The 122,921-nt window shown below is 47.2% G+C and overlaps 1 long non-coding RNA gene, 42 other non-coding genes and 3 pseudogenes across 43 annotated transcripts; 45 read left to right on the top strand and 1 right to left on the bottom strand.

Annotated features, from left to right (window-relative positions):
- The first annotated feature begins 20,804 nt into the window (after positions 1-20,804).
- Positions 20,805-22,786, top strand: LOC140396756 (uncharacterized). Its single transcript, XR_011936624.1, has 3 exons — positions 20,805-20,870; positions 21,355-21,486; positions 22,482-22,786. It is a non-coding gene; the product is annotated as an uncharacterized lncRNA (long non-coding RNA).
- A 16,773-nt stretch (positions 22,787-39,559) lies between these two features.
- On the top strand, positions 39,560-39,749 carry LOC140397917 (U2 spliceosomal RNA). Its single transcript, XR_011937339.1, has one exon. It is a non-coding gene; the product is annotated as a U2 spliceosomal RNA (small nuclear RNA).
- A 6,133-nt stretch (positions 39,750-45,882) lies between these two features.
- On the top strand, positions 45,883-46,058 carry LOC140397140 (U2 spliceosomal RNA; annotated as a pseudogene).
- Positions 46,059-52,201: 6,143 nt separating this feature from the next.
- On the top strand, positions 52,202-52,380 carry LOC140397283 (U2 spliceosomal RNA; annotated as a pseudogene).
- Positions 52,381-53,165: 785 nt separating this feature from the next.
- On the top strand, positions 53,166-53,356 carry LOC140397582 (U2 spliceosomal RNA). The gene has a single exon (XR_011937015.1). It is a non-coding gene; the product is annotated as a U2 spliceosomal RNA (small nuclear RNA).
- A 786-nt stretch (positions 53,357-54,142) lies between these two features.
- LOC140397523 (U2 spliceosomal RNA) lies at positions 54,143-54,333 on the top strand. The gene has a single exon (XR_011936958.1). It is a non-coding gene; the product is annotated as a U2 spliceosomal RNA (small nuclear RNA).
- Positions 54,334-55,120: 787 nt separating this feature from the next.
- On the top strand, positions 55,121-55,311 carry LOC140397580 (U2 spliceosomal RNA). Its single transcript, XR_011937013.1, has one exon. It is a non-coding gene; the product is annotated as a U2 spliceosomal RNA (small nuclear RNA).
- Positions 55,312-56,096: 785 nt separating this feature from the next.
- On the top strand, positions 56,097-56,287 carry LOC140397698 (U2 spliceosomal RNA). Its single transcript, XR_011937130.1, has one exon. It is a non-coding gene; the product is annotated as a U2 spliceosomal RNA (small nuclear RNA).
- A 6,147-nt stretch (positions 56,288-62,434) lies between these two features.
- On the top strand, positions 62,435-62,626 carry LOC140397173 (U2 spliceosomal RNA). The gene has a single exon (XR_011936743.1). It is a non-coding gene; the product is annotated as a U2 spliceosomal RNA (small nuclear RNA).
- Positions 62,627-63,411: 785 nt separating this feature from the next.
- Positions 63,412-63,602, top strand: LOC140397538 (U2 spliceosomal RNA). Its single transcript, XR_011936973.1, has one exon. It is a non-coding gene; the product is annotated as a U2 spliceosomal RNA (small nuclear RNA).
- Positions 63,603-64,388: 786 nt separating this feature from the next.
- Positions 64,389-64,579, top strand: LOC140397587 (U2 spliceosomal RNA). The gene has a single exon (XR_011937020.1). It is a non-coding gene; the product is annotated as a U2 spliceosomal RNA (small nuclear RNA).
- Positions 64,580-65,365: 786 nt separating this feature from the next.
- Positions 65,366-65,556, top strand: LOC140397457 (U2 spliceosomal RNA). Its single transcript, XR_011936894.1, has one exon. It is a non-coding gene; the product is annotated as a U2 spliceosomal RNA (small nuclear RNA).
- Positions 65,557-66,341: 785 nt separating this feature from the next.
- On the top strand, positions 66,342-66,532 carry LOC140397715 (U2 spliceosomal RNA). Its single transcript, XR_011937145.1, has one exon. It is a non-coding gene; the product is annotated as a U2 spliceosomal RNA (small nuclear RNA).
- Positions 66,533-67,309: 777 nt separating this feature from the next.
- On the top strand, positions 67,310-67,500 carry LOC140397566 (U2 spliceosomal RNA). Its single transcript, XR_011937000.1, has one exon. It is a non-coding gene; the product is annotated as a U2 spliceosomal RNA (small nuclear RNA).
- Positions 67,501-68,285: 785 nt separating this feature from the next.
- Positions 68,286-68,476, top strand: LOC140397766 (U2 spliceosomal RNA). The gene has a single exon (XR_011937195.1). It is a non-coding gene; the product is annotated as a U2 spliceosomal RNA (small nuclear RNA).
- Positions 68,477-69,261: 785 nt separating this feature from the next.
- On the top strand, positions 69,262-69,452 carry LOC140397703 (U2 spliceosomal RNA). The gene has a single exon (XR_011937134.1). It is a non-coding gene; the product is annotated as a U2 spliceosomal RNA (small nuclear RNA).
- Positions 69,453-70,230: 778 nt separating this feature from the next.
- Positions 70,231-70,421, top strand: LOC140397510 (U2 spliceosomal RNA). The gene has a single exon (XR_011936945.1). It is a non-coding gene; the product is annotated as a U2 spliceosomal RNA (small nuclear RNA).
- Positions 70,422-71,205: 784 nt separating this feature from the next.
- Positions 71,206-71,396, top strand: LOC140397524 (U2 spliceosomal RNA). The gene has a single exon (XR_011936959.1). It is a non-coding gene; the product is annotated as a U2 spliceosomal RNA (small nuclear RNA).
- Positions 71,397-72,181: 785 nt separating this feature from the next.
- On the top strand, positions 72,182-72,372 carry LOC140397801 (U2 spliceosomal RNA). Its single transcript, XR_011937228.1, has one exon. It is a non-coding gene; the product is annotated as a U2 spliceosomal RNA (small nuclear RNA).
- Positions 72,373-73,156: 784 nt separating this feature from the next.
- LOC140397811 (U2 spliceosomal RNA) lies at positions 73,157-73,347 on the top strand. Its single transcript, XR_011937238.1, has one exon. It is a non-coding gene; the product is annotated as a U2 spliceosomal RNA (small nuclear RNA).
- A 785-nt stretch (positions 73,348-74,132) lies between these two features.
- On the top strand, positions 74,133-74,323 carry LOC140397345 (U2 spliceosomal RNA). The gene has a single exon (XR_011936826.1). It is a non-coding gene; the product is annotated as a U2 spliceosomal RNA (small nuclear RNA).
- Positions 74,324-75,100: 777 nt separating this feature from the next.
- On the top strand, positions 75,101-75,291 carry LOC140397590 (U2 spliceosomal RNA). Its single transcript, XR_011937023.1, has one exon. It is a non-coding gene; the product is annotated as a U2 spliceosomal RNA (small nuclear RNA).
- Positions 75,292-76,076: 785 nt separating this feature from the next.
- On the top strand, positions 76,077-76,267 carry LOC140397793 (U2 spliceosomal RNA). The gene has a single exon (XR_011937221.1). It is a non-coding gene; the product is annotated as a U2 spliceosomal RNA (small nuclear RNA).
- Positions 76,268-77,051: 784 nt separating this feature from the next.
- LOC140397809 (U2 spliceosomal RNA) lies at positions 77,052-77,242 on the top strand. The gene has a single exon (XR_011937236.1). It is a non-coding gene; the product is annotated as a U2 spliceosomal RNA (small nuclear RNA).
- A 785-nt stretch (positions 77,243-78,027) lies between these two features.
- On the top strand, positions 78,028-78,218 carry LOC140397170 (U2 spliceosomal RNA). The gene has a single exon (XR_011936740.1). It is a non-coding gene; the product is annotated as a U2 spliceosomal RNA (small nuclear RNA).
- Positions 78,219-78,995: 777 nt separating this feature from the next.
- On the top strand, positions 78,996-79,186 carry LOC140397677 (U2 spliceosomal RNA). Its single transcript, XR_011937109.1, has one exon. It is a non-coding gene; the product is annotated as a U2 spliceosomal RNA (small nuclear RNA).
- A 785-nt stretch (positions 79,187-79,971) lies between these two features.
- LOC140397393 (U2 spliceosomal RNA) lies at positions 79,972-80,162 on the top strand. Its single transcript, XR_011936848.1, has one exon. It is a non-coding gene; the product is annotated as a U2 spliceosomal RNA (small nuclear RNA).
- A 777-nt stretch (positions 80,163-80,939) lies between these two features.
- On the top strand, positions 80,940-81,130 carry LOC140397556 (U2 spliceosomal RNA). Its single transcript, XR_011936990.1, has one exon. It is a non-coding gene; the product is annotated as a U2 spliceosomal RNA (small nuclear RNA).
- Positions 81,131-81,914: 784 nt separating this feature from the next.
- LOC140397736 (U2 spliceosomal RNA) lies at positions 81,915-82,105 on the top strand. Its single transcript, XR_011937165.1, has one exon. It is a non-coding gene; the product is annotated as a U2 spliceosomal RNA (small nuclear RNA).
- An 825-nt stretch (positions 82,106-82,930) lies between these two features.
- On the top strand, positions 82,931-83,121 carry LOC140397276 (U2 spliceosomal RNA). The gene has a single exon (XR_011936800.1). It is a non-coding gene; the product is annotated as a U2 spliceosomal RNA (small nuclear RNA).
- A 777-nt stretch (positions 83,122-83,898) lies between these two features.
- Positions 83,899-84,089, top strand: LOC140397513 (U2 spliceosomal RNA). The gene has a single exon (XR_011936948.1). It is a non-coding gene; the product is annotated as a U2 spliceosomal RNA (small nuclear RNA).
- A 786-nt stretch (positions 84,090-84,875) lies between these two features.
- On the top strand, positions 84,876-85,066 carry LOC140397648 (U2 spliceosomal RNA). Its single transcript, XR_011937081.1, has one exon. It is a non-coding gene; the product is annotated as a U2 spliceosomal RNA (small nuclear RNA).
- Positions 85,067-85,851: 785 nt separating this feature from the next.
- On the top strand, positions 85,852-86,042 carry LOC140397676 (U2 spliceosomal RNA). The gene has a single exon (XR_011937108.1). It is a non-coding gene; the product is annotated as a U2 spliceosomal RNA (small nuclear RNA).
- A 785-nt stretch (positions 86,043-86,827) lies between these two features.
- LOC140397468 (U2 spliceosomal RNA) lies at positions 86,828-87,018 on the top strand. The gene has a single exon (XR_011936905.1). It is a non-coding gene; the product is annotated as a U2 spliceosomal RNA (small nuclear RNA).
- Positions 87,019-87,803: 785 nt separating this feature from the next.
- Positions 87,804-87,994, top strand: LOC140397615 (U2 spliceosomal RNA). Its single transcript, XR_011937048.1, has one exon. It is a non-coding gene; the product is annotated as a U2 spliceosomal RNA (small nuclear RNA).
- Positions 87,995-88,779: 785 nt separating this feature from the next.
- On the top strand, positions 88,780-88,970 carry LOC140397798 (U2 spliceosomal RNA). Its single transcript, XR_011937225.1, has one exon. It is a non-coding gene; the product is annotated as a U2 spliceosomal RNA (small nuclear RNA).
- Positions 88,971-89,742: 772 nt separating this feature from the next.
- On the top strand, positions 89,743-89,933 carry LOC140397547 (U2 spliceosomal RNA). The gene has a single exon (XR_011936982.1). It is a non-coding gene; the product is annotated as a U2 spliceosomal RNA (small nuclear RNA).
- Positions 89,934-90,718: 785 nt separating this feature from the next.
- Positions 90,719-90,909, top strand: LOC140397771 (U2 spliceosomal RNA). Its single transcript, XR_011937200.1, has one exon. It is a non-coding gene; the product is annotated as a U2 spliceosomal RNA (small nuclear RNA).
- A 786-nt stretch (positions 90,910-91,695) lies between these two features.
- LOC140397593 (U2 spliceosomal RNA) lies at positions 91,696-91,886 on the top strand. Its single transcript, XR_011937026.1, has one exon. It is a non-coding gene; the product is annotated as a U2 spliceosomal RNA (small nuclear RNA).
- Positions 91,887-92,671: 785 nt separating this feature from the next.
- LOC140397592 (U2 spliceosomal RNA) lies at positions 92,672-92,862 on the top strand. The gene has a single exon (XR_011937025.1). It is a non-coding gene; the product is annotated as a U2 spliceosomal RNA (small nuclear RNA).
- Positions 92,863-98,997: 6,135 nt separating this feature from the next.
- Positions 98,998-99,178, top strand: LOC140397227 (U2 spliceosomal RNA; annotated as a pseudogene).
- Positions 99,179-99,963: 785 nt separating this feature from the next.
- Positions 99,964-100,154, top strand: LOC140397514 (U2 spliceosomal RNA). The gene has a single exon (XR_011936949.1). It is a non-coding gene; the product is annotated as a U2 spliceosomal RNA (small nuclear RNA).
- Positions 100,155-100,942: 788 nt separating this feature from the next.
- On the top strand, positions 100,943-101,133 carry LOC140397780 (U2 spliceosomal RNA). The gene has a single exon (XR_011937209.1). It is a non-coding gene; the product is annotated as a U2 spliceosomal RNA (small nuclear RNA).
- Positions 101,134-101,919: 786 nt separating this feature from the next.
- On the top strand, positions 101,920-102,109 carry LOC140397451 (U2 spliceosomal RNA). The gene has a single exon (XR_011936889.1). It is a non-coding gene; the product is annotated as a U2 spliceosomal RNA (small nuclear RNA).
- Positions 102,110-107,105: 4,996 nt separating this feature from the next.
- On the top strand, positions 107,106-107,295 carry LOC140397848 (U2 spliceosomal RNA). The gene has a single exon (XR_011937273.1). It is a non-coding gene; the product is annotated as a U2 spliceosomal RNA (small nuclear RNA).
- A 3,295-nt stretch (positions 107,296-110,590) lies between these two features.
- Positions 110,591-110,781, bottom strand: LOC140397830 (U2 spliceosomal RNA). The gene has a single exon (XR_011937258.1). It is a non-coding gene; the product is annotated as a U2 spliceosomal RNA (small nuclear RNA).
- Between the last annotated feature and the right edge of the window lie 12,140 nt (positions 110,782-122,921).

The following is a 122,921-nucleotide window of genomic DNA, read 5'->3' as shown; positions in this document are numbered from 1 at the left end:
GTGAGTTTAAACTGCACTAACATCGCCATGAAGCTCCATATATATCTGTCAGAGAGTTTCCACAGTCGACCTTCCACATGATTCCGTGTCCGGGGAAAATTAATATTTTTTAACAACCTTACAGCGTTGTGCAAATTGGATACACAGCGGACTGGATTCTCCACTATCCCAGCCGCGTGTTTCTCGGCGGCGCGCCGTTCTTTGGCGGCGGGATTTTTCACTCCCGCCGCTTGTCAATGGGATTTCCCATTGAAGACACCCCACACCGCCGGGAAACCTCTGGGTGGGAGTGCGCTGACGGCGGGAAAAGTGTATCTTAACACAGGAATTACAAGAGCAATTAATGCTGTTATTAATTACTTTTGTTTGGGGGGGGGGGGGGGGGGTGAGGTGAGGAACATTCTCACAAGCTGAGATTTACTCATTCTGTGGGAAATTTGCTTTGTGAATACTGTTGCATAAGCAGCTCAGAAATGTTTTCATATATAACCACGTCGTGTTAAATTAGTATTTCTGTGCAATGTTTCTACTTTCTTTTTGTCGTCACTAATTTTGCGCAAACCCATTCCATATTTTTATTTTTGCTGTATACCAGGCAGTGTTCAGCAACATTTTCAGAATTGTTTCTTCATTCATCTCCTCATCTCGGGTATTTTGCTGAGTCCTATGCCGATGAGTAAGTTCAGTTCATCGCTAATCAAAATGAGTCTCTTAAGTTAAAGTTTTTAACCTCTCACTATTAATAACAATCACCGACACTCGTCCCTGCACTGATATTGATGTTACTGTCAAGTTAAGAACAGGCATCTTATGGAATAATATGTTGTCGGCAAATAGGGAAATAATTTTCCAACTATAATCACAGCAGTGTCATACGTAGGGTATCTTGCATCTGATTAATAGATACTTTAAATTTGTCACCAGTATTAACATCAAAAGCAGAGTGAACACGGACTATAACTCCAGACTGAGGTCGTTTTAAAATGTTCAGCTGCGGCTTTTGTGCAGACACAGCAGACTGGAATTGAAATTCGAGTTCAACTGATCCGGCTACAAATAGTTAGAATAGATTGTACCGCAGTCCCGGATGCCTGTTAAGTTGCTGACTCCAGCTGTAGTTACTGCCCACTGAGCACACCCTCAGGTTAGGCAAAGCTGTATCTAAACGCTGTGTGCCTGGTCTGCGGTACAGTGAACTGTTTTAACACCTTATTCTGGGTAATTGGATTGTTGGACACGGTGTATTAATATTGTAAATGTGGAAATTAAATTAAGCTGGAGCCAATGTTACTTTAACCATTATCAGTATGATTAATATCAATTACAATCTCGAATATGTTCCAAAACATAAATGGACATCTGTCTGTTTGTCTAACAATGAGGATTTTCCAGCCTCTCCACAGAGATTCCCTATTTCACGCGGGTTTCTGCAGAATGTAATGAGAACCTGTTCCTCAATCTCTTTGCACCTGCTCCATCGTCTATTCGTAAAACACGTGTGAAGCATTTTGTATCTTCACCTTCCACTGAAAGATGCCATAAAATTTCATCCGGTCCCGGAATTATAACATACATAACGGGTTACATTCTAAACTCACATCCAGTACGAGTTCATTTGGTGTGATGTAACTTTATGAAATTGAAGTTGCACTTTTCACACATATTCTGGGCCCGCTGACAATTATTTCTTTTAACCTATAATCAATATTTGTTTTAATAATTCTGCTCGTATCATTTAAATTTATTTCTGACAACTCTCCAATTCACGTGCCATAGTTTAAAATAAAATATTATTATTATCGACACATAGAACAATCCGCCATGGGAAGATACATTTACATTAAAATGCGCAAGAAATATTCTGACCTTCACATCCCGCCTGTATTTATCGGTAAATGATTATGAGTCGGCTTATTCACCGGCAGCGGAACACGTTGTATACGGACAAGCATAGTGAGGTTAAGGAGGGATCATTCCCGATATAGGAATGTCGATATAGTTCCCTGGCCGCATTGCAGCTGTCTTGCATTTCTTGGTGCTCCCACATGTCTGCGGCCCGTGTTTTTCTGGGCGGTAGAGGTCCGGGGTTTGGAAGCAGCTGTGGAAGTATGTCTGACGCTTTGCTACAGTTTACTGTTTAAAATCCACTTACTGCATGAGGGTGTCGCTGGCAAGACCTGCGTTTATTGTCCAGCCCTCCTTGCCCTTCAGAGGTTGGTGGCGATGTGTCTTTATGCACCTCTGCAATCCCTGATGTGCAAGTACATCCACCGTGCTGTTTGGCTGGGGGAGGCGTTTGCAGGTTTTTACCGAGCTACAGTGAAGGAATGGTCCACATCTTTCCCAGTTCGGATGGTGAATGACTTGGAGAGGGTCTGCCAGGTGTCGCTGTTCCCAGGAATCTACTGCTGACGTTCTCCTCGATGGTCGTGGTCGTTGGTTTAGCGGGAATGTCTCAGGGACGTGGCAAGTTTAATGAAACGGCTGACATGTGCCTTGTAGGTGATTTGCAGTCTTTACTGTGTCAGGAGTTGAGGGCGAATTGACTGAATTCGTGATGCTTGGGCCTCCGGTGCAGGCCGAGATGAATCACCCACGGGGCACTTCTGTCTGATAATTGTTGTCATAACTTTTGCACAGTTGTTGCTGGGGTCCTGCATCGCTGTGGATGGGGATATTTGTGTATACTCATTTTTCAGTGCGTTGTTTAATTGTCCAGCACCATTCAATGTATTTTTGCAGATGACACACTGACAAGTAAGTTCATGGTTGAGCTGCCCATCGATAGAAATGTGCTTTTATCTGGATGTTCTCCTAATGATTCTGTTTTGTGGCTTGTCATTGTCTGTGGCAATGCGCTTTTAGAGCAAACTAATGGAAAATAACTGAGAAAACATTACGAAGATTAACTCGGAAAAGGATGGTTTATAACTGGAGCAGGAAAACAAAAGACGGAATGGAATAAATGCGTTTCGTATACTCCAGTGAGACCATTGTGGTTGTGACATTCCTGAGTAGCTATTGGAATATGTTCCATCAGTCAGGCAATGGGTATCAAAAGATGGATTTATAGGCAGTATAACTATCAGGATTGAGTTCTTAAGGATGACTGAGGATTTCCAGGATCGGCCACACTTGACGAACACTCGATATTATAGAAAGCGGAGATACAGGATTTACATTATCGTTGTTAATTTTGGTATCAAGTGACAAATTTCGGCAAACCAACAGCACGGAGGAATCTCTGTCCAGTTTTAATAGTTTTTCATAGTTTTAATAGTGTATATACGAGCGATTAAAAGCAATCAGGGGATTTGACAGACACGCTGGCTGACCAGTCTGCGAATATATATTTTTATTTTTTAAAATAAATTTAGCGGACCCAATTCATTTTTTCCCCCAATTAAGGGGCAACGTAGCGTGACCAATGTACCTACTCTGCACATCATCGGGTTGTGGGGGCGAAATCCACGCAAACCAGGGGAGAATGTGCAAAATCCACGCGGTCAGTGACCCAGAGGCGGGATCGAACCTTTGACCACTGCACCGTGAGGCAGCAAGGCTAACCCAGTGCGCCACCGTGCTTACCGTCTGGGAGTATATAAAGGAAAAATGAATAGTATTGAGCCAACACATAGAATGTGACCATGATTTATGGAGTCCCCAACATCATGGTGGCGCCATTTTGAATAGTTAGCCGATTCGTGAGATTGTCAACATAGACCGACGGTATTGCAGGGTGACTATGGCAAAAGTCATGATGATCTGTGGGAGACAATGACCTCAGGAATATTGGGAACAGCTCAATATTTTGGCAGTTAAAACAATTCTGGGTAAATGTTGACACGTTACTGATATTAGCCATGTTACAATCGATTTAATCACAATTCCCGGTGTTCCTTCTTCCTGACATTCATGAAATTCAACCCGAAAGAAAATGTCGGATCCTGGATTTAGGTGGAATATTTTATCATTAGGTGTGAATTAATAAAACAAATCACCGTGTTGTCTTTGTTTGTATTCTTTTAAATTTAGAGTACCGAATTATTATTTCCCCAATCAAAGGACAAATTAGCGTGGTCAATCCACCCACCCTGCACATCTTTGGGTTGTGGGGGTGAAACCCACGCAGGCACGGGGAGAATATGCAAACTCCACATGGACAATGACCCAGGGCTGGGGTTCAAACCCATGTCCTCAGCGTCGCAGTCCGAGTGCTAACCACTGCGCCACACGCAGCTCCAGGGTTGCCTTTGTGATGCTTGATTTGGACAGTTTCATTCATGTCGTGTTCCAGTGAGCACTGATTCTCAACTATTTATTCCAGGCAGACCCGGGAGCAGCCAGGCTGATTCAGCAGGTAATCGCTTTCATTCTCATAGCTGATATTTTCCTTCCCAACGCATCCAACTGAATTTTAAATCTGTGAGACAATCTCAGTGCTTTTCTGTTTAAGTATTGACACGTTATCAATTAATTCCTGTTGCGAGATTAATGCTGGATATTTCAGAGCGACAATTGATTGTGTCCGTGGGCTTAGAGAAAAATCAGACACAGCTGTCGGTCTGAAACAGATATTCAGTTCCCGAATTGCCAGCCAGCGCTGACATATCGTGGAATTTTACGGTCCTTCCGCCGTCGAATCATCCGGTTCCACTGAAGGCAGTGGGTTCACCACATTTTCCCCTCCCGCCCCCTCCCTGAGCGGGCAGCACATTACATATCTGTCCCTTCCAGCGGAGAGCGGGAGGGCGCAGCTGGCTCGGCGGTGATGGCAGATATCTTGTAATCCGCACTAGGATTGGAATCTCACTGTGCTCGGCCAATCCGTGTGATTGACCGCTGACTATTCCACTCTTGACCTGTGTAGAGAAAATAAATTATTTTTTTAATATAAATTTAGAGTACCCAATTCATTTTTTCCAATTAAGGGGCAATTTAGCATGGCCAATCCCCCAACCCTGCACATCTTTGGGTTGTGGGGGGGTGGGGGTGATACCCACGCAGACACGGGGAGAATGTGCAAACTCCACACGGACAGTGACCCAGCGCCGGGATCGAACCTGGGACCTCGGCGCCGTGAGGCAGCAGGTCTCACCCTCTGCACCACCATGCTGCCCTGAGCGAATAAATTCTGTGCCGATGCACACTCCAGGGTGACGCAGCCGGTAGAATTGTTTTTAAATAACCCACTATTCGCCCCGTGTTTATACCATTTAGAAAGATTCTCTCTTACATTTGCAATGTCTAATATTTGCTGCGTGTTTGTTGAGCTCCTGTAAACGGCCCAATGCTACCAATGATTCCGATATTTCCCGCTGTATCGGGGACCAATAACTCTGCATTTTATTTCTGTATTTTACAGAGGCGGTGAAGCTGAGACTGAGCAATGTGGGCAGTCGGTGCGCTGGGAGAGTGGAGATTCACTATAGGGGACAGTGGGGGACAGTGCACCATTCTGAATGGGACACGAAGGACGCCGCTGTTGTGTGTCGGGAGCTGGGCTGCGGCACCGCGCGCGCTGCACCGCGCAGCGCTCACTTTGGTAAAGGCTCCGGACCCATTGTGACGTTGCAGGTGCAATGCAAAGGGAGCGAATCCGCTCTGCGGGATTGTCCTTCATACCGTTGGGATGCCTATTCCTGGTCGCATTCCAATGATGCCGGAGTAATTTGTTCAGGTAAAAATCTTTCTTCGTCTATTCTCTACCGAATGGAATCTGTTCACTGAAAATAGCGGCAGTGAATTTGAACTTATAGGACATCCTGATTAATAAAATGGGTTACTTCACCATCCAAGGCCTGCATCCTGTGCTGGGTTAACGTTGCGGGTAAACGCCCATTCGCTTTCATGTGCAGGGAGAAATTCGCGGCTCCATCAGTGGCAACATTTCGACCTTTAGTTTCTGAAGTAGAAAATGGACGTGAGAAACAGGGAATAGAGCCAGCGCTGCTATTGGTAGGTCAGGGGTTACTTCCCCTCAATTTGGCATTCTATCAATCAAGACTTCAACGTTACAACACTGGTGATAAAGTGCGTGTTTGCAACATGACACTGACGGTCTCTTTTAGACAGACGGACAATTAAGTTAATCTGAAAGGAAAAATTATGGTCGCGAGAGAAGCAAAAACATTTGGTGGAAGGAGGTAAGTTGCTTGATTAGTGTTGGAGCGGAAATGAGCCAATGTCCAAACTAATCGTGACAGATTCTCATTCAGCAGATGTGTACAGATTTGTAAATCATTTGTATCATTGTAATCTATTGTTGCTCAGCCCACAGATTTCCCAGATTGGTATCCCAAGGTGCACACTGCGCTGGAAGACTGGAGATCCAGGTCGGTATAACCTGGGGAACAGTTTGTAACCTTGACTGGGACTGGAATGATGCCATGGTAGTCTGTGCTCAACTTCAGTGTGGAGTCGCCGTGTCTGTGAGAAGAGGGGGTGATTTTGGAGAGCGCACTGGACTGATACACAGCGATAAATTTCAATGCATAGGCAACGAGACAAGCCTGGAGGACTGTCCTCTTGTTCCAGTAAATCGGACCCAATGCACTCACAGCAACGATGTCAGTGTGATCTGTTCTGGTGAGTGTTGAATTATGAATGATAGATCATTTTTGTCCAATATTTCAGTAACTGAGCAAAAGACAATCCAAGTCCGAGATATTCAGTTCTAATCACTTATTTAGAGATCACGATGCCCGGCCAATCAGTGATTAATTTCATATTTCTGGCGTGACCTTACAAAGTAAGCACGGATATTGATAATGGTAAATATCTACATTTAATTGATCTTGTGAAAACAACAAATTATCATTGCTAATTACACATTGATGTAACTTTATATCGTACACTTCAATAGACAAGCTCTGTCTCCCCAGTCATGATCCACTTTATGGACTCTAACAATAGGTAATTTAGTAATTAACGGTGTTTACATTGTTAATAGAGAAAGATCTAGGGTATTGACAAAAGGAAAAAGATGAAGAGGTCGAACCATACAGTAATAGAATTTGAAGTGTAGAAGGAGGCCATTCGGCCCATCACGTTACCACCGGCCCTTGGACATAGCACCCCACTTAAGGCCTCAACTCCGTCCTATCCCCGTAACCCAGTAACCCTACCTAACCTGTTTTGGATACTAAGGGCAATTTATCATGGCCAATCCATCGAACCTGCACATCTTTCCACTATGGAAGGGAACTGGAGCACCCGGAGGAAACCAATGCAGACACGGGGAGAACGTGCAGACTCCGCACAGACAGTGAACCAAGTCGAGAACCGATCCTGGGACCTGGAGCTGTGAAACAACGGTTCTAACCATTGTGGTATCGTGCTGCGCCTAAAGTATATACATCATTTTTTGCTGCCGATAGAAATTAATGAAGTTAGCTCTGTAACATAATTGCAAATGCCCGGTTAACATTCGGACACCAGCACTTGTAGTGGATAGTTTTCAAGCAGTTGAGTATAGAAATGAACAATACATGGAGAATTTTCCAAGAACGTCATAACCCCAAGAATTAAAACTATTCCAATAAACGGCCTCTTTCTGCATTTCCCGATCAGCGCCCTGTCTAAACATTGAAAGTCCTTCAACATTTTAAACATAATTCAGTCAACTCTGGACTGAGTCGATACGATACGTTTTTCAAACTGGCCTAATCATGCAAAGCTTAATTAAACATCTTATACTTAGTTGTAATCTATACAATGTCGCCTTTAAACCCACTATAATCGGCAATATTCCATCAGATTGATTTTCAGGATGAACACTCAAATTTGAGTCGTGGCAGCTTCTTAAAAGTGTCCAGCACCATTTTAACTCCTTTAAAATGAGTATTTGGTGAACATGAGCAGTGGGTATAGGTGCCTTGGTATAATTTACTTTCCTTACTTTTGACGTGTGACTATTCTAATGGATATCTACAAGTTACGTGGGTCCGTGTTTATATCCGAAACAGGCCAACATGGTCCCCGATTGGTTGGTGGCCAGGACAGGTGCTCAGGACGGGTGGAGTTGTTACACGGAGACCGCTGGGGGACGCTGTGTGATGTTTACTTTGGTTTAGAAGCCGCCAGTGTGATCTGTCAGCATCTTCAGTGCGGGGCGGTAAAGAACATCATGAGAGGTGCTGCCTTTGGAAAGGGAACCGGCCCTGTGTGGAAGGAGAACTACAGGTGCGGCGGGAACGAGTCCAGGTTGTGGCAGTGTCCGCTTTCATCCGTGGACGATTTTAGCTGCTCCCATGGAAATGAAGCCAGTGTCATCTGTTCGGGTGAGTGCCCTCAATCCAGATAATCCGAGCAAAGTAAAATGTGGTACAGAAAGTGACCGTGCAAGCGTTTTGGAAATGTAACTCACCTCATCACAGCCCTGGAGTGCCCTCGCAGACTGTATTATTTCCCTTCCACATAATTGATCAATTCTCTTTTCAATGACATGATTGATCTCCACCTCCATAATACCCACACTGTCCATTTCCGATCCAAACCACTCACTGCCGATGAAAGTACTCTGAGGTCACAATTATTATTTTGTCAAGTATCTTAAATCTGAACCTCCTCCCATCCTCGCCCTATGCCGACGGGAACATTGCGTCCATATCTGTGTTACACAGAACTCAGGACTCTGAACACCCGGTCAAATCGGGAAGTTAAAAAATCCTCACACTGCATTGAGGGTAATTAGAGGAGAAGTCCCGCGTGTCCACGCCTGTATTTTCTTTCACTCAATATCACACAGGACAGATTAATGGCTACTCTCACATGGCTGTTTGCGGGACTTTGGTCTCCTCCTTAATGTCTCTATTTTTTTTTTCATTTTGCATATTCCAGCAGCTGTTTCAGACAATTCACCTTTGCAATGGCAGAATAATAGCTCTCGGTATTCGGCACTGCAGGCAAATTCTTTCCCACACTCTGAATTTACATCCCTAGAATGCAAGCATAATTTCAAAGGAGTTACATTCTCTTCTCCTGTAATCCCAGATAATGCCGCAATAGCCCATCCTCTCGTGCTAGCTGCCTGCACCGATTCTCCGAACGTGATCGATTTCCCCTAATGTTACCTCATAGCTCCAAAATGTTTTCCAAATCTGTCCTGACCATACCGATGGAACTAGCCAATTGAACTGGAAGGATATGGGACGCGACTGCGTTCAGCTGCAACCTATCCCAACATTCCCTGATCACTCTTCCGCAGAACTGTTGCCCATATTGGAGGAAATTTATGTCCAAACCCCAGCATCTAATATCCAGCAAGGTGCACATGCGTTTCCTAATGTTACAAAAACAGAGCTGCATTTGCTCAGCATCCGCTCAGTCACACCCTTCACTCTTGCACCAGAGAAGCAGTCGGGGTGAAGATGATCTAAATCTGCGTTAATTTGTTTCACTGTTACCATTGTTCTCAACGTCTCACTTCACACAGATGAAAATTGGTCACTGAGATTGATGAATGGGGGTAGCAGGTGTGATGGCCGAGTGGAGATTTACTACAACCGCAGCTGGGGCAGAGTCCAGGACAGCCTCTGGGACCTGAATGACGCTCACGTGGTCTGCAGACAGCTGGGCTGCGGAGCCGCGATAGCCGCATATAACTCTTCACAATACGGAGAGGGTGAAGGGTCAGTGTGGTTGAATTATGTCCATTGTAAAGGAAACGAATCGCATGTCTGGAACTGCAGCTCATTCCCACCGATGTTGCCTCACACTGACAGCATCGACGTAGGGGTTCTGTGTTCAGGTGAATAAACACGTCATGTGACTGAAATGAATGGGAAATGTGTCATGGGCAATGGGAACATGTCATTTCTTCCTCAGGGGCCTGTGGAACAATTATTTAACACTGGAGCCAGGATGAACATGGGCAGTAATAACACATATTTGGAACTATGTTGACAGATTGAACAACGCGATAAATCTCTAGGTCCCGCCCACAGTAAATACAGACAAAGCCAATAAGGACCAATGGCAACGATGACAAATGAATTGGTCAAAGGGGTAGATTTCATCAGCGCAACTGAAAGGGAGAGGAAAGGTTTATGTAAAGGAATTCTGATATTGTCTGTCAAAAGCCAATGTCGGGGCTGTTGATTTTTTTTTTGTTCGTTCTTGTGATGTGGGCGTCGCTGTCTGGGCCAGCAATTGTTACCCAAATCTAATTGCCCTTGAACTGAGTGGAGTTCTAGACTATTTCAGACTGGGGGAAACTAAGACTTAACCGCATTGGTGTGTGGGGCTATAGTCACATGTAGGTCAGAGCGGGTTAGGACAACAGATTTCCTCACTGAGGTGCATTAGTGAATGAGATGGGATTTTACGACAATCGACAATGGTGACATGGTCATCAATAGACGTCCAATTACAGATTTTAGTTGAATTCAAATTCCACCATTTCGCAAGATGGGATTAGAAGCCGCGCCCCCAGAGATATCCCCAGGTCTCTGCATTAGTAGTCCAGTAACAATACCGCTACGAAGACGCCTCCTCATTAAGTATGGAGGATCGATTGATGTATTTGTGCATTTGAACATGACAATGATATTCTAAAGCTAAATTATATTATAGGATGAAAGTGCAGGATAGATCAAATAGGTGATTTTGGTAGGCGGGGGGAGTGTGTGAGGCAATGTAATTGCGGTGGGCATTTCTGGTGAGATCAAATTTGCGCGGTTCACTTTGGAAAGTGTTGTTTGCAATAGCGTTTTTGAAGGGAGCAAGATTGGTTTCCCAGCTAGGCATTTGAGAAATCCTCCTGTCTTGAAAGAACATGGATCTTCTGAAACTTTCAGCCGGATGTGTGGTGAATTCGCGGGGAGGGTCAGTGCTTGAGCGGTTAAGCCGCTTATTCTCTCAATGATGCTACCAACCCATTGAACATTTTCTGATTTGTACCATTAAGAACATTATGGCGATATCTGATGAAATATGGGCAGCAAAACAGTATGCAGTGAAAAACATAACATAAAATGTTTGCTTAAAGGGATTGTGTTTAGACCAATTAATTAGCATAATTAGACAATTGCGGGCGAAATATACTATCCAGCATAGAATGACCAATCCCGAAAACCACGGTGCAGATTTTATAACATAAATTAAGAGTACCCACTAATTTTTTCCAATTAACGGGCAATTTAGCGTGACCAAATCACCATACGCGATTCATGTTTGGGTTGTGAGTGTGAGAACAACGCAGACACGGGCAGAATGTGAATTCTCCACATTGCCAGTGACCCAGGGCCGGGATTAATCCTGGGACCGCTGCGCGGTGAGGCAGCGGTGCTAACCACTGCTCGCTTTATCAATCTCCAAATGATTTGTATCGGTTGACTCAGATTTTCGGAACAGGCATTTCCCTTCGTCCCATTGAAGAGCAGTTCCACATTGCCTTCACGGCGTTATTTTCGAGTCACCATATTATACATTTAGGTAAGACTACAAAAGTGTTGGACAACAAGTATTCATTTACCTGTGAACAGCAGCTTGAAAGGGAGATTTTGATTCAGCCGGCTATTACACAATAGATTGAATTAAACAGTGATATGAATTTGTGTGAGAAGGATAATATTCCACTGCATTATTTTCTATCAGGACACAAACAGTTAAGGCTGTCTGACGGGGCAAGCCGGTGTGCTGGCCGATTGGAGATTTATTACTCTGGGACCTGGGGCTCAGTTTGTGACGATTCCTGGGACCTGACAGACGCTGACGTTGTTTGCAAACAGCTGGGCTGTGGAAATGCATTGCAGCTTCCATTTCCTGCTCCGTCTGGACCAGGCACAGGCACCATTTGGCTTGAAGAGCTGGACTGCTCCGGGAACGAATCGTCTATCTGGCAATGCCCCCATGCATTGTGGGGAAACCACGACTGTAATCATAAAGAAGATGTAGAGATCATGTGCTCAGGTAAAGATCGTATTTCCTTCAGTTATAAGCGAAGTTTCATACTGAAGATATATCCCCGAATTTGGTCGGAACTGCACTGACGTAGGTTAGTCGGACTAACGCCGAGTGTGGCGTTTATTCTGCACACAAATAGCATTAAAACGTTGATTCAGCCTACCGGATCTATGTTCCCTTCCGATTCTTTCTCCTCTCACTTCCGTTTATACTCTCAGTGTAAAAGTATCGGTGCTGTCCGCCTCAAGTATCTTATGTTTTCTGAGTTTCACTTTCCTCCAACCTTCTGACAATCAGAAGAAAAACATGTTCTCCTGAACTCACTGTGAATGTTATTCGTACAAGATATGGTCGTAACAGGGTCATACAAATCCACAGCACAGAAAAGAGCTCTCGGCCCATCGTGTCTGTTATATATTGTGCAGTCCTCTTCAGAAGTAACTGCTTGCCCCATTTTCTGCCTCCTATAAATTTGGAACTTTTACTTGTGAGGGCAAAGTACGACTGGTTGATGTATATCATCAGGAACAGTAAAACCAGCACCAATCCATGTGAACATCCCGTTCGTACTTCTGCTATTTAACTAACAGAATAATTTACAGCTAATTTTACAGCAACTTTCCTACTGACTCGCTGGTTTCTCATTTTATGACCTGAGTTAACAATATGGGAACTTGTCAAAGCTCTGCTGACAATCCAGGCTGATTTAAAGGAACGGATTCATCATAGATTATCATAGAATTTTCAGTGAAGACGGACGCCATTGGGCCCATCGAGTCTTCACCGGCTCTTGGAAAGAGCACCCTACCCAAGGTCAACACCTCCACACCCAATCCCCATAACCCAGTAACTCCACCCAACACTAAACTTTGCAAAGTTTCCTAGTCATTCAATGCGGTACATCATGTAAATATCTGGTTTGGAATTCACATTTACTTATTATGGACTGTATCGTTTGGTTGCAGCTGCTCGTTTCTGATAATTTTCTGATATAATATCAATGAAAATGTTAACTCAACTGGCGCAACATATGTATTGCAGTGCACTGTGGATAAACAATTGGTCAATTGAACCAACAGGGTGTTTGTTATTTCATTGATAGAACACAAAGAGCTCCGTCTGGTTAATGGAAAGCATCGCTGTGAGGGGAGAGTGGAAGTGTTCTACAATGGGACCTGGGGCACAGTGTGCTCTGACAAACTGGAGAACCGTGATGCAGATGTGATCTGTAAACAGTTAGAGTGCGGTACCGCCGATTTCATTGACTATGACGCTAAATCATTTGGAATGGGTACCGGCCACATTTGGCTCGATGAGATCGAATGTCTGTCACATGAGACGACACTTTGGCAATGTCAGGGAGACCCGTTGGGTCAACACAACTGTGAACATCGGGAAGATGCGGGTATTGTTTGTTCAGGTAACACAATGAACTACTTTGTTTGCAGATGTAATTTCACATATTAATGTCATCTTCATTCAACATGTCTGTCTTATCAACAGGGGGAAACACAATAAAGGGACCACACTACAGTCTCAAGGACTGCGGTGGAGAATCAGGTTCTCCTTCACCTTTTCTAACAGCTGCCTGATTGTATTCTGCGCTTGTGTCACGTCAAGTGTAATAATTATTTTTTCTTTGACAAATTCAGGACAAATCTTGCGCTTGGCTGGAGGTGACACCAAATGCTCCGGACGAGTGGCGATATTGTGTAACAACACTTGGGGCACGGTATGCGATGATTCCTGGGATATGAACGATGCCAGAGTTGTGTGCAGGCAGTTGGAGTGTGGTCCCCCTCTATTGCCCCAGGAGGGGCCTCTTTTGGCCAGGGTAACGGTACTACCTGGCTGGATGAGGTGAAGTGCACTGGAAATGAATCCTTTCTCTCTGATTGTCCTTTATCATTGTGGCCTCAAGCTGACTGTGATCACAAGGAAGACGCCTGTGTGGTTTCTTCCGGTAAGCATCGCACAGAGTGGTGGGAGCTTGATCTGGACAGGGGTGTTTGGTTCTTGGTTTCATAGATTATCATAGAATTTACAGTGCAGAAGGAGGCCATTCGGCCCATCGAGTCTGCACCGGCTCTTGGAAAGAGCACCCTACCCAAGGTCAACACCGCCACCCTATCCCCATAACCCAGTAACCCCAACCAACACTAAGGGCAATTTTGGACACTATAGATTAAATCTTCTGAATATGAAGCACGTATATAAATTAAGAATAACAGCTAAATTTCGAACATCAAACCCAAATAATTGTTTATTTTTTTCGACATGTTCCACAGATCCGCTTTTCTCTCCAACTTCTTCTCCATCCACGCCTCAAGGTACATCTCGTTGATAGAAATCATTCAATATTATTGTTATTTTTATATTCGGGGAATAATTGGACATTGGAATTGCCTTGTTGCGAGGATTTCTCAAAATGATAATCATGTAAACATTGAAAATTACACGGTGAAAGCTTTATCTGTGAAAACTTTCCTGAATCTTTAATACAGCTCCTGAAGATGAAAGCACTTCCATTCCTCTTGTTATCTGCATATCACTCGGAGTCCTATTGATCTGTGAGTTACTCGCCCTGGTGACAGTAATGCAGAGGAAGATGTCAATAAAAGGTGCGGCTCGAATCGAATTGTGAACCTCACACTGAATTTTGAATGTTGCTTTATCTTCTCTTCAATGTCTCTTTCCCCAAACTGTACCCAGTCGGTTGTAAGACAGAAAATAACATGCTATTGGTCAGTCGTTTCGTTCAAGGTATTCGAGAAACAGTAACATCATAGAATCATAAAAATTGTACAGTACAGAGGGAGACCAGTCGCCCCATCGAATCGGCACCAACCCTCCTAAAGAGCACCCGACGTAGGCCTGATCCAACCCTCTATTCCCGTACCCGCACCTAACCATAGGCACTAAGGGGAAATTTAGAATGGTCAATCTGACTAACCTCCACATCTTTGAATAGATTCAAAACATTACACTTAAAATAGGGAATTTTCATCAGCCGTCCAGGAGACTCGAAATTAGTTTCATTTTTGTAACAATAGATCAACACATGGAATGAAAACACTTTAAACTCTGAGCTCAGTATTTTCTTTAGCTGCTTATATATATTATTCCATTCAGTATTCGTTGTAAGCCTGCACAGTCTGTGACGATGTCCACTGTCAACTTCTCTGAATGGAATCAGCCTCCGTTTTCAGAAGTGATGGAACATTTTCTATCTTTTACATTCTGCATCCCAGCACAACAAACACTCTGGTATCAGTGGATCTCTGCTGGTGGTGCAGTGAGTACTGGGCCCACAGCCGAGTCAGAAGCTCCGCTTCAGGTCCAAAGACTTCATATACCAAGGAATATCAAAACACCTTGAAAGTTCTTTCCATGGCCACAATGACACACAGGTAAAGTGGGGGAAAGTCCTGCTCCGTCAAGCTTGGTATGGATTTGTGACCGTCTGGCGACAGGTTGGCGACATTTTCCCTACAGAATTTTGGCTATAGAATCTGATGAACCTTTGTCTTGTGAACCACTATGATTGGGGCTGAGAAACAAAACTGCTCCCTGTATCTTAACTCGCACCAAGTTATTTTGATTCATATCTGATGGACAGAACAATAGTGGCCCGGAAATCCCTCCGTTACTGATCCTTGAAATCGAGTCAGTGGAATTATTACTGGGCCAATCATCCAGAGACACAAAGTAATGCTCTGTGTTCCGTGGTACAAATACAGCCTCGGCAAAGAGGGAGATTTGAAATGAGTCAATCTGGAATTATATGTCTAACTATGATTGTAACAATATGCTAATCGTTCCGCTCTCCCGCCAACAGGTCCTCTCACTGGCGGCTGGGACTCACCATCTGGTTTCTACCAACCAATTTATGCAGAAATATATAATACTCCACCTGACAAGGTTTCCATCCAGACCCGTGCTTCAGGTTTGCATTCTGTATTCACTTCAAAACCAAGTTACAAGGGCAAATACCGGTTCAGGTTTAACAAGTTTAATTTTCAGTGCACTGGCTGCACAACACCATTCTCGTGCAACAAGGAGATCTGTATTTCTTCATCTTCAGATGATGAATGATTTTGATTCGATTCCCACTCTCCCGAATTGTTCCAGAATGTTTTTTGGCGGCCAGTGCATAACATAGAGAGCACCGTAGCAGTTTCCCACAAGGCTGCATCGCGGCTCCATTTGCCCCCAGCAACGTTCAGCTTCAAATAAGTATCGGCAAAGCGGCTGCTGGAATATGTAAATGAACATTTCAAAGCTTGCAGATGATACCAAGTTGGGTGGGAGGGTGAACTGTGACGAGGATGCCGGAATCCAACAGCATGCTCTGGACAGGTACGGTGAGTGGGGAAATCAATGGCAGATGCAGTATAATTTGGATAAGTGTGAGATTAATCACTTTGGAAGCAAAAACAGGAAGGCAGATTACCACCTGAATTGTTGTAATTTGGGAGAGGGGAGTGTGCAGCGGGACCTGGGAGTCATTGCGCACCAGTCGCTGAAGGTAAGCATGCAGATGCACAGGCGGTAAAGGAGGTTAAGGGCTGGATGAGCTCAGTGGGCTCGACCGTTGGTTTCTAGTGCCGAACAAGGCTAGCAGCGTGGGTTCAATCCCCGTACCAGCTTACGCGAACAGGTGCCGTAATGTGGCAACGAGGGGCTTTTCGCAGTAACTTCATACTTGTGACAATAAAAGATTAGTATTATATTATGGTATTTTGGCCTTTATTGCAAGAAATTTCGAGCACAGATGCCGGGATGTGTTGCTGCCATACCTCGAATATTGTGCACAGTTTTGGTCTCCCTTTCTGAGGAAGGATGTTCTTGCTCTCGAGGTAGTGCAACGAAGGTTTATCAGACTGATCCCAGGTATGGACTGATACCAAGAATGGTAGATCTGTCAAATGCGGAGAGATTCAGTACGTTAGGATTGTCCTCTCTGAAGTTCAGGAAAATTATCTCATCGAGACTTACAAAATTCTAACAGGTCTAGACAGGGTAGATGCAGGGAAGATGTTACCAATGATGAGTGTGTCCACAACCAGGAGTCACAGTCTGAGGATTCAGGGTAAACTATTTCGGACAGAGATGAGGACACGTTTCTTCACCCAATGTGTGGTGAGCCTGTGGAATCCATTCCCACAGAATGTATTCACGAGGCGGCAAGATATAGCACTTGGGGAGAGTGGGACATAAATGGAAAAGATAGCAGAGGCAGTACTGCAGTTATTTACTAATCATGACTAAAGGTGTAATGTCAGGCTCCTAGCGGAAAGCTAGGGATATTACGAATAAATAATATTACTAAAGGATATTACTAATAAAGGATGAGAAGAATGTCTAGGAAAATAAACATCAATCCGCTGAACATTATCGAGAGGAAAATTTCGACTAAAGGAGGGAAGAAAATCAATACAAATAAAAGAATATTAGAACGGTCAGCGCATCTTTCAAATAGGACCTCTCATATAATCAACAACACCGAATTAATTTAAAGGCGCCGGAGCAGATATGGTTTACACTGTAAATCTTGATGTCTAATATTAGGCTAGAAGTTAGCACCTAATACACTAATGAATGAGACAAGAGCACAGCTGTCAGCTAGGTGATAAGTAGGTGCAATGTGTCCTCTGAGTCAGACGTTTTCAGGTTCAGGTTCCACCCCAGAACTTGGACAGATAAATGAAGTCTGGCACTGCGGTGCATTGCTGAGTGGGGAGCTGTGCATCTTCGGATGTCAGCTTTCATTGGAGCTAGTGAAGAGAGGAACATCATGTCCTCTATTCTGAGTATAAAGTATCAATTGACCACGCTGAAGAAGTCTTGAGGGTTTGCCGTTTTGTCCTGACCAATAATGACCCCTGTCGCAAATTCACACAATCAGGTGACATGTTCTTTTTGTTGAAATGCTGTGATGTCCGTGGTATATTGCAACTCACAAATTGACTGCTGTGTTCCCATATTGTAACAGCGACTAATTTTAATTGTACATCTTTAGCTGCAAAGAGTTTAAAACCTGCTGATCATGAAAAACACGAAAAACAAGTGGTTATTTCATGAGTATGAAGTCACGTGGCAAGCAGAAGAATTAGTCCCAGTTGGTAGTGATCGAAGGACTAAATTCTGGGAATAAATGCATCCATATAGACGGAAGGAGGTTAGGAATGTGCTCTGCATGAATAGGCGCTAAGATGAATGTTGTTTGTAATTTGTTGGATCAACTTTGAGTTTGGAGTCAAAACTACATTTTAACGATGGTCTCAAATTGTGGTAGGCGGAGATGTACTGACTTGATAGAATAGATATACGATTGGAAAATTAATTTTCACATAAGTAACTAACATAAATGAAAACTTTGTGAGAAAAGGCACCATGTCATGTATTAAATTAAGAATAATTTAAATGGCATACTTTCTAAAAGGGATTAAGAACACAAAGGTAGAAATCTGATGTAAAGTAAAAAGGTCAACTAAAACCAAATAAAACACAAATGTTCATTTCTAACACCGGGAAAACAGACATTTCCGGACAAAGTCAGCAGGTGTGGCAGGATTTTGGGAGAGACCAACAAATCCAACACGTTGAGACCATGTGACTCTTCCTGCCAGACCATCTGACTGACATAATTTGATTTTCAGCATCCGCAGTATGTTGCTTTTATAAAAGTTTATTTTTAACCAGGTATAACTGGAAGGTAGAAGAATGAAGATCAAAGCCAATCGAACTCTGGTTGGATGGAATTGGAGTAGATTGTATGGATCTGAAGAGGATATTACGAAAGTGCAAGGACAGTTAAGGGGAGGGCTGATCACAATGTACAAGAGCGTGAACAGTATTGAGGGGTGCTGTTTATCCAGAATGGATGAACAGAAAGGAAGCAAAATGATCGCATTTGGCGCATTCTGGCTCTTCCCTGAACCATTGCCCGCGGGTTCCACGATCTAAATCCACTTCTGATGTATTTACCGTCAGTGATATTGAAACAGAGGGAATTATTGTGGGAGGGGAAGCGGTTCTGTATCAAACACCCAACGGCTGATGCAGACCTCACGGATTATGGCTTATATTATTTAATCCACTGGGATATCTGACACATTAACTATCCGAACGGACGGAACTGTTAGATGACAGAAGTGACATTTATTGTCCACCTGATGGACATAAATAACAAACCAGTCATTTTCTGGAACAAAGGGTTTACTGCAGAAACTCAGTATTAGTAAGGAAGTGGAGATAGGAAACTGATGACAGTGAAGGCCGATAAATATCAGGACTTGATAATATACATTCCAGGCTACTTACCAACGTGGCGCTAGATCTTGTTGATGCATTGTGCGTCATCTTTTATGATGATTTGCACTTTGTAATTAATTATTGGAGGAAAGCTCATGTAATCCCATTATCCAGAAGGAGAGGGTGACTGAAAATGGGAAATGATAGATCAGTACACCTAACGTCAGTAGTGGGGACAATTCTAGAGTCATTATGAAAAACCAAATAGCAGGCCACTTATAAAACAGTGATAAAATCGTGCAGAGTCATCATGGATTTACGAAAAGGAAAACATGCTTATGAGTACGACTGGAATTATTTGAGCATATAATCAGCAGAATATATAAGGTGGGACAGTGGGCCTGGTTTACCTAGACTTTCAGAAGGCTTTCTACAATGACCCTCACCCGATTATTAGCAAGTGACATTGAAACGCAAACGATTAGGAGAAGGATATTAAGATGAATGGAATTTTGTTTGGCAGAAAAGAAGCAGAAGAGTAGGGATTTTTAAAAAAAATCAGAATGGCAGTCATTGAGGTATTGCATGTTTCAGTGCTGGGACCCAAGCTGTTCACAATATACATTAATGATTTAAAGAATGCAATATGCCCAACACTTCAGATGACACACGCTGGGTGAGAGGGTGAGCTATAAGGAGGATGGATACAAAGATGTTTCAGTGTGATTTGGCCGAGCTGAGTGGGAAAATTCAGGGAATATGCAGTGTTATGTGGATAAATGTGAGGTTGGCGGCAAAAGTAAGAAGACAGAATATCATCTGATTGGTTATAAATTGAGAGAGCGGTTTGTGCAACGAGACCCGGGTGTCTTCTCACACCAGTCGCTGAAGGTAATCCTGCAGGTACAGCAGGTGGAACAGAAGGCAACTGGTTTGCTGGCCATAAAAGTAGAAGAACAGGATGTCATGGTGCAATTATAAAGTGCCTTCGTGAGACCACACCAGGAATATTGTACAGTTTTGGTCACCTTATCTGAGGGGTGATTTGTTTTTGCCATAAAGGGAGTGCAACGAATATTTACCAGATGGATCCCTATAATGGTGGGTCCGACATATGAGGAAATAGTGAGTCCTTCACGATAATTTACGCTTGAGTTCAGAAGAATGCAGAGCGTTTGTGGCATCTATCTGAAACCTATAAAATGCAATCAGGATTACTTCCTTCACTTGGATATGATATTGTGTAATTTGCTACTACAAAAAGTAATTGAGCCCAAAACACATATGTTGATTTCCAGAACGAATTAGAAGGGCCGAATGACCCACTCCTGCTCCTACGTTCCATATTTCTATGTCTCTCTATGTTCCTCTGTATAGTTGTCCTGAAAAGTTTGTGCAGTTTCTTCGCCTGATCTCCCAAAGTTGAATGTTCTTCCAAAGTGGAGTCATGTATCAATTCCAGGACATTGTCACAATGATGGTGAAGTTATTGATACCTCGCCTCTGATTGGTTGAAATATTATGTGTCGTGATGACTTTATGATGACTCCACCACAAACAACTGATCCATTAACCAATCACTTTCTGTTTAGCAGATTCTGCAACGATTAACACTCTCAACCAGGTTGAATATTACAGCAGTCACAGTTTGGGTGACACTGATCCTGGATCCGCATATCCTGAAGATGAATGCTCAAATATGCAGGGTATGTAGAAATTTACTTTCCACCATCTCGTTTCAGTTCTTCACTCTGTAATATCTGAAATACCAAAACAGATCAACTATTAAATGAGAGATTCAAGGATCTCAGGTATTGCACAATGATTTCAGTAACCGAAACATCGAAACTGCTTGAGTCTGAAACAACGTCTTATCATTTCTCCCAATAAAATAAATTAATTAAAAATAAACGTTTCCTTGTGATTCTACACAAGCCTATGGAGGCTGTGAAATGTTTGCAGGTTGGTGGGATGTACATTTTCTGGGAACAGTATGAATTTAAACTAAAATTGAAAATACTGCCGCACAAGCTGGCTCAATAATTCTCTCCACTCAAACTCAATGACATCATACCGTAATCGATCTACTTTCCTGCCCCGGTATTACTTGGGAGAGAATGATTAAAGTATATCATTCTAACTGTCCTTTGGACGTAAGTAACTTCAACTGCAAACACCTGTGCCTCTCAGCTCCTGTTTCTGCCGACTATGACGATGCTGAGACTGAAACCATTGACGCCCAGAGTGGACACATGCTGCAGGATCCTGGGTCTGATGATCGCATTACATTGGGAAAGTTCAGCGGTGATATCCACACTCTGGGTAAGATAATCCTTTGATTCTTCTGTTTCTTTGAGAATCGCTCGCTTCCGTCGATGATTTTCTCCAGCTCCGCTGAGATAGGCTCTAGGATGAACGATGAGCCCAATGGACGACCTGCAGATTTTGCTACATCTGGGGCAGCTTGATGGGCTGGGAAAACAGGTTGTTTAACAGGAGGATCATCAACTTTTCACAACTCAAGTTCGGCTTTGCGCATTTCCACGAAGTCTCTTGATGTGCTTCATGCCATTGGGGGTGACCCTTCTACATTATTGGGCTTTCAAATTCCAGGTCCTTCCATTGGTCATCGCGCATGTTTCAATTTGCTTGGATGTTTGATGACACCCCTGTACTTTTCCACGTCCCTCTTGCTGTCTTCTGTTGCGACTGCGTTCCCAATAGATTATCAGCTCTGGTTATTCCCTCAGTCACCAACCTTCTTGTGAGGAATTGACTCTCTCTGGATTGAAGTTATTCTAATCGATCATGGAACAAAGTGGGATTTGCAATTGTTCATGTCGCAAATGCAAATAATTTAAAGAAAACATCTAACTTTCAGCCCAATGTTTAACTGAAGTATGCTCATCCCCACAGTGTACAACAGTCATATCCTCATTGACCCAGTGTTATCGGTTCCTTCCACACCTTCTCACAATACCAATGTTATCTGTGTCACAGGCCGGGGGGTTCTACCATCATTGGGCAGTGACCTTTTACATCTAAAGTTTACAAATCTGCATTGCACTGTTAAACGGTGATGGTTAGTTCCATTTCCCTCTGTATGTGGCGCGCTGCTGGGGCGTTCCGTGTCCCGTATAATTTTGGGTCTCCTGGACTATTCCCACGGTTCACTGAGTGAGAGTTTATGAGAGAAAAAACGGAGAATGTTTTTGATAGAATTTTAAAAGGCCAGTTGCACTTGAAATGTTACGAAAGAGAAAACATGTAGATGTGATTTCTTTCGATGATCTCTTCTTTCTTTTCACCCATCTCAGATAATAGTCAACTCCACATCCCTGAGGTGACGTCCACAGATATATGATTCTACATTAAATCTGATGGAAGACATCAGAACTTTTCCAAAATGTCATCGCTTTGATTATGCTTTGCTGCCCGATATCAATATTGTATTTGACTGAATGAGAGATTACTTCCTGTTGTGTTTCTTAGAATCACATTTCTCTCCTTATTTTGTGTGAAAGAATCTGCATTCTGTCTCTTTAGAAATGAAAAACAAAATAGAATGTATATCCAGTATTGCACTGCCCATGTTAAAGCTGTGTTAAATCGCAGTGCATTGTGGAACCGAACCGGCATTATAATTAAATAACTGATGCTGTTTCATGTCAGGTGTATTGGAAGACCATTTGGTATGATCCCTCACTCTTGCACCATTACATTAAGATTAGGAGTGATAAATGCATTATTTCTCTGTTTTATCTCCAGTTATTGATGATGTGGAGATGCCGGCGTTGGACTGGGGTGAGCACAGTAAGACGTCTTACAACACCAGATAAAAGTCCAACAGATTTGTTTCGAATTACTAGCTTTCGGACCTCAGCTCCTTTCTCAGGTGAAGGAGCTGCACTCCGAAAGCTAGTAATTCGAAACAAATCTCTTGGACTTTAATCTGGTGTTGTTAGACATCTTACTGCCCTGTTATTGAGCCCGTACATCATGTATTCGAGGAACAGCGATCACTGCATTCTCCCAGCAGCCAAGTCCCACACATTCATTCCAGCACTGCCCCTGACAATCGGGTCCTGAAGGCTGTAATCAGAATTTAACGTAGTTTTCTCACTTTAATTCCCCAATTTGTATATTCATTTCCATTAGTGTTGCCCCACTCAAGAGATCATCGGCAGTATCACCCAGTATCACCCAGTACTGGAGAGAATTCTTCGAGACAGGATCTGCTCACATTTGATTATCATAGAATTTACAGTGCAGAAGGAGGCCATGCGAATCATCGAGTCTGCACCGGCTCTTGGAAAGAGCACCCTACCCAAGGTCAACACCTCCACCCTATCCCCATAACCCAGTAACCCCACCCAACACTAAGGGCAATTTTGGACACTAAGGGCAATTTATCATGGCCAATCCACCTAACCTGCACATCTTTGGACTGTGGGAGCAAACCAGAGCACCCGGAGGAAACCCGCGCACACACGGGGAGGATGTGCAGATTCCGCACAGACAGTGACCCAAGCCGGAATCGAACCTGGGACCCTGGAGCTGTGAAGCAATTGTGCTATCCACAATGCCACCGTGCTGCCCATTTGGAAGCAAATGGACGTGTTAGTGAGAGGCAGCATGGTTTTGTGAAGGAGAGGTCGTGTCTCACTAAATTGATAGAGTTTTTCGAGGAGGTCACAAAGATGATTGATGAAGCTAGGGCAGTGGATGTTGTCTATATGGACTTCAGTAAGGCCTTTGACAAGGTCCCTCATGGCAGACTAGTACAAAAGGTGAAGTCACACGGGTGAGCTGGCAAGGTGGATATAGAACTGGCTAGGTCATAGAAGGCAGAGAATAGCAATGGAAGGATGCTTTTCTAATTGCAGAGCTGTGACTAGTGGTGTTCCGCAGGGATCAGTGCTGGGACCTTTGCTGTTTGTAGTATATATAAATGATTTGGAGGAAAATGTAACTGGTCTGATTAGTACGTTTGCAGACGACACAAAGGTTTGTGGAATTGCGGATAGCGATGAGGACTGCCAGAGGATACAGTAGGATTTAGATTGTTTGGAGATTGGGCGGAGAGATGGCAGATGGAGTTTAATCCGGACAAATGTGAGGTCAGGCATTTTGGAAGGTCTACTGCAGGTAGTGAATATACAGTGATAGGTAGAACCCTCAAGAGTATTGAAAGTCAGAGAGATCTAGGTGTACAGGTACACAGGTCACTGAAAGGGGCAACACAGGCGAAGAAGGTAGTCAAGAAGGCATACGGCATGCTTGCCTTCATTGGCCGAGGCATTGAGTATAAGAATTGGCAAGTCATGTTGCAGCTGGATAGAGCCTTAGTTAGGCCACACTTGGAGTATAGTGTCCAATTCTGGTCGCCACACTACCAGAAGGATGTGGAGGCTTTAGAGAGGGTGCAGAAGAGATTTACCAGAATGTTGCCTGCTATGGAGGGCATTAGCTATGAGGAGGGTCAAAGACAGAGTGGCTAGTCAGAGGCTTTTTCCCAGGGTAGAGGGGTAAATTAATAGGGGGCAGAGGTTTAAGGTGCGAGGGGCAAGGTATAGAGTAGATGTACGAGACATGTTTTTTACGCAGAGGGTAGTGGGTGCCTGGAACTCGCTGCCGGAGGAGGTGATATTTAAGGGGCATCTTGACAAATACGTGAATAGGATGGGAATATTTGGATACGGACCCAGGAAGTGTAGAAGATTGTAGTTTAGCCGGGCAGGATGGTCGGCACGGGACTGGAGGGCCGAAGGGTCTGTTCCTGTGCTGTACGTGTCTTTATTCTTTGTCCTTATAAACAGTGCCCTAAAGTAAACGAAAGGCATTTGAACAGGCCCCTCCAGTAAATCATTACATTTAAACCGTGTCCTCCAGTAAACAAAATGTATTTAAACAGTACCCGACATAAAACAAGTGCATTTAAACAGTGCACCTACAGTGAATCAAATGTATTTAAACAGTGCCCTAGAGTAACTCAAATGTATTTATACCGTACCCTAAAGTAAATCAATCACATTTAAACCGTTCCCGACAATAAACCAAATGTAGTTAAACAGTGCTGTATAGTAAATCAAATGCATTTAAACAGTGCGCTACAGTAAATCAAATGCATTTCAACTGTGCCCCACAGTAAATCAAATGTTCTTAAATATTGCCCTAGACAATACAAATGCAGTTGAACAGTGCCCTGCACTAAATCAAATGCATGAAGAAAGTGTGCCGCAGTAAACCAAATGCATTTAAACAGTGCCCGACTGTCAATCAAATGTATTTCAACGGTGCCCGACACTAAAGCAAATGCATTTAAACAGTGCCCTACAGTAAATAAAATGCAGTTAAAGTGCCCTGCTGAAAATCAAATGCATTTAAACAGTGTCCAACAGTAAACTAAAGACAGTTAAACAGTGCCCGTCACTAAATCTAATGCATTTAAACAGTGCCCTACAGTAAATAAAATGCAGTTAAAGTGCCCTGCTGAAAATCAAATGCATTTAAACAGTGTCCAACAGTAAACTAAAGACAGTTAAACAGTGCCCGTCACTAAATCTAATGCATTTAAACAGTGCCCTACAGTAAATAAAATGCAGTTAAAGTGCCCTGCTGAAAATCAAATGCATTTAAACAGTGTCCAACAGTAAACTAAAGACAGTTAAACAGTGCCCGTCACTAAATCTAATGCATTTAAACAGTGCCCTACAGTAAATAAAATGCAGTTAAAGTACCCTACAGAAAATCAAATGCATTTAAACAGTGTCCAACAGTAAACTAAAGGCAGTTAAACAGTGCCCGTCACTAAATCTAATGTATTTAAACAGTGTCCTATAGGAAATCAAGTGCATTTAAACAGTGCCCAAATGGAAACCAAATGAATTTGAACAATGCTCTATTTGAAGAAAATGCTTTTAAACAGTGCTCGACAGTAAATCAAAGGCATTTAAACAGTGCACTACAGAAAATCAAATGCTTTAAAATAGTGCGCTACAGTGAACCAAATGCCTTTAAACAGTGCCTGACAGTAAACAAATAGCATTAACAGCGCATTACAGGAATTCAAATGTACTTAAAGAGGGTCCTGGAGTAAATTAAATGCATTTAAACAGTGCTCTACTGTAAATCAAATTTATTTAAACAGTGCCCTCCAGTAAATCAAACGTATTTAAACAGTGTCCTACAGCAAATCAGATGCATTTAAACAGTGTCCTACAGTAAATCAAATGCATTTAAACAGTGTCCTACTGTAAATAAAATGCACTGAAGCAGTGCCCTACAGTAAATCAAATGCATTTAAACCGTGCCCTACTGTAACCCAAATGCGTTTGAACAGTGATCTACGTCAAATCAAATGCATTTAAACTGGACCCTCCAGTAAATAAAATGTATTTAAACAGTGCCCGACAGTAAATCAAAGATAGTTAAACAGGGCCCTGCTGAAAATCAAATGCATTTGAACAGTGCCCCCGAGTAAATCCAATGTATTTAAACAGTGTCCTACAGTAAGTCAAATAGATTTAAACAGTGTCCTCCAGTAAGTCAAACACATTTAAACAGTGCCCTACAGTAAATCAAATGCTTTTAAATAGTGCCCGACAAAAACCAAATGCCCTTAAAGTGTCTTACAGTAAATCAGACAAATTTAAACAGTGAAATGAAATGAAAATCGCTTATTGTCATAAGTAGGTTTCAAAGGAAGTTACTGTGAAAAGCCCCTCGTCGCCACTTTCCGATGCCTGTTCGGGGAGTCGGTACGGGAAATACGGGGAACAGTGCCCTGAAGTAAACCAAATGCATTCAACAGTGCACAACAAAAAATCAAATGTATTTAAACAGTGCCCTAAGATAAACCAAATGCATTTAAACAGTGCCCTCCAGGAAGTCAAATGCATTTAAACAGTGCCCTAAGATAAGCCAAATGCACTTAAACAGTGCCCTACTGTAAGTCAAATGCATTTAAACAGCGCCATGCAGAAAATCAAATGTATTTAAACAGTGCCCTACAGTCAACCAAATACATTTATACAGTGCACCACAGTAAATCAAATGTATTAAAAAGTGCCCGACACTAAAGCAAATGCATTTAAACTGTGCTCTGAAGAAAATCAAATGCATTTAATCAGGGCCCTACAGCAAGCCAAACGTATTTAACCAGTGCCCTAATGTAAAATCACTTGAATTTAAACAGTGACCTGAAGTAAATCAAATGCATTTAAAAAGTGCCCTACAGTAAATCATATACATTTAAACAGTGCCCGACAGTTAACTGAGGCAGTTAAACAGTGCCCGTCACTAAATCTAATGTATTTAAACAGTGTCCTACAGGAAATGAAGTGCATTTAAACAGTGCCCAATTGGAAACCAAATGAATTTGAACAATGCGCTACATTAAAGAAAATGCTTTTAAACAGTGCTCGACAGTAAATCAAAGGCATTTAAACAGTGCGCTACAGAAAATCAAATGCTTTAAAATAGTGCGCTACAGTGAACCAAATGCCTTTAAACAGTGCCTGACAGTAAACAAATAGCATTAACAGCGCATTACAGGAATTCAAATGTACTTAAAGAGGTCCTAGAGTAAATTAAATGCATTTAAACAGTGCTCGACTCTAAATCAAATGTCTTGAAACAGTGCTCTACTGTAAATCAAATTTATTTAAACAGTGCCCTCCAGTAAATCAAACGTATTTAAACAGTGTCCTACAGCAAATCAGATGCATTTAAACAGTGCCCTACCGTAACCCAAATGCATTTAAACAGTGCCCTACGTTAAGTCAAATGCATTTAAACAGAACCTTACAGTAAATAAAAAGCATTTAAACAGTGTCCTACAGTAAATCAAATGCATTCAAACAGTGCCCTACCGTAACCCAAATGCGTTTGAACAGTGATCTACGTTAAATCAAATGCATTTAAACTGGACCCTCCAGTAAATAAAATGTATTTAAACAGTGCCCGACAGTAAATCAAAGACAGTGAAACAGGGCCTTGCAGAAAATCAAATGCATTTAAAGAGTGCCCCGAGTAAATCCAATGTATTTAAACAGTGTCCTACAGTAAGTCAAACACATTTAAACAGTGCCCTACAGTAAATCAAATGCATTTAAACAGTGCCCTGCAGTAAATCAAATGCATTTAAACAGTGCCCTACAGTAAATCAAATGCTTTTAAATAGTGCCCGACAAAAACCAAATGCCTTTGAGGTGTCTTACAGTAAATCAGACAAATTTAAACAGTGAAATTAAATGAAAATCGCTTATTGTCAAAAGTAGGCTTCAAAGGAAGTTACTGTGAAATGCCCCTCGTCGCCACATTCCGATGACTGTTTGGGGAGTCGGTACGGGAAATACGGGAAACAGTGCCCTGAAGTAAACCAAATGCATTTCAACAGTGCACAACAAAAAATGTAATGTATTTAAACAGTGGCCGACAGAAAATCAAATGTATTTAAACAGTGCCCTACGGTAAATCAAATGCATTTAAACAGTGCCCTACAGTAAGTCAAATGCATTTAAACAGCGCCATGCAGAAAATCAAATGTATTTAAACAGTGCCCTGCGGTAAGTCAAATGCATTTAAACAGCGCCCTATAGCAAATAAAATGCATTTAAACAGTGCCCTACAGTATATCAATCGCATTTAAACAGTGCCCTCAGTAAATCAATCGCTTTTACAAAGTGCCCTCCAGTAAATCAAAAACTCTTAAATAGTGCCCTACAGTTTTTGAATCGCATATAAACCGTGCCTCAAAGTAAATAAACCGCATTTAAACAGTTCCATGCAGTGAACCAAATGTTTTTAAACAGTGCTTTATAGTAAATCAAATGCATTTACAGTGCCCTGCAGTAAAACAAATGCATTTCAACTGTGCCCTACAGTAAATTGAATGTGCTTAAGTACTGCCATGCACAACACAAATGCAGTTGAAGAGTGGCCCACACTCAATCAAATGCATTTAGAAAGTGCCCTTCAGTAAACCAAAAGCATTTAAACAGCGCGCCAGAGTAAATAAAATGCATGAAAACAGCGGCCTATAATAAACCAAATACGTTTATCCAGTGCACTACAGTAAATCAAATGCATTTATACCGTGCACCACAGTAAATCAAATGTATTTAAAAAGTGCCCGACACTAAAGCAAATGCATTTAAACTGTGCTCTGAAGAAAATCAAATGCATTTAATCAGCGCCCTACAGCAAACCAAACGTATTTAACCAGTGCCCTGATGCAAAATCATTTGGAATTAAACAGTGCCCTACAGTAAATCAAATGCATTTAAACAGTGCCCTACAGGAAATCAAATGCATTTAAACAGTGCCCTACAGTAAATCAAATGCATTTAAACAGTGCCCCACAGTAAATCAAATGCATTTAAACAGTGCCCTACAGTAAATCAAATACATTTAAACAGTGCCCGACAGTTAACTGAAGGTAATTAAACAGTGCCCGACATTAAATCAAATGTATTTAAACAGTGTACTACAGCAAATCAAAGGCACTTAAACAGTACTTTACAGTAAACCAAATGCATTTAATCAGTGCCCTACTGTACATCAATCGCATTTAAACAGTGTCCTACAATAAACCAAATGCACTTAAATAGTGCCTACAGTACATCAATCTTATTTGTTCTGGGCCAGGGTTTAGAGATTCCCAAAGTGTATCATGAAGTTCACCTCACGCTCCTGACCCAGAACTTTTAATAGACTGTGGTATGGGGAGCACACGGCCCACTCTACAGGAGTGGTACAGCAGAAATGGAAAATATATTTTAAAAAACAAATCGATGTTTATTCTATGAATTTAAGTTAACCTTTTTAAAACATACAGTGAACTTCTTAGCAACCATTAATTCAACTACAACCCCCAAAGAATACAACACTAAGTAATGCTTACGCTGTCCTTTTAACATCCAGAAGACTTACAAAAAACAGAACCTTTAACAGAAGCACATCTGGTTAACGTCACTCCTGAAAACGTTTATAATTCTGACTTCACCAAATGATCAAGAGATAGACGCTTCATGGCAGAGAGATCAAGAGTACACCCGCGCTGTCTGGCTTCTGCTCCAACACTGAGACTAAAACACATCCTGCAGCAAACAGCCTAAAACGAAAGTAAAAAGCTGCCAGACAGCCCAGCTCCACCCATACTCTGACATCACTGATAAACACCCGTTTCTTAAAGGTACATTTCTTAAACACCCATTTCTTAAAGGTACTCTCACATGACATCTCCGCCCAAGAAAAAATATAAACCATCAACTTCAAGATGGTTTCATTTTTCACCTTGTCACTATCCTTTAAGAAATGCACGAAGTAAACACACGTTTGCGTTTCTAAAAACAACACACGCAAACAGGGATAATAATATAGTCCATTTGTGTTCTTCTTCTTCAACTGAAGCCCTTCTCGATTGACAGTCACTTTCAACATGAAATTTTACTTAAATGTTTAATGAAATTCACTCATGCCAAGAAATCGCATTATTTCCCTACGTTTGAGGGTATCGGAAACTTCGCAATGAAAGTGACTTGGGTTTTTCCAAATTCACTTTTGGCTAGGTTTATCACCAAACCCGCCTCCGGAAGTCGATCGAATAATTCCATCAGACGTTTCAGCTGTTCTTTCCATGTCTGGCTGAACACTATCAGATCGTCGATGTATACCACATGATTGGGTAATCCTGAAACAACTTTGTTAGTTAACCATTTAAACGTGGTTGGGCGTTTTTCATGCCAAATGGCACAACTTTGAATTGTTATATACCATCTGGAGTCACAAAAGCTGAAATCTCCTTCGCCCTTTCGGATAAAGGTACCTGCCAGTAACCCTTAAGTAAATCCAGTTTGGAAATAAAAGCTGATTGTCCCACTTTCTCAATGCAATTCTCCAAACGTGGGATAGGGTAAGAGCCCGTTCTTGTAACTGCATTAACCTTTCTATTGTCTACACACAACTGTTGGGTACCGTCTGGTATTGGTATCATCACTATGGGCGAGCTCCATTGGCTGCAACCCACTTCAATTATGCCATTTTAAAGCATAATCACCATCTCTTTGTTAACCTGTGCCAATTTTAAAGGATTAAGTCTACATGGATGTCGTTTGATTGGAACAGCATTTCCCACATCTACATCATGTATAGCCATTTTAGTGCTTCCCAATTTATGTCCACAAACTTGCCCATGTGATAACTTTCAGGTCAGTCCGTTTTTCCTCTGGAAGGTAACTCTACAATTTATCCCAATTTTTAAGAACATCCCCGTTTTCCAATTTAATTTGAGGTGTGTCAAATTCACAGTCATCTGGATTTGGTTGGTCATTTTGAGTTAGAATCATTAAAACCTTTTTCTCTCCTTCCCTTTCCAAGCACCTTTTAAGCATATTCACATGACACACTCGGTGAGTCTTCCTTTTATCTGGTGTTGTTCCACGTAATTCATTTCACTTAATTTCCTTTCAATCTGATATGGTCCACAAAGCCTAGCTTTTAAAAGTTCACCTCCCACTTGGAACAATACTAAAGCTTGATCTCCACAGGCGAAACAACAAACTTTGGATTTCTTGTCCGCTACCCGTTTCATCGCATTTTGTGCAACTTTTAAATGTTGTCCAGCCAATTGACCTGCTCTATTTAATAGTTCCCTAAAATTTGCCACGTAATCCAATAATGTAATTTCTGATTACTCACGCACCAATTTTTCCTTACTCAATTTAAGTGACCCTCGTACCTCATGACGAAAGGTTAGTTCAAAAGACTAAATTTGGTTGACTCAGTAGGTGCATCCATAATTGCAAACAGTACGAATGGAATTTCTTTATCACAATCCTCTCAATTATCGTGACACTAAGCCCTCAACACTGTCTTTAATTTCTGACATTTACCTTTCGATTACTCCCTGCGATTCTGGGTGGTACGCAGTTGATTTAAATTGTTTTATTCCGAAACTATCCATAACTTCTTTGAATAATCAGGAGGTAAAATTTGACCCTTGATCCGGTTGTATTTCTGTGGGTCGTCTATTGCTAGTAAATAATTCAAGTAATTCCTCCAGAATCTTTTTAGCTGTAATATTACTGGATGGCCTCCGGAAACCTAGTAGACACCTCCATTATCGCCAAAAGATATTGATTCCAACATTTTGTTTTAGGAAGTTGTCCTACACAATCAATTAGGACCCTTGGAAAAGGTTCCTCAAATGCTGCAACGGGTATTCAGGGCGCTGCTTTTATCACTGCTTGAGGTTTCCCTATCATTTGACATGTGTGACATGACTGACAACATTTAATTACATCTTTCTGGCGTACAGGCCAATAAAATTGTTTTTGTATTTTAGCTTAAGTTTTCCTTATTCCCAAATGACCTCCCACTGGAACCTCATGTGAAACTCGCAACACCTCCTTTCCATACCCAACGGCAATACTACTTGATGAACCTCTGCCCACTTTTCATCAGCCTGCATATGTAAAGGTCTCCATTTTCTCATCAAGCCATTACTTTTACGGTAATAACACTCTGTTATACACTCTTCCGTGTATGTTTCTGATACATCCGTTTTATTTCTACACCTTTCTGTTGTAACTCTGCCAATTTTCCTGAACTAAAAATATCCGCCTCATCCTCCACCTTTGTCAACCATCTGATCAAAAATCCTTTCTGATAATTGCACTTCAACTTCATCTTCACTCTCTGAATTCCCCTCCTGTCTTAACCTGTGACTTTGCGACCTTGTAACTACAGAATCCGGAAAAATCCTTCAACACTTCAGTTGTCTGATTTTCCACTGGATTATCAACCACCGTGGGCATCAGTCCCACCTGCGATTCAGCTGTATCATTACCAGAGATAAACTGTATTCCTGGACAAGATAGTTTCTCTATTACTCCTACTACCACCTCACGCCTCTTCACTGGACTTTCCAACCTTACCTTATATAATTGAACACTACTCCTCTCACCCTGAATTCCACATATTACCACCTTTTCTGGCAGCATTCTTCCCAAACTACATAACTCCTCATCTCCTACCATTAAAGATTGATTAGCTCCCGTATCTCTTAAAATTGTGACTTCTTGACCTACTCCTCATGATACACATGAGTAACCTTTACCAACACAAGTAAATTCTTTAAAGAGATCTGGCACCATTTGATAAATCACCTCTTGATCAGGTGTACAATCTTTTGCAACTCCTTCGCTTCATTTGGGCTTTCCTTTACCACTTTAACTACCCCCACTGTCTTATCCTGTTTTACCACATCAGCCTTCCCAGCGCTTTTCTTCAAGCACCAACACTGTGACTTTACATGGCCTAGTTTATTACAGTGAAAACATTTGAACCTTTTCATGTCTCTTCCACCCTCCTGGATTTTTACTCTGAGGTACACTTTCCTTATTATATCCCATCACATCACCTTTACTTTTACCACTTGAGTATTTCTCATGTCCCCAGTTTCTATCCCTCACAGGCTGAAACTGATGTCGGAAACCAAGCTTTGATTTATGAACTAATTCATAATCATCTGCCATTTTGCTGCTAATCTCGCAATTTTAACCCTCTGTTCATGCACATGAGTGCATACTGCATCAGGAATTCAATGTTAAACTACTCCAAAAGTATAATTTCTCTGAGAGCTTTGTACGTTTGGTCTATTTTCAAATCCCTTATCCACCTATCAAAATTAATTTGTTTGAGCCTTTCAAACTCCATGTATGTATGACCAAATTCTTTCTTTAATTTTCTAAACCTTTGTCAGTGAGCTTCGTGCCCGAGTTCATATGCACCTAAGATGGATTTTGTCACCTCCTCATACGTCCCAGATACCTCCTGCGGTAGTGATGCAAACACTTCACTGGCTCTACCTTCCAGCTTTGTTTGAATCAGTAATACCCACATGTCCTGTGGCCATTTTATTTGTTTAGCCACCTTATCAAATTAAATGAAAAAGGCTTCTACTTCCTTCTCGTCAAACCTTGGCAATGCTTGGACATATTAAAAAAAAATTCCACCAAGCCTTCAACTTTGACGCTCTTTCTCACTCTCTTCATCACTATCATCCAACTGTACGTTTCCCTTTGCATCTACCAATTTTAACTGACTGTCATGTTTCATGGCTATTTTCTGAAGTTCAAACTCTCTCTCTTTACTTTTTCCCCTCATCTGTATCTCCCGTTCTCTTTCTCTTTGTTCTGCTGGGGCTATTCTTCCATTTCTACTTACTTCTCTCACCTTTTCTATTTCTTCTCTCTCTCTCATTCATTTCCGTCTCTCTCCCTTTCTTATTCCTCTCTATCTCTTTCTTTCTCCCTTTCTTTTTCCTACAGCAAACTAAAGGCATTTAATCAGTGCCCTACAGTAAATCAAATGTACAGAAACAGTGCCCCAGAATAAATCCAAAGTATTTAAACAGTGCACTGCAGTAAATCAAATATAATTAAATAGCGCACAACAGTCCATCAATTGTATTTAAACAGTGCCCTCGAGTCAATTAAATGCATTTCAACAGTGCCCGACTGTAAATCAAATGCATTTAAACAGTGCCCTAAGTTAAATCAAATGCATTTAAACAATGCCCTACAGTAAACCAAACGTTTTTGAACAGTGCTTTATAGTAAATCAAATGCATTTAAATAGTGCCCTACAGTAAATGAAATGCATTTAAACAGTGACACAGTAAATCAAATGTATTTAAACAGGCGCTGCAATAAATCAAATGCGTTTAAACAGTGCCCTACCGGAAACTAAATGCATTAAAAAAGTGCCACGAAGTAAATCAAATGCATTCAAACAGTGCCCTACAGTGAGCCAAATATATTTAAATCGTGATTTATAGTAAATTAATTGCATTTAAACAGTGCCTGACAGTAAATCAAAAGTATTTAAATTTGCGCCCTAGAATAAATTAAATGCGTTTACACAGTGTCCGACACGAAATCAAACGCATTGAAACAATGCCCTACAGTAAGTCAAGTGCATTTAAACAGTGCCCGACAGCAAACTAAAGGCATTTAAACAGTGCCCTGCAGTACATTAAATGCATTTAAACTGCCCGACAGTAAATCAAATGTATTTAAACAGTGCCCCAGAATAAATCCAAAGTATTTAAACAGTGTACTGCAGTAAATCAAATATAATTAAATAGCGCACAACAGTCCATCAAATGCATTTAAACAGTGCCCTCGAGTCAATTAAATGCATTTAAACAGTGCCCTACAGTAAATCAAATGCATTTGAACAGTGGCCTAAAATAAATCAATTATATCTAAACGGTGCCAAATGTATTTAAACAGTTCTTTATAGTAAATTAAATGCATTTAAACAGTGCCAACAATAAATCAAATGTATTTAAACAGTGCCACGACAGTCAATCAAATGTGTTTAAACACTGCGCAAGAGTAAAACAAATACTTTTAAACAGTGCACCACAGTAAATCAAATGCATTTAAACAGTGCCCTACAGTAAATCAAATGCATTTAAACAGTGCCCAACAGTAAATCAAATGCATTTTGTTCCCTACAGTAAACTAATTGCATTTATACAGTGCCCGATACTCAAATGCATTTTAACATTGCCCTCCTGTAAATCAAAAGCATTTAAACAGTGTTCTACGTTAAATCAAATGCATATAAACAGTGCCCTACAGTAAATCAAATGCATTTAAACAGTAACATAGTAAATCAAATGTTTTTAAACAGGCGCTACAATAAATCAAATGCATTTAAACAGTATCCCACAATGAACTAAATGCATTTTAAAAATGCCCTGCAGTGAATCAAATGCATTCAAACAGTGCCCTCCAGTATACGAAATGCTTTTAAACAGTTTCTGACAGTTAAATAAATGCATTTAAAGAGTGCCCAACACTCAAATGCATATAAGTAGTGCCCTACAGTAAATTAAATCAATTTAAACAGTGCCCTGTTGTAAACCAAATGCGTTTAAATAGTGCGGTGAAGTAAATGAAATGCATTTAAACTGTGCCCTACAATAAATCAAATGCATTTTAACAGTGCCCATCGTAAATCAATGCATTTAAACAGTGCCCTACAGGAAATCAAATGCATTTATACAGTGCCCTACAGTAAACCAAATGCATTTAAACAGTGCCCTATAGTCAATCAAATGTATTTAAACAGTGCCCGACAGTCAAACGGACCTTATTTAAACAGAGCCTTACAGTAACACACCAATTAAAAGTGCCCTACTGTAATCGGACTTAAAATGTGCCCGATAATAAATCATGTTTTTAAACATTAAACATGTTTATGTAAAGCGAATTGCTTTGGAGACCTAAAAAACAACTTTCCCGAGGCCAGTATATGCCCTTCCAAAAACTGAACGGGATCCAGCCAAAATAATACTGTTCCATATTTCTATCCAGCATATTAATTCTGCTCCATTTTAATATGCAGCCATATTAAAACGGCTCCATATTAATACTGTTCCATATTAATACTCTTCCACATTAATACTGTTCCATATTAATACTGTTCCATATTCGTGCTGCTTCATTTTAAGACCGTTACAAATGAGTACTGTTCCCTATTAATGTCCAGCATATAAACATTGTTCCATATTAATACTCGCTCAGATTATAACTTTTCCATATTAGTAGTGTTCCATATTAATACTGTTCTATATGATTACCGGTACATATTAATATCCAGCCATGTTAACACTGTTCCATATTAGTACTGTTCCATATTAATATCTGGCCAATTTAATATCCGGCTATATTAACACTGTTCCATAGTAATACAGTTCCATATTAACATCCAGCCACATTCCATATTAATAATAATTATCTTTGTCACAAGTAGTCTTACATTAACACAACAACGAAGTTACTGTGAAAAGCCCTTCGTCGCCACATTCTGGCGCCTGTTCGGGTACACAGAGGGAGAATTCAGAATGTCCAATTCACCTAACAAGCACGTCTTTCGGGCCTTGTGGGAGGAAACCGGAGCAGGAAATGCACGCAGACACCGGGAGAACATGCAGGCTCCGCAAAGAGACTGACCCAAGCTAGGAATCAAATCTGGGACCCTGGAGCTGTGACGATATGGTTCCATATTAATACTGTTCCATATTAGTACTGTTCCATATTAATATTCAGCCATATTAATACTATTCCATATTAATACGGTTCCAAGTTAATATGCAGCCATATTAATCCTGCTCCATATGAATAATGTTCCATATTAATATCCAGCCACATTAATGCTCTTCCATATCAATATGGTTCCATATTAATATGCAGCCAGATTAATACGTTTTTGCTCAATGCCTGCTACCCCGCCCCCCACATGGAGGTTGGACATGGCCCGACTTGCACAGAATGCTTTGTGCAAGAAAATATCACAGCCACAGATAACTATATTATTAATAACTAGAATGGGGAAGTCCCGCCCTTCACGCTCTGGGAGGCCACGAAGGCTGTGGTCAGGGGTGATATCATAGCCAAGAACGCACGTAGAGACAAGGTAGAGAGGGTGGCTAGGCGACAGTTGTGGACTCCATACTGGAGGTAGACAGGCGATACTCTGAGGGCCTGACCAAAGAACTCCTGGCGGAGAGGAAAAAGCTACAAATGGACTTTGATCTGCTCTCCACGAGGGAAGCATTGCAGTAACTCCGCCAGGTACGGGAGACCCTTTACGAACACGGAGATAAAGCCAGCCACTGCTGGTTCGCCAGCTGAGAAAGCAGGCAGCCACGGGGGTAATAGCTCAGATTAGAAGCAGCAGACCGAATCCAGTGGCAGAGCCAAAAAATGTCTACGAGGCATTTGAGACGTTCTACCGGAGGCTATTCACCTACAAGCCATCACCTTAGGGATGAAACAGTTCATCGATGGACGGGACACGCCAGTTGTGAGACAGGCTGAAAATGGGACTGGAAGCACCAGTAAAACTGGGAGAAGGATAGCGCAGTGGTGAGCCGTCGTTCCTCATGATCCCGCCCGCCCCAAACATCCCTGTGACGATGGATGTGGCTGTCCTGAAACCCAGTTGTGTGTAGAAGCTGGGATTCGTCTTTCTGGAGCGCAGGAGGTTAGGGGGAATTGAAACAAGTCTTCAACGTCATAAAGATTTTTTTTTAATGATAGAAATGGATAGATCCTCTGCCCCCAATTGCTCGACTGCATAAATCCCACCTTAGTTAGTGTACCAATCCACCGGACTTTCCACAATACCATATCCAGCAATGCTCAGGAAGAATAATTGTTTTCCTATCCAGCCGAATGTTCTATATTGAAGAAGCTGGTGAACTTTAGAAGGACAATTCTGCCTTCCTATCCACACTGCTGTTCACACATCAGTGCACTACGTCGAGATATACTTTGGACTGACTTTTCTGTGTCATTTTTGGCTCTATTGTTCATAAAAACAGATCAAGCTGAGCTGGACGAGATCTGCGTGTTCCCAGTGCACTCTGCTGAACACATCCAGATATCGTCTGGAGTAATATTTCGCTCTTCCGTTCTAACCTGGTGCTCCAACGGACACATGCACCTGCCCTGCAGCCGAACATGTATGTGTTTCATTTCCCAACCACTGTCCACACCCACTGACCCAAGCTGTACTTCAGAAGCCAATCTGCCTGTGCCATTCGCCTTGGATTGTTTCGAAATCCCACGTCAGGCTCGAATGCAGGTTACGATTCTTTATAGAATCATAGAATACAGAGCGGAAGGCGGGTCATTCGGCGCAACGCGTCTGCACCAGCCCTTAGAAAGAGCAACCTATTTAAGCCCACACCGCCACCCTATCCACATTCCCGCAAACCAAACTAACCTAAAGGGCAATTTAGCACGGCGAATCCACCTGACTTGCACATATTTGGACTGTGGGAGGAAAACAGAGAACCCAGAGGAAACCGTGTCAGAGAAAGTGCAAACTCCACATGGACAGACATCCGAGGCTGGAATTGAACCTGGGTTGCTGGCGCGCTGAGGCAAGCGTGCAAACTACTGTGACACCGGATTGCAGCCTCCTGGACTCTGCACTGCACAGATTCACCGTGTAGGACAATCTCTGGGGTCTCTGACATCCTCTTTTTTGTTTTACAATGAAATACACAGTTCTTAAAATTTAGAGTAGTCAATTATTTTTCCAATTTATGGTGGCTAATCCACCTACCTCTCACATCTTTGAGTTGTGGGGTGAGACTCACGCAGAACCGGGGAGAATGTGCAAACTCCACGCGGCCAGTGACCCGGGGCCGGGGTCGCAATGTGGACTGGGAACTTCAGGTAATTAGGAGAGCAAAAACGGTACATGAAAGGATACAGGCAGGTAAAATGAACGAACGTCCTAAGTAATTTTACCAGCTCATTACGGGTAAAAGGATAACTCGGGAAATAGCCGGAAAACATGGGCTATCGCTTCTCGGCCTTTTGGTTCAGATCAAGTGTTGTATCTGTTCTTATCAGTTTAATATCTTGTATGTCCCCTTCGGGGGACCGAATATTAAATTGATTTTTGGGACACGGAGATGGTTCAGGGGCTTTCTTGCTCCGCTCCAGGCATCAACCTGGTCTTGCAATGTTTCCAGGAATGGTGCCTTCACCCCGCTTTGGGCACAAATAGTGCAAAAGCAGAAAATGGCGCAAAACCTGGCTTCCCCTCTCCTGTCTTGTCCAGTTGTCTCATCCTGACCAATTAAAAAAATTTCAGGCTCCAGAGCATTGCTAGCTTTTCTGCTGGCGGGCGCTTCGCGCACTAATGTCGTGAGCCTATGGGCTCGCGGACTTGCGGCAGCCAGGCTCCGTTTTCAGCTGATATGCCAAACAGATTTCCTGCTGCTTTTTACAGGCCACTCACCCTCACCCTCGGATGCCGACTTGCCTTCTCCTCACTTCAGTTACCACATCCCTTCATCCTGCACAACGGGGAAGTGTGGCGACAGACTGAACGGCATCCTGATTTGGATGTAGGTACACCTTCACGGCGTCTCTTTTCGTTCTCGTGACTCCACGACCAACACGCCAGGGTGGAGCTCAGGGAGACTAGACATTTCCCCCTGTTGGATTCCGCCAGTACTTGCTGCTTGCACGGATTGCCCTTTGTTCGGCAAAGGTGGAGATTTCTTCGACTCCCTCCGTTGGGTGTCACTGGGCCTTCACAGCGTCTCCATTTAATCTGGTGACGACAGGGGGCGGCTTGCCAGACGATGTCTTCCTGTTGTGTTTTACTGGTTCTGCATGCACAGACTCCACCGTGCTCGGCCAAGCTGGAGGTCTCTTGACCAACAGTGACCGTAGACTAAAAGTTCCAAAGCACGGTCGAGCGCAGCAAGGTGCTCCTGAATGTCGGTGGACGAGGAGGACAAGAGCCATAGCCGGAAAATATTGGCTATCGCTTCTCGGCCTTCTGGCTGAGATCAAGTGTAGTCTCATTTGATCGAGGGAAGCTGAGGATCTCGATGACGATCGTGGATTGGAGAACTCGGAGGGATTGAAGTCGTCAAAGAGGAAACGTTTGGAGCCCGGCTGCTATTGGTGGATCTACATACTGGCCTAAACTTCTGGTTTAGGCCTAACGCCGATACAGTTCAGACCCAACGTACGAGCTATGGATGCAGCTGCATCCCGACCACCAGGCTGGGGAGTGCGAAACACTGTCCGAGTCACAGTGAAGAAAACGGAAGGAGAGTCACCTGTGGACAGGAAACATTTCGTGAAGGGGGTGCTGCTCGAGTGTTGAGGGTTTAAAGCAACAGAGATCTTCTGCTTGCAAAACTTCCCCAACAATGTTTGTTTTGATGTCACCTTCAAGAGCGTCGCAGCGTGCATCAAATTCTTGATTGTCTTCAAGGAAAATGGTAACCAGAGTCCCTTGTCGATCCTGACTGCGGATCCTCTGTTTACGCTACCGTCGCAGCGAAATCGGGTTGTTACACTGCACACGTACAACCCCCACGTCCCTGTGTCTGATGTGCCTACGTTCCTCGCCAGGTACGCTGAACTGAAAAGTGACAGCGTGCAAGTGAAAGACACCTTCGGCATCTGGACAAGTGAGCACCAGGTCAAGGTGACTCTATGAACAGACAGCAAATGAACCATCCTGCATCCCCCCTCCAATTTCGCTATTGGAGTAAGTCGTGGCTACCTCGACTACGTGGGACAGCCACGAGTATGCCACACCTGTGGCAAAACGGGGCATGTTGCAGCAAACTGCAGTGTGACCTTCTGCAAAAACTGCAGGCAGGAGTGACACATGATTAAGGAATGCAAGGAAGACAAGTACTGCAACCTGTGTGGGGAGGCCGGCCGTCTTTACAGGGCCTGCCCGAAACGCGGGGCGACATACGCTCAAATCATCAGCAGCGGAGTTAAAAAGGCGACCAGAGAGGAGGAGCATACACCCTCCACCGAAAAAGATAGCACGGCTCAGAATGAGGAAAAGCAACAGAAGGGCCCCCAACAAAAAGAGGAGGCCCCAGCACCTCCTGACAACCCAGCCCCAGCCCCATCTGATGAGGAACACTCAATGGAAGAGGAAGAGGATGGGACAAAGAATAAAGAGCCCTGGGAAACAGTGAACAGGGACAAACGAAAGCGGAAACAAAAAAACAAACTGAAGAACCCCCCGAGGGGTAGTGGCAAAAAGCGACAACTTTCAGCCGGCGCACTTAGCGCCGACACCTCATCCGATGAGTGAAAACAGGACAAGAATCGGCCTCAAATAAACAGACAAAGCACCAACGTGGAACGGGAGGCACAGACCCTCCAGACCACCGACCGGGAAGAAAACAAGGTCACAGACCAAACCCCGATAGTAACGAGCAGCAACAACCCAGGTGAAGACCGGCCTGCAACCCCAACACCTACTGTCTGCCACGACGAACCCCAGGAATACACCCCCCCCCCCCAATGCATCTGCATCAAAACCACGGGGCCAGTATGGACCAGAACAGCTTCCTCAGCCCTGCACCTGTGCTAAAGTTTGCGAGCACTACCGGCATGCTGGGGAACATTCAACAGCTGGAACAGCCAACTGTATAGACTCTGGACTCTTGAGACTGGTAAATCTACCTTTTTATAATGGGTTTAAAAATTGCATCCATAAATGTGCGAAGCATCAAAGATACTTCGCGGTCTGTAGCCACACTCAACTATTTGGCAAATGCAAAAGCTGACCTACTGTTCCTGCAGGAGTGCGGAATTCCGCACCTCAGCAACTACAGGCGCTGCTCGAGCTGGTGGTCCCACGGACCATCCATCTGGTCAGGAGGAAACGACTGCCGCTCCTCCGGCCTGGGTATTCTGCTGCGGGGAGGCAACTTCACCATCTCTGACGTTAAGGAGGTGGTGGGCGGGCGCCTCCTCGTAGCAGACGTGAAATACAAAAACACCCCTCTCAGACTTATTAATGTGTACGCCCCGGCCGTAAAAAGTGAGCGGCTGGCAGTCCTTCAGCAACTCCCACTGCTGTTGGCCACCTCCAAGCCGGTCATCCTGGGTGGTGACTTCAACTGCATCATCGATGCGGCTGGACGATCCAGCAAAGCCGACAGCAAACTAGACGCTACGTCCAGACTCCTGATGGAAACGGTAAAAGACGCCAAGCTGCTCGACGTCTGCATCAACCCTGCAGACGGCGCGCAGCGTAGATACACATGGTCATGGCCAGACGGGTCCGTCCGCTCCAGGATAGACTTCTTTTTTGTGTCCCGAGCTTTCACGGTCAGGTCCACCGACGTAACGCCGGTGTTCTTCTCTGACCACTGCCTCCTACTGGCCGACTGCTACCTGCAGGAAGACCAGGGGGTAGGCAGGGGGACATGGAAGCTAAATGTAAAACTGCTGACCCCTGAGAACATCGAGGAACTCAGGAGGGATTACAAAGGTTGGACAACCGTGAAACCCCTCTTTGAGGCCCCACATCTCTGGTGGGAAGCAATCAAGGGGAATATCAAGAGGTTTTTCATCCTCAAGGGCGTTCAAACGGTGAGAGAGAGACGAGGGGTCATGTCCAGGATCCAGAAAAGTATGCAAAATTTGCTCCAGCTGCAGTCGATGGGGGTGGATGTCAAGGAGGATTTCCAAGAGGTGAAGAGCCAGCAAGCCTCGGAGGCCTCCAAGGTTATCTTCCGTTCCAGAGTCCGCTCCGTGGAGCAGGACGAAAAGTGCTCACGCTTCTTCTTCCAAAAGGTGCACAGAGAGACCTCTGTGATCAGCAGCCTGAAGGAAGAAGATGGCTCTGAAAAGTCATCGCAGTCTGACATCCTGAGGATCAGCCAATCCTTTTATGCCGGACTGTATGACCTGAAGCCAACAGATAGCACTGTTTCCCAGACCTTCCTGTCGACTATCACGGAGGTCATAGGCGACAGCGAGCTGGAAAACCTGGACAAACCACTAACTCTGGACGAGCTGACAAAGGCCGCCAAGTCCTTCGAGACGAGTAAAACTCCCGGAAGCGACGGCTTACCGGTTGAGTTGTATTCGGCTCTGTGGGACTGGATGGGCCCAGACCTGCTGGAAGTGTACGAGAGTATGCTTCTGGAAGGCAGCATGTCAGAGTCCATGAGGAAAGGCATCATCACCCTCATCTACAAGCAGAAGGGGGAAAGGGAAGAAATTCGAAATTGGCGACCCATTTCACTGTTGAATGTGGACTACAAAATTCTAGCCAAGGTCATCGCCAATCGGATCAGGTCTGCTCTGGAGTCGGTGATCCACCCTGACCAGACCTGTGCTGTACCCGGCAGAAAGATCTCTGATAGCCTCGCGCTACTCAGGGATACGATCGCCTACGTGCAGGACAGGGGGGTGGACACTTGCCTCATCAGCCTTGACCAGGAGAAGGCTTTTGACAGAATATCACACACCTACATGATGGATGTGCTCTCCAAAATGGGGTTTGGGGAGGGAATTCGCAATTGGATCAAACTGCTCTCCACAAACATCTATAGCGCAGTCTCAATCAATGGCTGGGAATCAGAAAAGTTCCAGATAAAATCTGGAGTCAGGCAGGGCTGCCCTCTCTCCTCTGCCCTTTTTGTGTGCTGCATAGAACCTTTTGCCGAGTCCATCAGGAGGGATCCGGGCATAAGAGGAGTGACGATTCCAGGTAGTGGAGGCATGCAAGTCAAGGCCTCCCTGTACATGGACGACGTTGCCGTCTTCTGCTCGGATCCTGCGTCTGTGCGCAGGCTCTTGACCACCTGCGACCAGTTTGAACTGGCCTCGGGAGCCAAGGTAAACCGGGGCAAGAGCGAGGCCATGTTCTTTGGGAACTGGGCCGACCGGTCCTTTGTCCCCTTCACTGTCAGGTCAGATTACCTGAAGGTGCTGGGGATATGGTTCGGAGCTGCTGGGGCGTGCACCAAAAACTGGGAGGAGCGCATAGGAAAGGTAAGACAGAAACTGGGCTGGTGGGAGCAACGCTCCCTCTCCATTGCGGGCAAAACCCTGGTCATCAGGTGTGAGGTACTCTCGGTGCTACTGTACGTGGCGCAGGTCTGGCCCATAACCCGACCCTAGGCCACAGCAGTCACCCGGGCCATCTTCAAATTTATCTGGCGATCCAAGATGGACCGTGTCCGAAGGGACACCATGTACAAACCTCTGGAGAAGGGAGGGCGGAACGTACCCAACGCCTCCCTCATCCTGTTGGCCACCTTTGTGTCCAGCTGCATCAAGCTGTGCGTGGACCCCCAGTATGCAAACACCAAGTTTCACTACATACTGAGGTTCTACCTGTCCCCGGTGTTACGAAGGATGGGCCTGGCCTCATTGCCGCGGAACGCTCCAAGTAGTTGGACCGGACCGTACCACCTGTTCTTCGTGGAAAAGTTTTTGAAGTAAAACACCTTTGACCACAAGGCAATGAAGCAGTGGTCAGCACGTAATGTCCTCGAGACCCTCAGGGAAAAGGAGACCGTGGAGGACGTTGGATGGTTCCCTGAGCAGACTGCCAGAGTCATCTGGCAGAACGCCTCATCACCAGAACTTTCAAACAAGCACCAAGACCTAGCTTGGCTGGTGGTGAGAAAGGCCCTCCCTGTCAGATTCTTCATGCACACCCGAAGGCTCTGCAACAATGCACGCTGCCCTCGGAGTGGCTGTGGGGGAAATGAGACGGTCACACACCTCCTTGTGGAATGTGCCTTTGCAAAGAAGGTCTGGAGAGAGATGCAGTGGTATTTGTCAAGGTTTATCCCAAACAGATCAGTGACACAGGACTCTGTGCTCTACGGACTGTTTCCAGGGACACACACCGAGACAAATATCAACTGCTGCTGGAAGGTCATCAACTCGGTAAAAGACGCTCTTTGGTCTGCCCGAAACTTGCTGATCTTCCAGTGCAAAGAATTGTCATCGACCGAGTGTTGCAGACTGGCACATTCCAAGGTCCAGGACTACGTGCTGAGGGACGCACTCAAGCTTGGGGCAGCTGCCGCCAAGGCGCAATGGGGAAAGACCACTGTGTAAAGTCTTTCCAGCAAATGTACACCAAGGGGCGCGTAACAGTGTAAAGCCCCTCGGTCTGGGCAACCAACACTCCAATATATAAAACAAACATGCCACTGTAAATATTTAAGAAGGAATTGTAATGTAAAGAGTGATATGTGTACGACAATATCAAAATTAAATGAAAGAAAGTCAAGGCAGCATGTAACCCTGCCGGAAATGTACAGTCAAGACAATTTGAAATGTTTCTGTAATGCTCATGATAAAGTTTTATGAATAAAGTATATTTTTTTGGAAAAAAAAAAATCTGTTCTTATCAGTTTAATATCTGATATGTCCTCAATCTGGGGACCGAATATTAAATTGATTTTTAGGACTGGGAGATGATTCAGGGGCTTGCTCCTTCCGCTCCACGCATCAACCTGGTCTTGCAGTGCTTCCAGGAATGGTGCCTTCACCCCGCTTTGGGGCGAAAATGTATAAAAGCAGAAAATGCCGCAAAACCTGCCTACCCCTTTTCTCTGTTATCCAGTTGCCTCATCCTGACCAATTTAAGGCATTTCAAGCTCCAAAGCATTGCTAGCTTTTCTGCTGGCGGGAGCTTCGTGCACTCATGTTGCGAGCCGATGGACTCGAGGACTTTCGGCAGCCAGGCTCCGTTTTCAGCTGATATGCAGCACAGATTTCCTACTGCTTTTTACAGGCCACTCACCCTCACCCTCGGATGCCGACTTGCCTTCTCCTCACTTCAGTTACCACATCCCTTCATCCTGCACAACGGGGAAGTGTGGCGACAGACTGAACGGCATCCTGTTTGGATGTAGGTATACCTTCACGGCGTCTCTTTTCGTTCTCCTGACTCCACGACCAACACGCTATTGTGGAGCTCAGGGAGACTAGACATTGCCCCCTGTTGGATACCGCCAGTACTTGCTGCTTGCACGGATAGCCCTTTGTTCGGCAAAGCTGGAGATGACTTCGACTCCCTCCGTTGGGTGTCACTGGGCCTTCAGAGCGTCTCCATTTCATCTGGTGACGACAGGGGACGGCTTGCCAGAGGAAGTCTTCGTGTTGTGTTTTACTGGTTCTGCATGCACAGACTCCACCGTGCTCGGCCAAGCTGGATGTCTCTTGATCAACAGTGAGCGGAGACTAAAAGTTCCAAAGCACAGTCGAGCGCAGCAAGGTGCACCTGAATGTCGGTGGACGAGGAGGACAAGAGCCATTGCCGGAAAATATGGGCGATCGCTTCTCGGCCTTTTGGCTAAAATTAAGTGCAGTCTCATTTGATCGAGAGAAGCTGAGGATTTCTATGTCGATCGTGGATTGGACAACTCGGAGGGATTGAAGTCGGCAAAGGGGAAACGTTTGGAGCTTGGCTGCTATTGGTGGATCTACATGCTGGCCTAAACCTCGGGTTTATGCCTAACGCCGATACAGTTTCACACCCAACGTACGAGCTATGGATGCAGCTGCATCCCGACCACCAGGCTGGGTAGTGCGAAACACTGTCCGAGTCACAGTAAAGAAAACGGAGGGAGAGTCACCTTTGGACCGGAAACACTTCGTGAAGAGGGTGCTGCTCGAGTGTTGTGGGTTTAAAACAACAGAGATCTTCTGCTTGCAAAACTTCCCCAAGAATGGTTTCTTTGATGTCACCTTCAAGAGCGTCGCAGCGTGCATCAAATTCTTGAACGTCTTCAAGGAAAAAGGTAACCAGAGTCCCCTGTCGATCCTGACTGCGGAGCCTCTGTTTACGCTACCGGCACAGCGAAATCGGGTTGTTACACTGCACACGTACAACCCCCACGTCCCTGTGTCTGATGTGCTCACGTTCCTCGCCAGGTACGCTCAGCTGAAAAGTGACAGCGTGCAAGTGAAAGACACCTTCGGCATCTGGACAAGTGAGCACCAGGTCAAGGTGACCCTACGAATGGACAGCAACGAAGCCATTCTGCATCCCCCCTCCAATTTCGCTATTGGAGTAAATCGTGGCTACCTCTACTACGTGGGACAGCCACGAGTATGCCACACCTGTGGCAAAATGGGGCATGTTGCCGCAAACTGCAGTGTGACCTTCTGCAAGAACTGCAGGCAGGAGGGACACATGACTAAGGACTGCAAGGAAGACAAGTGCTGCAACCTGTGTGGGGAGGCCGGCCATCTTTACAGGGCCTGCCCGAAACGCGGGGCGACATATGCACAGATCATCAGCAGTGGAGTCAAAAAGGCGACCAGAGAGGAGGAACATACACCCTCCACCGAAAAAGACACCACGGTTCAGAATGAGGAAAAGCAACAGAAGGGCCCCCAACAAAAAGAGGAGGCCCCAGCACCTCCTGACAACCCAACCCCAGCCCCATCTGATGAGGAACACTCAATGGAAGAGGAAGAGGATGGGACAAAGAATAAAGAGCCCTGGGAAATCGTGAACAGGGACAAACGAAAGAGAAAACAAAAAAACAAACTGAAGAACCCCCTGAGGGGTAGTGTCAAAAAGCGACACCTCTAAGCCGGCGCACTTAGTGCCGACACCTCATCCGATGAGGGAAAACAGGACAAGAATCGGCCTCAGATAAAGAGGCAAAGCACCAACGTGGAACGGAAGGCACAGACCCCCCAGACCACCGACCGGGAAGAAAACAAGGTCACAGACCAACCCCCGATAGCAACGAGCAGCAACAACCCTGGTGAAGACCGGCCTGCAACCCCAACACCTACTGACTGCCACGACGAACCCCAGGGCTACACCACCCCCCCATTGCATCTGCATCAAAATCACTGGGCCAGTACGGACCAGAACAGTTTTCTCAGCCCTGCAACTGTGCTAAAGTTTGCGAGCACCACCGGCATGCTGGGGAACATTCAACAGCTGGAACAGCCAACTGTATAGACTCTGGACTCTTGAGACTGGTAAATCTATCTTTTTATAATGGGTTTAAAAATTGCATCCATAAATGTGCGAAGCATCAAAGATACTTCGCGGTGTGTAGCCACACTCAACTATTTGGCAAATGTAAAAGCTGACCTACTGTTCCTGCAGGAGTGCGGAATTCCGCACCTCAGCAACTACAGGCGCTGGTCGAGCTGGTGGTCCCACGGGCCATCCATCTGGTCAGGAGGAAACGACTGCCGCTCCTCCAGCCTGGGTATTCTGCTGCGGGGAGGCAACTTCACCATCTCCAACGTTAAGGAGGTGGTGGGCGGGCGCCTCCTCGTAGCAGACGTGAAATACAAAAACACCCCTCTCAGATTTATTAATGTGTACGCCCCGGCCGTAAAAAGTGAGCGGCTGGCAGTTCTTCAGCAACTCCCAATGCTGTTGGCCACCTCCAAGCCGGTCATCCTGGGTGGTGACTTCAACTGCATCATCGATGCGGCTGGACGATCCAGCAAAGCCGACAGCAAACTAGACGCCACTTCCAGACTCCTGATGGAAACGGTAAAAGACGCCAAGCTGCTCGACGTCTGCAGCAACCCTGCAGACGGCGCGCAGCGTAGATACACATGGTCACGGCCAGAGGGTCCGTCCGCTCCAGGATAAACGTCTTTTTTGTGTCCCGAGCTTTCACGGTCAGGTCCACCGACGTAACGCCGGTGTTCTTCCCTGACCACTGCCTCCTACTGGCCGACTGCCACCTGCAGGAAGACCAGGGGGTAGGCAGGGGGACGTGGAAGCTAAATGTAAAACTGCTGACCCCTGAGAACATCGAGGAACTCAGGAGGGATTACAAAGGTTGGAGAACCGTGAAACCCCTCTTTGAGGCCCCACATCTCTGGTGGGAAGCAATCACGGGGAATATCAAGAAGTTTTTCATCCTCAAGGGCGTTCAAAAGGTGAGAGAGAGACGAGGGGTCATGTCCAGGCTCCAGAAAAGTATGCAAAATTTGCTCCAGCTGCAGTCGATGGGGGTGGATGTCAAGGAGGATCTCCAAGAGGTGAAGAGCCAGCAAGCCTCGCTCTACACCTCGGAGGCCTCCAAGGTTATCTTCCGTTCCAGAGTCCGCTCTGTGGAGCAGGACGAAAAGTGCTCACGCTTCTTCTTCCAAAAGGTGCACAGAGAGACCTCTGTGATCAGCAGCCTGAAGGAAGAAGATGGCTCTGAAAAGTCATCGCAATCTGACATCCTGAGGATCAGCCAATCCTTTTATGCCGGACTGTATGACCTGAAGCCAACAGATAGCACTGTTTCCCAGACCTTCCTGTCGACTATCACGGAGGTCAGAGGCGACAGCGAGCTGGAAAACCTGGACAAACCACTAACTCTGGACGAGCTGACAAAGGCCGCCAAGTCCTTCGAGACGAGTAAAACTCCCGGAAGCGACGGCTTACCGGTTGAGTTGTATTCGGCTCTGTGGGACTGGATGGGCCCAGACCTGCTGGAAGTGTACGAGAGTATGCTTCTGGAAGGCAGCATGTCAGAGTCCATGAGGAAAGGCATCATCACCCTCATCTACAAGCAGAAGGGGGAAAGGGAAGAAATTCGAAATTGGCGACCCATTTCACTGTTGAATGTGGACTACAAAATTCTAGCCAAGGTCATCGCCAATCGGGTCAGGTCTGCTCTGGAGTCGGTGATCCACCCTGACCAGACCTGTGCTGTACCCGGCAGGAAGATCTCTGATAGCCTCGCGCTACTCAGGGATACGATCGCCTACGTGCAGGACAGGGGGGTGGACATTTGCCTCATCAGCCTTGACCAGGAGAAGGCTTTTGACAGAATATCGCACACCTACATGATGGATGTGCTCTCCAAAATGGGGTTTGGGGAGGGAATTCGCAATTGAATCAAACTGCTCTACACAAACATCTATAGCGCAGTCTCAATCAATGGGTGGGAATCAGAAAAGTTCCAGATCAGATCTGGAGTCAGGCAGGGCTGCCCTCTCTCCTCTGCCCTTTTTGTGTGCTGCATAGAACCTTTTGCCGAGTCCATCAGGAGGGATCCGGGTATAAGAGGAGTGACGATCCCAGGCAGTGGAGGCATGCAAGTCAAGGCCTCCCTGTACATGGACGACGTTGCCGTCTTCTGCTCGGATCCTGCGTCTGTACGCAGGCTCTTGACCACCTGCGACCAGTTTGAACTGGCCTCTGGAGCCAAGGTAAACCGGGGCAAGAGCGAGGCCATGTTCTTTGGGAACTGGGCCGACCGGTCCTTTGTCCCCTTCACTGTCAGGTCAGATTACCTGAAGGTGCTGGGGTTATGGTTCGGAGCTGCTGGGGCGTGCACCAAAAACTGGGAGGAGCGCATAGGAAAGGTAAGACAGAAACTGGGCTGGTGGGAGCAACGCTCCCTCTCCATTGCGGGCAAAACCCTGGTCATCAGGTGTGAGGTACTCTCGGTGCTACTGTACGTGGCGCAGGTCTGGCCCATAACCCGACCCTACGCCACAGCAGTCACCCAGGCCATCTTCAAATTTATCTGGCGATCCAAGATGGACCGTGTCCGAAGGGACACCATGTACAAACCTCTGGAGAAGGGAGGGCGGAACGTACCCAACGCCTCCCTCATCCTGTTGGCCACCTTTGTGTCCAGCTGCATCAAGCTGAGCGTGGACCCCCAGTACGCAAACACCAAGTGTCACTACATACTGAGGTTCTACCTGTCCCCGGTGTTGCGAAGGATGGGCCTGGCCTCATTGCCGCGGAACGCTCCAAGTAGTTGGACCGTACCGTACCACCTGTCCTTTGTGGAAAAGTTTTTGAAGGAAAACACCTTTGACCACAAGGCAATGAAGCAGTGGTCAGCACGTAATGTCCTCGAGGCCCTCAGGGAAAAAGAGACCGTGGAGGACGTTGGATGGTTCCCTGAGCAGACTGCCAGAGTCATCTGGCAGAACGCCTCATCACCAGAACTTTCAAACAAGCACCAAGACCTAGCTTGGCTGGTGGTGAGAAGGGCCCTCCCTGTCAGATTCTTCATGCACACCCGAAGGCTCTGTGCCAATGCACGCTGCTCTCGGAGTGGCTGTGGGGGAAATGAGACGGTCACACACCTCCTTGTGGAATGTGCCTTTGCAAAGAAGGTCTGGAGAGAGATGCAGTGGTATTTGTCAAGGTTTATCCCTAACAGATCTGTGACACAGGACTCTGTGCTCTACGGACTGTTTCCAGGGACACACACCGAGACAAATATCAACTGCTGCTGGAAGGTCATCAACTCGGTAAAAGACGCTCTTTGGTCTGCCCGAAACTTGCTGATCTTCCAGTGCAAAGAATTGTCCTCGACCGAGTGTTGCAGACTGGCACATTCCAAGGTCCAGGACTACGTGCTGAGGGACGCACTCAAGCTTGGGGCAGCTGCCGCCAAGGCGCAATGGGGAAACACCACTGTGTAAAGTCTTTCCAGCAAATGTATACCGAGGGGCGGGTAACAGTGTAAAGCCCCCTCGGTCTGGGCAACCAACACTCCAATGTATAAAATCAACATGCCACTGTAAATATTTCAGAAGGAATTGTAATGTAAAGAGTGATATGTGTACGACAATATCAAAAGTGAATGAAAGAAAGTCAAGGCAGCATGTAACCCTGCCGGAAATGTACAGTCAAGACAATTTGAAATGTTTCTGTAATGCTCATGATAAATTTTTATGAATAAAGTATATTTTTTGAAAAAAAAAAAAAAAATCTGTTCTTATCAGTTTAATATCTGATATGTCCTCAATATGGAGACCGAATATTAAATTGATTTTTAGGACTCGGAGATGGTTCAGGGGCTTGCTCCTTCCGCTCCACGCATCAACCTGGGCTTGCAGTGCTTCCAGGAATGGTGCCTTCACCCCGCTTTGGGGCGGAAATGTATAAAAGCAGAAAATGCCGCAAAACCTGCCTACCCCTTTTCTCTGTTGTCCAGTTGCTTCATCTTGACCAATTTAAGGCATTTCAAGCTCCAAAGCATTGCTAGCTTTTCTGCTGGCGGGAGCTTCGTGCACTAATGTTGCGAGTCGATGGACTCGAGGACTTTCGGCAGCCAGGCTCCGTTTTCAGCTGATATGCCGCACAGATTTCCTGCTGCTTTTTACAGGCCACTCACCCTCACCCTCGGATGCCGACTTGCCTTCTCCTCACTTCAGTTACCACATCCCTTCATCCTGCACAACGGGATACTGTTGCGACAGACTGAACGGTATCCTGTTTGGATGTAGGTATACCTTCACGGCGTCTCTTTTCGTTCTCCTGACTCCACGACCAACACGCCAGGGTGGAGCTCAGGGAGACTAGACATTGCCCTCTGTTGGATTCCGCCAGTACTTGCTGTTTGCACGGATTGCCCTTTGTTCGGCAAAGGTGGAGATGACTTCGACTCCCTCTGTTGGGTGTCACTGGGCCTTCACAGCGTCTCCATTTCATCTGGTGACGACAGGGGACGGCTTGCCAGACGATGTCTTCCTGTTGTGTTTTACTGGTTCTGCATGCTCAGACACCACCGTGCTCGGCCAAGCTGGATGTCTCTTGTCCAAGAGTGAGCGTAGACTAAAAGTTCCAAAGCACAGTCGAGCGCAGCAAGGTGCACCTGAATGTCGGTGGACGAGGAGGACAAGAGCCATTGCCGGAAAATATGGGCCATCGCTTCTCGGCCTTTTGGCTCAGATCAAGTGTAATATCTGTTCTTATCAGTTTAATATCTGATATGTCCTCCATCTGGGGACCGAATATTAAATTGATTTTTAGGACTCGGAGATGGTTCAGGGGCTTGCTCCTTTCGCTCCACGCATCAACCTGGTCTTGCAGTGCTGCCAGGAATGGTGCCCTCTCCCCGCTTTGGGGCGCAAAATGTATAAAAGCAGAAAATGCCGCAAAACCTGGCTTTCCCCTTTTCTCTCTTGTCCAGTTGTCTCATCCTGACCAATTTAAGGCCTTTCAGGCTCCAAAGCATTGCTAGCTTTTCTGCTGGCGGGAGCTTCGTGCACGAATGTTGCGAGCCGATGGACTCGCGGACTTGCGGCAGCCAGGCTCCGTTTTCAGCTGATATGCCACACAGATTTCCTGCTGCTTTTTACAGGCCACTCACCTTCACACTCGGATGCCGACTTGCCTTCTCCTCACTTCAGTTACCACATCCCTTCATCCTGCACAACGGGGAAGTGTGGCGACAGACTGAACGACATCCTGTTTGGATGTAGGTACACCTTCACGGCGTCTCTTTTCGTTCTCCTGACTCCACGACCAACACGCCAGGGTGGAGCTCAGGGAGACTAGACATTGCCCTCTGTTGGATTCCGCCAGTACTTGCTGCTTGCACGGATTGCCCTTTGTTCGGCAAAGGTGGAGATTACTTCGACTCCCTCCGTTGGGTGTCACTGGGCCTTCACAGCGTCTCCATTTCATCTGGTGACGACAGGGGACGGCTTGCCAGACGATGTCTTCGTGTTGTGTTTACTGGTTCTGCATGCACAGACTCCACCGTGCTCGGCGAAGCTGGATGTATCTTGACCAACAGTGAGCGTAGACTAAAAGTTCCAAAGCACAGTCGAGCGCAGCAAGGTGCACCTGAATGTTGGTGGACGAGGAGGACAAGAGCCATTGCCGGAAAATATGGGCTATCGCTTCTCGGCCTTTTGGCTCAGATCAAGTGTAGTATCTGTTCTTATCAGTTTAATATCTGATATGTCCTCAATCTGGGGACCAAATATTAAATTGATTTTTAGGACTCGGAGATGGTTCAGGGGCTTGCTCCTTCCGCTCCACGCATCAACCTGGTCTTGCAGTGCTTCCAGGAATGGTGCCCTCTCCCAGCTTTCGGGCGCAAAATGTATAAAAGCAGAAAATGCCGCAAAAACCTGGCTTCCCCTTTTCTCTCTTGTCCAGTTGTCTCATCCTGACCAATTTAAGGCCTTTCAGGCTCCAAAGCATTGCTAGCTTTTCTGCTGGCGGGAGCTTCGTGCACGAATGTTGCGAGCCGATGGACTCGTGGACTTGCGGCAGCCAGGCTCCGTTTTCAGCTGATATGCCACACAGATTTCCGGCTGCTTTTTACAGGCCACTCACCTTCACACTCGGATGCCGACTTGCCTACTCCTCACTTCAGTTACCACATCCCTTCATCCTGCACAACGGGGAAGTGTGGCGACAGACTGAACGGCATCCTGTTTGGATGTAGGTATACCTTCACGGCGTCTCTTTTAGTTCTCCTGACTCCACGACCAACACGCCAGGGTGGAGCTCAGGGAGACTAGACATTGCCCTCTGTTGGATTCCGCCAGTAGTTGCTGTTTGCACGGATTGCCCTTTGTTCGGCAAAGGTGGAGATGACTTCGACTCCCTCTGTTGGGTTTCACTGGGCCTTCACAGCGTCTCCATTTCATCTGGTGACGACAGGGGACGGCTTGCCAGACGATGTCTTCGTGTTGTGTTTTACTGGTTCTGCATGCACAGACTCCACCGTGCTCGGCCAAGCTGGAGGTTTCTTGACCAACAGTGAGCGTAGACTAAAAGTTCCAAAGCACAGTCGAGCGCAGCAAGGTGCACCTGAATGTCGGTGGAAGAGGAGGACAAGAGCCATTGCCGGAAAATATGGGCTATCGCTTCTCGGCCTTTTGGCTCAGATCAAGTGTAGTATCTGTTCTTATCAGTTTAATATCTGATATGTCCTCAATCTGAGGACCGAATATTAAATTGATTTTTAGGACTCGGAGATGGTTCAGGGGCTTGCTCCTTCCGCTCCACGCATCAACCTGGTCTTGCAGTGTTTCCAGGAATGGTGCCCTCTCCCCGCTTTGGGGCGCCAAAAGTATAAAAGCAGAAAATGCCGCAAAACCTGGCTTACCCATTTCTCTCTTGTCCAGTTGTCTCATCCTGACCAATTTAAGGCCTTTCAGGCTCCAAAGCATTGCTAGCTTTTCTGCTGTCGGGAGCTCCGTGCACGAATGTTGTGAGCCGATGGACTCGCGGACTTGCGGCAGCCAGGCTCCGTTTTCAGCTGATATGCCACACAGATTTCCTGCTGCTCTTTACAGGCCACTCACCTTCACACTCGGATGCCGACTTGCCTTCTCCTCACTTCAGTTACCACATCCCTTCATCCTGCACAACGGGGAAGTGTGGCGACAGACTGAACGGCATTCTCTTTGGATGTAGGTATACCTTCACGGCGTCTCTTTTCGTTCTCCTGACTCCACGACCAACACGCTAGGGTGGAGCTCAGGGAGACTAGACATTGCCCCCTGTTGGATACCGCCAGTACTTGCTGCTTGCACGGATTGTCCTTTTTTCGGCAAAGGTGGAGATTTCTTCCACTCCCTCCGTTGGGTGTCACTGGCCTTCACAGCGTCTCCATTTCATCTGGTGACGACAGGGGACGGCTTGCCAGACGATGTCTTCGTGTTGTGTTTTACTGGTTCTGCATGCACAGACTCCACCGTGCTCGGCCAAGCTGGAGGTTTCTTGACCAACAGTGAGCGTAGACTAAAAGTTCCAAAGCACAGTCGAGCGCAGCAAGGTGCACCTGAATGTCGGTGGACGAGGAGGACAAGAGCCATTGCCGGAAAATATGGGCTATCGCTTCTCGGCCTTTTGGTTCAGATCAAGTGTAGTATCTGTTCTTATCAGTTTAATATCTGATATGTCCTCAATATGGAGACCGAATATTAAATTGATTTTTCGGACTCGGAGATGGTTCAGGGGCTTGCTCCTTCCGCTCCACGCATCAACCTGGTCTTGCAGTGCTTCCAGGTATGGTGCCTTCAGCCCACTTTGGGGCGGAAATGTATAAAAGCAGAAAATGCCGCAAAACCTGCCTACCCCTTTTCTCTGTTGTCCAGTTGCCTCATCTTGACCAATTTAAGGCATTTCAAGCTCCAAAGCATTGCTAGCTTTTTTGCTGGCGGGAGCTTCGTGCACTAATGTTGCGAGCCGATGGACTCGCGGACTTGCGGCAGCCAGGCTCCGTTTTCAGCTGATATGCCGCACAGATTTCCTGCTGCTTTTTACAGGCCACTCACCCTCACCCTCGGATGCCGACTTGCCTTCTCCTCACTTCAGTTACCACATCCCGTCATCCTGCACAACGGGGAAGTGTGGCGACAGACTGAACGGCATTCTCTTTGGATGTAGGTATACCTTCACGGCGTCTCTTTTCGTTCTCCTGACTCCACGACCAACACGCTAGGGTGGAGCTCAGGGAGACTAGACATTGCCCCCTGTTGGATACCGCCAGTACTTGCTGCTTGCACGGATTGTCCTTTGTTCGGCAAAGGTGGAGATTTCTTCGACTCTCTCCGTTGGGTGTAACTGGGCCTTCACAGCGTCTCGATTTCATCTGGTGACGACAGGTGACGGCTTGCCAGACGATGTCTTCCTGTTGTGTTTTACTGTTTCTGCATGCTCAGACTCCACCGTGCTCGGCCAAGCTTGATGTCTCTTGACCAACAGTGAGCGTAGACTAAAAGTTCCAAAGCACAGTCGAGCGCAGCAAGGTGCACATGAATGTCGGTGGACGAGGAGGACAAGAGCCATTGCCGGAAAATATGGGCTATCGCTTCTCGGCCTTTTGGCTAAGATCAAGTGTAGTCTCATTTGATCGAGGGAAGCTGAGGATTTCGATGACGATCGTGGATTGGAGAACTCGGAGGGATTGAACTCGCCAAAGAAGAAACGTTTGGAGCTTGGCTGCTATTGGTGGATCTACATGCTGGCCTAAACCTCGGGTTTAGGCCTAACGCCGATACAGTTTCACACCCAACGTACGAGCTATGGATGCAGCTGCATCCCGACCACCAGGCTGGGGCGTGCGAAACACTGTCCGAGTCACAGTGAAGAAAACGGATGGAGAGTCACCTTTGGACCGGAAACACTTCGTGAAGAAGGTGCTGCTCGAGTGCTGTGGGTTTAAAGCAACAGAGATCTTCTGCTTGCAAAACTTCCCCAAGAATGGTTTCTTTGATGTCACCTTCAAGAGCGTCGCAGCGTGCATCAAATTCTTGAACGTCTTCAAGGAAAAAGGTAACCAGAGTCCCTTGTCGATCCTGACTGCGGAACCTCTGTTTACGCTACCGGCACAGCGAAATCGGGTTGTTACACTGCACACGTACAACCCCCACGTCCCTGCATCTGATGTGCTCACGTTCCTCGCCAGGTACGCTGAGCTGAAAAGTGACAGCGTGCAAGTGAAAGACACCTTCGGCATCTGGACAAGTGAGCACCAGGTCAAGGTGACCCTAAGAACGGACAGCAACGGAGCCATCCTGCATCCCCCCTCCAATTTCGCTATTGGAGTAAATCGTGGCTACCTCTACTACGTGGGACAGCCACGAGTATGCCACACCTGTGGCAAAACGGGGCACGTTGCCGCAAACTGCAGTGTGACCTTCTGCAAGAACTGCAGGCAGGAGGGACACATGACTAAGGACTGCAAAGAAGACAAGTGCTGCAACCTGTGTGGGGAAGCCGGCCATCTTTACAGGGCCTGCCCGAAACGCGGGGCAACATACGCTGAAATCATCAGCAGCGGAGTTAAAAAGGCGACCAGAGAGGAGGTGCATACACCCTCCACCGAAAAAGACACCACGGCTCAGAATGAGAAAAAGCAACAAAAGGGCCCCCAACAAAAAGAAGAGGCCCCAGCACCTCCTGACAACCCAACCCCAGCCCCATCTGATGAGGAACACTCAATGGAAGAGGAAGAGGATGGGACAAAGAATAAAGAGCCCTGGGAAACAGTGAACAGGGACAAACGAAAGCGGAAACAAAAAAACAAACTGAAGAACCCCCCGAGGTTGTAGTGGCAAAAAGCGACACCTCTCAGCCGGCGCACTTAGCGCCGACACCTCATCCGATGAGGGAAAACAGGACAAGAATCGGCCTCAAATAAAGAGGCAAAGCACCAACGTAGAACGGAAGGCACAGACCCCCCCAGACCACCGACCGGGAAGGAAACAAGGTCACAGACCAACCCCCGATAGTAACGAGCAGCAACAACCCAGGTGAAGACCGGCCTGCAACCCCAACACCTACTGACTGCCATGACGAACGCCAGGGCTACATCACCCCCCCCAATGCATCTGCATCAAAATCACGGGGCCAGTACGGACCAGAACAGCTTTCTCAGCCCTGCAACTGTGCTAAAGTTTGCGAGCACCACCGGCATGCTGGGGAACATCGAACAGCTGGAACAGCCAACTGTATAGACTCTAGACTCTTGAGACTGGTAAATCTACCTTTTTTATAATGGGTTTAAAAATTGCATCCATAAATGTGCGAAGCATCAAAGATACTTCGCGGTGTGTAGCCACACTCAACTATTTGGCAAATGTAAAAGCTGACCTACTGTTCCTGCAGGAGTGCGGAATTCCGCACCTCAGCAACTACAGGCGCTGGTCGAGCTGGTGGTCCCACGGGCCATCCATCTGGTCAGGAGGAAACGACTGCCGTTCCTCCGGCCTGGGTATTCTGCTGCGGGGAGGCAACTTCACCATCTCCGACGTTAAGGAGGTGGTGGGCGGGCGCCTCCTCGTAGCAGACGTGAAATACAAAAACACCCCTCTCAGACTTATTAATGTGTACGCCCCGGCCGTAAAAAGTGAGCGGCTGGCAGTCCTTCAGCAACTCCCACTGCTGTTGGCCACCTCCAAGCCGGTCATCCTGGGTGGTGACTTCAACTGCATCATCGATGCGGCTGGACGATCCAGCAAAGCCGACAGCAAACTAGACGCTACGTCCAGACTCCTGATGGAAACGGTAAAAGACGCCAAGCTGCTCGACGTCTGCAGCAACCCTGCAGACGGCGCGCAGCGTAGATACACATGGTCACGGCCAGACGGGTCCGTCCGCTCCAGGATAGACTTCTTTTTTGTGTCCCGAGCTTTCACGGTCAGGTCCACCGACGTAACGCCGGTGTTCTTCTCTGACCACTGCCTCCTACTGGCCGACTGCCACCTGCAGGAAGACCAGGGGGTAGGCAGGGGGACGTGGAAGCTAAATGTAAAACTGCTGACCCCTGAGAACATCGAGGAACTCAGGAGGGATTACAAAGGTTGGAGAACCGTGAAACCCCTCTTTGAGGCCCCACATCTCTGGTGGGAAGCAATCAAGGGGAATATCAAGAGGTTTTTCATCCTCAAGGGCGTTCAAAAGGTGAGAGAGAGACGAGGGGTCATGTCCAGGCTCCAGAAAAGTATGCAAAATTTGCTCCAGCTGCAGTCGATGGGGGTGGATGTCAAGGAGGATCTCCAAGAGGTGAAGAGCCAGCAAGCCTCGCTCTACACCTCGGAGGCCTCCAAGGTTATCTTCCGTTCCGGAGTCCGCTCCGTGGAGCAGGACGAAAAGTGCTCACGCTTCTTCTTCCAAAAGGTGCACAGAGACACCTCTGTGATCAGCAGCCTGAAGGAAGAAGATGGCTCTGAAAAGTCATCGCAGTCTGACATCCTGAGGATCAGCCAATCCTTTTATGCCGGACTGTATGACCTGAAGCCAACAGATAGCACTGTTTCCCAGACCTTCCTGTCGACTATCACGGAGGTCATAGGCGACAGCGAGCTGGAAAACCTGGACAAACCACTAACTCTGGACGAGCTGACAAAGGCCGCCAAGTCCTTCGAGACGAGTAGAACTCCCGGAAGCGACGGCTTACCGGTTGAGTTGTATTCGGCTCTGTGGGACTGGATGGGCCCAGACCTGCTGGAAGTGTACGAGAGTATGCTTCTGGAAGGCAGCATGTCAGAGTCCATGAGGAAAGGCATCATCACCCTAATCTACAAGCAGAAGGGGGAAAGGGAAGAAATTCGAAATTGGCGACCCATTTCACTGTTGAATGTGGACTACAAAATTCTAGCAAAGGTCATCGCCAATCGGGTCAGGTCTGCTCTGGAGTCGGTGATCCACCCTGACCAGACCTGTGCTGTACCCGGCAGGAAGATCTCTGATAGCCTCGCGCTACTCAGGGATACGATCGCCTACGTGCAGGACAGGGGGGTGGACACTTGCCTCATCAGCCTTGACCAGGAGAAGGCTTTTGACAGAATATCGCACACCTACATGATGGATGTGCTCTCCAAAATGGTGTTTGGGGAGGGAATTCGCAATTGGATCAAACTGCTCTACACAAACATCTATAGCGCAGTCTCAATCAATGGGTGGGAATCAGAAAAGTTCCAGATCAGATCTGGAGTCAGGCAGGGCTGCCCTCTCTCCTCTGCCCTTTTTGTGTGCTGCATAGAACCTTTTGCCGAGTCCATCAGGAGGGATCCGGGCATAAGAGGAGTGACGATCCCAGGCAGTGGAGGCATGCAAGTCAAGGCCTCCCTGTACATGGACGACGTTGCCGTCTTCTGCTCGGATCCTGCGTCTGTACGCAGGCTCTTGAACACCTGCGACCAGTTTGAACTGGCCTCTGGAGCCAAGGTAAACCGGGGCAAGAGCGAGGCCATGTTCTTTGGGAACTGGGCCGACCGGTCCTTTGTCCCCTTCACTGTCAGGTCAGATTACCTGAAGGTGCTGGGGATATGGTTCGGAGCTGCTGGGGCGTGCACCAAAAACTGGGAGGAGCGCATAGGAAAGGTAAGACAGAAACTGGGCTGGTGGGAGCAACGCTCCCTCTCCATTGCGGGCAAAACCCTGGTCATCAGGTGTGAGGTACTCTCGGTGCTACTGTACGTGGCGCAGGTCTGGCCCATAACCCGACCCTACGCCACAGCAGTCACCCGGGCCATCTTCAAATTTATCTGGCAATCCAAGATGGACCGTGTCCGAAGGGACACCATGTACAAACCTCTGGAGAAGGGAGCGCGGAACGTACCCAACGCCTCCCTCATCCTGTTGGCCACCTTTGTGTCCAGCTGCATCAAGCTGTGCGTGGACCCCCAGTATGCAAACACCAAGTGTCACTACATACTGAGGTTCTACCTGTCCCCGGTGTTGCGAAGGATGGGCCTGGCCTCATTGCCGCGGAACGCTCCAAGTAGTTGGACCGTACCGTACCACCTGTCCTTTGTGGAAAAGTTTTTGAAGGAAAACACCTTTGACCACAAGGCAATGAAGCAGTGGTCAGCACGTAATGTCCTCGAGGCCCTCAGGGAAAAGGAGACCGTGGAGGACGTTGGATGGTTCCCTGAGCAGACTGCCAGAGTCATCTGGCAGAACGCCTCATCACCAGAACTTTCAAACAAGCACCAAGACCTAGCTTGGCTGGTGGTGAGAAGGGCCCTCTCTGTCAGATTCTTCATGCACACCCGAAGGCTCTGCACCAATGCACGCTGCCCTCGGAGTGGCTGTGGGGGAAATGAGACGGTCACACACCTCCTTGTGGAATGTGCCTTTGCAAAGAAGGTCTGGAGAGAGATGCAGTGGTATTTGTCAAGGTTTATCCCAAACAGATCTGTGACACAGGACTCTGTGCTCTACGGACTGTTTCCAGGGACACACACCGAGACAAATATCAACTGCTGCTGGAAGGTCATCAACTCGGTAAAAGACGCTCTTTGGTCTGCCCGAAACTTGCTGATCTTCCAGTGCAAAGAATTGTCCTCGACCGAGTGTTGCAGACTGGCACATTCCAAGGTCCAGGACTACGTGCTGAGGGAAGCACTCAAGCTTGGGGCAGCTGCCGCCAAGGCGCAATGGGGAAAGACCACTGTGTAAAGTCTTTCCAGCAAATGTACACCGAGGGGCGCGTAACAGTGTAAAGCCCCTCGGTCTGGGCAACCAACACTCCAATGTATAAAACAAACATGACAATGTAAATATTTAAGAAGGAATTGTAATGTAAAGAGTGATATGTGTATGACAATATCAAAATTGAATGAAAGAAAGTCAAGGCAACATGTAACCCTGCCGGAAATGTACAGTCAAGACAATTTGAAAGGTTTCTGTAATGCTCATGATAAATTTTTATGAATAAAGTATATTTTTTTGAAAAAAAAAAAAAAAAAAAAAAAAAAAATCTGTTCTTATCAGTTTAATATCTGATATGTCCTCAATCTGGGGACCGAATATTAAATTGATTTTTAGGACTCGGAGATGGTTCAGGGGCTTGCTCCTTCCGCTCCACGCATCAACCTGGTCTTGCAGTGCTTCCAGGAATGGTGCCCTCTCCCCGCTTTGGGGTGCAAAACGTATAAAAGCAGAAAATGCCGCAAAACCTGGCTTCCCCTTTTCTCTCTTGTCCAGTTATCTCATCCTGACCAATTTAAGGCCTTTCAGGCTCCTAAGCATTGCTAGCTTTTCTGCTGGCGGGAGCTTCGTGCACGAATGTTGTGAGCCGATGGACTCGCGGACTTGCGGCAGCCAGGCTCCGTTTTCAGCTGATATGCCGCACAGATTTCCTGCTGCTTTTTACAGGCCACTCACCCTCACCCTCGGATGCCGACTTGCCTTCTCCTCACTTCAGTTACCACATCCCTTCATCCTGCACAACGGGATAGTGTGGCGACAGACTGAACGGCATCCTGTTTGGATGTAGGTACACCTTCACGGCGTCTCTTTTCGTTCTCCTGACTCCACGACCAACACGCCAGGGTGGAGCTCAGGGAGACTAGACATTGCCCTCTGTTGGATTCCGCCAGTACTTGCTGCTTGCACGGATTGCCCTTTGTTCGGCAAAGGTGGAGATGACTTCGACTCCCTGCGTTGGCTGTCACTGGGCCTTCACAGCGTCTCCATTTCATCTGGTGACGACAGGGGACGGCTTGCCAGACGATGTCTTCGTGTTGTGTTTACTGGTTCTGCATGCACAGACTCCACCGTGCTCGGCCAAGCTGGATGTCTCTTGACCAACAGTGAGCGTAGACTAAAAGTTCCAAAGCACAGTCGAGCGCAGCAAGGTGCACCTGAATGTCGGTGGATGAGGAGGACACGAGCCATTGCCGGAAAATATGGGTAATCGCTTCTCGGCCTTTTGGCTCAGATCAAGTGTAGTATCTGTTCTTATCAGTTTAATATCTGATATGTCCTCAATCTGGGGACCGAATGTTAAATTGATTTTTAGGAATCGGAGATGGTTCAGGGGCATGCTCCATCCGCTCCACGCATCAACCTGGTCTTGCCGTGCTTCCAGGAATGGTGCCCTCTCCCCGCTTTGGGGCGCAAAATGTATAAAAGCAGGAAATGCCGCAAAACCTGGCTTCCCCTTTTCTCTCTTGTCCAGTTGTCTCATCCTGACCAATTTAAGGCCTTTCAGGCTCCAAAGCATTGCTAGCTTTTCTGCTGGCGGGAGCTTCGTGCACGAATGTTGCGAGCCGATGGACTCGCGGACTTGCGGCAGCCAGGCTCCGTTTTCAGCTGATATGCCACGCAGATTTCCTGCTGCTTTTTACAGGCCACTCACCTTCACACTCGGATGCCGACTTGCCTTCTCCTCACTTCAGTTACCACATCCCTTCATCCTGCACAACGGGGAAGTGTGGCGACAGACTGAACGGCATCCTGTTTGGATGTAGGTACACCTTCACGGCGTCTCTTTTCGTTCTCCTGACTCCACGACCAACACGCCAGGGTGGAGCTCAGGGAGACTAGACATTGCCCTCTGTTGGATTCCGCCAGTACTTGCTGTTTGCACGGATTGCCCTTTGTTCGGCAAAGGTGGAGATGACTTCGACTCCCTCTGTTGGGTGTCACTGGGCCTTCACAGCGTCTCCATTTCATCTGGTGACGACAGGGGACGGCTTGCCAGACGATGTCTTCCTGTTGTGTTTTACTGGTTCTGCATGCTCAGACTCCACCGTGCTCGGCCAAGCTGGATGTCTCTTGTCCAACAGTGAGCGTAGACTAAAAGTTCCAAAGCACAGTCGAGCGCAGCAAGGTGCACCTGAATGTCGGTGGACGAGGAGGACAAGAGCCATTGCCGGAAAATATGGGCTATCGCTTCTCGGCCTTTTGGCTCAGATGAAGTGTAGTATCTGTTCTTATCAGTTTAATATCTGATATGTCCTCAATCTGGGGACCGAATATTAAATTGATTTTTAGGACTCGGAGATGGTTCAGGGGCTTGCTCTTTCCGCTCCACGCATCAACCTGGGCTTGCAGTGCTTCCAGGAATGGTGCCCTCTCCCAGCTTTCGGCCGCAAAATGTATAAAAGCAGAAAATACCGCAAAACCTGGCTTCCCCTTTTCTCTCTTGTCCAGTTGTCTCATCCTGACCAATTTAAGGCCTTTCAGGCTCCAAAGCATTGCTAGCTTTTCTGCTGGCGGGAGCTTCGTGCACGAATGTTGTGAGCCGATGGACTCGCGGACTTGCGGCAGCCAGGCTCCGTTTTCAGCTGATATGCCACACAGATTTCCTGCTGCTTTTTACAGGCCACTCACCTTCACACTCGGATGCCGACTTGCCTTCTCCTCACTTCAGTTACCACATCCCTTCATCCTGCACAACGGGATACTGTTGCGACAGACTGAACGGCATCCTGTTTGGATGTAGGTATACCTTCACGGCGACTCTTTTAGTACTCCTGACTCCACGACCAACACGCCAGGGTGGAGCTCAGGGAGACTAGACATTGCCCTCTGTTGGATTCCGCCAGTACTTGCTGTTTGCACGGATTGCCCTTTGTTCGGCAAAGGTGGAGATGACTTCGACTCCCTCTGTTGGGTGTCACTGGGCCTTCACAGCGTCTCCATTTCATCTGGTGACGACAGGGGACGGCTTGCCAGACGATGTCTTCCTGTTGTGTTTTACTGGTTCTGCATGCTCAGACTCCACCGTGCTCGGCCAAGCTGGATGTCTCTTGTCCAACAGTGAGCGTAGACTAAAAGTTCCAAAGCACAGTCGAGCGCAGCAAGGTGCACCTGAATGTCGGTGGACGAGGAGGACAAGAGCCATTGCCGGAAAATATGGGCTATCGCTTCTCGGCCTTTTGGCTCAGATCAAGTGTAGTATCTGTTTTTATCAGTTTAATATCTGATATGTCCTCAATCTGGGGACCGAATATTAAATTGATTTTTAGGACTCGGAGATGGTTCAGGGGCTTGCTCCTTCCGCTCCACGCATCAACCTGGTCTTGCAGTGCTTCCAGGAATGGTGCCCTCTCCCCGCTTTGGGGCGCCAAATGTATAAAAGCAGAAAATGCCGCAAAACCTGGCTTACCCTTTTCTCTCTTGTCCAGTTGTCTCATCCTGACCAATTTAAGGCTTTTCAGGCTCCAAAGCATTGCTAGCTTTTCTGCTGTCGGGAGCTCCGTGCACGAATGTTGTGAGCCGATGGACTCGCGGACTTGCGGCAGCCAGGCTCCGTTTTCAGCTGATATGCCACACAGATTTCCTGCTGCTCTTTACAGGCCACTCACCTTCATACTCGGATGCCGACTTGCCTTCTCCTCACTTCAGTTACCACATCCCTTCATCCTGCACAATGGGGAAGTGTGGCGACAGACTGAACGGCATTCTCTTTGGATGTAGGTATACCTTCACGGCGTCTCTTTTCGTTCTCCTGACTCCACGACCAACACGCTAGGGTGGAGCTCAGGGAGACTAGACATTGCCCCCTGTTGGATACCGCCAGTACTTGCTGCTTGCACGGATTGTCCTTTTTTCGGCAAAGGTGGAGATTTCTTCCACTCCCTCCGTTGGGTGTCACTGGCCTTCACAGCGTCTCCATTTCATCTGGTGACGACAGGGGACGGCTTGCCAGACGATGTCTTCGTGTTGTGTTTTACTGGTTCTGCATGCACAGACTCCACCGTGCTCGGCCAAGCTGGATGTCTCTTGACCAACGGTGAGCGTAGACTAAAAGTTCCAAAGCACAGTCCAGCGCAGCAAGGTGCACCTGAATGTCGGTGGATGAGGAGGACACGAGCCATTGCCGGAAAATATGGGTTATCGCTTCTCGGCCTTTTGGCTCAGATCAAGTGTAGTATCTGTTCTTATCAGTTTAATATCTGATATGCCCTCAATCTGGGGACCGAATGTTAAATTGATTTTTAGGACTCGGAGATGGTTCAGGGGCTTGCTCCATCCGCTCCACGCATCAACCTGGTCTTGCCGTGCTTCCAGGAATGTTGCCCTCTCCCCGCTTTGGGGCGCTAAAAGCATAAAATGCCGCAAAACGTGGCTTCCGTTTTTCTCTCTTGTCCAGTTGTTTCATCCTGACCAATTTAAGGCCTTTCAGGCTCCAAAGCATTGCTAGCTTTTCTGCTGGCGGGAGCTTCGTGCACGAATGTTGCGAGTCGAAGGACTCGAGGACTTTCGGCAGCCAGGCTCCGTTTTCAGCTGATATGCCGCACAGATTTCCTGCTGCTTTTTACAGGCCACTCACCCTCACCCTCGGATGCCGACTTGCCTTCTCCTCACTTCAGTTACCACATCCCTTCATCCTGCACAACGGGATACTGTTGCGACAGACTGAACGGCATCCTGTTTGGATGTAGGTATACCTTCACGGCGTCTCTTTTCGTTCTCCTGACTCCACGACCAACACGCCAGGGTGGAGCTCAGGGAGACTAGACATTGCCCTCTGTTGGATTCCGCCAGTACTTGCTGTTTGCACGGATTGCCCTTTGTTCGGCAAAGGTGGAGATGACTTCGACTCCCTCTGTTGGGTGTCACTGGGCCTTCACAGCGTCTCCATTCCATCTGGTGACGACAGGGGACGGCTTGCCAGACGATGTCTTCGTGTTGTGTTTACTGGTTCTGCATGCACAGACTCCACCGTGCTCGGCCAAGCTGGATGTCTCTTGACCAACAGTGAGCGTAGACTAAAAGTTCCAAAGCACAGTCGAGCGCAGCAAGGTGCACCTGAATGTTGGTGGATGAGGAGGACACGAGCCATTGCCGGAAAATATGGGTTATCGCTTCTCGGCCTTTTGGCTCAGATCAAGTGTAGTATCTGTTCTTATCAGTTTAATATCTGATATGTCCTCAATCTGGGGACCGAATGTTAAATTGATTTTTAGGACTCGGAGATGGTTCAGGGGCTTGTTCCATCCGCTCCACGCATCAACCTGGTCTTGCTGTGCTTCCAGGAATGGTGCCCTCTCCCCGCTTTGGGGCGCAAAATGTATAAAAGCAGAAAATGCCGCAAAACCTGGCTTCCCCTTTTCTCTCTTGTCCAGTTGTCTCATCCTGACCAATTTAAGGCCTTTCAGGCTCCAAAGCATTGCTAGCTTTTCTGCTGGCGGGAGCTTCGTGCACGAATGTTGCGAGCCGATGGACTCGCGGACTTGCGGCAGCCAGGCTCCGTTTTCAGCTGATATGCCACACAGATTTCCTGCTGCTTTTTACAGGCCACTCACCTTCACACTCGGATGCCGACTTGCCTACTCCTCACTTCAGTTACCACATCCCTTCATCCTGCACAACGGGGAAGTGTGGCGACAGACTGAACGGCATCCTGTTTGGATGTAGGTATACCTTCACGGCGTCTCTTTTCTTTCTCCTGACTCCACGACCAACACGCTAGGGTGGAGCTCAGGGAGACTAGACATTGCCCCCTGTTGGATACCGCCAGTACTTGCTGCTTGCACGGATTGTCCTTTGTTCGGCAAAGGTGGAGATTTCTTCCACTCCCTCCGTTGGGTGTCACTGGCCTTCACAGCGTCTCCATTTCATCTGGTGACGACAGGGGACGGCTTGCCAGACGATGTCTTCGTGTTGTGTTTTACTGGTTCTGCATGCACAGACTCCAGCGTGCTCGGCCAAGCTGGAGGTTTCTTGACCAACAGTGAGCGTAGACTAAAAGTTCCAAAGCACAGTCGAGCGCAGCAAGGTGCACCTGAATGTCGGTGGACGAGGAGGACAAGAGCCATTTCCGGAAAATATGGGCTATCGCTTCTCGGCCTTTTGGCTCAGATCACGTGTAGTATCTGTTCTTATCAGTTTAATATCTGATATGTCCTCAATATGGAGACCGAATATTCAATTGATTTTTAGGACCCGGAGATGGTTCAGGGGCTTGCTCCTTCCGCTCCACGCATCAACCTGGGCTTGCAGTGCTTCCAGGAATGGTGCCTTCACCCCGCTTTGGGGCGGAAATGTATAAAAGCAGAAAATGCCGCAAAACCTACCTACCCCTTTTCTCTGTTGTCCAGTTGCCTCATCTTGACCAATTTAAGGCATTTCAAGCTCCAAAGCATTGCTAGCTTTTCTGCTGGCGGGAGCTTCGTGCACTAATGTTGCGAGTCGATGGACTCGAGGACTTTCGGCAGCCAGGCTCCGTTTTCAGCTGATATGCCGCACAGATTTCCTGCTGCTTTTTACAGGCCACTCACCCTCACCCTCGGATGCCGACTTGCCTTCTCCTCACTTCAGTTACCACATCCCTTCATCCTGCACAACGGGATACTGTTGCGACAGACTGAACGGCATCCTGTTTGGATGTAGGTATACCTTCACGGCGACTCTTTTAGTTCTCCTGACTCCACGACCAACACGCCAGGGTGGAGCTCAGGGAGACTAGACATTGCCCTCTGTTGGATTCCGCCAGTACTTGCTGCTTGCACGGATTGCCCTTTGTTCGGCAAAGGTGGAGATGACTTCGACTCCCTCCGTTGGGTGTCACTGGGCCTTCACAGCGTCTCCATTTCATCTGGTGACGACAGGGGACGGCTTGCCAGACGATGTCTTCCTGTTGTGTTTTACTGGTTCTGCATGCTCAGACTCCACCGTGCTCGGCCAAGCTGGATGTCTCTTGTCCAACAGTGAGCGTAGACTAAAAGTTCCAAAGCACAGTCGAGCGCAGCAAGGTGCACCTGAATGTCGGTGGACGAGGAGGACAAGAGCCATTGCCTGAAAATATGGGCTATCGCTTCTCGGCCTTCTGACTCAGATCAAGTGTAGTATCTGTTCTTATCAGTTTAATATCTGATATGTCCTCAATCTGGGGACCGAATATTAAATTGATTTTTAGGACTCGGAGATGGTTCAGGGGCTTGCTCCTTCCGCTCCACGCATCAACCTGGTCTTGCCGTGCTTCCAGGAATGGTGCTCTCTCCCCGCTTTGGGGCGCTCAAAGCATAAAATGTCGCAAAACGTGGCTTCCGTTTTTCTCTTTTGTCCAGTTGTTTCATCCTGACCAATTTAAGGCCTTTCAGGCTCCAAAGCATTGCTAGCTTTTCTGCTGGCGGGAGCTTCGTGCACGAATGTTGCGAACCGATGGACTCGCGGACTTGCGGCAGCCAGGCTCCGTTTTCAGCTGATATGCCACACAGATTTCCTGCTGCTTTTTACAGGCCACACACACTCACACTCGGATGCCGACTTGCCTTCTCCTCACTTCAGTTACCACATCCCTTCATCCTGCACAACGGGGAAGTGTGGCGACAGACTGAACGGCATCCTGTTTGGATGTAGGTACACCTTCACGGCATCTCTTTTCGTTCTCCTGACTCCACGACCAACACGCCAGGGTGGAGCTCAGGGAGACTAGACATTGCCCTCTGTTGGATTCCGCCAGTACTTGCTGCTTGCACGGATTGCCCTTTGTTCGGCAAAGGTGGAGATGACTTCGACTCCCTCTGTTGGGTGTCACTGGGCCTTCACAGCGTCTCCATTTCATCTGGTGACGACAGGGGACGGCTTGCCAGACGATGTCTTCGTGTTGTGTTTTACTGGTTCTGCATGCACAGACTCCACCGTGCTCGGCCAAGCTGGAGGTTTCTTGACCAACAGTGAGCGTAGACTAAAAGTTCCAAAGCACAGTCGAGCGCAGCAAGGTGCACCTGAATGTCGGTGGATGAGGAGGACAAGAGCCATTGCCGGAAAATATGGGCTATCGCTTCTCGGCCTTTTGGCTCAGATCAAGTGTAGTATCTGTTCTTATCAGCTTAATATCTGATATGTCCTCAATATGAAGACCGAATATTAAATTGATTTTTAGTACTCGGAGATGGTTCAGGGGCTTGCTCCTTCCGCTCCACGCATCAACCTGGGCTTGCAGTGCTTCCAGGAATGGTGCCTTCACCCCGCTTTGGGGCGGAAATGTATAAAAGCAGAAAATGCCGCAAAACCTGCCTACCCCTTTTCTCTGTTGTCCAGTTGCCTCATCTTGACCAATTTAAGGCATTTCAAGCTCCAAAGCATTGCTAGCTTTTCTGCTGGCGGGAGCTTCGTGCACTAATGTTGCGAGTCGATGGACTCGAGGACTTTCGGCAGCCAGGCTCCGTTTTCAGCTGATATGCCGCACAGATTTCCTGCTGCTTTTTACAGGCCACTCACCCTCACCCTCGGATGCCGACTTGCCTTCTCCTCACTTCAGTTACCACATCCCTTCATCCTGCACAACGGGATACTGTTGCGACAGACTGAACGGCATCCTGTTTGGATGTAGGTATACCTTCACGGCGTCTCTTTTAGTTCTCCTGACTCCACGACCAACACGCCAGGGTGGAGCTCAGGGAGACTAGACATTGCCCTCTGTTGGATTCCGCCAGTACTTGCTGTTTGCACGGATTGCCCTTTGTTCGGCAAAGGTGGAGATGACTTCGACTCCCTCTGTTGGGTGTCACTGGGCCTTCACAGCGTCTCCATTTCATCTGGTGACGACAGGGGACGGCTTGCCAGACGATGTCTTCCTGTTGTGTTTACTGGTTCTGCATGCACAGACTCCACCGTGCTCGGCCAAGCTGGATGTCTCTTGACCAACAGTGAGCGTAGACTAAACGTTCCAAAGCACAGTCGAGCGCAGCAAGGTGCACCTGAATGTCGGTGGATGAGGAGGACAAGAGCCATTGCCGGAAAATATGGGCTATCGCTTCTCGGCCTTTTGGCTCAGATCAAGTGTAGTATCTGTTCTTATCAGTTTAATATCTGATATTTCCTCAATATGGGGACCGAATATTAAATTGAGTTTTAGGACTCGGAGATGGTTCAGGGGCTTGCTCCTTCCGCTCCACGCATCAACCTGGTCTTGCAGTGCTTCCAGGAATGGTGCCCTCTCCCCAATTTGGGGCGCAAAATGTATTAAAGTAGAAAATGCCGCAAAACCTGGCTTCCCCTTTTCTCTCTTGTCCAGTTGTCTCATCCTGACCAATTTAAGGCCTTTCAGGCTCCAAAGCATTGCTAGCTTTCCTGCTGTCGGGAGCTCCGTGCACGAATGTTGTGAGCCGATGGACTCGCGGACTTGCGGCAGCCAGGCTCCGTTTTCAGCTGATATGCCACACAGATTTCCTGCTGCTCTTTACAGGCCACTCACCTTCACACTCGGATGCCGACTTGCCTTCTCCCCACTTCAGTTACCACATCCCTTCATCCTGCACAACGGGGAAGTGTGGCGACAGACTGAACGGCATTCTCTTTGGATGTAGGTATACCTTCACGGCGTCTCTTTTCGTTCTCCTGACTCCACGACCAACACGCTAGGGTGGAGCTCAGGGAGACTAGACATTGCCCCCTGTTGGATACCGCCAGTACTTGCTGCTTGCACGGATTGTCCTTTTTTCGGCAAAGGTGGAGATTTCTTCCTCTCCCTCCGTTGGGTGTCACTGGCCTTCACAGCGTCTCCATTTCATCTGGTGACGACAGGGGACGGCTTGCCAGACGATGTCTTCGTGTTGTGTTTTACTGGTTCTGCATGCACAGACTCCACCGTGCTCGGCCAAGCTGGAGGTTTCTTGACCAACAGTGAGCGTAGACTAAAAGTTCCAAAGCACAGTCGAGCGCAGCAAGGTGCACCTGAATGTCGGTGGATGAGGAGGACAAGAGCCATTGCCGGAAAATATGGGCTATCGCTTCTCGGCCTTTTGGCTCAGATCAAGTGTAGTATCTGTTCTTATAAGTTTAATATCTGATATTTCCTCAATATGGAGACCGAATATTAAATTGATTTTTAGGACTCGGAGATGGTTCAGGGGCTTGCTCCTTCCGCTCCACGCATCAACCTGGGCTTGTAGTGCTTCCAGGAATGGTGCCTTCACCCCGCTTTGGGGCGGAAATGTATAAAAGCAGAAAATGACGCAAAACCTGCCTACCCCTTTTCTCTGTTGTCCAGTTGCCTCATCTTGACCAATTTAAGACATTTCATGCTCCAAAGCATTGCTAGCTTTTTTGCTGGCGGGAGCTTCGTGCACTAATGTTGCGAGTCGATGGACTCGAGGACTTTCGGCAGCCAGGCTCCGTTTTCAGCTGATATGCCGCACAGATTTCCTGCTGCTTTTTACAGGCCACTCACCCTCACCCTCGGATGCCGACTTGCCTTCTCCTCACTTCAGTTACCACATCCCTTCATCCTGCACAACGGGATACTGTTGCGACAGACTGAACGGCATCCTGTTTGGATGTAGGTATACCTTCACGGCGTCTCTTTTAGTTCTCCTGACTCCACGACCAACACGCCAGGGTGGAGCTCAGGGAGACTAGACATTGCCCCCTGTTGGATACCGCCAGTACTTGCTGCTTGCACGGATTGTCCTTTGTTCGGCAAAGGTGGAGATTTCTTCCACTCCCTCCGTTGGGTGTCACTGGCCTTCACAGCGTCTCCATTTCATCTGGTGACGACAGGGGACGGCTTGCCAGACGATGTCTTCGTGTTGTGTTTTACTGGTTCTGCATGCACAGACTCCACCGTGCTCGGCCAAGCTGGAGGTTTCTTGACCAACAGTGAGCGTAGACTAAAAGTTCCAAAGCACAGTCGAGCGCAGCAAGGTGCACCTGAATGTCGGTGGATGAGGAGGACAAGAGCCATTGCCGGCAAATATGGGCTATCGCTTCTCGGCCTTTTGGCTCAGATCAAGTGTAGTATCTGCTCTTATCAGTTTAATATCTGATATGTCCGCAATATGGAGACCGAATATTAAATTGATTTTTAGGACTCGGAGATGGCTCAGGGGCTTGCTCCTTCCGCTCCACGCATCAACCTGTGCTTGCAGTGCTTCCAGGAATGGTGCCTTCACCCCGCTTTGGGGCGGAAATGTATAAAAGCAGAAAATGCCGCAAAACCTGCCTACCCCTTTTCTTTGTTGTCCAGTTGCCTCATCTTGACCAATTTAAGGCATTTCAAGCTCCAAAGCATTGCTAGCTTTTCTGCTGGCGGGAGCTTCGTGCACTAATGTTGCGAGTCGATGGACTCGAGGACTTTCGGCAGCCAGGCTCCGTTTTCAGCTGATATGCCGCACAGATTTCCTGCTGCTTTTTACAGGCCACTCACCCTCACCCTCGGATGCCGACTTGCCTTCTCCTGACTTCAGTTACCACATCCCTTCATCCTGCACAACGGGATACTGTTGCGACAGACTGAACGGCATCCTGTTTGGATGTAGGTATACCTTCACGGCGACTCTTTTAGTTCTCCTGACTCAACGACCAACACGCCAGGGTGGAGCTCAGGGAGACTAGACATTGCCCTCTGTTGGATTCCGCCAGTACTTGCTGTTTGCACGGATTGCCCTTTGTACGGCAAAGGTGGAGATGACTTCGACTCCCTCTGTTGGGTGTCACTGGGCCTTCACAGCGTCTCCATTTCATCTGGTGACGACAGGGGACGGCTTGCCAGACGATGTCTTCCTGTTGTGTTTTACTGGTTCTGCATGCTCAGACTCCACCGTGTTCGGCCAAGCTGGATGTCTCTTGTCCAACAGTGAGCGTAGACTAAAAGTTCCAAAGCACAGTCGAGCGCAGCAAGGTGCACCTGAATGTCGGTGGACGAGGAGGACAAGAGCCATTGCCGGAAAATATGGGCTATCGCTTCTCGGCCTTTTGGCTCAGATCAAGTGTAGTATCTGTTCTTATCAGTTTAATATCTGATATGTCCTCAATCTGGGGACCGAATATTAAATTGATTTTTAGGACTCGGAGATGGTTCAGGGGCTTGCTCCTTCCGCTCCACGCATCAACCTGGTCTTGCAGTGCTTCCAGGAATGGTGCCTACACCCCGCTTTGGGGCGCCAAATGTATAAAAGCAGAAAATGCCGCAAAACCTGGCTTACCCTTTTCTCTCTTGTCCAGTTGTCTCATCCTGACCAATTTAAGGCCTTTCAGGCTCCAAAGCATTGCTAGCTTTTCTGCTGTCGGGAGCTCCGTGCACGAATGTTGTGAGCCGGCGGACTTGCGGCAGCCAGGCTCCGTTTTCAGCTGATATGCCACACAGATTTCCTGCTGCTCTTTACAGGCCACTCACCTTCACACTCGGATGCCGACTTGCCTTCTCCTCACTTCAGTTACCACATCCCTTCATCCTGCACAACGGGGAAGTGTGGCGACAGACTGAACGGCATTCTCTTTGGATGTAGGTATACCTTCACGGCGTCTCTTTTCGTTCTCCTGACTCCACGACCAACACGCTAGGGTGGAGCTCAGGGAGACTAGACATTGCCCCCTGTTGGATACCGCCAGTACTTGCTGCTTGCACGGATTGTCCTTTTTTCGGCAAAGGTGGAGATTTCTTCCACTCCCTCCGTTGGGTGTCACTGGCCTTCACAGCGTCTCCATTTCATCTGGTGACGACAGGGGACGGCTTGCCAGACGATGTCTTCGTGTTGTGTTTTACTGGTTCTGCATGCACAGACTCCACCGTGCTCGGCCAAGCTGGAGGTTTCTTGACCAACAGTGAGCGTAGACTAAAAGTTCCAAAGCACAGTCGAGCGCAGCAAGGTGCACCTGAATGTCGGTGGATGAGGAGGACAAGAGCCATTGCCGGAAAATATGGGCTATCGCTTCTCGGCCTTTTGGCTCAGATCAAGTGTAGTATCTGTTCTTATCAGTTTAATATCTGATATGTCCTCAATATGGAGACCGAATATTAAATTGATTTTTAGGACTCGGAGATGGTTCAGGGGCTTGCTCCTTCCGCTCTACGCATCAACCTGGTCTTGCAGTGCTTCCAGGAATGGTGCCCTCTCCCCGCTTTGGGACGCAAAATGTATAATAGCAGAAAATGCCGCAAAACCTGACTTACCCTTTTCTCTCTTGTCCAGTTGTCTCATCCTGACCCATTTAAGGCCTTTCAGGCTCCAAAGCATTGCTAGCTTTCCTGCTGTCGGGAGCTCCGTGCACGAATGTTGTGAGCCGATGGACTCGCGGACTTGCGGCAGCCAGGCTCCGTTTTCAGCTGATATGCCACACAGATTTCCTGCTGCTCTTTACAGGCCACTCACCTTCACACTCGGATGCCGACTTGCCTTCTCCTCACTTCAGTTACCACATCCCTTCATCCTGCACAACGGGGAAGTGTGGCGACAGACTGAACGGCATTCTCTTTGGATGTAGGTATACCTTCACGGCGTCTCTTTTCGTTCTCCTGACTCCACGACCAACACGCTAGGGTGGAGCTCAGGGAGACTAGACATTGCCCCCTTTTGGATACCGCCAGTACTTGCTGCTTGCACGGATTGTCCTTTTTTCGGCAAAGGTGGAGATTTCTTCCACTCCCTCCGTTGGGTGTCACTGGCCTTCACAGCGTCTCCATTTCATCTGGTGACGACAGGGGACGGCTTGCCAGACGATGTCTTCGTGTTGTGTTTTACTGGTTCTGCATGCACAGACTCCACCGTGCTCGGCCAAGCTGGAGGTTTCTTGACCAACAGTGAGCGTAGACTAAAAGTTCCAAAGCACAGTCGAGCGCAGCAAGGTGCACCTGAATGTCGGTGGATGAGGAGGACAAGAGCCATTGCCGGAAAATATGGGCTATCGCTTCTCGGCCTTTTGGCTCAGATCAAGTGTAGTATCTGTTCTTATCAGTTTAATATCTGATATTTCCTCAATATGGAGACCGAATATTAAATTGATTTTTAGGACTCGGAGATGGTTCAGGGGCTTGCTTCTTCCGCTCCACGCATCAACCTGGGCTTATAGTGCTTCTAGGAATGGTGCCTTCACCCCGCTTTGGGGCGGAAATGTATAAAAGCAGAAAATGACGCAAAACCTGCCTACCCCTTTTCTCTGTTGTCCAGTTGCCTCATCTTGACCAATTTAAGGCATTTCATGCTCCAAAGCATTGCTAGCTTTTTTGCTGGCGGGAGCTTCGTGCACTAATGTTGCGAGTCGATGGACTCGAGGACTTTCGGCAGCCAGGCTCCGTTTTCAGCTGATATGCCGCACAGATTTCCTGCTGCTTTTTACAGGCCACTCACCCTCACCCTCGGATGCCGACTTGCCTTCTCCTCACTTCAGTTACCACATCCCTTCATCCTGCACAACGGGATACTGTTGCGACAGACTGAACGGCATCCTGTTTGGATGTAGGTATACCTTCACGGCGTCTCTTTTAGTTCTCCTGACTCCACGACCAACACGCCAGGGTGGAGCTCAGGGAGACTAGACATTGCCCCCTGTTGGATACCGCCAGTACTTGCTGCTTGCACGGATTGTCCTTTGTTCGGCAAAGGTGGAGATTTCTTCCACTCCCTCCGTTGGGTGTCACTGGCCTTCACAGCGTCTCCATTTCATCTGGTGACGACAGGGGACGGCTTGCCAGACGATGTCTTCGTGTTGTGTTTTACTGGTTCTGCATGCACAGACTCCACCGTGCTCGGCCAAGCTGGAGGTTTCTTGACCAACAGTGAGCGTAGACTAAAAGTTCCAAAGCACAGTCGAGCGCAGCAAGGTGCACCTGAATGTCGGTGGATGAGGAGGACAAGAGCCATTGCCGGAAAATATGGGCTATCGCTTCTCGGCCTTTTGGCTCAGATCAAGTGTAGTATCTGCTCTTATCAGTTTAATATCTGATATGTCCGCAATATGGAGACCGAATATTAAATTGATTTTTAGGACTCGGAGATGGCTCAGGGGCTTGCTCCTTCCGCTCCACGCATCAACCTGTGCTTGCAGTGCTTCCAGGAATGGTGCCTTCACCCCGCTTTGGGGCGGAAATGTATAAAAGCAGAAAATGCCGCAAAACCTGCCTACCCCTTTTCTTTGTTGTCCAGTTGCCTCATCTTGACCAATTTAAGGCATTTCAAGCTCCAAAGCATTGCTAGCTTTTCTGCTGGCGGGAGCTTCGTGCACTAATGTTGCGAGTCGATGGACTCGAGGACTTTCGGCAGCCAGGCTCCGTTTTCAGCTGATATGCCGCACAGATTTCCTGCTGCTTTTTACAGGCCACTCACCCTCACCCTCGGATGCCGACTTGCCTTCTCCTGACTTCAGTTACCACATCCCTTCATCCTGTACAACGGGATACTGTTGCGACAGACTGAACGGCATCCTGTTTGGATGTAGGTATACCTTCACGGCGACTCTTTTAGTTCTCCTGACTCAACGACCAACACGCCAGGGTGGAGCTCAGGGAGACTAGACATTGCCCTCTGTTGGATTCCGCCAGTACTTGCTGTTTGCACGGATTGCCCTTTGTACGGCAAAGGTGGAGATGACTTCGACTCCCTCTGTTGGGTGTCACTGGGCCTTCACAGCGTCTCCATTTCATCTGGTGACGACAGGGGACGGCTTGCCAGACGATGTCTTCCTGTTGTGTTTTACTGGTTCTGTATGCTCAGACTCCACCGTGCTCGGCCAAGCTGGATGTCTCTTGTCCAACAGTGAGCGTAGACTAAAAGTTCCAAAGCACAGTCGAGCGCAGCAAGGTGCACCTGAATGTCGGTGGACGAGGAGGACAAGAGCCATTGCCGGACAATATGGGCTATCGCTTCTCGGCCTTTTGGCTCAGATCAAGTGTAGTATCTGTTCTTATCAGTTTAATATCTGATATGTCCTCAATCTGGGGACTGAATATTAAATTGATTTTTAGGACTCGGAGATGGTTCAGGGGCTTGCTCCTTCCGCTCCACGCATCAACCTGGTCTTGCAGTGCTTCCAGGAATGGTGCCTACACCCCGCTTTGGGGCGCCAAATGTATAAAAGCAGAAAATGCCGCAAAACCTGGCTTACCCTTTTCTCTCTTGTCCAGTTGTCTCATCCTGACCAATTTAAGGCCTTTCAGGCTCCAAAGCATTGCTAGCTTTTCTGCTGTCGGGAGCTCCGTGCACGAATGTTGTGAGCCGGCGGACTTGCGGCAGCCAGGCTCCGTTTTCAGCTGATATGCCACACAGATTTCCTGCTGCTCTTTACAGGCCACTCAGCTTCACACTCGGATGCCGACTTGCCTTCTCCTCACTTCAGTTACCACATCCCTTCATCCTGCACAACGGGGAAGTATGGCGACAGACTGAACGGCATTCTCTTTGGATGTAGGTATATCTTCACGGCGTCTCTTTTCGTTCTCCTGACTCCACGACCAACACGCTAGGGTGGAGCTCAGGGAGACTAGACATTGCCCCCTGTTGGATACCGCCAGTACTTGCTGCTTGCACGGATTGTCCTTTGTTCGGCAAAGGTGGAGATTTCTTCCACTCCCTCCGTTGGGTGTCACTGGCCTTCACAGCGTCTCCATTTCATCTGGTGACGACAGGGGACGGCTTGCCAGATGATGTCTTCGTGTTGTGTTTTACTGGTTCTGCATGCACAGACTCCACCGTGCTCGGCCAAGCTGGAGGTTTCTTGACCAACAGTGAGCGTAGACTAAAAGTTCCAAAGCACAGTCGAGCGCAGCAAGGTGCACCTGAATGTCGGTGGATGAGGAGGACAAGAGCCATTGCCGGAAAATATGGGCTATCGCTTCTCGGCCTTTTGGCTCAGATCAAGTGTAGTATCTGCTCTTATCAGTTTAATATCTGATATGTCCTCAATATGGAGACCGAATATTAAATTGATTTTTAGGACTCGGAGATGGTTCAGGGGCTTGCTCCTTCCGCTCCACGCATCAACCTGGGCTTGCAGTGCTTCCAGGAATGGTGCCTTCACCCCGCTTTGGGGCGGAAATGTATAAAAGCAGAAAATGCCGCAAAACCTGCCTACCCCATTTCTCTGTTGTCCAGTTGCCTCATCTTGACCAATTTAAGGCATTTCAAGCTCCAAAGCATTGCTAGCTTTTCTGCTGGCGGGAGCTTCGTGCACTAATGTTGCGAGTCGATGGACTCGAGGACTTTCGGCAGCCAGGCTCCGCTTTCAGCTGATAGGCCGCACAGATTTCCTGCTGCTTTTTACAGGCCACTCACCCTCACCCTCGGATGCCGACTTGCCTTCTCCTCACTTCAGTTACCACATCCCTTCATCCTGCACAACGGGATACTGTTGCGACAGACTGAACGGCATCCTGTTTGGATGTAGGTATACCTTCACGGCGACTCTTTTAGTTCTCCTGACTCCACGACCAACACGCCAGGGTGGAGCTCAGGGAGACTAGACATTGCCCTCTGTTGCATTCCGCCAGTACTTGCTGTTTGCACGGATTGCCCTTTGTTCGGCAAAGGTGGAGATGACTTCGACTCCCTCTGTTGGGTGTCACTGGGCCTTCACAGCGTCTCCATTTCATCTGGTGACGACAGGGGACGGCTTGCCAGACGATGTCTTCCTGTTGTGTTTTACTGGTTCTGCATGCTCAGACTCCACCGTGCTCGGCCAAGCTGGATGTCTCTTGTCCAACAGTGAGCGTAGACTAAAAGTTCCAAAGCACAGTCGAGCGCAGCAAGGTGCACCTGAATGTCGGTGGACGAGGAGGACAAGAGCCATTGCCGGACAATATGGGCTATCGCTTCTCGGCCTTTTGGCTCAGATCAAGTGTAGTATCTGTTCTTATCAGTTTAATATCTGATATGTCCTCAATCTGGGGACCGAATATTAAATTGATTTTTAAGTCTCGGAGATGGTTCAGGGGCTTGCTCCTTCCGCTCCACGCATCAACCTGGTCTTGCAGTGCTTCCAGGAATGGTGCCTACACCCCGCTTTGGGGCGCCAAATGTATAAAAGCAGAAAATGCCGCAAAACCTGGCTTACCCTTTTCTCTCTTGTCCAGTTGTCTCATCCTGACCAATTTAAGGCCTTTCAGGCTCCAAAGCATTGCTAGCTTTTCTGCTGTCGGGAGCTCCGTGCACGAATGTTGTGAGCCGGCGGACTTGCGGCAGCCAGGCTCCGTTTTCAGCTGATATGCCACACAGATTTCCTGCTGCTCTTTACAGGCCACTCACCTTCACACTCGGATGCCGACTTGCCTTCTCCTCACTTCAGTTACCACATCCCTTCATCCTGCACAACGGGGAAGTGTGGCGACAGACTGAACGGCATTCTCTTTGGATGTAGGTATACCTTCACGGCGTCTCTTTTCGTTCTCCTGACTCCACGACCAACACGCTAGGGTGGAGCTCAGGGAGACTAGACATTGCCCCCTGTTGGATACCGCCAGTACTTGCTGCTTGCACGGATTGTCCTTTTTTCGGCAAAGGTGGAGATTTCTTCCACTCCCTCCGTTGGGTGTCACTGGCCTTCACAGCGTCTCCATTTCATCTGGTGACGACAGGGGACGGCTTGCCAGACGATGTCTTCGTGTTGTGTTTTACTGGTTCTGCATGCACAGACTCCACCGTGCTCGGCCAAGCTGGAGGTTTCTTGACCAACAGTGAGCGTAGACTAAAAGTTCCAAAGCACAGTCGAGCGCAGCAAGGTGCACCTGAATGTCGGTGGATGAGGAGGACAAGAGCCATTGCCGGAAAATATGGGCTATCGCTTCTCGGCCTTTTGGCTCAGATCAAGTGTAGTATCTGTTCTTATCAGTTTAATATCTGATATGTCCTCAATATGGAGACCGAATATTAAATTGATTTTTAGGACTCGGAGATGGTTCAGGGGCTTGCTCCTTCCGCTCCACGCATCAACCTGGGCTTGCAGTGCTTCCAGGAATGGTGCCTTCACCCCGCTTTGGGGCGGAAATGTATAAAAGCAGAAAATGCCGCAAAAACTGGCTTCCCCTTTTCTCTCTTGTCCAGTTGTCTCATCCTGACCAATTTAAGGCCTTTCAGGCTCCAAAGCATTGCTAGCTTTTCTGCTGGCGGGAGCTTCGTGCACGAATGTTGTGAGCCGATGGACTCGCGGACTTGCGGCAGCCAGGCTCCGTTTTCAGCTGATATGCCACACAGATTTCCTGCTGCTCTTTACAGGCCACTCACCTTCACACTCGGATGCCGACTTGCCTTCTCCTCACTTCAGTTACCACATCCCTTCATCCTGCACAACGGGGAAGTGTGGCGACAGACTGAACGGCATTCGCTTTGGATGTAGGTATATCTTCACGGCGTCTCTTTTCGTTCTCCTGACTCCACGACCAACACGCTAGGGTGGAGCTCAGGGAGACTAGACATTGCCCCCTGTTGGATACCGCCAGTACTTGCTGCTTGCACGGATTGTCCTTTGTTCGGCAAAGGTGGAGATTTCTTCCACTCCCTCCGTTGGGTGTCACTGGCCTTCACAGCGTCTCCATTTCATCTGGTGACGACAGGGGACGGCTTGCCAGACGATGTCTTCGTGTTGTGTTTTACTGGTTCTGCATGCACAGACTCCACCGTGCTCGACCAAGCTGGAGGTTTCTTGACCAACAGTGAGCGTAGACTAAAAGTTCCAAAGCACAGTCGAGCGCAGCAAGGTGCACCTGAATGTCGGTGGATGAGGAGGACAAGAGCCATTGCCGGAAAATATGGGCTATCGCTTCTCGGCCTTTTGGCTCAGATCAAGTGTAGTATCTGCTCTTATCAGTTTAATATCTGATATGTCCTCAATATGGAGACCGAATATTAAATTGATTTTTAGGACTCGGAGATGGCTCAGAAGCTTGCTCCTTCCGCTCCACGCATCAACCTGGACTTGCAGTGCTTCCAGGAATGGTGCCTTCACCCCGCTTTGGGGCGGAAATGTATAAAAGCAGAAAATGCCGCAAAACCTGCCTACCCCTTTTCTCTGTTGTCCAGTTGCCTCATCTTGACCAATTTAAGGCATTTCAAGCTCCAAAGCATTGCTAGCTTTTCTGCTGGCGGGAGCTTCGCGCACTAATGTTGCGAGTCGATGGACTCGAGGACTTTCGGCAGCCAGGCTCCGTTTTCAGCTGATATGCCGCACAGATTTCCTGCTGCTTTTTACAGGTACAGATATACCTACATCCAAAGCGAATGCCGTTCAGTCTGTCGCCACCCTCACCCTCGGATGCCGACTTGCCTTCTCCTGACTTCAGTTACCACATCCCTTCATCCTGCACAACGGGATACTGTTGCGACAGACTGAACGGCATCCTGTTTGGATGTAGGTATACCTTCACGGCGACTCTTTTAGTTCTCCTGACTCAACGACCAACACGCCAGGGTGGAGCTCAGGGAGACTAGACATTGCCCTCTGTTGGATTCCGCCAGTACTTGCTGTTTGCACGGATTGCCCTTTGTTCGGCAAAGGTGGAGATGACTTCGACTCCCTCTGTTGGGTGTCACTGGGCCTTCACAGCGTCTCCATTTCATCTGGTGACGACAGGGGACGGCTTGCCAGACGATGTCTTCCTGTTGTGTTTTACTGGTTCTGCATGCTCAGACTCCACCGTGCTCGGCCAAGCTGGATGTCTCTTGTCCAACAGTGAGCGTAGACTAAAAGTTCCAAAGCACAGTCGAGCGCAGCAAGGTGCACCTGAATGTCGGTGGACGAGGAGGACAAGAGCCATTGCCGGAAAATATGGGCTATCGCTTCTCGGCCTTTTGGCTCAGATCAAGTGTAGTATCTGTTCTTATCAGTTTAATATCTGATATGTTCTCAATCTGGGGACCGAATATTAAATTGATTTTTAGGACTCGGAGATGGTTCAGGGGCTTGCTCCTTCCGCTCCACGCATCAACCTGGTCTTGCAGTGCTTCCAGGAATGGTGCCCTCTCCCCGCTTTGGGGCGCCAAATGTATAAAAGCAGAAAATGCCGCAAAACCTGGCTTACCCTTTTCTCTCTTGTCCAGTTGTCTCATCCTGACCAATTTAAGGCCTTTCAGGCTCCAAAGCATTGCTAGCTTTTGTGCTGTCGGGAGCTCCGTGCACGAATGTTGTGAGCCGGCGGACTTGCGGCAGGCAGGCTCCGTTTTCAGCTGATATGCCACACAGATTTCCTGCTGCTCTTTACAGGCCACTCACCTTCACACTCGGATGCCGACTTGCCTTCTCCTCACTTCAGTTACCACATCCCTTCATCCTGCACAACGGGGAAGTGTGGCGACAGACTGAACGGCATTCTCTTTGGATGTAGGTATACCTTCACGGCGTCTCTTTTCGTTCTCCTGACTCCACGACCAACACGCTAGGGTGGAGCTCAGGGAGACTAGACATTGCCCCCTGTTGGATACCGCCAGTACTTGCTGCTTGCACGGATTGTCCTTTTTTCGGCAAAGGTGGAGATTTCTTCCACTCCCTCCGTTGGGTGTCACTGGCCTTCACAGCGTCTCCATTTCATCTGGTGACGACAGGGGACGGCTTGCCAGACGATGTCTTCGTGTTGTGTTTTACTGGTTCTGCATGCACAGACTCCACCGTGCTCGGCCAAGCTGGAGGTTTCTTGACCAACAGTGAGCGTAGACTAAAAGTTCCAAAGCACAGTCGAGCGCAGCAAGGTGCACCTGAATGTCGGTGGATGAGGAGGACAAGAGCCATTGCCGGAAAATATGGGCTATCGCTTCTCGGCCTTTTGGCTCAGATCAAGTGTAGTATCTGTTCTTATCAGTTTAATATCTGATATGTCCTCAATATGGAGACCGAATATTAAATTGATTTTTAGGACTCGGAGATGGTTCAGGGGCTTGCTCCTTCCGCTCCACGCATCAACCTGGGCTTGCAGTGCTTCCAGGAATGGTGCCCTCTCCCAGCTTTCGGGCGCAAAATGTATAAAAGCAGAAAATGCCGCAAAAACTGGCTTCCCCTTTTCTCTCTTGTCCAGTTGTCTCATCCTGACCAATTTAAGGCCTTTCAGGCTCTAAAGCATTGCTAGCTTTTCTGCTGGCGGGAGCTTCGTGCACTCATGTTGCGAGCCGATGGACTCGCGGACTTGCGGCAGCCAGGTTCCGTTTTCAGCTGATATGCCACACAGATTTCCTGCTGCTTTTTACAGGCCACTCACCTTCACACTCGGATGCCGACTTGCCTACTCCTCACTTCAGTTACCACATCCCTTCATCCTGCACAACGGGGAAGTGTGGCGACAGACTGAACGGCATCCTGTTTGGATGTAGGTATACCTTCACGGCGTCTCTTTTAGTTCTCCTGACTCCACGACCAACACGCCAGGGTGGAGCTCAGGGAGACTAGACATTGCCCTCTGTTGGATTCCGCCAGTAGTTGCTGTTTGCACGGATTGCCCTTTGTTCGGCAAAGGTGGAGATGACTTCGACTCCCTCTGTTGAGTGTCACTGGGCCTTCACAGCGTCTCCATTTCATCTGGTGACGACAGGGGACGGCTTGCCAGATGATGTCTTCGTGTTGTGTTTTACTGGTTCTGCATGCACAGACTCCACCGTGCTCGGCCAAGCTGGAGGTTTCTTGACCAACAGTGAGCGTAGGCTAAAAGTTCCAAAGCACAGTCGAGCGCAGCAAGGTGCACCTGAATGTCGGTGGAAGAGGAGGACAAGAGCCATTGCCGGAAAATATGGGCTGTCGCTTCTCGGCCTTTTGGCTCAGATCAAGTGTAGTATCTGTTCTTATCAGTTTAATATCTGATATGTCCTCAATCTGGGGACCGAACATTAAATTGATTTTTAGGACTCGGAGATGGTTCAGGGGCTTGGTCCTTCCGCTCCACGCATCAACCTGGTCTTGCAGTGCTTCCAGGAATGGTGCCCTCTCCCCGCTTTGGGACGCAAAATGTATAATAGCAGAAAATGCCGCAAAACCTGGCTTACCCTTTTCTCTCTCGTCCAGTTGTCTCATCCTGACCAATTTAAGGCCTTTCAGGCTCCAAAGCATTGCTAGCTTTTCTGCTGGCGGGAGCTTCGTGCACGAATGTTGTGAGTCGATGGACTCGCGGACTTGCGGCAGCCAGGCTCCGTTTTCAGCTGATATGCCACACAGATTTCCTGCTGCTCTTTACAGGCCACTCAGCTTCACACTCGGATGCCGACTTGCCTTCTCCTCACTTCAGTTACCACATCCCTTCATCCTGCACAACGGGGAAGTGTGGCGACAGACTGAACGGCATTCTCTTTGGATGTAGGTATATCTTCACGGCGTCTCTTTTCGTTCTCCTGACTCCACGACCAACACGCTAGGGTGGAGCTCAGGGAGACTAGACATTGCCCCCTGTTGGATACCGCCAGTACTTGCTGCTTGCACGGATTGTCCTTTGTTCGGCAAAGGTGGAGATTTCTTCCACTCCCTCCGTTGGGTGTCACTGGCCTTCACAGCGTCTCCATTTCATCTGGTGACGACAGGGGACGGCTTGCCAGATGATGTCTTCGTGTTGTGTTTTACTGGTTCTGCATGCACAGACTCCATCGTGCTCGGCCAAGCTGGAGGTTTCTTGACCAACAGTGAGCGTAGACTAAAAGTTCCAAAGCACAGTCGAGCGCAGCAAGGTGCACCTGAATGTCGGTGGATGAGGAGGACAAGAGCCATTGCCGGAAAATATGGGCTATCGCTTCTCGGCCTTTTGGCTCAGATCAAGTGTAGTATCTGCTCTTATCAGTTTAATATCTGATATGTCCTCAATATGGAGACCGAATATTAAATTGATTTTTAGGACTCGGAGATGGTTCAGGGGCTTGCTCCTTCCGCTCCACGCATCAACCTGGGCTTGCAGTGCTTCCAGGAATGGTGCCTTCACCCCGCTTTGGGGCGGAAATGTATAAAAGCAGAAAATGCCGCAAAACCTGCCTACCCCATTTCTCTGTTGTCCAGTTGCCTCATCTTGACCAATTTAAGGCATTTCAAGCTCCAAAGCATTGCTAGCTTTTCTGCTGGCGGGAGCTTCGTGCACTAATGTTGCGAGTCGATGGACTCGAGGACTTTCGGCAGCCAGGCTCCGCTTTCAGCTGATAGGCCGCACAGATTTCCTGCTGCTTTTTACAGGCCACTCACCCTCACCCTCGGATGCCGACTTGCCTTCTCCTCACTTCAGTTACCACATCCCTTCATCCTGCACAACGGGATACTGTTGCGACAGACTGAACGGCATCCTGTTTGGATGTAGGTATACCTTCACGGCGACTCTTTTAGTTCTCCTGACTCCACGACCAACACGCCAGGGTGGAGCTCAGGGAGACTAGACATTGCCCTCTGTTGCATTCCGCCAGTACTTGCTGTTTGCACGGATTGCCCTTTGTTCGGCAAAGGTGGAGATGACTTCGACTCCCTCTGTTGGGTGTCACTGGGCCTTCACAGCGTCTCCATTTCATCTGGTGACGACAGGGGACGGCTTGCCAGACGATGTCTTCCTGTTGTGTTTTACTGGTTCTGCATGCTCAGACTCCACCGTGCTCGGCCAAGCTGGATGTCTCTTGTCCAACAGTGAGCGTAGACTAAAAGTTCCAAAGCACAGTCGAGCGCAGCAAGGTGCACCTGAATGTCGGTGGACGAGGAGGACAAGAGCCATTGCCGGAAAATATGGGCTATCGCTTCTCGGCCTTTTGGCTCAGATCAAGTGTAGTATCTGTTCTTATCAGTTTAATATCTGATATGTCCTCAATCTGGGGACCGAATATTAAACTGATTTTTAGGACTCGGAGATGGTTCAGGGGCTTGCTGCTTCCGCTCCACGCATCAACCTGGTCTTGCAGTGCTTCCAGGAATGGTGCCCTCTCCCCGCTTTGGGGCGCCAAATGTATAAAACCAGAAAATGCCGCAAAACCTGGCTTACCCTTTTCTCTCTTGTCCAGTTGTCTCATCCTGACCAATTTAAGGCCTTTCAGGCTCCAAAGCATTGCTAGCTTTTCTGCTGTCGGGAGCTCCGTGCACGAATGTTGTGAGCCGATGGACTCGCGGACTTGCGGCAGCCAGGCTCCGTTTTCAGCTGATATGCCACACAGATTTCCTGCTGCTCTTTACAGGCCACTCACCTTCACACTCGGATGCCGACTTGCCTTCTCCTCACTTCAGTTACCACATCCCTTCATCCTGCACAACGGGGAAGTGTGGCGACAGACTGAACGGCATTCTCTTTGGATGTAGGTATACCTTCACGGCGTCTCTTTTCGTTCTCCTGACTCCACGACCAACACGCTAGGATGGAGCTCAGGGAGACTAGATATTGCCCCCTGTTGGATACCGCCAGTACTTGCTGCTTGCACGGATTGTCCTTTTTTCGGCAAAGGTGGAGATTTCTTCCACTCCCTCCGTTGGGTGTCACTGGCCTTCACAGCGTCTCCATTTAATCTGGTGACGACAGGGGACGGCTTGCCAGACGATGTCTTCGTGTTGTGTTTTACTGGTTCTGCATGCACAGACTCCAGCGTGCTCGGCCAAGCTGGAGGTTTCTTGACCAACAGTGAGCGTAGACTAAAAGTTCCAAAGCACAGTCGAGCGCAGCAAGGTGCACCTGAATGTCGGTGGATGAGGAGGACAAGAGCCATTGCCGGAAAATATGGGGTATTGCTTCTCGGCCTTTTGGCTCAGATCAAGTGTAGTATCTGTTCTTATCAGTTTAATATCTGATATTTCCTCAATATGGAGACCGAATATTAAATTGATTTTTAGGACTCGGAGATGGTTCAGGGGCTTGCTCCTTCCGCTCCACGCATCAACCTGGGCTTGCAGTGCTTCCAGGAATGGTGCCCTCTCCCAGCTTTCGGGCGCAAAATGTATAAAAGCAGAAAATGCCGCAAAAACTGGCTTCCCTTTTTCTCTCTTGTCCAGTTGTCTCATCCTGACCAATTTAAGGCCTTTCAGGCTCCAAAGCATTGCTAGCTTTTCTGCTGGCGGGAGCTTCGTGCACGAATGTTGTGAGCCGATGGACTCGCGGACTTGCGGCAGCCAGGCTCCGTTTTCAGCTGATATGCCACACAGATTTCCTGCTGCTCTTTACAGGCCACTCACCTTCACACTCGGATGCCGACTTGCCTTCTCCTCACTTCAGTTACCACATCCCTTCATCCTGCACAACGGGGAAGTGTGGCGACAGACTGAACGGCATTCTCTTTGGATGTAGGTATACCTTCACGGCGTCTCTTTTCGTTCTCCTGACTCCACGACCAACACGCTAGGGTGGAGCTCAGGGAGACTAGACATTGCCCCCTGTTGGATACCGCCAGTACTTGCTGCTTGCACGGATTGTCCTTTTTTCGGCAAAGGTGGAGATTTCTTCCACTCCCTCCGTTGGGTGTCACTGGCCTTCACAGCGTCTCCATTTCATCTGGTGACGACAGGGGACGGCTTGCCAGACGATGTCTTCGTGTTGTGTTTTACTGGTTCTGCATGCACAGACTCCACCGTGCTCGGCCAAGCTGGAGGTTTCTTGACCAACAGTGAGCGTAGACTAAAAGTTCCAAAGCACAGTCGAGCGCAGCAAGGTGCACCTGAATGTCGGTGGATGAGGAGGACAAGAGCCATTGCCGGAAAATATGGGCTATCGCTTCTCGGCCTTTTGGCTCAGATCAAGTGTAGTATCTGTTTTTATCAGTTTAATATCTGATATGTCCTCAATATGGAGACCGAATATTAAATTGATTTTTAGGACTCGGAGATGGTTCAGGGGCTTGCTCCTTCCGCTATACGCATCAACCTGGGCTTGCAGTGCTTCCAGGAATGGTGCCTTCACCCCGCTTTGGGGCGGAAATGTATAAAAGCAGAAAATGCCTACCCCTTTTCTCTGTTGTCCAGTTGCCTCATCTTGACCAATATAAGGCATTTCAAGCTCCAAAGCATTGCTAGCTTTTTTGCTGGCGTGAGCTTCGTGCAGTAATGTTGCGAGTCGATGGACTCGAGGACTTTCGGCAGCCAGGCTCCGTTTTCAGCTGATATGCCGCACAGATTTCCTGCTGCTTTTTACAGGCCACTCACCCTCACCCTCGGATGCCGACTTGCCTTCTCCTCACTTCAGTTACCACATCCCTTCATCCTGCACAACGGGATACTGTTGCGACAGACTGAACGGCATCCTGTTTGGATGTAGGTATACCTTCACAGCGTCTCTTTTAGTTCTCCTGACTCCACGAACAACACGCCAGGGTGGAGCTCAGGGAGACTAGACATTGCCCTCTGTTGGATTCCGCCAGTACTTGCTGTTTGCACGGATTGCCCTTTGTTCGGCAAAGGTGGAGATGACTTCGACTCCCTCTGTTGGGTGTCACTGGGCCTTCACAGCGTCTCCATTTCATCTGGTGACGACAGGGGACGGCTTGCCAGACGATGTCTTCCTGTTGTGTTTACTGGTTCTGCATGCACAGACTCCACCGTGCTCGGCCAAGCTGGATGTCTCTTGACCAACAGTGAGCGTAGACTAAAAGTTCCAAAGCACAGTCGAGCGCAGCAAGGTGCACCTGAATGTCGGTGGATGAGGAGGACAAGAGCCATTGCCGGAAAATATGGGTTATCGCTTCTCGGCCTTTTGGCTCAGATCAAGTGTAGTGTCTGTTCTTATCAGTTTAATATCTGATATGTCCTCAATCTGGGGACCGAATATTAAATTGATTTTTAGGACTCGGAGATGGTTCAGGGGCTTGCTCCTTCCGCTCCACGCATCAACCTGGTCTTGCAGTGATTCCAGGGATGGTGCCCTCACCCCGCTTTGGGGCGCAAAGTGTATAAAAGCAGAAAATGCCGCAAAACCTGGCTTCCCCTTTTCTCTCTTGTCCAGTTGTCTCATCCTGACCAATTTAAGGCCTTTCAGGCTCCAAAGCATTGCTAGCTTTTCTGCTGGCGGGAGCTTCGTGCACGAATGTTGCGAGCCGATGGACTCGCGGACTTGCGGCAGCCAGGTTCCGTTTTCAGCTGATATGCCACGCAGATTTCCTGCTGCTTTTTACAGGCCACTCACCTTCACACTCGGATGCCGACTTGCCTTCTCCTCACTTCAGTTACCACACCCCTTCATCCTGCACAACGGGGAAGTGTGGCGACAGACTGAACGGCATCCTGTTTGGATGTAGGTACACCTTCACGGCGTCTCTTTTCGTTCTCCTGACTCCACGACCAACACGCCAGGGTGGAGCTCAGGGAGACTAGACATTGCCCTCTGTTGGATTCCGCCAGTACTTGCTGCTTGCACGGATTGCCCTTTGTTCGACAAAGGTGGAGATGACTTCGACTCCCTCCGTTGGGTGTCACTGGGCCTTCACAGCGTCTCCATTTCATCTGGTGACGACAGGGGACGGCTTGCCAGACGATGTCTTTGTGTTGTGTTTACTGGTTCTGCATGCACAGACTCCACCGTGCTCGGCCAAGCTGGATGTCTCTTGACCAACAGTGAGCGTAGACTAAAAGTTTCAAAGCACAGTCGAGCGCAGCAAGGTGCACCTGAATGTCGGTGGAAGAGGAGGACAAGAGCCATTGCCGGAAAATATGGGCTATCGCTTCTCGGTCTTTGGACTCAGATCAAGTGTAGTATCTGTTCTTATCAGTTTAATATCTGATATGTCCTCAATCTGGGGACCGAATATTAAATTGATTTTTAGGACTCGGAGATGGTTCAGGGGTTTGCTCCTTCCGCTCCACGCATGAACCTGGTCTTGCAGTGCTTCCAGGAATGGTGCCCTCTCCCCGCTTTGGGGCGCAAAATGTATAAAAGCAGAAAATGCCGCAAAACCTGGCTTACCCTTTTCTCTCTTGTCCAGTTGTCTCATCCTGACCAATTTAAGGCCTTTCAGGCTCCAAAGCATTGCTAGCTTTTCTGCTGGCGGGGGCTTCGTGCACGAATGTTGTGAGCCGATGGACTCGCGGACTTGCGGCAGCCAGGCTCCGTTTTCAGCTGATATGCCACACAGATTTCCTGCTGCTCTTTACAGGCCACTCACCTTCACACTCGGATGCCGACTTGCCTTCTCCTCTCTTCAGTTACCACATCCCTTCATCCTGCACAACGGGGAAGTGTGGCGACAGACTGAACGGCATTCTCTTTGGATGTAGGTATACCTTCACGGCGTCTCTTTTCGTTCTCCTGACTCCACGACCAACACGCTAGGGTGGAGCTCAGGGAGACTAGACATTGCCCCCTGTTGGATACCGCCAGTACTTGCTGCTTGCACGGATTGTCCTTTGTTCGGCAAAGGTGGAGATTTCTTCCACTCCCTCCGTTGGGTGTCACTGGGCCTTCACAGCGTCTCCATTTCATCTGGTGACGACAGGGGACGGCTTGCCAGACGATGTCTTCGTGTTGTGTTTTACTGGTTCTGCATGCACAGACTCCACCGTGCTCGGCCAAGCTGGAGGTTTCTTGACCAACAGTGAGCGTAGACTAAAAGTTCCAAAGCACAGTCGAGCGCAGCAAGGTGCACCTGAATATCGGTGGATGAGGAGGACAAGAGCCATTGCCGGAAAATATGGGCTATCGCTTCTCGGCCTTTTGGCTCAGATCAAGTGTAGTATCTGTTCTTATCAGTTTAATATCTGATATTTCCTCAATATGGAGACCGAATATTAAATTGATTTTTAGGACTCGGAGATGGTTCAGGGGCTTGCTCCTTCCGCTCCACGCATCAACCTGGACTTGCAGTGCTTCCAGGAATGGTGCCTTCACCCCGCTTTGGGGCGGAAATGTATAAAAGCAGAAAATGCCGCAAAACCTGCCTACCCCTTTTCTCTGTTGTCCAGTTGCCTCATCTTGACCAATTTAAGGCATTTCAAGCTCCAAAGCATTGCTAGCTTTTCTGCTGGCGGGAGCTTCGTGCACTAATGTTGCGAGTCGATGGACTCGAGGACCTTCGGCAGCCAGGCTCCGTTTTCAGCTGATATGCCGCACAGATTTCCTGCTGCTTTTTACAGGCCACTCACCCTCACCCTCGGATGCCGACTTGCCTTCTCCTCACTTCAGTTACCACATCCCTTCATCCTGCACAACGGGATACTGTTGCGACAGACTGAACGGCATCCTGTTTGGATGTAGGTATACCTTCACGGCGTCTCTTTTAGTTCTCCTGACTCCACGACCAACACGCCAGGGTGGAGCTCAGGGAGACTAGACATTGCCCTCTGTTGGATTCCGCCAGTACTTGCTGCTTGCACGGATTGCCCTTTGTTCGGCAAAGGTGGAGATGACTTCGACTCCCTCCGTTGGGTGTCACTGGGCCTTCACAGCGTCTCCATTTCATCTGGTGACGACAGGGGACGGCTTGCCAGACGATGTCTTCGTGTTGTGTTTTACTGGTTCTGCATGCACAGACTCCACCGTGCTCGGCCAAGCTGGAGGTTTCTTGACCAACAGTGAGCGTAGACTAAAAGTTCCAAAGCACAGTCGAGCGCAGCAAGGTGCACCTGAATATCGGTGGATGAGGAGGACAAGAGCCATTGCCGGAAAATATGGGCTATCGCTTCTCGGCCTTTTGGCTCAGATCAAGTGTAGTATCTGTTCTTATCAGTTTAATATCTGATATTTCCTCAATATGGAGACCGAATATTAAATTGATTTTTAGGACTCGGAGATGGTTCAGGGGCTTGCTCCTTCCGCTCCACGCATCAACCTGGACTTGCAGTGCTTCCAGGAATGGTGCCTTCACCCCGCTTTGGGGCGGAAATGTATAAAAGCAGAAAATGCCGCAAAACCTGCCTACCCCTTTTCTCTGTTGTCCAGTTGCCTCATCTTGACCAATTTAAGGCATTTCAAGCTCCAAAGCATTGCTAGCTTTTCTGCTGGCGGGAGCTTCGTGCACTAATGTTGCGAGTCGATGGACTCGAGGACCTTCGGCAGCCAGGCTCCGTTTTCAGCTGATATGCCGCACAGATTTCCTGCTGCTTTTTACAGGCCACTCACCCTCACCCTCGGATGCCGACTTGCCTTCTCCTCACTTCAGTTACCACATCCCTTCATCCTGCACAACGGGATACTGTTGCGACAGACTGAACGGCATCCTGTTTGGATGTAGGTATACCTTCACGGCGTCTCTTTTAGTTCTCCTGACTCCACGACCAACACGCCAGGGTGGAGCTCAGGGAGACTAGACATTGCCCTCTGTTGGATTCCGCCAGTACTTGCTGCTTGCACGGATTGCCCTTTGTTCGGCAAAGGTGGAGATGACTTCGACTCCCTCCGTTGGGTGTCACTGGGCCTTCACAGCGTCTCCATTTCATCTGGTGACGACAGGGGATGGCTTGCCAGACGATGTCTTCGTGTTGTGTTTACTGGTTCTGCATGCACAGACTCCACCGTGCTCGGCCAAGCTGGATGTCTCTTGACCAACAGTGAGCGTAGACTAAAAGTTCCAAAGCACAGTCGAGCGCAGCAAGGTGCACCTGAATGTCGGTGGATGAGGAGGACAAGAGCCATTGCCGGAAAATATGGGTTATCGCTTCTCGGCCTTTTGACTCAGATCAAGTGTAGTCTCATTTGATCGAGAGAAGCTGAGGACTTCGTTGTGGATTGGAGAACTCGGAGGGATTGAAGTCGTCAAAGAGGAAACGTTTGGAGCTTGGCTGCTATTGGTGGATCTACATGCTGGCCTAAACGTCGGGTTTAGGCCTAACACCGATACAGTTTCACACCCAACGTACGAGCTATGGATGCAGCTGCATCCCGACCACCAGGCTGGGGAATGCGAAACACTGTCCGAGTCACAGTAAAGAAAACGGAGGGAGAGTCACCTTTGGACCGGAAACACTTCGTGAAGAGGGTGCTGCTCGAGTGTTGTGGGTTTAAAGCAACAGATATCTTCTGCTTGCAAAACTTCCCCAAGAATGGTTTCTTTGATGTCACCTTCAAGAGCGTCGCAGCGTGCATCAAATTCTTGAATGTCTTCAAGGAAAAAGGTAACCAGAGTCCCCTGTCGATCCTGACTGCGGAGCCTCTGTTTACGCTACCGGCAGAGCGAAATCGGGTTGTTACACTGCACACGTACAAACCCCACGTCCCTGTATCTGATGTGCTCACGTTCCTCGCCAGGTACGCTGAGCTGAAAAGTGACAGCGTGCAAGTGAAAGACACCTTCGGCATCTGGACAAGTGAGCACCAGGTCAAGGTGACCCTAAGAACGGACAGCAACGGAGCCATCCTGCATCCCCCCTCCAATTTCGCTATTGGAGTAAATCGTGGCTACCTCTACTACGTGGGACAGCCACGAGTATGCCACACCTGTGGCAAAACGGGGCATGTTGCCGCAAACTGCAGTGTGACCTTCTGCAAGAACTGCAGGCAGGAGGGACACATGACTAAGGAATGCAAGGAAGACAAGTGCTGCAACCTGTGTGGGGAGGCCGGCCATCTTTACAGGGCCTGCCCGAAACGCGGGGCGACATACGCTGAAATCATCAGCAGCGGAGTCAAAAAGGCGACCAGAGAGGAGGTGCATACACCCTCCACCGAAAAAGACACCATGGTTCAGAATGAGGAAAAGCAACAGAAGGGCCCCCAACAAAAAGAGGAGGCCCCAGCACCTCCTGACAACCCAACCCCAGCCCCATCTGATGAGGAACACTCAATGGAAGAGGAAGAGGATGGGACAAAGAATAAAGAGCCCTGGGAAACCGTGAACAGGGACAAACGTAAGAGGAAACAAAAAAACAAACTGAAGAACCCCCTGAGGGGTAGTGGCAAAAAGCGACACCTCTCAGCCGGCGCACTTAGTGCCGACACCTCATCCGATGAGGGAAAACAGGACAAGAATCGGCCTCAAATAAAGAGGCAAAGCACCGACGTGGAACGGAAGGCACAGACCCCCCAGACCACCGACCGGGAAGAAAACAAGGTCACAGACCAACCCCCGATAGCAACGAGCAGCAATAACCCAGGTGAAGACCGGCCTGCAACCCCAACACCTACTGACTGCCACGACGAACCCCAGGGCTACACCACCCCCCCAATGCATCTGCATCAAAATCACGGGGCCAGTACGGACCAGAACAGTTTTCTCAGCCCTGCAACTGTGCTAAAGTTTGCGAGCACCACCGGCATGCTGGGGAACATTCAACAGCTGGAACAGCCAACTGTATAGACTCTGGACTCTTGAGATTGGTAAATCTATCTTTTCATAATGGGTTTAAAAATTGCATCCATAAATGTGCGAAGCATCAAAGATACTTCGCGGTGTGTAGCCACACTCAACTATTTGGCAAATGTAAAAGCTGACCTACTGTTCCTGCAGGAGTGCGGAATTCCGCACCTCAGCAACTACAGGCGCTGGTCGAGCTGGTGGTCCCACGGGCCATCCATCTGGTCAGGAGGAAACGACTGCCGCTCCTCCGGCCTGGGTATTCTGCTGCGGGGAGGCAACTTCACCATCTCCGACGTTAAGGAGGTGGTGGGCGGGCGCCTCCTCGTAGCAGACGTGAAATACAAAAACACCCCTCTCAGACTTATTAATGTGTACGCCCCGGCCGTAAAAAGTGAGCGGCTGGCAGTTCTTCAGCAACTCCCACTGCTGTTGGCCACCTCCAAGCCGGTCATCCTGGGTGGTGACTTCAACTGCATCATCGATGCGGCTGGACGATCCAGCAAAGCCGACAGCAAACTAGACGCTACGTCCAGACTCCTGATGGAAACGGTAAAAGACGCCAAGCTGCTCGACGTCTGCAGCAACCCTGCAGACGGCGCGCAGCGTAGATATACATGGTCACGGCCGGATGGGTCCGTCCGCTCCAGGATAGACTTCTTTTTTGTGTCCCGAGCTTTCACGGTCAGGTCCACCGACGTAACGCCGGTGTTCTTCTCTGACCACTGCCTCCTACTGGCCGACTGCCACCTGCAGGAAGACCAGGGGGTAGGCAGGGGGACGTGGAAGCTAAATGTAAAACTGCTGACCCCTGAGAACATCGAGGAACTCAGGAGGGATTACAAAGGTTGGAGAACCGTGAAACCCCTCTTTGAGGCCCCACATCTCTGGTGGGAAGCAATCAAGGGGAATATCAAGAGGTTTTTCATCCTCAAGGGCGTTCAAAAGGTGAGAGAGAGACGAGGGGTCATGTCCAGGCTCCAGAAAAGTATGCAAAATTTGCTCCAGCTGCAGTCGATGGGGGTGGATGTCAAGGAGGATCTCCAAGAGGTGAAGAGCCAGCAAGCCTCGCTCTACACCTCGGAGGCCTCCAAGGTTATCTTCCGTTCCAGAGTCCGCTCCGTGGAGCAGGACGAAAAGTGCTCACGCTTCTTCTTCCAAAAGGTGCACAGAGACACCTCTGTGATCAGCAGCCTGAAGGAAGAAGATGGCTCTGAAAAGTCATCGCAGTCTGACATCCTGAGGATCAGCCAATCCTTTTATGCCGGACTGTATGACCTGAAGCCAACAGATAGCACTGTTTCCCAGACCTTCCTGTCGACTATCACGGAGGTCATAGGCGACAGCGAGCTGGAAAACCTGGACAAACCACTAACTCTGGACGAGCTGACAAAGGCCGCCAAGTCCTTCGAGACGAGTAAAACTCCCGGAAGCGACGGCTTACCGGTTGAGTTGTATTCGGCTCTGTGGGACTGGATGGGCCCAGACCTGCTGGAAGTGTACGAGAGTATGCTTCTGGAAGGCAGCATGTCAGAGTCCATGAGGAAAGGCATCATCACCCTCATCTACAAACAGAAGGGGGAAAGGGAAGAAATTCGAAATTGGCGACCCATTTCACTGTTGAATGTGGACTACAAAATTCTAGCAAAGGTCATCGCCAATCGGGTCAGGTCTGCTCTGGAGTCGGTGATCCACCCTGACCAGACCTGTGCTGTACCCGGCAGGAAGATCTCTGATAGCCTCGCGCTACTCAGGGATACGATCGCCTACGTGCAGGACAGGGGGGTGGACACTTGCCTCATCAGCCTTGACCAGGAGAAGGCTTTTGACAGAATATCGCACACCTACATGATGGATGTGCTCTCCAAAATGGGGTTTGGGGAGGGAATTCGCAATTGGATCAAACTGCTCTACACAAACATCTATAGCGCAGTCTCAATCAATGGGTGGGAATCAGAAAAGTTCCAGATCAGATCTGGAGTCAGGCAGGGCTGCCCTCTCTCCTCTGCCCTTTTTGTGTGCTGCATAGAACCTTTTGCCGAGTCCATCAGGAGGGATCCGGGTATAAGAGGAGTGACGATCCCAGGCAGTGGAGGCATGCAAGTCAAGGCCTCCCTGTACATGGACGACGTTGCCGTCTTCTGCTCGGATCCCGCGTCTGTGCGCAGGCTCTTGACCACCTGCGACCAGTTTGAACTGGCCTCGGGAGCCAAGGTAAACCGTGGCAAGAGCGAGGCCATGTTCTTTGGGAACTGGGCCGACCGGTCCTTTGTCCCCTTCACTGTCAGGTCAGATTACCTGAAGGTGCTGGGGATATGGTTCGGAGCTGCTGGGGCGTGCACCAAAAACTGGGAGGAGCGCCTAGGAAAGGTAAGACAGAAACTGGGCTGGTGGGAGCAACGCTCCCTCTCCATTGCGGGCAAAACCCTGGTCATCAGGTGTGAGGTACTCTCGGTGTTGCTGTACGTGGCGCAGGTCTGGCCCATAACCCGACCCTGCGCCACAGCAGTCACCCGGGCCATCTTCAAATTTATCTGGCGATCCAAGATGGACCGTGTCCGAAGGGACACCATGTACAAACCTCTGGAGAAGGGAGGGCGGAACGTACCCAACGCCTCCCTCATCCTGCTGGCCACCTTTGTGTCCAGCTGCATCAAGCTGTGCGTGGACCCCCAGTATGCAAACACCAAGTGTCACTACATACTGAGGTTCTACCTGTCCCCGGTGTTGCGAAGGATGGGCCTGGCCTCATTGCCGCGGAGCGCTCCAAGTAGTTGGACCGTACCGTACCACCTGTCCTTTGTGGAAAAGTTTTTGAAGGAAAACACCTTTGACCACAAGGCAATGAAGCAGTGGTCAGCACGTAATGTCCTCGAGGCCCTCAGGGAAAAGGAGACCGTGGAGGCCGTTGGATGGTTCCCTGAGCAGACTGCCAGAGTCATCTGGCAGAACGCCTCATCACCAGAACTTTCAAACAAGCACCAAGACCTAGCTTGGCTGGTGGTGAGAAAGGCCCTCCCTGTCAGATTCTTCATGCACACCTGAAGGCTCTGCACCAATGCACGCTGCCCTCGGAGTGGCTGTGGGGGAAATGAGACGGTCACACACCTCCTTGTGGAATGTGCCTTTGCAAAGAAGGTCTGGAGAGAGATGCAGTGGTATTTGTCAAGGTTTATCCCAAACAGATCTGTGACACAGGACTCTGTGCTCTACGGACTGTTTCCAGGGACACACACCGAGACAAATATCAACTGCTGCTGGAAGGTCATCAACTCGGTAAAAGACGCTCTTTGGTCTGCCCGAAACTTGCTGATCTTCCAGTGCAAAGAATTGTCCTCGACCGAGTGTTGCAGACTGGCACATTCCAAGGTCCAGGACTACGTGCTGAGGGACGCACTCAAGCTTGGGGCAACTGCCGCCAAGGCGCAATGGGGAAAGACCACTGTGTAAAGTCTTTCCAGCAAATGTACACCGAGGGGCGGGTAACAGTGTAAAGCCCCTCGGTCTGGGCAACCAACACTCCAATGTATAAAACAAACATGCCACTGTAAATATTTCAGAAGGAATTGTAATGTAAAGAGTGATATGTGTACGACAATATCAAAAGTGAATGAAAGAAAGTCAAGGCAACATGTAACCCTGCCGGAAATGTACAGTCAAGACAATTTGAAATGTTTCTGTAATGCTCATGATAAATTTTTATGAATAAAGTATATTTTTTTGAAAAAAAAAAAAAAAAATTTGTTCTTATCAGTTTAATATCTGATATGTCCTCAATCTGGGGACCGAATATTAAATTGATTTTTAGGACTCGGAGATGGTTCAGGGGCTTGCTCCTTCCGCTCCACGCGTCAACCTGGTCTTGCAGTGCTTCCAGGAATGGTGCCCTCTCCCCGCTTTGGGGCGCAAAATGTATAAAAGCAGAAAATGCCGCAAAACCTGGCTTCCCCTTTTCTCTCTTGTCCAGTTGTCTCATCCTGACCAATTTAAGGCCTTTCAGGCTCCAAAGCATTGCTAGCTTTTCTGCTGGCGGGAGCTTCGTGCACGAATGTTGCGAGCCGATGGACTCGCGGACTTGCGGCAGCCAGGCTCCGTTTTCAGCTGATATGCCACACAGATTTCCTGCTGCTTTTTACAGGCCACTCACCTTCACACTCGGATGCCGACTTGCCTTCTCCTCACTTCAGTTACCACATCCCTTCATCCTGCACAACGGGGAAGTGTGGCGACAGACTGAACGGCATCCTGTTTGGATGTAGGTACACCTTCACGGCGTCTCTTTTCGTTCTCCTGACTCCACGACCAACACGCCAGGGTGGAGCTCAGGGAGACTAGACATTGCCCTCTGTTGGATTCCGCTAGTACTTGCTGCTTGCACGGATTGCCCTTTGTTCGGCAAAGGTGGAGATTACTTCGACTCCCTCCGTTGGGTGTCACTGGGCCTTCACAGCGTCTCCATTTCATCTGGTGACGACAGGGGACGGCTTGCCAGACGATGTCTTCGTGTTGTGTTTACTGGTTCTGCATGCACAGACTCCACCGTGCTCGGCCAAGCTGGATGTCTCTTGACCAACAGTGAGCGTAGACTAAAAGTTCCAAAGCACAGTCGAGCGCAGCAAGGTGCACCTGAATGTCGGTGGATGAGGAGGACAAGAGCCATTGCCGGAAAATATGGGCTATCGCTTCTCGGCCTTTTGGCTCAGATCAAGTGTAGTATCTGTTCTTATCAGTTTAATATATGATATGTCCTCAATCTGGGGACCGAATATTAAATTGATTTTTAGGACTCGGAGATGGTTCAGGGGCTTGCTCCTTCCGCTCCACGCATCAACCTGGTCTTGCAGTGCTTCCAGGAATGGTGCTCTCTCTCTGCGCTTTGGGGTGCAAAATGTATAAAAGCAGAAAATGCCGCAAAACCTGGCTTACCCTTTTCTCTCTTGTCTAGTTGTCTCATCCTGACCAATTTAAGGCCTTTCAGGCTCCAAAGCATTGCTAGCTTTTCTGCTGGCGGGAGCTTCGTGCACGAATGTTGCGAGCCGATGGACTCGCGGACTTGCGGCAGCCAGGCTCCGTTTTCAGCTGATATGCCACACCGATTTCCTGCTGCTTTTTACAGGCCACTCACCTTCACACTCGGATGCCGACTTGCCTACTCCTCACCTCAGTAACCACATCCCTTCATCCTGCACAACGGGGAAGTGTGGCGACAGACTGAACGGCATCCTGTTTGGATGTAGGTATACATTCACGGCGTCTCTTTTAGTTCACCTGACTCCACGACCAACACGCCAGCGTGGAGCTCAGGGAGACTAGACATTGCCCTCTGTTGGATTCCGCCAGTAGTTGCTGTTTGCACGGATTGCCCTTTGTTCGGCAAAGGTGGAGATGACTTCGACTCCCTCTGTTGGGTGTCACTGGGCCTTCACAGCGTCTCCATTTCATCTGGTGACGTCAGGGGACGGCTTGCCAGATGATGTCTTCGTGTTGTGTTTTACTGGTTCTGCATGCACAGACTCCACCGTGCTCGGCCAAGCTGGAGGTTTCTTGACCAACAGTGAGCGTAGACTAAAAGTTCCAAAGCACAGTCGAGCGCAGCAAGGTGCACCTGAATGTCGGTGGAAGAGGAGGACAAGAGCCATTGCCGGAAAATATGGGCGATCGCTTCTCGGCTTTTTGGCTCAGATCAAGGGTAGTATCTGTTCTTATCAGTTTAATATCTGATGGGTCCTCAATCTGGGGACCGAATATTAAATTGATTTTTAGGACTCGGAGATGGTTCAGGGGTTTGCTCCTTCCGCTCCACGCATCAACCTGATCTTGCAGTGCTTTCAGGAATGGTGCCCTCTCCCAGCTTTGGGGCGCAACATGTATAAAAGCAGAAAATGCCGCAAAACCTGGCTTCCCCTTTTCGCTCTTGTCCAGTTGTCTCATCCTGACCAATTTAAGGCTTTTCAGGCTCCAAAGCATTACTAGCTTTTCTGCTGGCGGGAGCTTCGTGCACGAATGTTGCGAGCCGATGGAGTCGCGGACTTGCGGCAGCCAGGCTCCGTTTTCAGCTGATATGCCACACAGTTTTCCTGCTGCTTTTTACAGGCCACTCACCTTCACACTTGGATGCCGACTTGCCTACTCCGCACTTCAGTTACCACATCCCTTCATCCTGCACAACGGGGAAGTGTGGCGACAGACTGAACGGCATCCTGTTTGGATGTAGGTACACCTTCACGGCGTCTCTTTTCGTTCTCCTGACTCCACGACCAACACGCCAGGGTGGAGTTCAGGGAGACTAGACATTGCCCTCTGTTGGATTCCGCCAGTACTTGCTGCTTGCACGGATTGCCCTTTGTTCGGCAAAGGTGGAGATTACTTCGACTCCCTCCGTTGGGTGTCACTGTGCCTACACAGCGTCTCCATTTCATCTGGTGACGACAGGGGGCGGCTTGCCAGACGATGTCTTCGTGTTGTGTTTTACTGTTTCTGCATGCACAGACTCCACCGTGCTCGGCCAAGCTGGAGGTTTCTTGACCAACAGTGAGCGTAGACTAAAAGTTCCAAAGCACAGTCGAGCGCAGCAAGGTGCACCTGAATGTCGGTGGATGAGGAGGACAAGAGCCATTTCCGGAAAATATGGGCTATCGCTTCTCGGCCTTTTGGCTCAGATCAAGTGTAGTATCTGTTCTTATCAGTTTAATATCTGATATGTCCTCATCTGGGGACCGAATATTAAATTGATTTTTAGAACTCGGAGATGGTTCAGGGGCTTGCTCCTTCCGCTCCACGCATCAACCTGGTCTTGCAGTGCTTCCAGGAATGGTGCCTTCACCCCGCTTTGGGGCGAAAATGTATAAAAGCAGAAAATGCCGCAAAACCTTCCTATCCCTTTTCTCTGTTGTCCAGTTGCCTCATCCTGACCAATTTAAGGCATTTCAAGCTCCAAAGCATTGCTAGCTTTTCTGCTGGCGGGAGCTTCGTGCACTAATGTTGCGAGCCGATGGACTCGAGGACTTTCGGCAGCCAGGCTCCGTTTTAAGCTGATATGCCGCACAGATTTCCTGCTGCTTTTTACAGGCCACTCACCCTCACCCTCGGATGCCGACTTGCCTTCTCCGCACTTCAGTTACCACATCCCTTCATCCTGCACAACGGGGAAGTATGGCGACAGACTGAACGGCATCCTCTTTGGATGTAGGTATACCTTCACGGCGTCTCTTTTCGTTCTCCTGAGTCCACGACCAACACGCTAGGGTGGAGCTCAGGGAGACTAGACATTGCCCCCTGTTGGATACCGCCAGTACTTGCTGCTTGCACGGATTGCCCTTTGTTCGGCAAAGGTGGAGATTTCTTCGACTCCCTCCGTTGGGTGTCACTGGCCTTCACAGCGTCTCCATTTCATCTGGTGGCGACAGGGGACGGCTTGCCAGACGATGTCTTCCTGTTGTGTTTTACTTGGTTCTGCATGCTCAGACTCCACCGTGCTCGGCCAAGCTGGATGTCTCTTGACCAACAGTGAGCGTAGACTGAAAGTTCCAAAGCACAGTCGAGCGCAGCAATAGCGCACAACAGTCCATCAATTGTATTTAAACAGTGCCCTCGAGTCAATTATATGCATTTCAACAGTGCCCGATTGTGAATCAAATGCATTTAAACAGTGCCCTAAGTTAAATCAAATGCATTCAAACAATGCCCTACAGTAAACCAAACGTTTTTGAACAGTGCTTTCTAGTAAATCAAATGTATTTAAATAGTGCCGTACAGTAAATGAAATGCATTTAAACAGTGACACAGTAAATCAAATGTATTTAAACAGGCGCTGCAATAAATCAAATGCGTTTAAACAGTGCCCTACCGGAAACTAAATGCATTTAAAAAGTGCCATGAAGTAAATCAAATGCATTCAAACAGTGCCCTCCAGTGAGCCAAATATATGAAATCGTGATTTATAGTAAATTAATTGCATTTAAACAGTGCCTGACAGTAAATCAAAAGTATTTAAATTTGCGCCCTAGAATAAATTAAATGCGTTTACACAGTGTCCGACACGAAATCAAACGCATTGAAACAATGCCCTCCAGTAAGTCAAGTGCATTTAAACAGTGCCCGGCAGCAAACTAAAGGCATTTAAACAGTGCCCTGCAGTAAATCAAATGCATTTAAACTGCCCGACAGTAAATCAAATGTATTTAAACAGTGCCCCAGAATACATCCAAAGTATTTAAACAGTGTACTGCAGTGAATAAAATATAATTAAATAGCGCACAACAGTCCATCAAATGTATTTAAACAGTGCCCTACAGTAAATCAAATGCATTTAAACAGTGCCCTACAGTAAATCAAATGCATTTAAACAGTGCCCAACAGTAAATCAAATGCATTTTGTTCCCTACAGTAAACTAATTGCATTTAAATAGTGCCCGATACTCAAATGCATTTAAACATTGCCCTCCTGTGAATCAAAAGCATTTAAACATTGTTCTACGTTAAATCAAATGCATTTATACAGTGCCCTACAGTAAACCAAATGCATTTAAACAGTGCCCTATAGTCAATCAAATGTATTTAAACAGTGCCCTACAGTCAAACGGACCTTATTTAAACAGAGCCTTACAGTAACACACCAATTAAAAGTGCCCTACTGTAATCGGACTTAAAATGTGCCCGATAATAAATCATGTTTTTAAACATTAAACATGTTTATGTAAAGCGAATTGCTTTGGAGACCTAAAAAACAACTTTCCCGAGGCCAGTATATGCCCTTCCAAAAACTGAACGGGATCCAGCCAAAATAATACTGTTCCATATTTCTATCCAGCATATTAATTCTGCTCCATTTTAATATGCAGCCATATTAAAACGGCTCCATATTAATACTGTTCCATATTAATACTCTTCCACATTAATACTGTTCCATATTAATACTGTTCCATATTCGTGCTGCTTCATTTTAAGATCGTTACAAATGAGTACTGTTCCCTATTAATGTCCAGCATATAAACATTGTTCCATATTAATATTCGCTCATATTATAACTTTTCCATATTAGTAGTGTTCCATATTAATACTGTTCTATATGATTACTGTTACATATTAATATCCAGCCATGTTAAAGCTGTTCCATATTAGTACTGTTCCATATTAATATCTGGCCATTTTAATATCCGGCTATATTAACACTGTTCCATACTAATACAGTTCCATATTAACATCCAGCCACATTCCATATTAATAATAATTATCTTTGTCCCAAGTAGTCTTACATTAACACAACAACGAAGTTACTGTGAAAAGCCCTTCGTCGCCACATTCTGGCGCCTGTTCGGGGACACAGAGGGAGAATTCAGAATGTCCAATTCACCTAACAAGCACGTCTTTCGGGCCTTGTGGGAGGAAACCGGAGCACCCGCAGGAAATGCACGCAGACACCGGGAGAACATGCAGGCTCCGCAAAGAGAGTGACCCAATCTAGGAATCAAATCTGGGACCCTGGAGCTGTGACGATATGGTTCCATATTAATACTGTTCCATATTAGTACTGTTCCATATTAATATTCAGCCATATCAATACTATTCCATATTAATACGGTTCCAAGTTAATATGCAGCCATATTAATACTGCTCCATATGAATAATGTTCCATATTAATATCCAGCCACATTAATGCTGTTCCATACCAATATGGTTCCATATTAATATGCAGCCAGATTAATACGTTTTTGCTCAATGCCTGCTACCCCGCCCCCACATGGAGGTTGGACATGGCCCGACTTGCCCAGAATGCTTTGTGCAAGAAAATATCACAGGCCACAGATGACTATATTATTAATAAATAGAATGGGGAAGTCCCGCCCTTCACGCTCTGGGAGGCCACGAAGGCTGAGATCAGGGGTGATATCATGGCCAAGAACGCACGTAGAGACAAGGTAGAGAGGGCGGATAGGCGACAGTTGTGGAATCCATACTGGAGGTAGATAGGCGATACTCTGAGGGCCCGAACAAAGAACTCCTGGCGGAGAGGAAAAAGCTACAAATGGACTTTGATCTGCTCTCCACGAGGGAAGCATTGCAGCAACTCCGCCAGGTACGGGAGACCCTTTACGAACACGGAGATAAAGCCAGCCACTGCTGGTTCGCCAGCTGAGAAAGCAGGCAGCCACGGGGGTAATAGCTCAGATTAGAAGCAGCAGACCGAATCCAGTGGCAGAGGCAAAAAATGTCTACGAGGCATTTGAGACCTTCTACCGGGGGCTATTCACCTACAAGCCCTCAGCTTAGGGATGAAACAGTTCATCGATGGATGGGACACGCCAGTTCTGACACAGGCTGAAAATGGGACTGGAAGCACCTGTAAAACTGGGAGAAGGATAGCGCAGTGGTGAGCCCTCGTTCCTCATGGTCCCGCCCGCCCCACACATCCCTGTGACGATGGATGTGGCTGTCCTGCAACCCAGTTTTGTGTAGAAGCTGGGATTCGTCTTTCTGGAGCGCAGGAGGTTAGGGGGAATTTAAACAAGTCTTCAACGTCATAAAGATTTTTTTTTAAGATAGAAATGGATAGATCCTCTGCCCCCAATTGCTCGACTGCATAAATCCCACCTTAGTTAGTGTCCCAATCCACCGGACTTTCCACAATACCATATCCAGCTATGCTCAGGAAGAATAATTGTTTTCCTATCCAGCCGACTGTTCTATATTGAAGAAGCTGGTGAACTTTAGAAGGACAATTCTGCCTTCCTATCCACACTGCTGTTCACACATCAGTGCACTACGTCGAGATATACTTTGGACTGACTTTTCTGTGTCATTTTTGGCTCTATTGTTCATAAAAACAGATCAAGCTGAGCTGTACGAGATCTGCGTGTCCCCAGTGCGCTCTGCTGAACACATCCAGATATAGTCTGGAGTAATATTTCGCTCTTCCGTTCTAACCTGGTGCTCCAACGGACACATGCACCTGCCCTGCAGCCGAACATGTATGTGTTTCATTTCCCAACCACTGTCCACACCCACTGACCCAAGCTGTACTTCAGAAGCCAATCTGCCTGTGCCATTCGCCTTGGATTGTTTCGAAATCCCACGTCAGGCTCGAATGCAGGTTACGATTCTTTATAGAATCATAGAATCCCTACAGAGCGGAAGGCGGGTCATTCGGCCCAACGAGTCTGCACCAGCCCTTAGAAAGAGCAACCTATTTAAGCCCACACCGCCACCCTATCCACATTCCCGCAACCCAAACTAACCTAAAGGGCAATTTAGCACGGCGAATCCACCTGACTTGCACATATTTGGACTGTGGGAGGAAAACAGAGAACCCAGAGGAAACCGTGTCAGAGAAAGTGCAAACTCCACATGGACAGACATCCGAGGCTGGAATTGAACCTGGGTTGCTGGCGCGCTGAGGCAAGCGTGCAAACTACTGTGACACCGGATTGCAGCCTCCTGGACTCTGCACTGCACAGATTCACCGTGTAGAACAATCTCTGGGGTCTCTGACAGCCTCTTTTTTGTTTTACAATGAAATACACAGTTCTTAAAATTTAGAGTAGTCAATAATTTTTCCAATTTATGTTGGCTAATCCACCTACCTCTCACATCTTTGAGTTGTGGGGTGAGACTCACGCAGAACCGGGGAGAATGTGCAAACTACACGCGGCCAGTGACCCGGGGCCGGGGTCGCAATGTGGACTGGGAACTTCAGGAAATTAGGAGAGCAAAAACGGTACATGAAAGTATACAGGCAGGTAAAATGAACGAACGTCCTAAGTAATTTTACCAGCTCATTAAGGGTAAAAGGATAACTCGGGAAATAGCCGGAAAACATGGGCTATCGCTTCTCGGCCTTTTGGTTCAGATCAAGTGTAGTATCTGTTCTTATCAGTTTAATATCTGGTATGTCCCCTTCGGGGGACCGAATATTAAATTGATTTTTGGGACACGGAGATGGTTCAGGGGCTTTCTTGCTCCGCTCCAGGCATCAACCTGGTCTTGCAATGTTTCCAGGAATGGTGCCTTCACCCCGCTCTGGGCACAAATAGTGCAAAAGCAGAAAATGGCGCAAAACCTGGCTTCCCCTCTTCTGTCTTGTCCAGTTGTCTCATCCTGACCAATTAAAAAAATTTCAGGCTCCAGAGCATTGGTAGCTTTTCTGCTGGCGGGTGCTTCGCGCACTAATGTCGTGAGCCTAAGGGCTCGCGGACTTGCGGCAGCCAGGCTCCGTTTTCAGCTGATATGCCAAACAGATATCCTGCTGCTTTTTACAGGCCACTCACCCTCACCCTCGGATGCCGACTTGCCTTCTCCTCACTTCAGTTACCACATCCCTTCATCCTGCACAACGGGGAAGTGTGGCGACAGACTGAGCGGCATCCTGATTTGGATGTAGGTATACCTTCACGGCGTCTCTTTTCGTTCTCGTGACTCCACGACCAACACGCCAGGGTGGAGCTCAGGGAGACTAGACATTGCCCCCTGTTGGATTCCGCCAGTACTCGCTGCTTGCACGGATTGCCCTTTGTTCGGCAAAGGTGGAGATTTCTTCGACTCCCTCCGTTGGGTGTCACTGGGACTTCACAGCGTCTCCATTTAATCTGGTGACGACAGGGGGCGGCTTGCCAGACGATGTCTTCCTGTTGTGTTTTACTGGTTCTGCATGCACAGACTGCACCGTGCTCGGCCAAGCTGGAGGTCTCTTGACCAACAGTGACCGTAGACTAAAAGTTCCAAAGCACAGTCGAGCGCAGCAAGGTGCTCCTGAAAGTCGGTGGACGAGGAGGACAAGAGCCATAGCCGGAAAATATTGGCTATCGCTTCTCGGCCTTTTGCCTGAGATCAAGTGTAGTCTCATTTAATCGTTGGAAGCTGAGGATCTCGATGACGATCGTGGATTGGAGAACTCGGAGGAATTGAAGTCGTCAAAGAGGAAACGTTTGGAGCCCGGCTGCTATTGGTGGATCTACATACTGGCCTAAACCTCTGGTTTAGGCCTAACGCCGAAACAGTTCAGACCCAACGTACGAGCTATGGATGCAGCTGCATCCCGACCACCAGGCTGGGGAGTGCGAAACACTGTCCGAGTCACAGTGAAGAAAACGGAAGGAGAGTCACCTTTGGATCGGATACTCTTCGTGAAGCGGGTGCTGCTCGAGTGTTGTGGGTTTAAAGCAACAGAAATCTTCTGCTTGCAAAACTTCCCCAAGAATGGTTTCTTTGATGTCACCTTCAAGAGCGTCGCAGCGTGCATCAAATTCTTGAACGTCTTCTAGGAAAAAGGTAACCAGAGTCCCCTGTCGATCCTGACTGCGGAGCCTCTGTTTACGCTACCGGCACAGCGAAATCGGGTTGTTACACTGCACACGTACAAACCCCACGTCCCTGTGTCTGATGTGCTCACGTTCCTCGCCAGGTACGCTGAACTGAAAGTGACAGCGTGCAAGTGAAAGACACCTTCGGCATCTGGACAAGTGAGCACCAGGTCAAGGTGACCCTAAGAACGGACAGCAACGGAGCCATCCTGCATCCCCCCTCAAATTTCGCCATTGGAGTAAATCGTGGCTACCTCTACTACGTGGGACAGCCACGAGTATGCCACGCCTGTGGCAAAACGGGGCATGTTGCCGCAAACTGCAGTGTGACCTTCTGCAAGAACTGCAGGCAGGAGGGACACATGACTAAGGACTGCAAGGAAGACAAGTGCTGCAACCTGTGTGGGGAGGCCGGCCATCTTTACAGGGCCTGCCCGAAACGCGGGGCGACATATGCACAGATCATCAGCAGCGGAGTCAAAAAGGCGACCAGAGAGGAGGTGCATACACCCTCCACCGAAAAAGACACCACGGTTCAGAATGAGGAAAAGCAACAGAAGGGCCCCCAACAAAAAGAGGAGGCCCCAGCACCTCCTGACAACCCAACCCCAGCCCCATCTGATGAGGAACACTCAATGGAAGAGGAAGAGGATGGGACAAAGAATAAAGAGCCCTGGGAAACCGTGAACAGGGACAAACGTAAGAGGAAACAAAAAAACAAACTGAAGAACCCCCTGAGGGGTAGTGGCAAAAAGCGACACCTCTCAGCCGGCGCACTTCGTGCCGACACCTCATCCGATGAGGGAAAACAGGACAAGAATCGGCCTGAGATAAAGAGGCAAAGCACCAACGTGGAACGGAAGGCACAGACCCCCCAGACCACCGACCGGGAAGAAAACAAGGTCACAGACCAACCCCCGATAGTAACGAGCAGCAACAACCCAGGTGAAGACCGGCCTGCAACCCCAACACCTACTGACTGCCACGACGAACCCCAGGGCTACACCACCCCCCCCCCCGCCCCCCAATGCATCTGCATCAAAATCACGCGGCCAGTACGGACCAGAACAGTTTTCTCAGCCCTGCAACTGTGCTAAAGTTTGCGAGCACCACCGGCATGCTGGGGAACATTTAACAGCTGGAACAGCCAACTGTATAGACTCTGGACTCTTGAGACGGGTAAATCTATCTTTTTATAATGGGTTTAAAAATTGCATCCATAAATGTGCGAAGCATCAAAGATACTTCGCGGTGTGTAGCCACACTCAACTATTTGGCAAATGTAAAAGCTGACCTACTGTTCCTGCAGGAGTGCGGAATTCCGCACCTCAGCAACTACAGACGCTGGTCGAGCTGGTGGTCCCACGGGCCATCCATCTGGTCAGGAGGAAACGACTGCCGCTCCTCCGGCCTGGGTATTCTGCTGCGGGGAGGCAACTTCACCATCTCCGACGTTAAGGAGGTGGTGGGCGGGCGCCTCCTCGTAGCAGACGTGAAATACAAAAACACCCCTCTCAGACTTATTAATGTGTACGCCCCGGCCGTAAAAAGTGAGCGGCTGTCAGTTCTTCAGCAACTCCCACTGCTGTTGGCCACCTCCAAGCCGGTCATCCTGGGTGCTGACTTCAACTGCATCATCGATGCGGCTGGACGATCCAGCAAAGCCGACAGCAAACTAGACGCTACGTCCAGACTCCTGATGGAAACGGTAAAAGACGCCAAGCTGCTCGACGTCTGCAGCAACCCTGCAGACGGCGCGCAGCGTAGATACACATGGTCACGGCCAGACGGGTCCGTCCGCTCCAGGATAGACTTCTTTTTTGTGTCCCGAGCTTTCACGGTCAGGTCCACCGACGTAACGCCGGTGTTCTTCTCTGACCACTGCCTCCTACTGGCCGACTGCCACCTGCAGGAAGACCAGGGGTAGGATGAGACAACTGGACAAGAGAGAAGAGGGGAAGCCAGGTTTTGCGCCATTTTCTGCTTTTGCACTATTTGTACCCAAAGCGGGGTGAAGGCACCATTCCTGGAAACATTGCAAGACCAGGTTGATGCCTGGAGCGGAGCAAGAAAGCCCCTGAACCATCTCCGTGTCCCAAAAATCAATTTAATATTCGGTCCCCCGATAAGGGACATACCAGATATTAAACTGATAAGAACAGATACTACACTTGATCTGAACCAAAAGGCCGAGAAGCGATAGCCCATGTTTTCCGGCTATTTCCCTAGTTATCCTTTTACCCTTAATGAGCTGGTAAAATTAATTAGGACGTTCGTTCATTTTACCTGCCTGTATGCTTTCATGTACCGTTTTTGCTCTCCTAATTACCAGTGTGGATAGGAAGGCAGAATTGTCCTTCTAAAGTTCACCAGCTTCTTCAATATAGGACAGTCGGCTGGATAGGAAAACAATTATTCTTCCTGAGTCTTGCTGGATATGGTATTGTGGAAAGTCCGGTGGATCGCGACACTAACTAAGGTGGGATTTATGCAGTCGAGCAATTGGGGGCAGAGGATCTATCCATTTCTATCATTAAAAAAAAATCTTTATGACGTTGAAGACTTGTTTAAATTCCCCATAACCTCCTGCGCTCCAGAAAGACGAATCCCAGCTTCTACACACAACTGGGTTGCAGGACAGCCACATCCATCGTCACAGCGATGTGTGGGGCGGGCGGGACCATGGGGAACGAGGGCTCACCACTGCGCTATCCTTCTCCCAGTTTTACTGGTGCTTCCAGTCCCATTTTCAGCCTGTCTCACAACTGGCGTGTCCCGTCCATCGATGAACTGTTTCATCCCTAAGCTGAGGGCTTGTAGGTAAATAGCCCCCGGTAGAAGGTCTCAAATGCCTCGTAGACACTTTTTGGCTCTGCCACTGGATTCGGTCTGCTGCTTCTAATCTGAGCTATTACCCCCGTGGCTGCCTGCTTTCTCAGCTGGCGAACCAGCAGTGGTTGGCTTTATCTCCGTGTTCGTAAAGGGTCTCCCGTACCTGGCGGAGTTGCTGCAATGCTTCCCTCGTGGAGAGCAGATCAAAGACCATTTGTAGCTTTTTCCCCTCCGCCAGGAGTTCCTTTGTCGGGATCTCAGAGTATCGCCTGTCTACCTCCAGTATGGAGTCCACAACTGTCGCCTAGCCGCCCTCTCTACCTTGTCTCTACGTGCGTTCTTGGCCATGATATCACCCCTGATCACAGCCTTCGTGGCCTCCCAGTGCGTGAAGGGCGGGACTTCCCCATTCTAGTTATTAACAATATAGTCATCTGTGGCCTGTGATATTTTCTTGCACAAAGCCTTATGGGCATGTCGGGCCATGTCCAACCTCCATGTGGGGGGCGGGGTAGCAGGCATTGAGCAAAAACGTATTAATCTGGCTGCATATTAATATGGAACCATATTGATATGGAACAGCATTAATGTGGCTGGATATTAATATGGAACATTATTCATATGGAGCAGTATTAATATGGCTGCATATTAACTTGGAACCGTATTAATATGGAATAGTATTAATATGGCTGAATATCAATATGGAACAGCACTATTATGGAACAGTATTAATATGGAACCATATCTTCACAGCTCCAGGGTCCCAGATTTGATTCCGAGCTTGGGTCACTCTCTTTGCGGAGCCTGCATGTTCTCCCGGTGTCTGCGTGCATTTCCTGCGGGTGCTCCGGTTTCCTCCCACAAGGCGCGAAAGACGTGCTTGTTAGGTGAATTGGACATTCTGAATTCTCCCTCTGTGTACCCGAACAGGCGCCAGAATGTGGCGACGAAGGGCTTTTCACAGTAACTTCGTTGTTGTGTTAATGTAAGACTACTTGTGACAAAGATAATTATTATTAATATGGAATGTGGCTGGATGTTAATATGGAACTGTATTACTGTGGAACAGTGTTAATATAGCCGGCTTTTAAAATGGCCAGATATTAATATGGAACAGTACTAATATGGAACAGTGTTAACATGGCTGGATATTAATATGGAACAGTAATCATATAGAACAGTATTAATATGGAACACTACTAATATTGAAAAGTTATAATATGAGCGAGTATTAAAATGGAACAATGTTTATATGCTGGACATAAATATATAACAGTACTCATTTGCAATGGTCTTAAAATGAAGCAGCACGAATATGGAACAGTATTAATATGGAACAGTATTAATGTGGAAGAGTATTAATATGGAACAGTATTAATATGGAGCCGTTTTAATATGGCTGCATATTAAAATGGAGCAGAATTAATATGCTGGATAGAAATATGGAACAGTATTATTTTGGCTGGATCCCGTTCAGTTTCTGGAAGGGCATATACTGGCCTCGGGAAAGGTGTGTTTTAGGTCTCCAAAGAAATTCGCTTGACATAAACATGTTTAATGTTTAAAAACATGATTTATTATCGGGCACATTTTAAGTCCGATTACAGTAGGGCACTTTTAATTGGTGTGTTACTGTAAGGCTCTGTTTAAATAAGGTCCGTTTGACTGTAGGGCACTGTTTAAATACATTTGATTGACTATAGGGCACTGTTTAAATGCATTTGGTTTACTGTAGGGCACTGTATAAATGCATTTGATTTCCTGTAGGGCACTGTTTAAATGCATTTTATTTACTGCAGGGCACTGTTTAAATGCATTTGGTTTACTGTAGGGCACTGTATAAATGCATTTGATTTACTGTAGGGCACTGTTTAAATGCATTTATTTACTATGGGCACTGTTAAAATGCATTTGATTTATTGTAAGGCACAGTTTAAATGCATTTCACTTACTTCACTGCACTCTTTAAACGCATTTGGTTTACAACAGGGCACTGTTTAAATTCATTTAATTTACTGTAGGGCACTAATTATATGCATTTGAGTGTTGGGAACTCTTTAAATGCATTTAGTTAACTGTCAGAAACTGTTTAAAAGCATTTCGTATACTGTAGGGCACTGTTTGAATGCATTTGATTCAATGCAGGGCATTTTTTAAATGCATTTAGTTCACTGTAGGATACTGTTTAAATGTATTTGAATTATTGTAGCGCCTGTTTAAAAACATTTGATTTACTATGTCACTGTTTAAATGCATTTGATTTACTGTAGGGCACTGTTTAAATGCATTTGATTTAACGTAGAACACTGTTTAAATGCTTTTGATTTACAGGAGGGCAATGTTTAAATGCATTTGAGTATCGGGCACTGTTTAAATGCAATTAGTTTACTGTAGGGAACTAAATGCATTTGATTTACTGTTGGGCACTGTTTAAATGCATTTGATTTACTGTAGGGCACGGTTTAAATGCATTTGATTTACTGTAGGGCACATTTTAAATGCATTTGATTTAACGTAGAACACTGTTTAAATGCTTTTGATTTACAGGAGGGCAATGTTTAAATGCATTTGAGTATCGGGCACTGTTTAAATGCATTTGATTTACTGGAGGGCACTGTTTAAATGCATTTAATTTACTGTGGTGCACTGTTTAAAAGTATTTGTTTTACTCTAGCGCAGTGTTTAAACGCATTTAATTGACTGTCGGGGCACTGTTTAAATACATTTGATTTATTGTCGGCACTGTTTAAATGCATTTAATTTACTATAAAGAACTGTTTAAATACATTTGGCACTGTTTAGATATAATTGACTTATTTTAGGCCACTGTTCAAATGCATTTGATTTACTGTAGGGCACTGTTTAAATGCATAATTGACTCGAGGGCACTGTTTAAATACATTTGATGGACTGTTGTGCGCTATTTAATTATATTTGATTTACTGCAGTACACTGTTTAAATACTTTGGATGTATTCTGGGGCACTGTTTAAATGCATTTGATTTACTGCAGGGCACTGTTTAAATGCCGTTAGTTTGCTGTCGGGCACTGTTTAAATGCACTTGACTTACTGTAGGGCATTGTTTCAATGCGTTTGATTTCGTGTCGGACACTGTGTAAACGCATTTAATTTATTCTAGGGCACAAATTTAAATACTTTTGATTTCCTGTCAGGCACTGTTTAAATGCAATTAATTTACTATAAATCACGATTTAAATATATTTGGCTCACTGTAGGGCACTGTTTGAATGCATTTGATTTACTTCAGGGCACTTTTTAAATGCATTTAGTTTCCGGTAGGGCATTGTTTAAACGCATTTGATTTATTGCAGCGCCTGTTTAAATACATTTGATTTACTGTGTCGCTGTTTAAATCCATTTCATTTACTGTAGGGCACTATTTAAATGCATTTGATTTACTATAAAGCACTGTTCAAAAACGTTTGGTTTACTGCAGGGCATTGTTTAAATACATTTGATTTAACTTAGGGCACTGATTAAATGCATTTGATTTACAGTCGGGCACTGTTGAAATGCATTTAATTGACTCGAGGGCACTGTTTAAATACAATTGATGGACTGTTGTGCGCTATTTAATTATATTTGATTTACTGCAGTGCACTGTTTAAATACTTTGGATTTATTCTGGGCACTGTTTCTGTACATTTGATTTACTGTAGGGCACTGATTAAATGCCTTTAGTTTGCTGTAGGAAAAAGAAAGGGAGAAAGAAAGAGATAGAGAGGAATAAGAAAGGGAGAGAGACGGAAATGAATGAGAGAGAGAGAAGAAATAGAAAAAGCGAGAGAATAAAGTTGAAAAGGAAGAATAGCCCCAGCAGAACAAAGAGAAAGAGAAAGGGAGATACAGATCAGGGGGAAAAATAAAGAGAGAGAGTTTGAACTTCAGAAAAGAGCCATGAAACATGACAGTCAGTTAAAATTGGTAGACGCAAAGGGAAACGTACAGTTGGATGATAGTGATGAGGATAGTGAGAAAGAGCGTCAAAGTTGAAGGCTTGGTGGAATAGTTTTTTAATATGTCCAAGCATTGCCAAGGTTTGACGAGAAGGAGGTAGAAGCCTTTTTCATTTAATTTGAGAAGGTGGCAAAACAAATAAAATGGCCACAGGACATGTGGGTATTACTGATTCAAACAAAGCTGGAAGGTAGAGCCAGTGAAGTGTTTGCATCACTACCGCAGGAGGTATCTGGGACGTATGAGGAGGTGACAAAATCCATCGTAGGTGCATATGAACTCGGGCACGAAGCTCACTGACAAAGGTTTAGAAAATTAAAGAAAGAATTTGGTCATACATACATGGAGTTTGAAAGGCTCAAACAAATTAATTTTGATAGGTGGATAAGGGATTTGAAAATAGACCAAACGTACAAAGCTCTCAGAGAAATTATACTTTTGGAGGAGTTTAAAATTGAATTCCTGATGCAGTAAGCACTCATGTGCAAGAACAGAGGGTTAAAATTGCGAGATTAGCAGCAAAATGGCAGATGATTATGAATTAGTTCATAAATCAAAGCTTGGTTTCCGACATCAGTTTCAGCCTGTGAGGGATAGAAACTGGGGACATGAGAAATACTCAAGTGGTAAAAGTAAAGGTGATGTGATGGGATATAATAAGGAGAGTGTACCTCAGAGTAAAAATCCAGGAGGGTGGAAGAGACTTGAAAAGGTTCAAATGTTTTCACTGTAATAAACTAGGCCATGTAAAGTCACAGTGTTGGTGCTTGAAGAAAAGCGCTGGGAAGGCTGATGTGGTAAAACAGGGGTAAGATGTGGTAAGACAGTGGGGGTCGTTAAAGTGGTAAAGGAAAGCCCAAATGAAGCGAAGGAGGTGCAAACGATTGTACACCTGATCAAGAGGTAATTGATCAAATGGTGCCAGATCTATTTAAAGAATTTACTTGTGTTGGTAAAGGTTACTCATGTGTATCATGAGGAGTAGGTAAAGAAGTCACAATTTTAAGAGATACGGGAGCTAATCAATCTTTAATGGTAGGAGATGAGGAGTTATGTAGTTTGGGAAGAATGCTGCCAGAAAAGGTGGTAATATGTGGAATTCAGGGTGAGAGGAGTAGTGTTCAATTATATAAGGTAAGGTTGGAAAGTCCAGTGAAGAGGCGTGAGGTGGTAGTAGGAGTAATAGAGAAACTATCTTGTCCAGGAATACAGTTTATCTTGGGTAATGATATAGCTGAATCGCAGGTGGGAGTGATGCCCACGGTGGTTGATAATCCAGTGGAAAATCAGACAACTGAAGTGTCGAAGTATTTTTCCGGATTCTGTCGTTACAAGGTCGCAAAGTCACAGGTTAAGACAGGAGGGGAATTCAGAGAGTGAAGATGAAGTTGAAGTGCAATTATCAGAAAGGATTTTTGATCAGATGGTTGACAAAGGTGGAGGATGAGGCGGATATTTTTAGTTCAGGAAAATTGGCAGAGTTACAACAGAAAGGTGTAGAAATAAAACGGATGTATCAGAAACATACACGCAAGAGTGTATAACAGAGTGTTATGACCGTTAAAGTAATGGCTTGATGAGAAAATGGAGACCTGTACATATGCAGGCGGATGAAAAGTGGGCAGAAGTTCATCAAGTAGTATTGCCGTTGGGTATGGAAAGGAGGTGTTGCGAGTTTCACATGAGGTACCAGTGGGAGGTCATTTGGGAATAAGGAAAACTTAAGCTAAAATACAAAAACAATTTTATTGGCCTGTACGCCAGAAAGATGTAATTAAATGTTGTCAGTCATGTCACACATGTCAAATGATAGGGAAACCTCAAGCAGTGATAAAAGCAGCGCCCTTAATACCCGTTGCAGCATTTGAGGAACCTTTTCCAAGGGTTCTAATTGATTGCGTAGGACAACTTCCTAAAACAAAATGTTGGAATCAATATCTTTTGGCGATAATGGAGGTGTCTACTAGGTTTCCGGAGGCCATTCCAGTAACATTACAGCTAAAAAGATTCTGGAGGAATTACTTAAATTATTTACTAGCAATAGACGACCCACAGAAATACAACCGGATCAAGGGTCAAATTTTACCTCCTGATTAGAACAACAACAAAGAACAAAGAAATGTACAGCACAGGAACAGGCCCTTCGGCCCTCCAAGCCCGCGCCGACCATACTGCCCGACTAAACTACAATCTTCTACACTTCCTGGGTCCGTATCCTTCTATTCCCATCCTATTCATATATTTGTCAAGATGCCCCTTAAATGTCCCTATCGTCCCTGCCTCCACTACCTCCTCCGGTAGTGAGTTCCAGGCACCCACTACCCTCTGCGTAAAAAACTTGCCTCGTACATCTACTCTAAACTTTGCCCCTCTCACCTTAAACCTATGCCCCCTAGTAATTGACCCCTCTACCCTGGGGAAAAGCCTCTGACTATCCACTCTGTCTATGCCCCTCATAATTTTGTATACCTCTATCAGGTCGCCCCTCAACCTCCTTCGTTCCAGTGAGAACAAACCGAGTTTATTCAATCGCTCCTCATAGCTTATGCCCTCCATACCAGGCAACATTCTGGTAAATCTCTTCTGCACCCTCTCTAAAGCCTCCACATCCTTCTGGTAGTGTGGCGACCAGAATTGAACACTATACTCCAAGTGTGGCCTAACTAAGGTTCTATACAGCTGCAACATGACTTGCCAATTCTTATACTCAATGCCCCGGCCAATGAAGGCAAGCATGCCGATTATTCAAAGAAGTTATGGATAGTTTAGGAATAAAACAATTTAAATCAACTGCGTACCACCCAGAATCGCAGGGTGTATTAGAAAGGTGATGTCAGAAATTAAAGACACTGTTGAGGGCTTAGTGTCACGATTATTGAGAGGATTTTGAGAAAGAAATTCCATTTGTACTGTTTGCAATTATGGATGCACCTACTGAGTCAACCAAATTTAGTCTTTTGAACTAATCTTTCGTCATGAGGTACGAGGGTCACTTAAATTGAGTAAGGAAAAATTGGTGAGTGAGTAATCAGAAATTACATTATTGGATTACGTGTCAAATTTTAGGGAACTATTAAATAGAGAAGGTCAATTGGCTAGACAACATTTAAAAGTTGCACAAAATGCGATGAAACGGGTAGCGGACAAGAAATCCAAAGTTTGTAGTTTCGCCTGTGGAGATCAAGCTTTAGTATTGTTCCAAGTGGGAGGTGAACTTTTAAAAGCTAGGTTTTGTGAACCATATCAGATTGAAAGGAAATTAAGTGAAATGAATTGCGTGGTAACAATACCAGATAAAAGGAAGACTCACCGAGTGTGTCATGTGAATATGCTTAAAAGGTGCTTGGAAAGGGAAGGAGAGAAAAAGGTTTTAATGATTCTAACTCAAAATGACCAACCAAATCCAGATGACTGTGAATTTGACACACCTCAAATTATATTGGAAAACGGGGATGTTCTTAAAAATTGGGATAAATTGTAGAGTTACCTTCCAGAGGAAAAACGGACTGACCTGAAAGTTATCACATGGGCAAGTTTGTGGACATAAATTGGGAAGTACTAAAATGGCTATACATGATGTAGATGTGGGAAATGCTGTTCCAATCAAACGACATCCATGTAGACTTAATCCTTTAAAATTGGCACAGGTTAACAAAGAGATGGTGATTATGCTTTAAAATGGCATAATTGAAGTGGGTTGCAGCCAATGGAGCTCGCCCATAGTGATGATACCAATACCAGACGGTACCCAACAGTTGTGTGTAGACAATAGAAAGGTTAATGCAGTTACAAGAACGGGCTCTTACCCTATCCCACGTTTGGAGAATTGCATTGAGAAAGTGGGACAATCAGCTTTTATTTCCAAACTGGATTTACTTAAGAGTTACTGGCAGGTACCTTTATCCGAAAGGGCGAAGGAGATTTCAGCTTTTGTGACTCCAGATGGTATATAACAATTCAAAGTTATGCCATTTGGCATGAAAAACGCCCAACCACATTTAAATGGTTAACTAACAAAGTTGTTTCAGGATTACCCAATTGTGTGGTATACATCGACGATCTGATAGTTTTCAGCCAGACATGGAAAGAACAGTTGAAACGTCTGATGGAATTATTCGATCGACTTCTGGAGGCGGGTTTGGTGATAAACCTAGCCAAAAGTGAATTTGGAAAAACCCAAGTCACTTTCATTGCGAAGTTTCCGCTACCCTCAAACGTAGGGAAATAATGCGATTTCTTGGCATGAGTGAATTTCATTAAACATTTAAGTAAAATTTCATGTTGAAAGTGACTGTCAATCGAGAAGGGCTTCAGTTGAAGGAAGAAGAACAAAAATGGACTATATTATTATCCCTGTTAGCGTGTGTTGTTTTTAGAAACGCAAAAGTGTGTTTACTTCGTGCATTTCTTAAAGGATAGTGACAAGGTGAAAAATGAAACCATCTTGAAGTTGATGGTTTATATTTTTTCTTGGGCGGAGGTATCATGTGAGAGTACCTTTAAGAAATGGGTGTTTAAGAAATGTACCTTTAAGAAACGGGTGTTTATCAGTGATGTCAGAGTATGGGTGGAGCTGGGCTGTCTGGCAGCTTTTTACTTTCGTTTTCGGCTGTTTGCTGCAGGGTGTGTTTTAGTTTCAGTGTTGGAGCGGAAGCCAGACAGAGCAGGTGTACTCTTGAGCTCTCGGCCATGAAGCGTCTATCTCTTGATTATTTGGTGAAGTCAGAATTATAAACGTTTTCAGGAGTGACGTTAACCAGATGTGCTTCTGTTAAAGGTTCTGTTTTTTGTAAGTCTTCTGGATGTTAAAAGGACAGCGTAAGCATTACTTAGTGTTGTATTCTTTGGGGGTTGTAGTTGAATTAATGGTTGCTAAGAAGTTCACTGTATGTTTTAAAAAGGTTAACTTAAATTCATAGAATAAACATCGATTTGTTTTTTAAAATATATTTTCCATTTCTGCTGTACCTCCTGTAGAGTGGGCCGTGTGCTCCCATACCACAGGCTATTAAAAGTTCTGGGTCAGGTGCGTGAGGTGAACTTCATGATACACTTTGGAAATCTCTAAACCCTGGCCAATAATAAATAAGATTGATGTACTGTAGGCACTATTTAAGTGCATTTGGTATATTGTAGGACACTGTTTAAATGCGATTGATGTACAGTAGGGCACTGATTAAATGCATTTGGTTTACTGTAAAGTACTGTTTAAGTGCCTTTGATTTACTGTAGTACACTGTTTAAATACATTTGATTTAATGTCGGCCACTGTTTAATTGCCTTCAGTTAACTGTCGGGCACTGTTTAAATGTATTTGATTTACTGTAGGGCACTGTTTAAATGCATTTGATTTACTGTAGGGCACTGTTTAAATGCATTTGATTTACTGTAGGGCACAGTTTAATTCCAAATGATTTTGCATCAGGGCACTGGTTAAATACGTTTGGTTTGCTGTAGGGCACTGATTAAATGCATTTGATTTTCTTCAGAGCACAATTTAAATGCATTTGCTTTAGTGTCGGGCACTTTTTAAATAAATTTGATTTACTGTGGTGCACTGTATAAATGCATTTGATTTACTGTAGTGCACTGGATAAACGTATTTGGTTTATTGTAGGCCGCTGTTTTCATGCATTTTATTTACTCTGGCGCGCTGTTTAAATGCATTTGGTTTACTGCAGAGCACTTTCCAAATGCATTTGATTGAGTGTGGGCCACTGTTCAACTGCATTTGTGTTGTGCATGGCAGTATTTAAGCACATTCAATTTACTGTAGGACACAGTTGAAATGCATTTGGTTTACTGCAGGCACTGTAAATGCATTTGATTTACTATAAAGCACTGTTTAAAAACATTTGGTTCACTGCATGGAACTGTTTAAATGTGATTTATTTACTTAGAGGCACGGTTTATATGCGATTGAAAAACTGTAGGGCACTATTTAAGAGCTTTTGGTTTACTGGAGGGCACTTTGTAAAAGCGATTGATTTACTGAGGGCACTGTTTAAATGCGATTGATATACTGTAGGGCACTGTTTAAATGCATTTTATTTGCTATAGGGCGCTGTTTAAATGCATTTGACTTACCGCAGGGCAGTGTTTAAATACATTTGATTTTCTGCATGGCGCTGTTTAAATGCATTTGACTTACTGTAGGGCACTGTTTAAATGCATTTGACTTACCGTAGGGCACTGTTTAAATCCTAGGGCACTGTTTAAATACATTAGATTTTTTGTTGTGCACTGTTGAAATGTATTTGGTTTACTTCAGGGCACTGTTTCCCGTATTTCCCGTACCGACTCCCCGAACAGGCATCGGAATGTGGCGACGAGGGGCTTTTCACAGTAACTTCCTTTGAAGCCTACTTGTGACAATAAGCGATTTTCATTTCATTCCACTGTTTAAATTTGTTTGATTTACTGTAAGACACTTTAAGGGCATTTGGTTTTTGTCGGACACTATTTAAAAGCATTTGAGTTACTGTAGGGCACTGTTTAAATGCATTTGATTTACTCGGGGGCACTGTCCAAATGCATTTGATTTTCTGCAGGGCCCTGTTTAACTATCTTTGAATTACTGTCGGGCACTGTTTAAATGTGTCTGATTTACTGTAGGGCACTGTTTAAATGCATTTGGTTTACCGTAGGGCACTGTTTAAATGTGTTTGACTTACTGTAGGGCACTGTTTAAATGCATTTGATTTACCGTCGGGCACTGTTTAAATACATTGGATTTACTCGGGGGCACTGTTCAAATGCATTTGATTTTCTGCAGGGCCCTTTTTCACTATCTTTGATTTACTGTCGGGCACTGTTTAAATACATTTTATTTACTGGAGGGTCCAGTTTAAATGCATTTGATTTAACGTAGGGCACTGTTCAAACGCATTTGGGTTACGGTAGGACACGGTTTGAATGCATTTGATTTACTGTAGGGCACTGCTTCAATGCATTTTCTTTACTCTAGGGTTCTGTTTAAATGCATTTGACTTAACGTAGGGCACTGTTTAAATGCATTTGGGTTACGGTAGGGCACTGTTTAAATGCATCTGATTTGCTGTAGGACACTGTTTAAATACGTTTGATTTACTGGAGGGCACTGTTTAAATAAATTTGATTTACAGTAGAGCACTGTTTCAAGTCATTTGATTTAGAGTCGAGCACTGTTTAAATGCATTTAATTTACTCCAGGACCCTCTTTAAGTACATTTGAATTCCTGTAATGCGCTGTTAATGCTATTTGTTTACTGTCAGGCACTGTTTGAAGGCATTTGGTTCACTGTAGCGCACTATTTTAAAGCATTTGATTTTCTGTAGCGCACTGTTTAAATACCTTTGATTTACTGTCGAGCACTGTTTAAAAGCATTTTCTTTAATGTAGCGCATTGTTCAAATTCATTTGGTTTCCATTTGGGCACTGTTTAAATGCACTTGATTTCCTGTAGGACACTGTTTAAATACATTAGATTTAGTGACGGGCACTGTTTAACTGCCTTTAGTTTACTTTTGGACACTGTTTAAATGCATTTG

Source organism: Scyliorhinus torazame, chromosome 20 (genome assembly GCF_047496885.1).
Source record: "Scyliorhinus torazame isolate Kashiwa2021f chromosome 20, sScyTor2.1, whole genome shotgun sequence".
Taxonomy (NCBI): domain Eukaryota; kingdom Metazoa; phylum Chordata; class Chondrichthyes; order Carcharhiniformes; family Scyliorhinidae; genus Scyliorhinus; species Scyliorhinus torazame.
Note: the sequence above shows the minus strand (reverse complement) of the source record. Positions and strands in the feature narration are given on the sequence as shown.